This window comes from Pipistrellus hanaki (assembly GCF_964339955.1).
Source record: "Pipistrellus hanaki genome assembly, chromosome: 5".
Classification (NCBI taxonomy): Eukaryota; Metazoa; Chordata; class Mammalia; order Chiroptera; family Vespertilionidae; genus Pipistrellus; species Pipistrellus hanaki.
The window spans coordinates 78,783,829-78,928,007 of record NC_140507.1 but is presented as its reverse complement, the minus strand read 5'-3'; the positions used below and the strand labels follow the sequence as shown (position 1 = coordinate 78,928,007).

The 144,179-nt window shown below is 39.7% G+C and overlaps 6 protein-coding genes and 1 pseudogene across 7 annotated transcripts; 3 read left to right on the top strand and 4 right to left on the bottom strand.

Moving 5' to 3' along the window:
• Positions 1-15,341: 15,341 nt before the first annotated feature.
• Positions 15,342-30,177, top strand: LOC311622605 (uncharacterized protein; the record flags this gene model as incomplete). Its single annotated transcript, XM_084883862.1, has 4 exons — positions 15,342-16,290; positions 21,838-21,917; positions 25,325-25,353; positions 29,199-30,177. The coding sequence occupies 4 exons, from the start codon at positions 15,342-15,344 to the stop codon at positions 30,175-30,177; spliced, it is 2,037 nt and encodes a 678-aa protein (XP_084739988.1).
• A 17,294-nt stretch (positions 30,178-47,471) lies between these two features.
• Positions 47,472-48,449, top strand: LOC311622604 (olfactory receptor 7A10-like; the record flags this gene model as incomplete). The annotated part of the gene is made up of 1 exon (XM_084883861.1): positions 47,472-48,449. The coding sequence occupies one exon, from the start codon at positions 47,472-47,474 to the stop codon at positions 48,447-48,449; it is 978 nt and encodes a 325-aa protein (XP_084739987.1).
• A 6,342-nt stretch (positions 48,450-54,791) lies between these two features.
• On the bottom strand, positions 54,792-55,745 carry LOC311622603 (olfactory receptor 7A10-like; the record flags this gene model as incomplete). The annotated part of the gene is made up of 1 exon (XM_084883860.1): positions 54,792-55,745. The coding sequence occupies one exon, from the start codon at positions 55,743-55,745 to the stop codon at positions 54,792-54,794; it is 954 nt and encodes a 317-aa protein (XP_084739986.1).
• A 21,264-nt stretch (positions 55,746-77,009) lies between these two features.
• Positions 77,010-98,321, top strand: LOC311622601 (olfactory receptor 7A10-like; the record flags this gene model as incomplete). Its single annotated transcript, XM_084883859.1, has 2 exons — positions 77,010-77,437; positions 97,718-98,321. 2 exons carry the CDS (start codon positions 77,010-77,012, stop codon positions 98,319-98,321), a joined length of 1,032 nt encoding a protein of 343 aa, XP_084739985.1.
• On the bottom strand, positions 81,821-82,784 carry LOC311622602 (olfactory receptor 7A10-like; annotated as a pseudogene). The gene has a single exon. The product of its transcript is annotated as an olfactory receptor 7A10-like (transcript).
• A 9,558-nt stretch (positions 98,322-107,879) lies between the features above and the next one.
• LOC311623643 (olfactory receptor-like protein OLF4) lies at positions 107,880-108,848 on the bottom strand (the record flags this gene model as incomplete). Its single annotated transcript, XM_084886012.1, has 1 exon — positions 107,880-108,848. The coding sequence occupies one exon, from the start codon at positions 108,846-108,848 to the stop codon at positions 107,880-107,882; it is 969 nt and encodes a 322-aa protein (XP_084742138.1).
• Positions 108,849-117,151: 8,303 nt separating this feature from the next.
• LOC311622600 (olfactory receptor-like protein OLF4) lies at positions 117,152-142,250 on the bottom strand (the record flags this gene model as incomplete). The annotated part of the gene is made up of 2 exons (XM_084883858.1): positions 117,152-117,755; positions 141,886-142,250. 2 exons carry the CDS (start codon positions 142,248-142,250, stop codon positions 117,152-117,154), a joined length of 969 nt encoding a protein of 322 aa, XP_084739984.1.
• Positions 142,251-144,179: the final 1,929 nt, after the last annotated feature.

Genomic DNA, 144,179 nt, shown 5'->3' with positions numbered 1-144,179 from the left:
TGGTGCTGAAGTTCCTGGCCTGAGGACCACTCTCTGAGTGGAAAGGCTGTGGTTCTATGTTAGAGTTGGCTGCAGGTAGTTTTAGGTTTTTGATGCAAGTATTGTCTTTGCATGGAGTTTTAAGGAATAGTTATTCACTCAATCTAGAGGCTATGATGAAATATTTGTTTCTGTTATATAAGAGCCCTTGAGTGACAAAAGTAATACTGAAATATGATTTGATGTAGGTAGAATAAGAACATCTAAAAGATATCCACATTCCAATTCCCAGTACTTTTAAATATGTTATTTTTATAGCAAGGGAAAATTAGGGTAGCAGATGGAACAGGGTTGTTAATTGGCTGACTTCATTTTATTTTTTTTTTAAATATCTTTTTTATTGGTTCCAGAGAGGAAAGGAGAGGGAGAGAGAGTTGGAACCATTAATGATGAGAGAGAATCATTGATCAGCTGCCTCCTGCATGCCCCTATTTGGGATGGAACTCACAACCCAGACATGAGCTCTTTTTTTTTCTTTAATCATTTATTGTTTATAGTATTACATATGTCTCCTTTTCCCCCATTGACCTCTTCCTGGCACTCCCACATTCTGGGACCCTTCACTCTTCAGGCCTATGCTGACGTCACTAAGCAAAACTAGAGAGGGCGCTAACTTTTAATAGAAGATGAACCCGGATTATCCAGGTGGAACTAAGGTAAACACAATAGTCCTCTAGATGCAAAAGGAGAGGCAAGATGAAAATATACACTACTGATTATATTTTAAATATTTTTTTTTATTAATTTCAGAGAGGATGGGAGAGGGAGATAAGAGATAGAAACATCACTGATGGGAAGGAATCATTGATTGGATGCCTCTTGCGAACCCTCTACCAGGAATCGAGCCCACAACCCCAGCATGTGCCCTTGAGTGAAATCGAACCCAGAACCCTTCAGTCCACAGGCTGATGTTCTGTCCACTGAGTCAAACCAGCTAGGGCTACACTACTGGCTTTGATGAGGGAGGAAGGGGCCTGAGTCAAGAATGCAGGTGGTCAGCAATGCAGACTGGAATTGGGAAGAAGACAGATTGTCCCCTGAGCCTCCAGAAGGAACCCATTCCTGTGCACATCTTGATATGAGATTCATTTCAGGCTTCTGGCACCTGGGCCTGTATATATATATATATATGTTCACTTTCAACAAAGCCTGCAGCAATGTTTTACAGCAGCAATGGAAATCTCATGGAGCAATTTATTCAGTAAAACAGCTTTGATGGAACTGAGTTTAGTCTCTATTCATTAGGCACCTTGGATAAGGGCATTTTACTTGGAAAACCCACAGGAAGTGAAGACGAAAATTTAAAATTATTTGGAGATATTCCGCCCAATTAGCTGGAACAGTGAAGTCCTCATTACATACATGTAAACTGTTGTGAACTATGATGGCTTTGTGTCATTAAGGCTTAAGGTACCATGTGTGGCCTTAATTTCTCTATCACTGAGCTGTAAGAAGTATGGTTTCTCAGCACATTATACTCTTGGGCTAGAAGATGGTCAGTCCTCATATTATATTCACCCAGTGCATGGTAGAATTTCTCATTCAAAGTATGGAAAAATGACCACTGCAGGAAAAGGCTGAGTGTGGGACAGGAATTTACACTAACTGTGCAATATAGAAAGTAAAAGAGTACAAAACCCCAACATATGTGCAGCTTAATGAGTGATGAAGGAGAATTATTTAGTATTCCTCTTTAGATTTATTAAATATTTTTCATGTGAATAGCAGCGTGAGAGAAGAGACTGCAATGTATGTCTCACTTACTGCTGTTTCAAGCTACTTATATCTACATTTATTCGTCCGAAAAAAACAGAAATCAATTTCAAATACACCCCATCTTAGAAATTTAATATAAACACTCTCACTTCACTGCATTGTCCTCCACACTCAACACTCTATCTCCTTCTCCCTGAACAGCAAAGCTCCTCAATATGTTTTCATTTCCCTACAGCCACTTTATGCATCTCACTCATTCTAAAATATCATCGAACTGGACTCCCATTCCCACTACCCAATTGTCCACTATGGGTCATATATTGCAGATTCAAAGAGATACATACACATTATCATAGTAAGTAAATTTTGTTTAAGTTAATTACTTTACTTAACCAAGAATACAAACAGAGACATAGGGTCTCTGGGCTGGGCTGATTAGGGTCACAGTGGCTCAGGTAGAAGCTGACAGGTTCCATCCCCCTGACCCTTTCCTGATGTACCTGCTGCCTTACCAGACTCACCTGGATGGGTCTCTGAGAGGAAGGTCTCCGTGTGGAAGTCTGAATTGCTCCCTGGATGGTTGATGATGAGACTGGAGCTCTTCCCCGCACCAGACAGCAGGAAGGAGTGAAGCATCAGTTCCTGAGCCAGCTTAGGAATCAAAAGCCACAACCATGTCCTGTCTCCCAACATTGAACAAGATGAGGACTGCACAGGAGAGATAGTTACAGCTCTCTCTATACCTGCTCATCTGGCACTTTTCCCTTGTGTCATTTCATCATCTACGCTCATGATTTCCCTCTTGTTCTCTGGAATAAACAGAAAGAACATTTTCCTAATGATTCTCTGATCCCAAGAGACTAGGTTAAAAATAAAGTGAGTCCAGTTTTTATGATGCCTTGTCTTGAACTTACATGCTTTCCAGAGATCTAACCTCTTACTACCTTATTCCAACACTGATTGACCATTGTCTTCCATGTCTGAGATTATGGAGCCCATCAGGACCAGGGCCCTGTGATGCTCAAGCACTGATCTGTGGTGGAGAAACAGCCCTGATGTTTCTAGTGAATTGCTCTTCTTCTGTCCAACAAAAGGACTGAGTTCCTTTGATATGGAATCCTGGGCTTCACACTCTTTGGCTTCCTGACACACTTGTCAAAATAATAAGGAATTTTGTATCCATTTCACAAGTGAAGAGTTGTTATTTAGTACCTCATTATAAAATATATGTTAAGCATGAGATACATTTTGATAGTTTTATGTCATATATTTTGAGCTTAGTACCTTAAAGTCTTTGCCTGATTTAATTTTTCAAAATGTCCTTTGCATTATGAATTCCATTCTCTTTATCAAAATTGAGTTTGAAAGAATTTATTGATTTGCTCAAAGTTATGACCCAAATAAGTGATGGGCCTTGATTGGAATCTGTTAGGTTGCTTCTAACTTTCAAACTCTGGGCCAGTGGTTCTCTATCCAAGATGATTTTGCCCCTGGCAATATTTGGCAATGTCTGGAGGAAGGTTGCTCAACATCTATAATACCCTCCACCAATAATCATCCTGCCCTATTTGCCAGCAGGACAAGGTGAGAAAATCTAGTGTAGACCAGCACTTCTCCAACTTCAATGGTGCATATAAATTACCAGGATTATAGTTCAAATGCAGGTCATGGTGGGCCCAGAGATTCTTTGAATCAAAAAAGTTCCCAAGTGGTATTGTTGCTGCAGGTGCTGGTCTGTGGACCACACTTTGAGTAGAGGATGTGGCTGTGTTAGAGTCAGGTGAAGGCAGTTCTAGGCCTTTAGAACCAGAAATTACTTTGCATGTAATTTTGAATGTTTAGTGTATTCATTCGTTCTAGAAGCTGTTATAAATTCACTAGAGGCCTGGTGCATGAAATTTGTGTATGGAGGGAGAGGGTGCGTCCCTCAGCCCAGCTTGCACCCTCTCCAATCTGGGACATCCCTCTCACAATCCAGGACTGCTGGCTCCCAACTGCTCGCCTGCCTGCCTGCCTGCCTGATTGCCCCTAATCTAACCACTTCTGTCTGCCAGTTATGATCACTCCCAAACCACTCCCCTGCTAGCCTGATCGATGCCTAACTGCTCTCCTGCTGGCCCAATTGCCCCTAACTGCCCTCCCATAATAATCCCAAGAAATTTATAATATGTTACTTTTCATTGCAAACAAGTTCCCAAGTAGTATTGTTGCTGCAGGTGCTGGTCTGTGGACCACATTTGAGTAGGATTAGTGTAGTAAATCGAAGAGTTGGATTAATCAGCTGACTTTAAGATAAGATTGGCCATAATGATTTAGGTGAGACTAATTAAATCATTGTGGTTCTAACATTTGGAAGAGGTAAGATGAGTTGTTGGAATCAGAGGGAGACTAAAAGATGCAACACAGCTGTCTTTAACAATGGACAAAGTGGCATGACAAATTGGAGTAGGAGATTAAATGGATTCTCCTCTGGAGACTCCAGAAGTAACACCCCCCAACAGATATCTTTTTTAAAAATTGCTATTTTACTGTATTTTTTTGTTGTTTTTATTGTTGAAAATATCACAGATATCTGCCAATTCCTCTGTTGCCTCCTCACCTCCACCTCTTCCCACCCTGGCCTTCACCACACTAATGTCTGTGTCCATGGATTATGCATATCCTATATAATAAAAGAGTAATATGCAATTTAACCTAACAGCAGACTGACCAGAATGACCACTCAACCAGTCACTATGATCAACCCTCTGTCTCTTTCCCTGGCTAGCAGTCTCCCATCACCCAATGGTGAATGGGGAATTGGGGGGGGGGGGGGGGGGGGAAGCAGGAGTTGCTATGCCCAGACGTTTTTATTCCCATGGACCACCAGGGAGCTGAGTCTGATGCAATAAACAAAAGAGCCACTTCCATGCTAGCATGAGCTCTGTCCCACTCACGCAGACAGCATGGCGGAAGAGAGAGCAAACTTCACCCAGCCCCTGGGTTTAGATACAACTGTGGTGATGTCACTGCTTTGGCTGACCCTGATTGGTTGGGTGAGGGCTAGGGTCCAGTTACACAAAATGGAGGGTAACTCCTCCCTGCCCCACAGTGGAGTCCAGAGTTTATCCTCACCCTGCCCTGCCCTCTCAGAGGAGGGGCTGGCAAGTGGGTAGATCAGCCCACCTCTTTTTCACTCCACCCCCACACCCTCCACCCTCCCGTCCAGCAGGCTTTGATCACCCAATGGTGAATGGGAACCTTGGTGGATGTCGGGATATGTGGATGATGCCAGGCCAAGGCCCCTGGCCTGCCGGTCACCCCACAAGGCCCCTGGCCTGCCGGTCACCCCCACACAGAGGGTGACCAATAGCATGGGTGGGCCAGTGACCTGGCAGAAACAGCTGACCTCTTGGTCCCTCCTCCGGCCATTAGGCTCTGATTCCCTGATGTAGTGGACAGAGCATCAGCCTCTGTACTAAAAGGTCCCTGGTTCAATTCTGGTAAGGGCACATGCTGGGTTGTGGGCTTGATTCCCAGTAGAGGGTATTCAGGAGGCAGCAAATTGATGATTACCTCTCATCATTTATGTTTCTATCTCCCTCGCCCTCTCTGATTTCAATAAAAATATGTTTAAAAATATGAAAAAAGACACAAAAATGGAAAAGTATACTCTGCTCACTAATTGGAAAAATTCACATTGTTATACCCTACCACAGGCTCAAAATGGCATCACTCATGCTAAAAGTCCAGGGTGCCAAACCCGGATCTAATACTTAATCTGTGTCTACATCTCCAAGAAATGCAATTTTAATCAACCAGGTTGGAATCTTTTGGTTAAGCACCAGTAAGGTAATCTGTCACATGGGCCCTCTACTTCCCTGTAGAAAGAAGAAGAAGTCTGCATGATCAAAACCCTCTTGTTCTCATCTCCCAAAGAAAAGATGTCAAGGCCCCCCCATCCTGTCTTTTCCATTATTAATAGCTCCCTTATGATACTCTTTTTTTCTGTAAAAACCTTCTACTTTTGTACAGTACTTCAGAAATGCCTCTTAGTTGTTAGATGGGTTGCTATCTGATTCATGAATCACTTAATAAAACCAATTAGATCTTCCAATTTACTAGATTGAATTAAAACATACCCAAAGCAATCTATAGATACAATACAATCTCTATCAAAATTCCAATGTCATTTTTCACAGAAATAGAGCAAACAGTTCTAAAATTTGTAGGAACTACAAAAGATCCTGAATAGTCAAAACAATCTTAAAAAAAAGATTATATATAAAAAAAAGATTGGATTTTTTTACAGAGAGGAAGATAGAGGAAGAGAGTTAGAAACATTGATGAGAGAAATATCAATCAGCTCCCTTCTGCACATCCCGTACTGGGGATGTGCCTACAATCAAAGTTCACACTCTTGACCAGAATAGAACCTGGGACCCTTGAGTCCATAGACCGACACTCTATTCAATGAGTCAAACCAGTTAGGGGCAAAGCAATCTTGAGAAAGCAAAACTAAGCTGGAATCATCATGCTCACAGGTTTCAAACTACATACAAAGGTATAGTACTTAAAGCAGTACAGTACTGGCATAAAAACAGACTCACAGATCAATGAAATAGAACAGAGAGCCCAGAAGTAACCCATGCACCTAAGGTCATTAATTTAGGAAGAGGGAGTCAAGAGTACCCAGGGGGGAAAGAGTAGTATCTCCATTACCTCTCTTTAGCTCAGAATGTCACATATGCCTCATTTCCCCTTTGTCTCTGTACCTCTCATGTATGTATATGTGACTGGACTGCTTCTGTGCTGGGGGCTGGCCCTGCCCCAGCACAATCTGGAACTTTTGAGTGTCAGGTGACCTCCAGATCCTTGACTCATCCAGGAAAGATTTCAAAGATGAATTCGAGTGAGAATAAAGAAAGTTTTATTAAGGTAGAGACAAAGAAAGGGCATGGGTGACACTCTAGAAGAAAAGTACCCATATGAGTGGACAAACCAGAGAGTGAGTTGCTCAGGAGGTCAGTCAGTTCCAGGGATTTTATGTGTGTTCAGTGTGAGATCCTCCCTCCCCACAACTGGTGGGCGGAGTTATAACATTACTGGCATCTGCCACAGAGACATCCCCAAGACATTGAACCACCAATCAGCACGTGCCGAAGTGCCCTGGAGCCCACCCCTTCCTGTTCAACCCTGGGTTCAACCCCTTTCCTATTCCTCCCCTCAAAATCTCCCCAGACCATCCACTTCTGCTCTCTCCATCTCCATCTGTGGAGGCAGTCCTGCTGGGACCTTTCTCCTCTCCCCACTCCTTTAATTCTGATTTGTCTACCTCCATAATGAGTCCTGGCTCATTACTGGGGAATAAACTTTACTTTAATATGTCTTGGTGGTTAGTTTCCTGTGCCTCAAACCTTACAACAATGAGTCAACATCATCAGAAAGAGCAGTTAGAATACTGATGTATAAAGAATGAGAAACAGCCCTGGCTGGTTTAGCCTAGTGGATAGAGTGTCAGCCTGCAGACTGAAGGGTCCCAGGTTCCATTCCTTTCAAGGGAACATGCTTGAGTAGGGAGCTTACATTAGTTAGCCAATCAATGTTTCTCTCTCATCATTGATGTCTCTCTCTCTCTCTCTCTCTCTCTCTCTCTCTCTCTCTCTCTCTCTCTCTTTCCCTTTCCCTTCCTCTCTGAAATAAAAATTTATTTTAATAAAAATATATTTTTAGAAAAGAATGAGAAACATGGAAGTTAAAATTGAGGTGTCAGATTTTCCAGGAATGAAATTATATAAATAGTGTGAGTAACCAAGCAAATTTTTTTCCAACGTAAATAATACAACTTATGACTATTCTATCTATAAAATAAGACAATTTCCTTACAATGATGTGAGTCATTTGAGGACAATTTCATCTTCAGAAATCCATGTTGTCTATGAGATAAACTGGAATTTAAATGCTGATCAAGGTTGGAAGAGGTATGTGAGGTTAGAACAAAGGAGAGAGGGAAAAACTGTCTGTATAATAGGCATAGCAAAAAGCATAATAAATTGGTTACTTAAATCCTATAGAGAATTTGAACTCAAACTAAAAGAAATTCTAGAAAATAAATAAAGGAAGCAAGTTGTACAAACACAATCTGAATAAAAGATCTTAATTTCAGGTTTTCAGCCTTGAAGCCATGAAATCAAGTGCACTTTTTCTGACTGAGCACAGCTGTTTGTTTGTTCTTATAGCTGACATCCCAAAGAATTATTACAGGGCCCTTTTATGTCCTTGTTCCTGAGACTGTAGGTGAAGGGGTTCAGTATGGGTATGACAACAGTGTACAATACTGAGAATGCTGCACTTGAGTGTGAGGTTTGGGTAGCAGTAGAGCCGAGGTACACTCCTAGGCTTGTACAATAAAATAAGGAGACAACTGAGAGGTGAGACGCACATGTAGAAAATGCCTTATACTTCCCCTGAGCTGATGGGATTGCACGTATGCATGACACTATCTTAGAGTAAGAGTAATGGATTCCAGTGATGGGACCACCACCCAGTAGCACCGTTATAAAATACATCAAGATGTTATTAGGAAAGGTATCAGAACAGGCAAGTTGGGCCATCTGACTGAGTTCACAGAAAAAGTGGGGGATTTCCAAATCTGTACTAAGAAGATTAGTCACAACAACAATAAACTTTCTAACAAGGATTGCAGAGCACTTGTGATCCACAACACCAGAACCAGCAGTCTACAGAGCTGGGGTTTCATGTTGACTGTTTAGTTCAGAGGGTAACAGATGGACAAGAAGTGGTCATAAGCCACCGGAGTCAAGAGGAACTCATCCATCCATGCAAAAATAAGTCTGACTGCGGTGGGCATTTTCTCTGTTTTCTGAGTCCTGCACGGAAAAGGCCAGGTTCCTGAGTGGAGGAGCTGGGGATTAAGAAATTAGAAAAAGAAAGAGACAAGAGGCAGAAATAGATTCCTCATGCTGGGTGCTAGGTGGGTGCCACCGCTCTGATGGAGAGGCAGTCACACCCACCACAGACAACACAGCGCATTTATTGATTTCCAAAGGGGAAGTTTAAGGTCAAAAGGAGTTTTGGGTGTGCCCAGATCCTGTACATTGAGATATGGGTAAGCTCCTCATTTTTTTGGTACAAGATTTAGCATATCAAGATCTGGGTAAGTCAAGGTCCTATTTGTTCCTCATTCCAAGCACATGGATAAAGATAAGAAATCAGTACTGATAACAGGATTCTGCCAGTGCCCTCGGGCTCAGCTGATAAAGATTAAAAGAATGTCCCTGTGCCTTCTCAGGCGGCTCTCTACATCCGACTGATGCAGCCTTCATAGATTATACATCTGCTCTGTGTCAGGATATTCACCAGCATCTTTGGGACAGTGGTGGAGGTGACACACATGTCCACCAGATTGGAGAGGGGGAAGTACATGGATGTACTTCTGAGCTGACGGCCAGGATGATGAGCAGGTTTCCAAGCACAGTATTCAGGTACATGGAGAGGGAAAACCCAAAAATGAGGGGCTGCAGTTCTGGTTCCTCTGAAAAACCCAGGAGAAGAAATTCCGACCCTTCTGTAAGATTCCCTGGTTCCATAAATTGGGGGTTACTTCCAAGGAAGAAGTAAGAAGCATGAGGACTTTTCATACAATCTAGTGTTACTCGCGTGGTTCTAATGCTACATACAGTGTGTCTCCTGTAGTCAAGAAGTTAGTTTCAGTATTTTGGTCTGGAATTGGTTCCATGTAGGACCTTCCTGTGTCATTTCAAACTAGAATTTTTGTCCCAATTTCCTTTTTCCTAAGATGTCAGGTATACTGTGGTTTTAATGACATATTTTATATGCATTTCAGGTATATGAACTGAGTGCTGATCATGTTTTCAGCATTGTCCGGCTGTGATTCGAGGGTTCTGAAGGACAAAATTCTCTAGAACTCAATGTGGGGGCAAGACTAGAGAAGCAAATAATAGAAATATATAAAAATAAAAATACAAATGGTGAGAGATCACACGAAGAAAGTGAGAGCAGGTCTAGAGGAGAACGTGACAAGGGCATTCTGCTTTTTATGGGTATTTAGGTATGCTCTGCAAACAAAATGACATTTGAACACAGAACTCAAGAAAGGGAGGGAGATCAAGGTCATAGGGACCAGCTGATGGGGTTTGGTGATCTGCTCAAAGTTAATATCAGAGTATGTGATGGGCCATGACATCTTCAATTTTACATGACATTGTACATAGACAACCTTAAAGCCTCCACCAAAAAACTATGCAATTCAATAAATGAATTAGGCAAAGTAGCAGGATACAAAATTAACATCCAGAAATCAGTGTCATTTTTATACTCCAAATGAACTTTAAGAAAGAGAAATTAAAAGCAATCCTAATTACAATGCAACAACAATAAGAAAAATATAAGTTGCCTAGGAATGAACTTAACCAAGGTGGCAAAAGACTTATACTCAGAAAACTATAGTTCAGTGAAGAAAGAAATAAAGGAAGATACAAACAAATGGAAGCATATACTGTGTTCATAGACTGGAAGCATTTACATAGTTAAAATGTCCATACCACCCAAAGCTATCTATAGATTCAATGCAATCCCCATTAAAATACCAACAGCATATTTCACAGATGTAGAACAAATACTCTAAAAATTTATACAGGACCAAACAAGACCCTGAATATCCTCAGCAATCTGGAAAAAGAAGGATAAAGTTGGAGTGACCACAATACCAGATACCAAACTATACTACAAAGCCACTATAGTTCAAACACCATGGTGCTGGCACAAAAACAGGTATTTAGATTAGTGGAACAGAGACCCCAGAAATAAATCCATGCCATTTTTATCAATTAATATTTGTCAAAGGAGTCAAGAGCATGTTTTGGAACATGAGTGTTTCTTCAATAAGTGGATTTAGGAATATTGGATAGCTACAAATAAAAAATGAAAGTAGACCGCCAACTTCCAGCATACACAAGAATAAACTAAAAATGGATAAACGACTTAATTGTAAGCCTGGAACCCATAAAAATTCTAGAAGAAAACAGGCAGTAATATCTCAGATATCTCATGTAGAAATATTCTTGCTGATGTATCTTCTAGGGCAGTCAGTAGTTGGCAAACTCATTAGGCAACCGAGCCAAATATCAACAGTACAACGATTGAAATTTCTTTTGAGAGCCAATTTTTTTAAACTTAAACTTCTTATAATGCTAGTTATTCAAAATAGACTTGCCCAGGTCATGGTATTTTGTGGAAGAGCCACACTCAAGGGGCCAAAGAGCTGTTATGTGGCTGGCGAGCCGCAGTTTGCCAACCACGGTCCTAGGGCAAGGGTAACAAAGGAAAAAAATCAACAAATGGGACTGCATCAAACCAAAAGCTTCTGCACAGCCAAAGAAAACCATCAACAAAATGAAATGGGAACCAACTGTAAAGGAGAACATATTTTCCAATGGTGCATCTGATAAGAGGTTAATTTCCAAAATATATAAAGAACTTAGACAGCTTAGCACCAGGAAAACAAATAATCCAATTAAAATTGGACAAGGAGAAGTTGAGCAGCAAGGGAAACTGAATGTTATCAGAAACCTGAAAATCCAGGGACTCTACAGCTGGGGCACCCAATGGACAGCTGCAAACCTGAGAACAAGGGTGCCCAAGTGGTGCCAGCCTGCGGATTCAGAGCACCTCTACACCCCCTCATGGAAAGGTCAGATTTTGCCTGGGATAAGGTGAGGTTTGTGGTCCAGGCAGGAGAGAAATGTTCACTGCAAAAGTTGGAGGACCTGGAGAAGTCTGCCCGCTGCATTTTCTCTGGCTCTCTCTCTCTCTCTCTCTCTCTCTCTCTCTCTCTCTCTCTCTCTCTCTCTCTCTCTCTCTCTCTCTCTCTCTCTCTCTCTCTCCTCTTTATCTTTTCTTTTTCCTCTTTAAATCCTTGCTTTTGAATACTAAACCAAATACTTAGGATCACCCAATTGGAACCACTCTAAGAGACTGCAGGGGAAAGTTGTTTTTGTGGAATTTGGGGATTAGAGCAGGGAATAATGATCAGAGAACGAATTCTACAGCAACCCATTCCCCCAACCAGGTCAAACAAAATCTAAACACTAGCTACATTAACTACAGATTGACCCAGAGGTCAATCCAGAAACACTGCCACCCAGGGGTGAAATCACAAATTGACTCTTGTGTAAACACACATAAAGGAGTATAAGAAATAAAGACCTACTGACTGCTTAAAAATGAGGACTGTGGCCTACAACACTGAGGAGCAGTGGAATGCAGGGAGCTTCAGTATTGTACTGAGGAGGAGACAGGCGTGCCAAACAGAACAGCAGAGGAAGTGAATGACCTTCACTACTGCACATTTTTATTTTTATTTCATTTTTTACATAAGAAATGATATATTTTTTATTCCCTCACTTGATTTTACCTTTTTAATTATTACATTTTTACTTTCAATCAGTATTATTACTACTACTATTTTACTCTTTTTTAAAAAAAAGTTACCCTAAGTAACTGTAAATGTTACCTTATTTGAAAAATGACTCTTTAGAGATATAATTAAGGATCTCAAAATGAAAATATCCTTGATTAGCCATTTGGACCCTAAAACCAATGTCCAGATTCCTTATAAGAAATAGAGTGGAGAGGCACAGAGAAAAGCAGACCATATGTCTCCTGAGATTGGAGTGATGCAGCCACAAAGCCCAGGGATGCTTAGAGTCACTAATAGCAGAATAAGGCAAGGGGCTCAGTCTCCCTTAGAGCCCCTGCAGAGAGTGCAGCCTTCCTGACATCCTGAGAGAAGACTTCTGGAATCAAGAACCTGATGAGATGAATTCATGTTGTTTTAAGCCACCCAGTTTGGGCTGAGTTGTTATAGAATCCACAGAAAATTAATACCTATAGCCAAGCCAATCTGTGTATTCCCTGCAAGTGCTTTCACTCTACAATGACAGAGTTAAGTAGCTGCAACAAAGTATTGATGGTCCAATAATAATCTTTATCTACTTCTTTAGAAATATTTTTGGCAGTGACTGCTCTAAGTCACTATTAGTTACTGGTTTTATATGCAAAGTACTCTTCCCTGTCATAAAGAAATGCTATGAATAACCTCATTGGCCAAAATATATATACACATATGTATTATATACTATATAAGTATGTATTATGTGTATATATATATATATATATATATATATATATATATATATATATATATATACCTATGTGAGTTTAAAGATATGAATGCATTTTTACCAGTTCTGGGAAACTTGTACAAAGGACATCCTACCTCTGCAGCCAAAAAAATTTACCCCCCATCAAGTGCATGTTCAGAATCAATCTCTGGTTTTCAAAGTTGAATTCAAGGGGAAGTTTCTGCAAGTTTCCTGTTTGGAATGGATGCGGTCAGGGACATCACTGAATCTCTTGGTCAGACATTCCATGTGACTCAGAGCAGCTCAGATACTCATGATGTTATCCTGTACATGTGTCCAGCATGAGCGTTTACACACCCTGGGGATATGTTCACTCCAGGGGAGGTGGACCCATCTGTAGAAACTGCACCTGGAGTTCAATGTTCACCTCCAGATGAACCCACTGAGACCAAACTAGCAGAAGAGTTGCCTATTACTTATGGCCACTTGGTTTCAAGGGAGCTGAATTGCTTAGAGAACTGAGCAAAAGTAACATAGTTCACTTAATGAGGAGCTCTGAGAATTCAGCCTCAGACCTCCTGCTGCAGACTCACCTGCAGCTCCTCAGCCATGGATAAGAACATTCTCTCTGTGCCTCTCTAAGATGTTCACGTGCTCTGGAACCAGTACCTCAACTCCATTTCTTGCCCTTTCTACATCAATTGTCCAAGGAAGGAAGGACCAGTAGAGCCAAGTCCAGTGAGTAATGCCATTGGGGGTGCCAGAGTGACCACTGTGGGAAAGCATCATGTGCAGAACTAGAACTTTTAATAACTGTGTCTTCTGGGGGAACAGTCAGGCTGATGAAATAGTGAAAGGATCCTGTACATTTGGTGTCCTTAGCTCTGGAGGGATTTCTTGCAATTTATTTCTTCTCAGCCCTTTTCTTCTCACCATCTCAGAGCACCATTCCATGGCCTTTCTCCTCCACAGCAGAACCTGAACCCTCCCTTCTATCTGCTCAGTTCTCATGATTCTTTCTATTTCAAAATTTGCATTTCCCTTTCTTTGTGAAGCACTGACAGAGTGAGGAAGCCTTGTAGAGTAGAAAAGCACTGACTTAGAATCAGGGAGATGTGACTTCCAGTTCACTCTTGTACAGCTAGTGCCTGATGGACCTGGGAACTCTTCTTACATTCTCTGGGTCTTTCTCTCATCAGCACAAGAGTGAGTAGAAGGAGATCTCTGAGAATGATCACGGACAAGCAAGTGTCATGCATGAAGTACCCAGGACCAGCGCACCTGGATCTCTTCTGGGCTCTTCACTCTTATTATTTTCCCTCAATAGTAGGAACCGGCCTTTTAAAATATATTTTATTGATTTTACACGGAGAGGAATTGAGAGAGAGAGAGAGTTAGAAACATCAATGAGACAGAAACATTGATCAGCTGGCTCTTGCACACCCCCCACTGGAGATGTGCCTGCAACCAAGGTACGTGCCCTTGACTGGAATCGAACACAGAAACTTTCAGTCCTCAGGCCAAAGCTTTATCCACTGAGGCAAACCAGTTTTGGCAGGAACCGGCCTTTTAAACTGTTCATGAATTTATTGCATTGAATTCTAGATTGTATGTACGGTCACACAAATTAAGACATGCCTTTCCATTATGATCCAGCAATTTTTGCACACCAATGCAGAAACACACACACACACACACACACGCGTGCGCGCGCACACACACACACACACACACACACACACACCTGAACAAAGCAAACCATACACACTCACTATGTATAATAAACTCTAATATTTTCTTTTGTGCCTTCTTGATTCTATTCTATTTTGCCATTCTGGGTCCTTTTGAGCCTTCAATACCTCAAACAATTGTCCTCTCAGGCCTTTTGCACTGCCTTTTTTCCTACCTAACCCCCACCCCAAATAACCTCATATCTCCCTCTCTGTCTTCCTTGAGGTCTCTGTTCAATTGTCACCTTGTTTGCAGGGATAGCTGAACTCCAAGTATAAAATAACACTCATATACTGTTTTATACCTTCTTTTGTTTTTTATTCACATGACACCATCTGACTTTTTATATGACATATCTGTTGTATATATACTTTCATTATCATTATATAAGAATTTCATTTCTGAGTATCCTATACACTTTCCCTACTGGTGGAAACTATCAATAAATATTTCTCAATTGCATGAAAGCATTTCTCATGAAAACAGTGTAATCCATGACCACCTTGGAAACAAAGATTGAGGAAGAGAGGATTTCCCAATCAGAGATGTCATGGGGATGATATGTACAAAAATAAATATTGTTGCATTATTACAAAATGCAATTGTAGAATTTAATCTGTGCTTGTAATGGCCATTTGTGCAAAAACTAATCATGCTATTTTTTCCTTTTCTACTAGTCACCTCCACTCCATGGGCCCTGGAAATGACACTCTGATTTCAGAATTTCTACTTTTGGGTTTTTCAGAGGAACCAGAACTGCAGCCCCTCATATTTGGGCTTTTCCTCTCCATGTACCTGATCACTGTGCTTGGAAACCTGCTCATCATCCTGGCTGTCAGCTCAGACTCCCACCTCCACACGCCCATGTACTTCTTCCTCTCCAACCTGTCCTTGGTAGACATCTGTTTCACCTCCACCACAGTCCCAAAGTTGCTGTGGAACATCCAGACACAGAGCAAAGCCATCACCTATGCAGGCTGCATCACACAGATGTATTTTTTTCTACTCTTTGGAGGACTGGATGACTTCCTTCTAGCTGTGATGGCCTATGACAGGTATGTGGCCATCTGCCACCCCTTGCACTATATGGTGATCATGAACTCCAGGCTCTGTGAACTGCTGGTTCTGGTGTCCTGGGGCATGAGTGCCCTGAATTCCTTGTTACAAAGTTTAATTGTGTTGCCATTGTCCTTCTGCACAAACTTGGAAATCCCGCACTATTTTTGTGAATTCAAAGAGATGCTTCAACTTGCCTGTTCTGACACCTTTCTTAATAACATGGTGATGTATTTAATATCTGTGCTACTAGGTGGTGGTCCCCTTGTGGGCATAATTTACTCATACTCTAAGATAGTTTCCTCCATACGGGCAATCTCATCAGCACAGGGGAAATATAAGGCATTTTCTACATGTGCCTCTCACCTCTCAGTTGTCTCCTTATTTTATGGTACAATCCTAGGAGTGTATTTCAGCTCTGCTGTTACTCAAAGCTCAAAATCAAGTTCAGTGGCCTCAGTGATGTACACTGTGGTCACACCCATGCTGAACCCCTTCATCTACAGTCTCAGGAACAAAGACATCAAGAGGGCCCTGAAAGGATTCTATGGCATGGCAGGTAAAAGGGGACAATCATCCAGGGGTAAAAAGTGGCCTTGAATTTGGGGCTACAGGATTAAAAACCAGAAATTGTTACTCTTTAATCACATTGAAATGTTTAGACTTGAACCTTTTGTGCTTTTTTAAAAAAAATATATGTTTTTATTTATTTCAGAGAGGAAGGGAGAGGGAGAAAAAGATAGAAACATCATTGATGAGAGTACATGATTGATCAGCTGCTTCTTACATACCCATTCCTGGCAAATGAACCTACTACCTGGGTATATGTTCTGACCAGAAATCCAATGGTCACCTCCTGGTTCATAGGTCCATGCTCAACCTCTGAGAAATACAGGCCAGGCCAGACTTGTTGCTTTTATTTCTGTCCTTGAATTTCCTTTGTTTCAACTTGTCTATACAATTTAAGTAACCATTTTATTAAGCTTCCTGCTTTGTCTGTTATATAGAAAGTACCCCCTTTGTCCCTTTTTAACCTTCACAATGTTTTTCCCAACCTTGGTCAGAAATAGTGAGAAGTTTTTATTTACCAGAAACATTGATGTCTTAAGAAAAATTTTCCCAAATGACATATATCATTGTAAGTAATTTGTTCTGTTTTGTAGGTAGAACAGTAATAAGTGGTATTAATCATGTAGAAAAAAAAACTGCACTTGACTATGTAATCCATTGTATAATGTTTATGCCATGAAATATTTTTAAAATTTCTTTATTGATTGAGTCACATTTTTGCCCTCATTCCCCCATGCCCATCCCAAACCCGTCCCCACGTATGTCCTCACCCCCCTGTTGTCTGTGACCCGGTTAAGCTTATAGGCATGCACACAAGTACTTTGGTTGATCTCTATCCCTTCCCTGTAAAGGGCCCTTTGGGAATGCAAATGGTTGACATTTAAAGTAATGTCAGCTGAGTCCTAGGTGAGAGGCATAGCCATCCCCTGGAAACAGCCTCCCAAAATGTTAGAGACAGTTATCAGTACTGATTTCTTATCTTTATCCATGTGCTTGGGATGAAGAATGAATAGGACCTTGACTTACCCAGGTCTTGATATGCTAAATCCCAGGAATGAGGGAATGAATAGGACCTGGGCACACCCAAAACTTCCTTGACCTTAAACCCTCCTCTGGAAATCAACAAATGCACTGTGTTGTCTGTGGTGGGGGCTGACTGTCCTTCCATCAGAGTGACAGCCTCCACCTGGCACCCACCTTGATGAATCTATTTCTGCCTCTTTGTATCTTTCTTTCTTTTATTTCTTAATTCCTAGCTCCTACACACAGCAACCTGTCCTTTTCACTTTCTATGAGGGACTTGGAAAAAGAGAAGCACCCCACTGCCCTCTGCCCCCCACTGCCTACCCTGGAGGTTTGACGGTCTGATCAATGTTTCCCTGTCTCCAGGCCTGTTTTTGTTCATCAGTTTATGATGATTCCCCCAAACCCCCTTTAAATGCTACAGGAAAAACATAATCTAAAACTAGCTACAGAGGACCTATACACCCAGAGGTCAATCCAGAAACACTGCCACCCAAGGATTGAATCACAAATTGACTCTTGTGTAAACTCAAATAAAGGAGTATAAGAAATAAAGACCTACTGCCTGTTTGAAAATCAGGACTGAGGCCTGCAACACTGAGGAGCAGTGGAATGCAGGGAGCTTCAGTACTGTCCTGACTAGGAGCCAGGCATGCCAAACAGAACAGTAGAGGAAGTGAATGACCTTCACTACTGCACATTTTTATTTTTATTTCATTTTTTACTTAAGAAACAATATAATTTTTTTTCTTTTTCCCTCACTTGATTTTACCTTTTTAATTATTACATTTTTTCCAATCAGTATTATTAATACTACTATTTTAACTTCTTTTTTTAAGTGTCATTTCTTTTTTAAAAAGTGTCATTTTATTTTACTTTGGGATTACCGTTCTACATTCTATTTTCATCTTTGCTTTAGCATCATTTTACAATATTTCAACTTTACCTTTATGCCAACACTCTCTTCCTCACTTTCCCCTTTTGTTGTGCTGTTTATCTTGCCCTATTTCCACTTTAGATTTTCCCTATTCCTTCTTTTTACCCCTGTTAAAATTTCATGCTAATTATATATCTAATTTCCAATCCCTGCTCTAAGTCCATACATACCTCTCTCTTCTCTTTCTTCACTATCCCCCAATTTTTTTCTTTTTCTCTGTCCTTTTGTTGTGGTGTGTTTGATTGTTGATTATATCAGTTTCTTTAGGCTTGTTTGTGAGATTGTTTAGCTTTTTCATTTTTTTTTGTTTTTGTGTGCTTTTTGCTTATGTTTTTCCTCGCCTTGCTTGATATTAGTTGTTGTTTGTAGTTTGCATTCATCTCCAGGTATTTGTTGCTGGCATTGGTTGGTATTAGTAGCTGTTCTATTGCAGTTTTCTCCCCATATAATAGTTTTCCGCCCTTGTCTTTCTTATTCTCTTTCTTTTCTCTCTTACTTTTTTTCCTTTTCTCAACTTCATTTTTCCACTCTTTTTCTTCGTCTTTCTTTCTCCTCCTCTAATTTGCCTTTCTCTGGTGGTCACCTTTATTGGGGTTATTAATAATGTGAATACATTTGTGTTTAGAGCCTTCTGGATAAATCTCAAAAAACTAGAAACACTGATCAGAAAGGATATATGCATCCATATGTTCATAGTAGCACAATTCACCATAACTAAGATTTGGAAAGAGCTTAAATGCTCATCAGCAGATGAGTGTATTAGAAAACTATAGTACATCTACACAATGGAATACTAGGCTTCTATAAAAAGAAGGAACTCTTATCATTTGCAGTAGCATGGATGGAACTGGATAGCAATAAGCTAAGTGAAATAAGCCAGGCAATGAAATAAAAATACCACATGTCTCACTCATTTATGGAAAATGAAGAACATTATAACATGATGAATAAAAAGATAGATACAGATCCAGTGAAGCATCAAACACACTGTCAAATTACAGCTGGAAGGCTGGGGAGTGTTGGGGAGGGGGGAAAAGAGATCAACCAAAGGACTTATATGCATGCATATAAGCACAATCAATGGACAGAATACACTGGGGTGGGGGTGGGTAGGATGAGGGCATGTGAAAAGGGTTAGGGGAGGTTGGGGAAGGTTCATGTGGGAAAGAGAGGAGATATATGTACTACTATATGTAATACTTTAAACAATCAAAATAAACATATAAATAATAGGTTTAGAGACATTTCAAGTGAAAAAAAATTTGACAAAGGGGCTGAATAAACACTTCTCCAAAGAGAAATCATAATGGCCAAAAGACATATTAAAATGCTCAAGGTCACTAACCATCAGAGAGATGCAAATTAAAAGTATAATGAGGTATCACTTCTCATCTGCCAGAATGGGCACCATTAACAAATCAACAAACAACAATTGCTGGCAAGGATGTGGAAATAAAGGAACCCTAGAACACTGCTGGTTAGAATCCATACTTTTCCAGAGATTTTGGAAAAATGTATGGAATAAAAATCAAACTGTTGTTTAACCCAGAGATCCCACTTCTGGGAATATAGCCTAAGAATTCCCAAACACCAAATCAGGAAGAATATATGCACCCCAATGTTCATATTGATTGACAATAGCTTAGGTCTGGAAATAACCTAAATGCATATGAGTAAATGAGGGAATGAATAAGCTCTAGGACATTTACACAATGGAATACTAAGTAGCTGCTAAAAAGCTATCTCTTACCCTTTGTGATAGCATGGGTGTACCTGGAAACTATAATGCTAAGTGAAATAAATAAGCCAGAGGGGGGAAAATTACATAAACTCACTATATGTGGAATATAATGAGCAAAATAAACTGATTAACAAAATAGGACCACAGACATTGGATACATAGCACAGACTGACACATGGCAGAGGAGATAAAGTTGGGGGATGAGAGGGAATTAACTAAATATGTGTACATTTGGGTAACCCATGGGCATCAACAATAATGTGCGAAAGGCCTTAGGTGGGGGCAAAGAGGAGAATGGGGGACATTGGGAATACTGTGAACAATAAAATGATATCTTCATATAAAACAATGATTTGACTTTTTTTCATGGAAAATTCAAGTTTAGGAGATGACTGCTTACTATTAAGCTCCTTTTGGTTAGAAAGTTTTAATTTCAGACCATCTTATGTGGTTGTATTAGGTTTCTGTTTTTTTAAGGCTACTAAGCAGCCCCCATCCCTACCACACCACATGAACTTTTCAGTTTTTGTATGTGGTGTGTGTTTTGTTTTTTTTGTCCACATGACAAAATTTAGAAAAGGAGAATTGCTTTTCTTAGAGCTATGGAGGAGTTATAAGTGTAGACAGCATTGAAATTTTCAAGCAGACAGGGACATATAATTCATTAAAAAGTATACACTGCCATGGACATGCTCCCAGGATCAAGTTGGAATTATAACTGAAATACAGAAAGGCTTCCTGAATAATCAATGGAAAACTCCCAGAGGAGAACCCTGATACCTAAGGACAGAAGATGGAGACCTTATAGAGACTGGTAGGAGAGGTGGTGCCATGAAAGTGCTTGCTGGGCACCCATAGATGGCAACTGAATTCCTGGAAAGATATCTAAGCTGTGGGGGTATGCCACTGAGAACTGTGGGATCTAATCCTGAAGCTGGGCTCCCCAAAAGAGAGCAGAAAACTGAGGAGGGTACCCCCATAACATCTATCTGTGAAAAGCAGTGGATTAATATGTGTCAGGGAATTGCAGCTGAAAGTTAGAAGAACCCACAACTGGAGACTTGGGGGATAGCTCAGAAGCCATACACCCTAAGTTTCCTGGACTGAGTTGTTCCCTCACACATCAGAAGACATATTTCCCCCAGAGACATCAGCCTCACTTAGTAGTCTTAAAAACTTATTGCAAAACAGCTTGTCCTGATGCCAATTAAGTAATTAGATCTAACAATTAGCCTTCAGGCAGAAGAAGGTGCTCCACCCTGTTGAAAAAGCTGTCCCACAACTGAGGACAATTGCTTGGGAGCAATTCAAGTCAGAATCCTGTTAACCTGTATAAAGGGGAGATCTCTGGAGGCTCTGAGTGCCTGATCAAATTAATCAAAAACAGCCTTCAATATTGTCCTGCACTAGAGATTGAGAGGTATAGAGGATCTACCTAAAGCATTGTCACAAACCCAAACAGACAACCAAAATGAGGAAACAAAAAACTACCCCAAATTCAAGAACTAGAGAATTCTACAGAAGAGATAAATGAATCAGAGATAAGAAATTTATCTGAAACAGAGCTCAGAGTAATGATGTTAAAAATGGTCAATAGTAAGATAAAAAATATAGTAACTATGAAATAGAACAGTCTGAGATAAAGAATTATATAACACAAATAAAAAACACATTGAAAGAAATGCACAGCATATTAGGGGAAGCTGAAGACCGAATCAGTGAATAAGAAAACAGAGTTGAACATATCAAAGAATTAGAGAACCACAAAGAAGAAAGAAAAAAAGAAACAATTAAGAAACAGGAAGAAAGCTTAAGGGAGCTGTGGGACAATGTGTAACCTAACAATATTAAAATAGCAGGTGTGCCAGAAGAGGCAGAAATGGATCAAGGAATAGAAAAGGTGTATGAAGAAGTAATGGTAGAAAACTTCCCTAACCTGGTAAAGGAAAAAGTCACACATGTTTAGGAGACACATAGAACCCCAAATGAGAAGAACCCAAACAGACCCACACCCAGACACAGTTTATATAATAAAAGGCTAATATGCAAATCAACTGAACAGCAGAACTACTGGTCGCTATAATGTGCACTGACCACCAGGGTGCAGACACTTAACACAGGAGTTGTGTTCTGTTGGTCAGTGAGCGGGCCTCTAGTAAAAATCAAAACTAAATGAAAAAGAAAATGCAATATTTTGCACAGTAACAAAATTAGTGCTTAACAATTTTGCCTCTTCATATTTCAGGTCATCTCTGAGATTAAACCCATATTAGAATAATTGATACAACTTGCCTTTCTATATAGACTTCACTAGTAGATATACATTCAATAGTCAATTTTTGTCAGTGTCTATAGTAGGAATTGAAGACACTGGGCTGAATAGCATCATAAAACCAGGAAACCAGTTATAAAGCAGAATAGCATGTTTGTAGTGTAATTGCCTGACACTGAACTTTTAATTTTCAAATCATTCATTTTAAAAATAATCATGTTGAATAAACATATGGCCATCTCTGTGACAAGGCTATAAGTACCCATGCCAACTGGCCTAGGAAGTTCTGGATAACATAGGTAACTGACTCCTTTTCACTTTTCACACACTAATGCCTGCTCTTAAATTTTAAATTCACCAAGAAAGTGTGACAATTTGAAACTCCATGCTTTTTGCCTTGCACTCTAATAGATGCAGAGACCACAGTTGTGTTTTCTCTTTCTTTCCCCCTTCTCTCTTCTACCTTCTCCTCCCTCTATCTCTTCCTTCTCCTCATTCTCCTCTTTCCTCCAACTTCTCCTCCCTCTCTCCCCATGGCCTCCTGTGTGGACTTCAGGCAGGGTGTGTGAGCAGGGTTTGTGAGCAATGGACCTTGCTTTTACCAGGTTCTCTGAAGGTTGCTGCTTGTGTGCATCTTGAAATCATAATAAGAATCACAGGGGCTGGTCCAGCCACAACAAAGTCTCAGGTCAGTATCACAAAAATCAAAGGCCCTCAGGAGTGCCCCAGCCATTTATAATAAATATATATATTTTTTATCAGCCAGCTGAGACTTAAATGGAACAACATTTAAAATCTATATTATCAGGAAGAGATAGTGATGTAAAAACTTATGAAAGATACAATGTGAAACCTGGTTTCAAATTTTCCTGTCAAATAAAATTAAATAAAAGTCCTTAGATGCCACATGTAGTTTTGTCCATATGAGTAATAAACCAGAATTATTTTTCAGGAAAACTGGAGGAAAAGATCTTAGCCTAATATTTGTCACATTAGAATAAATTATTTTGGAGAAATCCAAGTTGGCCAATGAAAGATTTGGAAATTTCTAACTATTACAGATCCAATGCTAAGAAAATCTTTGAGGTTTTATAAAAATAGAAAAATCTATATATTATAGCAGGAACTTAATAAAGTGAGTAAAATATTATATAGAGAAGCTGAATACAAAAGGGGGACATGGCTGGGAATAAAAAGAAGGATCCAGTTCTCTTCCACATGATCAATTACAGTTTCTGGTTTCAAGGGGTTGAACCATGCAACCAAGGGCACTTATTTATCCCAGAACCATTGACCCTTTTATACCTGTCATCCCCAAGCAGCAATTCTGTGCCATATTTAAGTATTTCTTCCCGAGACTGTAGATGAACTGATCAGCAAAGGTGCGACCACAGCGTACATCACTAAAGCGAATGAACTTGACTGTGAGGTGTGGATAGGAGCAGAGCTGAGATACACGCTTAGGATGGTACAATAAAACAAGAAGACCACTGAGAGGTGAGATGCACAGGTTGAAAATGCTTTATACTTCCCCTGAACTGATGACATTCTACATATGGAGGACACTATTTTAGAGTAAGAGTAATGGAACTCAACTTGAGATCACCAGCCAACAGCCCAGTTGTAAAATACATCACAGTGTCATTAAGAACGGTATCAGAACAGGCAAGTTTGATCATCTGCTTAAGTTCACAGAAAATGTGGATGATTTCTAATTCTGAAGGAAGGACCGTCTTTTTATCATTAAGCTATGCAACAAGGGATTCAAAAACACTCATGATCCAGGACACCAGAACCAGCAGACCACAGAGCCAGTGGTTCATGAGGACTCTGTGGTGCAGTGGGTGGCAGATGGCGACATAACTGTCATAGGCCATCACAATTAAAAGATAGTTGTCCCAACCTTCAAAGAGTGTGAGAAAACACATCTGGTTAATGCAGCCTTCATAAGTGATGACTTTTCTCTGTCTGGATGCTCACGAGCATCTTTGGGATAGTGGTGGAGGTGAAACAGTTGCCCACCAAGGTCAGATTGCAAAGGGAACAGTACATGGTGTGTGGAGGTGGGAGTCTGTGCTGATAGCCAGGATGATGAGCAGGTTTCTGAGCAAAGTGATCAGGTACATGGAGAGGGGAAAACCCAAATATGAGGGGCTGCAGTTCTGGTTCCTCTAAAAGTTTCAGAAGAAGAAATTCTGAAATTGGGTTATCATTGACTCATACCATGTGGTAGTGGTCAAAACAAGGAAGAAAAAATAATATGATTAATTTTACATGTGTTGGTATTAACATAGTGAAATGCTAGAATTTATGTTTTTATGTTTTTCAGTCAAGAAATTATTTACTTATATTGAGTATGTCGCCTTTACTGGGTCTGCTTTGCTAATTTTACTTAGGAATTCTTGTCCTACACTCTGTTTACCCCTAAGAGGTCATGTAATATATGATCTTAATGAAAAATTCTTTTATAATTTGAGGAATTTATGTTGATTACTGACTACCTTCTAGGGTAAGAGTATAGATCTGATAAATAAAGTTTTCTACATCCAATGATGGAAAAAGAATATAAATTATCAACTAGAAAAACATATGCTCTATCAGATAGTGACAGATTCTATGAAAAAGAAAAACAGGCATAAAGTAATTTAAATGGAGATGTTGTATTTTAATGGGAGTTCAGAAGAGTGATATTTGAGCAGAGTCCTAGAGGAAGTCAGAGTGGGAGTCATGAAGTTATCTGGTGTAAGTGTGTGCCCTGCTGTGGGAAGAGCCAGTGCAAAGACTCAGAGGGTGGCGTTTGTTTCAGATATTCAAGGCATGTGCCTTGACCAGTGATCCAATCATGACCTTCTGGTTCATGGGTTAATGCTCAATCACTGAGCAGCACCTGCTGGGCAATACCTGCTTGTGTTTACATCTAGCCTGATCTAAATGACTTCTTAGTTACTATAGCCTTCTAATGCATTATAGGCAGTCAATTTTATCATCTGAAAATGTAATTATTTTACTTTTACGCAAGACATGAGTCTACTATTGCTTTTTCTTTCTTTGGTTGAATTGGTTTGAAATTTCAGAACAGTGATGACATACATGATAGTAGCAGGTATTTGTCCTCTGTATGACATTCAAGCAGATTTCTCAAATATTTTCTTGTCAGGTCTGATAGAGGCTCATTGCTTTCATGGGTGGAGTGCTTCTGTTTATAATTAAATCAGGTAGTATGCACTCCTTATACTATGCTATTGATTTGAAGGGTGCCTTCGTGAGAGAATTGCTTATTAGGTTTCTGGAACCATCAGCAGAAACCAAGGACAGCTCCTAGCTGAATCTCCATTCAGCTAAGTTCTCCTAGAGCTAAGTTTTGAGGTACTTCAGGTTGACTGTAATGGACACTGGCATAGAAAGAGTTATATTGGGAGGAAATTCAGGATGCTGAAAGGGTTTGACAGTTACATCAGTCAGGGTCTGGAGAGACTGAGCAGAGCCTGTGCAATATAAGTCTCCTGGAGCTTCCCACTAGCAGAAAGAAAGCCAGATTTAACCTTTTAAAAATATATATTTTTATTGATTTCAGAGAGGAATGGAGAGGAAGATAGCAACATCAATGATGGGTGGGGATCTTTGACTACCTCCTGCACATTGGACTGAGCCCCAACCCAGGCTTGTGCCCTTAACTGGAATTGAACCTGGAACCTTTGGGTCCCTAGACAGACGGTCTATAAACTGAGCAATGCCAGCTAAGGCTTAACTTTACTACTTTACTTTTAATTTTACAAATTTGTATCTGATTTACTTACTGCCTATGTCTGAATCTACACATTTAAAATAAGGTTCAGCAAACTACTTCCCAAGAATAAATCCCACCCACAGCCTGTTTTTATAAAGAGGTTTTATTAATAAGGTGATGGTAGCGCTGTAAGGATATATCTACATTGTAAGCCCCAGTAACTGTAAATGTGACCTTATTTGAAAAATGTCTCTTTAGAGATACAATTAAGAAACTCAAGATGAAAACATCCTGGATTAGCCATTTGGACCCTAAAACCAATGACCAGGCTCCTTATAAGATATACAGTGGAGAGGCACAGAGAAAAGCACACCATATGTCTCCTGAGATTGGAGTGATGCAGCCACAAAGCCAAGGGATGCTTAGAGTCACTAATAGCAGGAAAAGGCAAGGGGCTCAGTCTCCCTTAGAGCCCCTGCAGAGTGCAGTCTTCCTGACATCCTGAGAGAACACTTCTGGAATAAAGAACCTGATGAGATGAATTCATGTTGTTTAAACCACCCAGTTTGGGCTGAGTTGTTATAGAATCCACAGAAAATTAATACCTATAGCCAAGCCAATCTGTGTATTCCCTACAAGTGCTTTCACTCTTCAATGACAGAGTTAAGTAGTTCCAATAGAGCACTGATGGTCCAATACTAATCTTTATCTTGTTCTTTACAAATATTTTTGGCATTGACTGCTCTAAGTCACTATCAGGTACTGGTTTTATATTCAAAGTACTCTTTTCTATCATAAAGAAATGCCATGAATAGCCTCACTGGTCAACATGTGTATGTATGTGTATGTGTATGTATATATATATATATATATATATATATATATATATATATATATATATATGAAGATGAAGATGTGAATGTATTTTTACCAGTTTTGGGAAATGTGTACATAAGAACTACCTCTGCAGCCAAAAATATTTACCCCCCATCAAATGCATTTTCTGAATCAATCTCTGGTTTTCAAAGTTGAATTCAAGGGGAAGTTTCTGCAAGTTTCCTGTTTGGAATGGATGGGGTCAGGGACATCACTGAATCACTCAATCAGACACTCCATGTGACTCACAGCAGCTCAGAAACTCATGATGTTATCCTGTCCATGTGTCCAGCATGAGTACTTACATACCCTGGGGAGATGGTCATTCCAGGGGAGGTGGACTCCTCAGTAGAAACTGAATATGCACCTGGAGTTGAATGTTCACCTCCAGATGAACCCATTCGGACCAAACTAGCAGAAGAGTTGTCTATTACTTATGACCACTTGGTTTCAAGGGAGCTGAAGAATTGCTTAGAGAACTGAGCAACAGTAACACAGTTCACTTAATGAGGAGCTCTGAGAATTTGGCCTCAGAGCTCCCTCTGCGGACTCACATGCAGCTCCTTGGCCATGGATAAGAACATCCCCTCTGTGCCTCTCTAAGATGTTCACCTGCTCTGGAACCAGCACCTCATCTGCATTTCTTGCCCTTTCCACATCAATTGTCCAAGGAAGGAAGGACCAGTACAGGCAAGTCCAGTGAGTGATGGCATTGGGGGTGTCAGAGTGACCACTGTGGGAAAGCATCATGGGGAGAAGTAAAGCTTTTAATAACTGTGTCTTCTGGGGGAACAGTCAGGCTGATGAAATAGTGAAAGGATCCTGCACATTTGGTGTCCTTAGCTCTGAAGGGATTTCTTGCAATTTATTTCTTCTCATCCTTTTTCTTCTCACCATCTCAGAGCACAATTCCATGGCCTCTCTCCTCCCACAGCAGAACCGGAACCCTCCCTTCTATCTGCTCAGTTCCCAGGATTCTTTCTATTTCAAAACTTGCCTTTCCTTTTCTTTGTGAAGCACTGACAGAGTGAGCAGCCTTGCAGAGTAGAAAAGCTCTGACTTAGAGTCAGGGAGGTGTGACTTCCAATTCACTCTCCTACAGCCAGTGCCTAATGGACCTGGGAACTCTTCTTAGACTCTGTGGGCCTTTCTCTCATCAGCACAAGAGTGAGTAGAAGGAGATCTCTGAGAATGCTAACGGACCAGCAGGTGTCATGTATGAAGTGCCAGGACAATGCAACTGGCTCTCTGCTGGGCTCTTCGCTCTTCTTATTTTCCCTCAATAGTAGGAACAGGCCTTTTAAAATATATTTTGTTGATTTTACACAGAGAGGAATTGAGAGGGATAGAGAGTTTGAAATGTCAATGAGAGAGAAACATGGACCAGCTGCCTCTTGCACAACCTCCACTGGGGATGTGCCTGCAACCAAGGTAAGTGCTTTGACTGGAATCAAACTCAGAACCTTTCAGTCCTTAGGCCAAAGCTCTATCCACCCAGGCAAACCTGTTTTGGCAAGAATCAGCCCTTTAAACTGTTCTTCCATTTATTGCATTGAATTCCAGATTGTATGTACTGTCACACAAATTAAGACATGCCTTTTCATTATGATCCAGCAATTTTGCACACAAATACAGAAACACACACACACACACACACACACACACACACACACACACCTGTACAAGGAGAACCATACACCCTCACTATGTATGATGCACTCTATTATTTTCTTTTGTGCCTTCTAGACTCTATTCTATTTCAGCATTCTGGGTCCTTCTGAGCCTTCAATACCTCAAACAATTGTCATTTCAGGCCTTTTGCACTGCCACTTTTCCTACCTAAGCCCCACCCCAAATAACCTCCTGCTCCCACTCTGTCTTCATTGAGGTCGCTTTTCAATTGTCACCTTGTTTGCAGGGATCCCCGAACTCGCAGTATAAAATAACACCCATGTACTCTTTTATACCTTCTTTTGTTTTTTATTCACATGTCACCATCTGACTTTTTATATGACATATCTGTTGTATATATGCTTTCATTATCCTTATATTATAAGAATTTTGTTTTTCTGCATCCTATACACTTTCCCAACTGGTGGAAATTATTAATAAATATTTCTCAAGTGCATGAAAACATTTCTCATGAAAACAGTGTAATCCATGACCACCTTGGAAACAAAGATTGAGGAAGAGAGGAATTCCTGATCAGAGATGTCATGGGGATGATATGCATAAAAAAATAAATATTGTTACTTTATTAAAAAATGTAATTGGAGCATTTAAACTGTGTTTGTAATGGCCATTTGTGCAAAAACTAATCATGCTATTTTTTCCTTTTCTACTAGTCACCTCTACTCCATGGGCCCTGGAAATGACACTCTGATTTCAGAATTTCTACTTTCGGGTTTTTCAGAGGAACCAGAACTGCAGTCCCTCATATTTGGGCTTTTCCTCTCCATGTACCTGATCACTGTGCTTGGAAACCTGCTCATCATCCTGGCTGTCAGCTCAGACTCCCACCTCCACACGCCCATGTACTTCTTCCTCTGCAACCTGTCCTTGGTAGACATCTGTGTCACCTCCACCACCGTCCCAAAGATGCTGTGGAACATCCAGACACAGAGCAGAGTCATCACCTATGCAGGCTGCATCACCCAGATGTATTTTTTTCTACTCTTTGGAGGACTGGATGACTTCCTTCTAGCTGTGATGGCCTATGACAGGTATGTGGCCATCTGCCACCCCTTGCACTATATGGTGATCATGAACTCCAGGCTCTGTGAACTGCTGGTTCTGGTGTCCTGGGGCATGAGTGCCCTGAATTCCTTGTTACAAAGTTTAATTGTGTTGCCATTGTCCTTCTGCACAAACTTGGAAATCCCGCACTATTTTTGTGAATTCAAAGAGATGCTTCAACTTGCCTGTTCTGACACCTTTCTTAATAACATGGTGATGTATTTAGTATCTGTGCTACTAGGTGTTGGTCCCCTTGCTGGCATAATTTACTCTTACTCTAAGATAGTGTCCTCCATACGAGCAATCTCATCAGCTCAGGGGAAATATAAGGCATTTTCTACATGTGCCTCTCACCTCTCAGTTGTCTCCTTGTTTTATGGTTCATTCCTAGGAGTGTACCTATGCTCTGCTGTTACTCAAAGCTCAAAATCAAGTTCAGTGGCCTCAGTGATGTACACTGTGGTCACACCCATGCTGAACCCCTTCATCTACAGTCTCAGGAACAAAGACATAAAGAGGGCCCTGAAAGGATTTTATGGGATAGCAGTAAAAAGGGGACAATTATCCAGGGGTAAAAAGTGGCCTTGACCAACATCAACAAATCAAAAAACGACAAGTGTTGGCGAGGTTGCGGAGAAAAAGGAACCCTCGTGCACTGCTGGTGGGAATGCAGACTGGTGCAACCACTGTGGAGAACAGTGTGGAGTTTCCTCAAAAAACTGAAAATGGAACTCCCATTTGACCCAGTAATCCCACTTCTAGGAATATATCCCAAGAAACTAGAAACACCAATCAGAAAGGATATATGCACCTCTATGTTCATAGCAGCACAATCTACAATAGCCAGAATTTGGAAACAGCCTAGGTGCCCGTCAGCAGATGATTGGATCCAAAAACTATGGTATATCTACACAATGGAATACTATGCTGCCATAAAGAAGAAGGAATTCTCATCATTTGCAGCAACCTGGATGGAATTGGAGAGCATCATGCTGAGTGAAATAAGCCAATCAACGAAAGAGAAACACCACATGACCTCACACATCGGTGGATGATAAAGATCTTTATAAACTGATGAACCAAGAGACAGATATAGAGAAAGTAAAGCAACAGGCAGACTGTCAAATTACAGTGGGGAGGGTAGGGATATCAGGGGGAGATAATAGATCAACCGAAGGACTTGTATAAATGCATATAAGTACAACCAATGGACAGAAAACTATGGGGAGGGAGGGGATGTGTGGGAGGGAGGGAGGGGGGCAATAAAAAAAAATCAAGAAAATATGTAAAAAATAAATAAATAAATAAATAAATAAAAAAAAGTGGCCTTGAATTTGGGGCTACAGGTCTAAAAACCAGAAGTTGTTACTTTTTAATCACATTGTGATTTTTAGACTTGCACCTTTTGTGCTCTTTAAGAAATATATATGTTTTTACTTATTTCAGAAAGGAAGGGAGAAGGAGAGGGAGATAGAAACATCAGTGAGGAGAGTACCATATTGATAGGCTGTCTCCTGCATACCCCCCTCCTAGTAAATGAACCTACTACCTGGACATGTGTTCTGACCAGAAATTCAATGATGACCTCCTGGTTCATATTTCCATGCTCAACCTCTGAGAAATACAGGCCAGGCCAGACTTGCTTTTATTTCTGTCCTTGAATTTCCTGTGCTTGTTTCAACTTCTCTATACAATTTAAGTAACCATTTTATTAAGCTTCCTGCTTTGTCTGTTATATAAAAGTTTCCCCTTTGTCCCTTTTTAACCTTCACAATGTTTTTCCCAACCTTGGTCAGAAATAGTGAGAAGTTTTTTTTACCAGAAACATTGATGTCTTAAGAAAAATTTCTTCCCAAATGACATAAATCATTGTAAGTTATTTGTTCTGTAGGTAGAACAGTAATAAGTGGTATTACTCATGTAAAAAAAAAAACTGCACTTGACTATGTAATTCATTGTATAATTTTTATGCCATAAAATATTTTTTAAAATTTCTTTATTGATTAAGGTATCACATTTTTGCCCTCATTCCTCCATTCCCATCCCAAATCCCTCCCCATGTATGTCCTCAACCCCATGTTTTCTGTGACCACTGGTTAAGCTTATAGGCATGCACACAAGTCCTTTGGTTGATCTCTATCCCTTCCCTGTAGAGGGCCCCTGGGAAGGCCAATGGTTGACCTTTAAAGTAATGTCAGCTGAGTCCTAGGTGAGAGGCATGGCCATCACCTGGAAACAGCCTCCCAAAATGTTAGAGACTGTTATTGGTACTGATTTCTTATCTTTATCCATGTGCTTGGGATGAGGAAGGAATAGGACCTTGACTTACTCAGGTCTTGATATGCTAAATCCCAGGAATGTGGGAATGAATAGGACCTGGGCACACCCAAAACTTCCTTGACCTTAAACTCTCCTCTGGAAATCAACAAATGCACTGTGTTGTCTGTGGTGGGGGCTGACTGTCCTTCCATCAGAGTGACAGCCTCCACCTGGCACCCATCTAGATTAATCTATTTCTGCCTCTTTGCATCTTTCTTTCTTATATTTCTTAATCCCCAGCTCCTACACACAGGAACCTGTCCTTTTCACTTTCTATGTGGGACTTGGAAGAAGGAGAAGCACCTCACCGCCCTCTGCCCCCCACTGCCTACCCTGGAGGTTTGACGGTCTGATCAATGTTTCCCTGTCTCCAGGCCTGTTTTTGTTCATTAGTTTATGATAATTCCCACAAACCCCCTTTAAGTGCTACAGGAAAAACATAATCTAAAACTAGCTACAGAGGACCTATATATCCAGAGGTCAATCCAGAAACACTGTCACCCAAGGATTGAATCGCAAATTGACTCTTGTGTAAACTCAAATAAAGGAGTATAAGAAATAAAGAAATATTGCCTGTTTGAAAATCAGGACTGTGGCCTACAAAACTGAGGAGCAGTGGACTGTGAGGAGCTTCAGTACTGTACTGACTAGGAGACAGGCGTGCCAAACAGAACAGTAGAGGGATGAATGACCTTCACTACTGCACATTTTTATTTTTATTTCATTTTTTACTTAAGAAATGATATAATTTTTTCTTTTTCCCTCACTTGATTTTACCTTTTTAATTATTACATTTTTTTTCCAATCAGTATTATTACTACTACTATTTTACCTTTTATTTTTTTTTTTTAAAAAAGTGCCATTTAAAAAAAAAAAAGTGTCATTTTATTTTACTTTGGGATTACCATTCTACATTCTATTTTCATCTTTGCTTTAGCATCATTTTACAATATTTCAACTTTACCTTTATGCCAACACTGTCTTCCGCACTTTCACCTTCTGTTGTGCTGTTTATCTTACCCTATTCTTGCTTTAAATTTTCCCTATTTCTTCTTTTTACCCCTGTTAAAATTTCACCCCACTTATATATCTAATTTCCAATCCCCTGCTCTAAGTCCATACACACCTCTATTTTCTCTTTCTTCACTATCCCCCAATTTTTTTCTTTTTCTCTATCCTTTTGTTGTGGTTTGCTTGATTATTGATTATATCAGTTTCTTTATGCTTGTTTGTGAGATTGTTTAGCTTTTTCATTTTTTGTGTTTTTGTTTGTTTTTTGCTTATGTTTTCCCTCAACTCCGTTGATATTAGTTGTTGTTTGTAGTTTGCATTCATCTCTACGTATTTGTTGCTGGCATTGGTTGGTATTAGTAGCTGTTCTACTGGAGTTTTCTCCCCACATAAATAGTTTTTTCCTCTCTTCTTTCTTATTCTCTTTCTTTTCTCCCTTACTTTTTTTTCTTTTCCCAATTTCATTTTTGCACTCTTTTTTCTTCTTTCTTTCTCATCCTCTGATTCGCCTTTTCTACTGGTCACCTTTATTGGGGTTATTAATAATGTGAATACATTTGTGTTCAGTGCTTTGTGAATATATCCCAAGAAACCAGAAACACCAATCAGAAAGGATATATGCATCCATATGTTCATAGTAGCACAATTCACCATACCTAAGATTTGAAAAGAGCCTAAATGCCCATCAGCAGATAAGTGTATTAGAAAACTGTGATACATCTACACAATGGAATACTAGGCTTCTATAAAAAGAAGGAATTCTTACCATTTGCAGTAGCATGGATGGAACTGGATAGCATTAAGCTAAGTGAAATAACCCAGGGAATGAAATAAAAATACCACATGATCTCACTTATTTATGGAAAATGAAGAACATTATAACCTGATGAATAGAAAGGTAGATACAGATCCAGTGAAGCATCAAATGCACTGTCAAATTATAGATGGAAGTCTGGGGAGTGTTGGGGAGGAGGGAAAAGAGATCAACCGAAGGACTTATATGCATGCATATAAGTACAATCAATGGACAGAATACACTGGGGTGGGGGTGGGTAGGATGAGGGCATGTGAAAAGGGTTAGGGGAGGTTGGGGAAGGTTCATGTGGGAAAGAGAGGAGATATATGTACTACTATATGTAATACTTTAAACAATCAAAATAAACATATAAATAATAGGTTTAGAGATATTTCAAGTGAAAAAAAAAATTTGACAAAGGGCCTGAATAAACACTTCTCCAAAGAGAAATCACAATGGCCAAGAGACATATTAAAATGCTCAAGGTCACTAACCATCAGAGAGATGCAAATTAAAAGTATAATAAGGTATCACTTCTCATCTGCCACAATGGGCACCATTAACAAATCAACAAACAACAATTGCTGGCAAGGATGTGGAAATAAAGGAACCCTAGAACACTGCTGGTTGAATGCATAGTTTTGCAGCGATTGTGGAAAATAGTATGGAATAAAAATCAAACTGTTGTTTAACCCAGAGATCCCACTTCTGGGAATATAGCCTAAGAATTCCCAAATACCAAATCAGGAAGAATATATGCACCCCTATGTTCATATTTATTGATAATAGCTTAGGTCTGGAAACAACCCAAACGTCCATGAGTAAATGAGGGAATGAATAAGCTCTAGGACCTTTACACAATGGAATAATAAGTAGCTGCTAAAAAGCTATCTCTTACCCTTTGTGATAGCATGGGATACCTGGAAACTATAATGCTAAGTGAAATAAACCAGCCAGAGGAAAAAAATATTACATAAACTCACTATATGTGGAATATAATGAGCAAAATAAACTGATTAACAAAATAGGTCCACAGACATTGGATACATATCATAGACTGACACATGGCAGAGGAGATGGAGTTGGCGGAGGAGAAAGAATTAACCAAATATGTGTACATTTGGGTAACCCATGGACATCAACAATAATGTGGGAAAGACCTGGGATGTAGGCAAAGAAGAGAATGGGGGACATTGGGAATACTGTGAACAATAAAATGATATCTTCATATAAGACAATGATTTGACTTTTTTTCATGGGAAATTCAAGTTTAGGAGATGACTCTTACTATAACCTCCTTTCAGTTAGAAAGTTTTAATTTCAGACCATCTTATGTGGTTGCATTAGGTTTCTGTTTTTTTAAGGCTACTAAACAGCCCCCATCCCTACCACACCACATGAACTTTTCAGTTTTCGTATGTGGTGTGTGTTTTTTTTTTTGTCCACATGACAAAATTTAGAAAAGGAGAATTACTTTTCTTAGAGCTATGGAAGAATCATAACTGTAGACAGCATTGGAATTTTCAAGCAGAAAGGGACATATAATTCATTAAAAAGTGTACACTGCCATGACATGTTTGCTCAGTGGATAGAGATTCGGCCTGTGGTCTGTAACATCCCAGGTTTGATTGTGGTCAAGGTCATGTACCTTGGTTGCAGACACATCCCCAGTGGGAGGTGTTGGGAAGGCAGCTGATCAATATTTCTCATCAATGTTTCTTATGTAGGTATTTATTTATTTTTATTTTTTTGTCTTCAGCTTTGTTCTTTTTTTTATTATTGATTATGTTATCACATAATTGTCTTTATTCCCCCATTCCCATCCCAAACCCCTCCCTAGATATGCCCCCCCCAACCCCTGTTGTCCGTGGCCACTGGCTAGGCCCATATGTATGCACACAAGTCCTTTGGTTGATTTCTTCCCCTGACCCCCATCCTTCCTTACTTCCCCTCAAAGGTTTGAGAGTCTGATCACTGGTTCTCTTTCTCTGGGTCTGTTTATGTTGTTCATTATTTCCTCTAGATGTGTGAGATCATGTGATCTAAGAAATATCCTTGTAAGAACCTAAACTGCAACAAGCCATAATGGTTATGCTGAGAGGCAAATGAATCAGTCTGTAATGAGTTCCTTTCTGGGCCAACAGTTCTTTTGCGTCCCAATTTCAATGCCAGATAGTTCCTATGTGTACATGCCAGTCATATTTCAGATCTGGTTGGTGGACAAATGGTGGTAATGCAGGTCTGCCTGTCTCTGGTTTAGTCCTGTGCATCCTTCAGCAACCCTCAGCTGCTGTCTGCTGGTATGCTGAGGTGTCATCAGCATCTTCCATCTCTGAATTGTGTCTCTTCTGTCTTCATGGCTGGAGCACTCTGTCTATTCCTCTCTGTTACAGGATTCCAGATGATCTCACAGTTGTTTTCTGAAAATATACACACATATTCTCGACCAAAAGTTAATAAAGGGATATTTTCTTTAAATTTGATTTGGGATTCTTTTCCATTCCCCCCCCCCCCCCAAATTATGTTCCCTTGGCTTGTTTTGTCACCATGTGTGTATTTTCATGGGTATCTTGCTGTTAGCATTTCGAATGAAGGTTAATTTTCTAAAGCACAAATTTTTTAGATGTAAATTATTCTCAGGATATTTTCCTTACATGATATTCTTCCACTGTCATCCTTTTTTACTTTAAATAATAGGAAACTTTTGGAAATTTTATACTGTAGTCTTGATAGCTTTTATATTTTAACTTATTTGCGCTACACTATAACTACTTTAGATTCATAACATGTTGTGTAATTTTACCGTGGGACACTCTGCCAATAAGAATTTTTGTTAACCCTTTAGGAACAGGTTTTTGAACAGTACAATCAGTTTTTGGTTTTTTTTTTTTTTTTTTTTTTAGAATATTCTAAATTAGCCACATTACTTTCCTCTGATAAATTGGCTACCATTCATCTGTCATACTCAACACTCTAGCATCAATCTCATTTACCATGTGTGTATTAGTGGAGTTGATTATTTCCCTTCTTGAGAAGGGCCTGAGCATTCTTGCTGCTAGGCTGGACTTGGATATTAAAAACCCACTTGCCCACACCATGGGTATGAGACCTCTCAAATAAGTCTTGTTGCAGTGAGAGGGCAGCTGCTGTCAGCCAAGTCTCTGTCTGTTACCTGGGTCCCACTTTGAGCTGTGCACGGGAAGCGAAGCAGCCAAGGGGGCAGGAGACCTCCCTCAGAATGGGAGAAGTTTCAGGCACCTGCCATGTTGCAGGGGGATTGGTAAGGGTCAACCGCTGTTGACCCCCAAGTTCTCTCCTGATGGCCCCTTTGCGACTGTGCCTGTCTTAGTTGTTCCTTCCTTGAGGAATCTTACCTGTCTCTGGCTAACCAACCATCCTCCGAGGCCAAGCAGGGTGATGTGAGGTTTAGTTCTGTCTCCTTGGTAGCCTATGCCCCCATGGGCTCCACACCCAGCACCTGCCTTAGGAACCTCTCACCTGCTGGCGGGGCCCAGGCATTGATCTCATATTTTTGGGAACCCATGTTTCTTTTCCAGAGAGGGCCCAGCTCCCCGCACTGGGCGGGCAAGAGATCCGTGGTACCAGCCACCATGGTGCTTCAGCCTCGGCATGAACTGAAAGGTCAGGCAACAACTGTGGGCACCTGGACCACAAGAAGAGGTTCGTTTTTGGACAAAAGGGCAAGATGGGCCAATATAGAATGCTCAGGTGCCTTCCCAGAGGGCCCTCTGCATATTGGAAGGGATGAAGTCCTTTCATGTCATTTTTAAATTGCTGCCAGACCTTCAAAGGATTGGTTTGTATGTTTGTTTGGGAAAATTGTACAATGTGCTTTGTAATTCTAAAATATCTAGAGCTGTGTTACCTTTGTCTCCAATCACCAGCAACAAATTATATTATATATATATATATATATATATATATATATATATATATATATATATATATAATGTTATATATAATAAAATAAAGTAAATGATTTTTTATTGATACCCCATGGTGCGAGGTACTATTATAATATTATAAATAATGGGGATAACCCAGATGTGGGAAAAATTATAGTGACCTTGTGGAATAATCTCATGTAAGAATATTTTATGCTCTAGGCCACATGTGTCAAACACAAGGCCCGCGGGCCAAATCCAGCCTGCCAGGCCTTGCAATGTGGCCCGCACCGCGCTGTCATCACTGCACTCCGCTGTCAGTTTATAACATTGTCAGTTTATGACTGTTCAGTAAACCATTCGGCCCGCGATTTAGGCTGGATTTTAGATTTTGGCTCCTTCTCTGATTGAGTTCGACACCCCTACTCTAGGCCATGGAAATTCCATTTTAAACTGGCCATCAATTTCTTTTTGTTTAGACAAGGTCTTTGTTTCATTTTCTACACCTCTCCCAGGAGGAAGGAGTGATGATTCCTTCCTTTGGTGTCCTCACCAGCTAGAAACCTCTGTTTAATTTTACACACAAAGGAACAGTGGTTTAATTTTGTGTCATACAGAAGGGGAGATGGGTGGTGGGTGATCCCTATGTAATTATACTTTTTTGTCCCACCTGTGGTCCTCCTGGATGACCAAGGTGTTTGGTGTCATCAGTGACTACTTTGCGCAGGAGGATCAGCCCAGGTAAGGGCTCCCACCAGTGAAGGATTAGGAGTTTAAGTCCAGAGATAATTACTTACCCAATAGCCCTAGGTTATATTACCGTACAGTTGATACCTGTTAGCATGGCAGTAAAGATGTTCTCAGGTGTTCTTGGGGTTCTGGTTACCCCACACTTCTCTCTCTCTCTCTCTCTCTCTCTCTCTCTCTCTCTCTCTCTCTCTCATAATAATAATAATAATAATAATAATAATAATATGTGTTCTTATCCCCCCTTATCCTCTACCCTTCACTCATATTCCACCCCCATGTTATCTGTGTCCATTGATCTCATCAATGTTTCTAACACTCTATCCCTCTGTAAAAAATCAATAAAATGTATTTAGAAAAAATACACTAACGAATCACTGACCCTAATGCAGAAAATCCCCTTATATATGAACATCAGTCTTCCATACTGATGAGTACAGCATGAAAAGCAATATTTTGGAAGATTAAAAATGGCAGCAGAGTAGGATGATGCTGCATGGACAGGCTCCCAGGATCAAGTTGGAATTATAACTGAAATACAGAAAGACTTCCTTGAATAATCAATGGAAAATTCCCAGGGGAGAACCCTGATACCCAAAGACAGAAGCTGGAGACCTTATAGAGTCTGGTAGGAGAGGTGAAGCCATGAAAGTGCTTGCTGGGCACCCATAGATGGCAACTGAATTTCCAGAAAGGAATTTAAGCTGTGGGGGCATGCCACTGAGAACTCTTCGTTTTAATCCTGAAGCTGAGTTCCCCAAAAGAGAGCAGAGGAGGGTACCCCCATAACATCTATCTGTGAAAAGCAGTGGGTTAATATGTGTCAGGGAATTGCAGCTGAAAGTTAGAAGAACCCACAACTGGAGACTTGGGGGATAGCTCAGAAGCCATACACCCTAAGTTTCCTGGACTGAGTTGTTCCCTCACACATCAGAAGACATATTTCCCACAGAGACATCAGCCTCACTTAGTAGCCTTAAAAACTTATTGCAAAACAGCTTGTCCTGATGCCAATTAAGTAATTAGATGTAACAATTAGCCTTCAGGCAGAAGAAGGTGCTCCACCCTGTTGAAAAAGCTGTCCCACAACTGAGGACAATTGCTTGGGAGCAATTCAAGTCCGAATCCTGTTAACATGTATAAAGGGGAGATCTCTGGAGGCTCTGAGTGCCTGATCAAATTAATCAAAAACAGCCTTCAACATTGTCCTGCACTAGAGATTGAGAGGTATAGAGAATCTACTTAAAGCATAGTCACAAACCCAAACAGACAACCAAAATGAGGAAACAAAAAACTACCCCCAAATTCAAGAACTAGAGAATTCTACAGAAGAGATAAATGAATCAGAGATAAGAAATTTATCTGAAACAGAGCTCAGAGTAATGATGTTAAAAATGGTCAATAGTAAGATAAAAAATATAGTAACTATGAAATAGAACAGTCTGAGATAAAGAATTATATAACACAAATAAAAAACACATTGAAAGAAATGCACAGCATATTAGGGGAAGCTGAAGACCGAATCAGTGAATAAGAAAACAGAGTTGAACATATCAAAGAATTAGAGAACCACAAAGAAGAAAGAAAAAAAGAAACAATTAAGAAACAGGAAGAAAGCTTAAGGGAGCTGTGGGACAATGTGTAACCTAACAATATTAAAATAGCAGGTGTGCCAGAAGAGGCAGAAATGGATCAAGGAATAGAAAAGGTATATGAAGAAGTAATGGTAGAAAACTTCCCTAACCTGGTAAAGGAAAAAGTCACACAAGTTCAGGAGACACATAGAACCCCAAATGAGAAGAACCCAAACAGACCCACACTCAGAAACATTCTATATAATAAAAGGCTAATATGCAAATCAACAGAAGAGCAGAACTACTCCTGGCTATAAAGTGTACTGACCACCAGGGTGCAGACACTTAACACAGGAGTTGCCTTCTGTTGGTCAGTGCGCAGGACTCTAGTAAAAATCAAAACTAAATAAAAAAAAAATGCAATACTTTGCACAGTAACAAAATTAGTGCTTAACAATTTTGCCTCTTCATATCAGGTCATCTCTGACATTAAACCCATATTACAATAATTTATAAAAACTTGCCTTTCTCTATAGACTTTACTAGTGGATATACATTTGATAGTCAATTTTTGTCAGTGTCTATGGTAGGAATTGAAGGCAATGAGCTGAATAGCATCATAAAGCCGGGAGACCAGTTATTAAGCAGAATAGCATGTTTGTAGTATAATTGCCTGAGACTGAACAGTTAATTTCCAAGTCATCAATTTGAAAGATAACTATGTTGAATAAACATATGGCCACCTCTGTGACATGGCTATGAGATAAGCACCCAGGCCAACTGGCCCAGGAAGTTCTTATAGAAAGCTCTGGATAACATACATAACTGTCCTCATGAGGGACTCTCCTTTTCACTTTTCACACACTAACACCTGCTCTTAAGTTTAAATTCACCAAGAAAGAGTGAAAATTTGAAACTCAATGTATCTTGCCTTGGACTATAATAGATGCAGAGACCACAGTTGTGTTTTCTCTTACTTTCCCCCCTCTCTCTTCTACCTTCTCCTCCATCTATCTTCCTTCTCCTCATTCTCCTCTTTCCTCCAACTCCTCCTCCTTCCCTAGCCATGACCACCTGTGTGGATGTCAGGCAGGGTGTGCGAGCAGGATTTGTGAGCAATGGACCTTGCTTTTACCAGGATCTCTGAAGGTTGCTGCTTGTGTGCATCTTGCAATCATAATAGGAACCCAAAGGGCTGGTCCAGGCATAACAAAGGCTCAAGTCAGTGTCACAAGAATTCAAGGCCTTCCGGAGTGCTCCAGCCATTTATAATGAATGTATTTTTTTATCCATAGGCTGAGACTTAAATGGAACAACATTTAAAATCTACATTATCAGGAAGAGATAGAGAAGTAAAAATAAATGACAGATACAAATTGAAAACTGGTTTCATATCTTCCTGTAAAATATAATTAAATAAAAGTCCTTAGATACCTCATGTAGTTTTGTCCATATGAGTAATAAACTGGGATTATTTTTTAAGGAAAACTAGAGGAAAAGAGCTTACTGTAATATTTTCCACTTTAGAAGAAATTATTTTAGAGAAATCCCAGTTGTCCAATGAAAGATTTGGAAATTTCTAAATATTACAGATCCAATGCTGAAAAAAATCTTTGAGGTTGTATAAAAATTATAAAAACAGAAAATTCTATATATTATAGCAGAAGCTTAATAAAGTGAGCAACTAATATAGAGAAGCTGAATACAAAATAGGGGCATGGCTGGGAATAGAGAGAAGGATCCAGTTCTCTTCTACATGATCAGTCAGCTCTGGTTTCAAGGGGTTGAGCCATGCAACCAAGGACATTTATTTAGCCCAGAGACATTGACCCATTCATACCTGCCATCCCCAAGCAACAATTCAGCACCACCTTTATGTCTTTATTCCTGAGACTGTAGATGAATTGATCAGCAAAGTTGTGACCACAGGGTATATCACTGAACCAATTGAACTTGACTGTGAGGTGTGGATAGGAGCAGAGCTGAGATACATGCTTAGGATGGTACAATAACATAAGGAGACTAATGAGAGGTGAGATGCACAGGTAGAAAATGCTTTATATTCCCCTGAACTAATGACATTCTACACATGGAGGACACTATTTTAGAGTAAGTGTAATGGAGACCAACTTGAGATCACCAGCCAACAGCCCAGTTGTAAAATACATCACAGTGTCATGAAGGAAGGTATCAGATCAGGCAAGTTTGATCATCTGCTTAAGTTCAAAGAAAAAGTGGGGGATTTCTAATTCTGCAGGAAGGACAGTCTTGATATCATTAAGCTATGTAACAAGGAATTCAAAAACACTCATGATCTAGGACACCAGAACCAGCAGACCACAGAGCCAGAGGCTCATGAGGACTGTGTAGTGCAGTGGGTGGCAGATGGCGACATGCCTGTCATAGGCCATCATAATTAAAAGGAAGTTGTCCCAACCTTCAAAGAGGGTGAGAAAACACATCTGGTTAATGCAGCCTTCATAAGTGATGACTTTTCTCTGTGTCTGGATGTTCACAAGCATCTTTGGGATAGTGGTGGAGGTGAAACAGTTGCCCACCAAGGTCAGCTTGCAAAGGAAACAGTACATGGTGTTTGGAGGTGGGAGTCTGGGCTGATAGCCAGGATGATGAGCAGGTTTCTGAGCAAAGTGATCAGGTACATGGAGAGGGGAAAACCCAAATATGAGGGGCTGCAGTTCTGGTTCCTCTGAAAGTTTCAGAAGAAGACATTTTGAAGTTAGGTTATCATTGCCTTGTACCATGTGGTAGTGGTCAAAATAAGGAAGAAAAAAATGTGATTAATTTTACATGTGTTGGTATTAACATAGTGAAATGCTAGAATTTATGTTTTTATGTTTTTCAGTCAAGAAATTATTCACTTATATTGAGTATGTCGCCTTTACCGGGTCTGCTTTGCTAATTTTAGTTAGGAATTCTTGTCCTACACTCAGTTTACCCCTATGAGGTCATGTAATATATGCTCTTAATGAAAAATTCTTTTATAATTTGAGGAATTTATGTTGATTACTGACTACCTTCTAGGGTAAGAGTATAGATCTGATAAAGTTTTCTACATCCAATGATGGAAAAAGAATATAAATTACCAACTAGAAAAACATATGCTCTGTCAGATAGTGACAGATTCTATGAAAAAGAAAAACAGGCATAAAGTAATTTAAATGGAGATGTTGTATTTTAATGGGAGTTCAGAAGAGTGATATTTGAGCAGAGTCCTAGAGAATGACAGAGTGGGAGTCATGAAGATATCGGGGGGAAGAGTCAGTGCAAAGACTCAGAGGCTGGCCTTTGTTTCAGATATTCAAGCCTTCAACCCAGACATGTGCCTTGACCAGGGATCCAATCATTACCTTCTCGTTAATGGGTTAATGCTCAATCACTGAGCAGCACCTGCTGGGCAATACCTGCTTGTGTTTACATCTAGACTGATCAAAATGACTTCTTAGTTACTATAGCCTTCTAATGCATTATAGGCAGTCAATTTTATCATCTGAAAATGTGATTATTTTACTTTTACGCAAGACATGAGTCTACTATTGCTTTTTCCTCTTTGGTTGCATTGGTTTGAAATTTCAGAACAGTGATGATATATATAATAGCAGCAAGCATTTGTCCTCTGTATGACATTTAAGCAGATTTCTGAAATATTTTCTTGTCAGGTCTGATAGAGGCTCATTGCTTTCATGGGTGGAGTGCTTCTGTTTATAATTAAATCAGGTAGTATGCACTCCTTATACTATGCTATAGATTTGAAGGGTTCTTTCGTGAGAGAATTGCTTGTTAGGTTACTGGAACCATCAGCAGAAACCAAGGACAGCTCCTGGCTGAGCCTTCATTCAGCAAAGTTCTCCTAGAGCTAAGTTTTGAGGTACTTCAGGTTGACTGTAATGGACACTGGCATAGGAATAGTTATATTGGGATGAAATTCAGGATGCTGAAAGGGTTTGACAGTTATATCAGCCAGGGTCTGGGGCGACTGAGCAGAGCCTGTGTGATACAAATCTCCTGTTGCTTCCCACTAGCAGAAAAGAAGCCAGATTTAACTATTTTAAAAATATTTTTTTATTAATTTCAGAGAGGAAGATAGAAACATCAATGATGGGTGGGAATCATTGATTGGCTACCTCCTGTACATTGGACTGAGCCCCAAACCCAGGCTTGTGCCCTTGACTGGAATTGAATATAGAACATTTGGGTCCCTAGACTGACAGTCTATCAACTGAGCATTACCAGCTACGGCTTAACTTTACCTTTAATTTTTCAAATTTGTATCTGATTTACTTACTGCCCATGTCTGAATCTACACACTTAAATCAGGGGTCAGCAAAGTACTTCCCAAGAGCAAATCCCACCCACAGCCTGTTTTTGTAAAGAGGTTTTATTAATAAGGTGATGGTAGCCCTGTAAGGATATATCTACATTCTAACCCCCAGTACTTGTAAAATGTGACCTTATTTGAAAAATGGCTCTTTAGAGATATGGTTAAGGATTCCAAGATGAAAACCTCCTGGATTAGCCAGTTGGACCCTGAAACCAATGGCCAGGCTTCTTATAAGATATAGAGTGGAGAGGCACAGATAAAAGCAGACCATATGTCTCCTGAGATTGGAGTGATGCAGCCACAAAGTGCAGGGAAGCTTGGAGTCACTAATAGCAGGAAAAGGCAAGGGGCTCAGTCTCCCTTAGAGTCCCTGCAGGGAGTGTAGCCTTCCTGACATCCCGAGAAAACACTTCTGGAATCAAGAACCTGATGAAATAAATTCGTGTTGTTTAAGCCACCCAGTTTGGGCTTAGTCGTTACAAAATCCACAGAAAATAAATACCTATAGCCAAGTCAACCTGTGCATTCCCTACAAGTGCTTTCACTCTACAATGACAGAGTTAAGTAGCTTCAACAGAGCACTGATTGTCCAATAATAATCTTCATCTAGCTCTTTAGAAATATGTTTGGCAGTGACTGCTCTAAGCCACTATCAGGTACTGGTTTTATATTCAAAGTACTCTTTTCTGTCCTAAGGAAATGCTATGAATAGCTTCACTTCCAACATATATATATATATATATATATATATATATATATATATATATATATATATATATATATTACACATATACGTATGAACACACACACACACACACACACACACACACACACACACATATATATATATATATATATACACACTATATTAATGCGTGTGTATGTGTGTTTAAAGATGTTAATGCATTTTTAACAGTTCTGAGAAACTTGTACAAACGACATCCTACCTCTGCAGCCAAAATAATTTACACCCCATAAAATGCATTTTCAGAAACAATCTCTGGTTTTCAAAATTGAGGTCAAGTGGAAGTTTCTGCTAGATACCTGTTTGAAATGGATGGGGTCAGGGACATCACTGAATCTATGGGTCAGACACTTTGTGTGACTTACAGCAGCTCAGATACTAATGATGTTATCCTGTCCATGTGTTCGGCATGAGCGCTTACATGCCCTGGGGAGATGTTCATTCCAGGGAAGGTGGACCCATCAATAGGAATTGAATACGCACCAGGAATTGAATGTTCACCTCCAGATGAACCCACTGAGACCAAACTAGCAGAAGAGTTGCCTATTACTTATGGCCACTTGGTTCAAAGGGAGGTGAATTGCTTAGAGAAATAAGCAACAATAAATCAGTTCACTTAATGAGGAGCTCTGAGAATTCAGCCTCAGACCTCCCTCTGCGGACTCACCTGCAGCTCCTCAGAGCATCCTCTCTGTGCCTCTCTAAGATGTTCACCTGCTCTGGAACCAGGACCTCACCTGCATTTCTTGCCTTTTCCACATCAATTGTCCAAGGAAGGAAGGACCAGTACAGGCAAGTCCAGTGAGTGATGCCATTGGGGGTGCCACAGTGAGCACTGTGGGAAAACTTCCTGGGGAGAAGTAAAGCTTTTAATAACCGTGTCTTCTGGGGGAACAGTCAGGCTGATGAAATAGTGAAAGGACCCTGCATATTTGGTGTCCTTAGCTCTGAGGGGATTCCTTACAACTCATTCCTTCTCAGCCTTTTTCTTCTCACCATCTCAGACCACAATTCCATGGCCTCTCTCCTCCCACAGCAGAACCTGAACCCTCCCTTCTATCTGCTCAGTTCTCAGGATTCTTTCTATTTCAAAATTTGCATTTCCTTTTCTTTGTGAAGCATTGACAAAGTGAGGCAGCCTTGCAGAATAGAAAAGAGCTGACTTAGAATCAGTAAGATGTGACTTCCAATTCACTCTTGTACAGCTAGTGCCTGATGGACCTGGGAACTCTTCTTACATTCTGTAGGCCTTTTCCTCATCAGCGCAAGAGTGAGTAGAAGGAGATCTCTGAGAATGCTCACAGCAATCGTCATGCATGAAGTGCCCAGGACCAGTGCACCTGGTTCTCTGCTGGGCTCTTCACTCTTATTATTTTCCCTCATTAGCAGGAACCAGCCTTTTAAACTGTTCTCCCACTTACTGCATTGAATTCCAGATTGTATTTACTGTCGACGAAATTAAGGCATGCCTTTCTATTATGATCCAGCAATTTTTGCACACATATACATAAACACACACACACACACACACACACACACACACACACACAGAGAGAGAGAGAGAGAGAGAGAGAGAGAATCAAAGAGAACCTTATACCCTCACAATGTATGATACACTCTAATATTTTATTCTGTGCCTTCTTGACTCCATTCTATTTCACTATTCTGGATGCTTTTGAAACTTCAATACCTCAAACAATTGCCATCTCAGGCCTTTTGCACTGCCTCTTTTCCTACCTAACCCCCACCCCAAATAACCTCATGTCTCCCACTCTGTCTTCCTTAACGTTTCTATTCAATTGTCATCTTCTTTGCAGGGATCCCTGAACTCCCAGTATAAAATAACACCCATCTACTCTTTAATACCTACTTTCATTTTTTATTCACATTGTACCATCTGACTTTTTATATGACATAACTGTTGTATATATACTTTCACTATCATTATATTATAAGAATTTTGTTTTTGAGCATCCTGTATTCTTTTACTACTGGTGGAAACTATCAATAATTATTTCTCTAGCAGGGGTCTTCAAACTACGGCCCGCGGGCCACATGCAGACCGCAGAGGAGTCTGATCCTGCCCGCCAGGTTTTTTGGGCAGTGAGCGCAGCCGAGGTGTTACAGTAGGGATTAGTAGTTCATATAGTCTGGCCCTCCAGCTCTCTGAGGGACCGTGATCTGGCCCCCACTTTAAAAAGTTTGAGGACCCCTGCGTCTAGTGCATGAAAGCATTTCTCATGAAAACAGTGTTATCCATGACCAATTTGGAAACAAAGATTGAGGAAGCGAGGAATTCCTACTCAAAGATGTCATGGGGATGACATGTACAAAAAATAAATATTGTTGCTTTATTACAAAATGTAATTGTAGCATTTAAACTGTGCTTGTGATGGCCATTTGTACAAAAACTAATATATTATTTTCTACTAGTCACCTTCACTCCATGGGAGGTGGGAATGATACTCTGATTTCAGAATTTCTTCTCCTGGGATTTTCAGAGGAAGTAGAACTGCAGCCCCTCATATATGGACTTTTCCTCTCCATGTACATGGTCACTGTGTTGGGAAACCTGCTCATCATCCTGGCCGTCAGCTCAGACTCCCACCTCCACACACCCATGTACTTCTTCCTCTGCAACTTGTCCTTGGTAGACATCTGTTTCACCTCCACCACTGTCCCAAAGATGCTGGTGAACATCCAGTCACAGAGCAAAGCCATCACATATGCAGGCTGTATCACACAGATGTATTTTTTTCTACTCTTTGGAGGACTAGATGACTTCTTTCTAGGAGTGATGGCCTATGACAGGTATGTGGCCATATGTCACCCCTTGCACTATATGAATATCATGAACTCCCGGCTCTGTGGACTGCTGGTTCTAGAGTCCTGGGTCATAAGTGCCCTGAATTCCTTGTTACAAAGTTTGATTGTGTTGCCATTGTCCTTCTGTACAGACTTGCAAATACCCCACTTTTTTTGTGAACTCAAAGAGGTGGTCCAACTTGCCTGTTCTGACACCTTTCTTAATAACTTGGTGATGTATTTTGGAGTTGTGCTGCTGGCTGGTGGTCCAGTCGCCGGCATAATTTACTCTTACTCTAAGATAGTGTCCTCCATACTTGCAATCTCATCAGCTCAGGGGAAATATAAGGCATTTTCTACGTGTGCCTCTCACCTCTCAGTTGTCTCCTTATTTTATGGTACATTCTTAGGAGTATATCTTAGCTCTGCTGCTACCCACAGCTCACACTCAAGTGCAGTAGCCTCGGTGATGTACACTGTGGTCACACCCATGCTGAACCCCTTCATCTACAGTCTCAGGAACAAAGACATAAAGAGGGCCCTGAAAAGAATCTTTGGGATGACAGGTACAAAGGGGACAATCATCGGGGGGTACAAAGAACCAAAAACCAGAAATTGATACTGTTTTATCCCAATGTGATTTTTAGGCTTGCACCTTTTTAATATATATATATATATATATATATATATATATATATATATATATATATATATATGTATATGTATATGTATATGTATATGTATATGTATATGTATATGTATATGTATATGTATATGTATATATATTGTTGATTTCAGAGAGGAAGGGAGAGGGAGAGAAAGATAGAAACATCATTGATGTGAGTACATGATTGATCGGCTGCTTCTTGCATATTCCCTCTTGGTAAATGAATCCACTTATCTGGGCATGTGTCCTGACCAGAAATCCAGTGATGACCACCTGGTTCATAGGTCCATGCTAAACCACTGAGAAATACAGGCAGGGCCAGACTTGTTGCTTTATCTCTGTCCTTAAATTTCCTTTGTTTGTTTCAACTTCTTTATACAATTTAAGTAACCATTTTATTAAGCTTCCTGCTTTGTCTGTTATATAGAAAGTTTCCCCTTTGTCCCTTTTTAACCTTCACAATTTTTTCTCCAACCTTGGTCAGAAATAGTGAGAAGTTGTTATTTACTTGACCAGAAACATTGATGTCTTAAGAAAAATTTCTTTCCAAATGACATATATCATTGTAAGTAATTTGTTCTGTTTTGTAGGTAAAATAGTAATAAGTGTTATTACTTATGTAAAAATAGTGCACTTGACTCCCTAATCCATTGTATAATATTATGCCATAAAATATATTTTTCCATAAAATATTTTTTAAAATTTCTTTATTGATTAAGGTATCACATATTTGTCCTCATCCACCCATTCCCGTCCCAAACCCCTCCTCCACATATGTTGTCTGTGACCACTGGTTAAGCTTATATGCATGCATACAAGTCCTTTGGTTGATCTCTATCCCTTCCCCCACCTTCCCTACATACCGTCAGATTTTGACAGTCTGATCAATATTTCCCTGTCTCTGGTTCTGTTTTTGTTCATCATTGTTGTTTTTTTTTTTTTTTTTTTTTTTCATTATTTCTCCTAGATGAGTGACATCATGTGATACAAGAAATACACTTATTAGAACAGAAAATGAGACAAGCAATAATGCTTATGCTGAGTGGCAAATGAACCAGTCTATAGTGAGTTTCTTTCTGGGCCAATACACTTATAAGAACCGAAAATGAGACAAGCAATAATGCTTATGCTGAGTTTCCTTCTGGGCCAACAGTTCTTTTGTGTCCCAATTCCTATGTCAAATAGTTCCTTATGTGTACATGTCAGCATTGATATTTCACTTTTAGATGGTGGACAAAAGGTGGCCATGCCGGTCTGACCCTCTCTGGTTTGGTCCTGGGCAACCTGCAGTGATACACAGCTGTTCACTGCTAATATGGCAAGGCGATGTTGGTGTCTTCAATCTCTGGACTGCTTCTCTTCTGTCTTCATGGCTGGAACAGTCCTGTCAATTCTTCTCTGTTGCAGGAATCCATATGGTTTCAGAATTGTTTTCTGAAAATATACAAACCTATCTAGATCAAATATTAATAAAGGAATATTTTCTATAAATTTGACTTGGGATCCTTTTTCATTTTTTGCCCAAATGCTTTTCCTTTGGCTTGTTTTGACACCACATGTGTTTTTCATGGGTGTTTTGCTGTTACCATTATAAATGAAAGTTAATTTTCAAAAGTACAAATTTTGTAGATGTAATTTACTTACAGTATATTTTCCCTTACATGATATTTTTCTACTATCCCCCTTTTTTATTTAAATATTAGGAGGCTTTTGGAAATTTTATAATGTAAATACCTTTTAAATTTTATTTTTTTGCACTATAAAATGACTGCTTTAGATTTATTACACTTTATGCAATTTTACCATGAGATGAACTACTAATAAAAATTTTAGTTAATATTTTGGGAACAGCTTTTTGTTTAATACAATCAATTTTCTAATATTATTATTAATATTAGACAACCAGTCTTGAATTTTCTGGTCAAACAACAGTAAGATAATCTGTCATATGGACCCTGCATATCCCCCACAGAATGAAGAGGGAATCTGTATGATGGAAATACTTCCTCTCTTCCTTTACCCCAAAGAAAACATGTTATGGCTTCCAAATAATCTGTTTTTCCCATTGTTAATAGCTCTTTGTCCATTCAACCTTCTTATAAAATTGTTCTATATATTTTGTATATCCCCTCAGAGCTCCCTTTTAGTTGCCAGATAGGATGCTACCTGATTCATGAATCACTTAATAAATACAATTAAATCTGTAAATTGACTTGGTTGAATTTTTATTTTTAATATATGCAAAGTGCTACGTAGATACAATACAATCTCTATCAAAATTCCAATGTCATTTTTCCCCCCACAAAAATAGAACAAACCTAAAATTTGTGTGGAACTGCATAAGACCCTGATTAACCAAAGCAATTCTGAGAAAGAAAACAAAGCTGGAGGCAACCCATTCCCTGATTTCAAACTATATTCGAAAGCTATCGTAATGAAAGCACTATAGTACTGGCATAAACACAGACACATAGATCAACAGAAAAGAACAGACAGCCAAGAAATAAACCCACACACATAAGGTCATTAATTTCGGAGAAAGGAACCAAGCATGTGAAATGAGGAAAGGACACTATCTGCAGTTAACTGTGCTTAGAAAACTGGACAACCACATGCAAAAGAATGAAACTGGGTCACTATTGTAAGTGTTCAGAATGAGTCACCCAAAGACGTATACTTGGAATATTTTTTAGCTGAAGGCATCTGAGACCATGGGAGTCCAAGAGAAACTTTTACCTCTCCATTAAAGAATTTAAATTTTGGGTCTTTCCCATAATAAGTGTTATTCTGCTCCTATTTAATAAAAATATAATATGCAAATTGACCCATACACCCTCATATAAGATGGCTGCCCCTATGTGGTCAGAGTTGGCCACCACAAGATGATAAGCAGGGGAGGGTAGTTGCTGGCTATCAGGCCTGCAGGGGAGGACAGTTGGGGGGGGGGGGAGAGGACAGTTGGGGGTGAACAGGCCTGTAGGGGAGGGAAGTTAGGGGTGACCAGGCCTGTAGTGGAGGGTAGATGGGAGTGAGTGGAACAGCAGGGGAGGGAAGTTGGGGGTGACCAAGCCTGCAGAAGAAGGCAGTTAGGGGTGGCTGGGCCAGCCAGGGAGGTCAGATGGGGGTGACTGGGCTGGCAGGGGAGGTCAGTTGGGGATTACCAGGCCAGCAGGGGAGTGCAGGTTGGGGATGTTTGGGCAGCAGGGGAGGACAGTTGGAGGCAATTGGGACCATAGGGGAGAAATTAGGCATTGATGAAGCTGGCAGGGGAGTAGTTAGGGGGTGATCAGGCTGGTAGGCAGGCGAGCAGTTGGAAGCCAGCAGTCCCGGATTGTGAGAAGGATATCTGACTGCCAGTTTAGGCCACATCCCTTTAGGCCCGAACCCTTTGGGATGGGGCCTAAACTGGCATTGGGACATCTGTGAGGGGTCCCATATTAGAGAGGGTGCAGGATGGACTGAGGGACACCCCTGACCCTTCAGTGAACAAGTTTCATGCACGAGACCTCTAGTCAGAGATGACCTATATATAGGGCAGGGCAAACTTCAAATTACTGAACATCTACTCTTCTTATTGTCCTGAAATGTTCTTCCTCCCTTCTAAATCCTCAAGAGCTTTTACCTCATCTCTAGCTCAGAATGTCATATATATATTACCTCAGTGCTCTCCCTGACTCTGAACTGCTCATGTATGTTTCCAAGTAAATGCCACTGGGAGATAGATATGTGATAATCAAGTTTTGCCAGTAACTATGGGAGCTTTTCTGGATGCTCAGCTAAATACAACATTGAAACCTGGAAATTAGATATAAAATACAGTAGCATTTTTTTATTAAGCATTTGTTTCAAATATATCCATCACAAATATAATTTTGCCTGATTCATGAAAGAGTTACTACATAAGCACTCATGTTACCATCACCCAATAAGTTGCCTTTTTATGTTAAATTTAATGATTTTATTTTGAAATAATTAATATGTGAAATTTTATTTTTAATTACAAGCATTTTCAAATAAGCAAAGGGAGAAACTTCACATTAGACAATAGATATATCTAGGGAGCAAAGTTTATTTGGAATTACATACAGGAACAGACAGAATTTGTGTGATATTTACACAAGAGTTATAAAGTTCCCCTTTTGAAAATCCTGAGTAGCCTGGGAAACTAACCACATAAATGACCCTGCTTTTCCTTCCACTGCCTCAATTCCTGTTCTTAGGTTTTAAATAAAATCAAACTCAAAATATAGAAAGTATTCATACAACTCAAAAAAAGGAAGACAAACAGCCCAATCAGAAAATGCACAGAATACCGAAATAGATATTTCTCCAAATAAGAACACAGAAATGGCCAACAGTCGTATGAATAAATCCTCAATGACACTATTCATCAGAGAGATGCAAATTAAACCAAAATGAGGTGCCTCTTCATACCTGCAATAATGGCTTCTACCAATCAATCAAATAACAACAAATGCTTGTAAGGAGGTGAAGAAGTGGGAACCCTAGTACACTGCTGGTGGGAATGCAGATTGGGAAAGCCATTGAAAAAAACAGTGTGGAGTTTCCTCAAAAAAATTAAAAATGGAAGTCCCATTTGACCCACTGATCCCACTTCTAGGAATATAACCTAAGATGTCTGAAACACAAATCAAAAAGAATATATGTACCTCTATGTTCATAGCAGCATTATTTAAATAGCTAAGATCTGGATACAGCCCAGGTGCCCATCCGCTGAAGAATGGATAAAAACAAACCGGCGGTACATTTACATAATGGAATACTATTAAGTGGTAAAAAAAAAAAAAAAAAAAAATCTCTTTCCCTTTGAAATAGCATGGAGGTGCCTGTAGATTGTTATGCTCAGTGGAATAAGTCAGTCTGAGAAAGTCAAGTATCACATGATCGCACTTATATGTGAAATCCATGAACAAAATAAAGTGCTAAACAAAATAGATTCAGAGACATGGAAGCATGCAACAGACTGTGGGTCCTCAGAGGAAATTGGGCGGTGGGGAAGGAAGGGAAAATACAAACCAAAGAACATATATGCATATATGAATAACCCATGGACACAGGTAATAGGAGGGCGAAGGCCTGGGATGCGGGGGGCAGGGGAGGTTCAGGAGAGGGGATGAGTAAAGTCATTGGTGAAAAAAAAGGAGAACATCTATAATACTTTCAATAATAAAGATACATTTTAAAAAAGCAAACTCACAGAACCATAGCCATCCTGCCCTTAACCCCAAAAGAGGCAGAGTCCTTCAGCCCAAGTCCATTTCTCTCTCTCTCATTCACACACACATGCATACACACAGATTCCCTTGTGGCTTATGGGAGTATATTACCTGTGAGTAATAAACCTTATGTTTTCATAGTTCCATGATGGTTGTTGTAATTATAAGAAGGAACACAAGAGTCCATCCACCCAGGACTTTGACTCTGGTCTCGATCCCCAAGAGGGGATATGCAATAGGGGGCATGCAGGAGGAACAGTAGTAGGAACCAGGCTGGTTGTCACGATTCTTATCCTATTTCATCACTATCAATAGCCTGAGAATTACAGGGAACAATAATAAAATATATAATATCACGAAAAGCAATTAAGGTAGCAATGTAGGTTTCAGATTTTGTGGAATGAAATTATATATAATGGATTAGGTAGCCAAGTGTTGTTTTTCTACATGAATAATGACACATTACTATTCTACCAACAAAACAAGAAAAAATTACTTACAATGATATATGTCATTTGAGAAGAAATTATTCTGAAGGCATCAATGTTTCTAGTGAAGTAAATGAAAACTTCTCACTATTTCTGACCAAGGTTGGAAAAAACTTTGTAAAGATTAAAAAAGAACAAAGGGAAAAACTGTCTCTATAACAGATAAGGCAGAAAGCTTAGTAAAATGGTTCCTTAAAATGTACAGAGAAGTTGAAACAAACAAAGGAAATTCAAGGACAGAAATAAAAGGAGCAAGTCTGGCCTGGCCTGTGTTTCTCAGTGGGTGGGCAATGGCCCATGAACCAGGAGGTCAATGTTGAATTTCCGGTCAGGGCACATGCCCAGGTAGTGGGCTGGATACCAAGGAGGGGATATGCAGGAGGCAGCCAATCAGTAATTTTCTCTCATCATTGATGATTTTTTTAATCTCTCTCTCCCTCACCATTCCCCTCTGACATCGACAAAAATATAGTTGAAAAATAAAAGGAGCAAGTCTGAAAATCACAATGTGATTAAAGAGTCACAATTTTTGGAGTTTAGTTCTATAGTCCCAAAACCAAGAGCACTTTTTACTCCCAAATGATTGTCCTCTTTGTACCTGCCATCCCAAAGATTCTTTTCAGGGACCTCTTTATGTCTTTGTTCCTGAGACTGTAGATGAAGGGGTTCAGCATGGGTGTGACCACAGTGTACATCACTGAGACTACTGCACTTGAATGTGAGCTGTGGGAAGCAGCAGAGCTGAGATATACTCCTATGCTTGTTCCATAAAATAAGGACACAACTGAGAGGTGAGAGGCACAGGTAGAAAATGCTTTATATTTCCCTTGAGCTGATGGGATTGCACATATGGAGGACACTATCTTAGAGTAAGAGTAAAGGATCCCAGCAACAGGACCACCAACCAATAACACAACTCCAAAATACATCACCATGTTATTAAGAAAGATGTCAGAACAGGCAAGTTGGACCACCTCTCTGAGTTCACAAAAAAAGTGGGGTATTTGCAAGTCTGTACAGAAGGACAATGGCAACACAATCAAACTTTGTAACAGGGAATTCAGGGCACTCATGATCCAAGACACCACAATCAGCAGTCCACAGAGCTGGGAGTTCATGATGACCATATAGTGCAAGGGGTGGCAGATGGCCACATACCTGTCATAGGCCATCACAGATAGAAGGAAGTTATCCATAACTCCAAAAAGTAGAAAAAAATACATCTGTGCGATGCAGCCTTCATAGGTGATGACTTTCCTCTGTGTCTGGATGTTCACCAGCATCTTTGGGACAGTGGTGGAGGTGAAACAGATGTCTACCAAGGACAAGTTGCAGAGGAAGAAGTACATGGGTGTGTGGAGGTGGGACTCTGAGCTAACAGCCAGGATGATGAGCAGGTTTCCAAGCACAGTGACCAGGTACATGGAGAGGAAAAGCCCAAATATGACGGACTGCAGTTTTGGTTCCTCTGAAAAACCCAGGAGAAGAAATTCTGACACTCCTGTAAGATTCTCTGGTTCCATGAGGTGAGGGTGACTTCCAAGAAAGAAGAAAGGAACATGAGGAATTTTCTTACAATCTAGTGTTACTCGGGTGGTGTGGTGTTTCTCCTTTTTCCGTGTCCCGCACGGAAAAACGACAGGTTCCTGAGTGGAGGAGCTGGGGATGAAGAAATTAGAGAAAGAAAAAGACAAGAGGCAGAAATAGATTCATAAAGCTGGGTGCTAGGTGGGTGCCCTCTCTCTGATGGAGAGACAGTCACACTCACCACAGACTACACAGCATATTTATTGGCTTCCAAAGGGGAGTTTAAGGTCAAAAGGGTTTCGGGTGTGCTCAGATCCTATTCATCAACATCTGGGTAAGCTCCTCATTTTTTTGTATAAGATTTAACATATCAAGATCTGGTCCTATTTGTTCCTCATTCCAAGCACCGGATAAAGATAAGAAATCAGTACTGATAACAGGATTCTGCCAGTGCCCTCGGGCTCAGCGGATAAGAATTAAAAGAATGTCCATGTGACTTCCCCTGTGGCTCTCTACAAAGTGGCTCTAAGGCAACAGTGTGTCTCCCATAGTCAGGAAGTTAGTTTCAGTATTTTGGTCTGGATTTGGTTCCATGTAGGACATTCCTGTGTCATTTCAGAGTAGGAATTTTTGTCTCAATCTGCTTTGTACATAAGATATCCAGTATACTTTAGTTTTTTTTTGTTTGTTTGTGTGTTTGTTTGTTTGTTTTAAATATACTTTATTGATTTTGTACAGATAGGAAGGGAGAGAGATAGAGAGTTAGAAACATCGATGAGAGTCATCGATCAGCTGCCTCTTGCACACCCCCTACTGGGGATATGCCCGCAACCAAGGTACATGCCCTTGACCAGAATCGAACCCGGAACCCTTCAGTCCCCAAGCCGACGCTCTATCCATTGAGCTAAACCGGTTTCGGCTATACACTTTAGTTTTAATGAGAAATTTTCATGCATTTCAGGAATATAAACTGAGTGCTGACCGTGATTTCAGCACTGTCTGGCCTGTAAGTAGAGGGTATGGAAGAACAAAGACCCTACAACTAAATCTGGAGGAAAGAATGTAATAGAAATATGTAACAATAAAAGCGTAAGCAAATAATAGAAATATGTAAATACTAGACAATGGTAAAAGGTGAGAACACCTAGTTTAGATCAGCACCTCTCCAATTTCAATGTTCCCATGCAGTCCCCAAAGATTTGGACTCAAGACAAAATTTGATGCAGCAGGTCTGGAGGGCTCAGAGACTCTGCATTTCCAACAAGCTCCCTGGTGGTGTGGTGCTGCAGGTCCTGGCCTGAGGACCACTCTCTGAGTGGAAAGGCTGTGGTTCTGTGTTAGAGTTGGCTGCAGGAAGTTTTAGGTCTTTTGATGCAAGTATTGTCTTTGCATGGAGTTTTAAGGAATAGTTATTCACTCAATCTAGAGGCTATGATGAAATATTTGTTTCTGTTATATAAGAGCCCTTGAGTGACAAAAATAATACTGAAATATGATTTGTTGTAGGTAGAATAAGAACATCTAAAAGGTATACACATTCTAATTCCCAGTACTTTAGAAATACGTTATTTTTTATAGCAAGGGAAAATTAGGGTAGCAGATGGAACAGGGTTGTTAATTGGATGACTTCATTTTATTTTTTTAAAAATATCTTTTTATTGGTTCCAGAGAGGAAGGGAGAGGGAGAGAGAGTTGGAACCATTAATGCTGACAGAGAATCATTGATCAGATGCCTCCTGCATGCCCCTATTTGGGATGGAACTCACAACCCAGACATGAGCTCTTTTTTTTCCCTTTAATCATTTATTGTTTACAGTATTACATATGTCTCCTTTTCCCCCATTGACCTCTTCCTGGCACTCCCACATTCTGGGACCCTTCACCCTGCAGGCCTACGCTGACTTCACTGAGCAAAACCAGCGAGGGTGCTAACTTCAAATATTATAGAAGATGAGCCCAGATCTATAGTAAATGCAATGGTCCTCTAGATGCAAAAGGGGAGGCAAGATGAAAATATACACTAATATTTTTATTTTAAATATATTTTTATTGATTTCAGAGAGGATGGGAGAGGGAGATCGAGATAGAAACATCAATGATGGGAGAGAATCATTGATTGGATGCTTGTTGCAAACCCTCTACCAGGAATTGAGCCCACAACCCCAGCATGTGCCCTTAACTGAAATTGAACCAGATCCCTTTGGTCCACAGGCTGATGATCTGTCCACTGAGCCAAACCAGATAGGGCTACACTATTGGCTTTGATGAGGGAGGAAAAGCCCCGAGCCAAAGATTGCAGGTGGTCAGTAGTGCAAACTGGAATTGGGAAGAAGACAGATTTTCCCTGAGCCTCCAGAAGGAACCCATTCCTGCACACATCTTGATATGAGACTCATTTCAGGGTTCTGGAACCTGGGCCTGTATATATATATATATATATATATATATATATATATATATATATTCACTTTCAACAAAGACTGCAGCAATGTTTTACAGCAGCAATGGAAATCTCATCGAGTAATCTATTCAGCAAAACACCTTAGATGGAACTTAGTTTAAGTCTCTCTACTCATTAGGTTCCTTGGGTAAGGACATTTTACTTGGAAAACCCACATGAAGTAAAGAAGAAAATTTAAAATTATTTGGATATATTCCACCCCATTAGCTGGAACAGTGAAGTCCTCATTATACAGATGTAAACTGTTGTGAACTATGTGCCTTTGTGTCATTAAGACCTAAGGTACAATGTGTGGCCTTAATTTCTCTATTACTGAACTATAAGAAGTATTGTTTCTCAGCACACTATACTCTTGAGCTAGAAGATGGTGAGTCCTCAATTTATATTCCCCAAATGCATGGCAGAGTTTCTCATTCAAAGGATGGAAAAGTGACCACTGCAGGAAAAGGCTGAGTGTGGAACAGGAATTTACACTAACTGTGCAATATAGAAAGTAAGAGTACAAAACCCCAACATATATGCAGCCTCCCGAGTGATGAAGGAGAATTATTTAGTATTCCTCTGTAGATCTATTAAATATTTTTCATGTGAATACCAGCGCGAGAGAGGAGACTGCAATGTATGTCTCATTTACTGCTGTTTCAAGCTACTCATGTCTACACTCATTAGTCCGAATCTTTTCAAAAACACAAAGCAATTTCAAATACACCTCGTCTTAGAAATTTAATACAAACACTCTCACTTCACTGGATTGTCCTCCACATCTAACACTCTATCTCCTTCTCCCTGAACAGCAAAGCTCCTCAATATGTTTTCATTTCCCTACAGCCATTTTGTATCTCACTCATTCTACAATGTCATCGAACTGGACTCCCATTCCCACCATCCAATTGTCCACTATGGGCCATATATTGCAAATTCAAAGAGATATATACATATTATCATAGTAAGTAAATTTTGTTTAAGTTAATTACTTTACTTACCCAAGAATACAAACAGAGATATAGGGTCTCTAGGCTGGGCTGATTAGGGTCACAGTGACTCAGGTAAATGCTGACAGGTTCCATCCCCCTAACCCTTTCCTGATGTACCTGCTGCATTACCAGACTCACCTGGATGGGTCTCTGAGAGGAAGGTCTCCGTGTGGAAGTCTGAATTGCTCTCTGGATGGTTGATGATGAGACTGAAGCTCTTTTCCACACCAGACAGCAGGAAGGAGTAGAGCATCAGTCCCTGAGCCAGCTTAGGAATCAAAAGCCACAACCATGTCCTGTCCCCCAACATTGTACAAGCTGAGGACTGCACATGGGAGATATTTACAGTTTTCTGTATACCTGCTCATCCGGCACATTTCCCTTGTGTCATTTAAACATCTACACTCATGATTTCCCTCTTGTCCTCTGAAATAAACAGAAAGAAAATTTTCCTAATGATTCTCTGATCCCAAGAGACTAGGTTAAAAATCAAGTGAGTTAGTTTTTATGATGCCTTGTCTTGATCTTACATGCTTTCCAGAGATCTAACCTCTTACTACCTTATTCCAACACTGATTGACCATTGTCTTCCATGTCTGAGATTATGGGGACCATCAAGACCAGGACCCTGTGATGCTCAAGGAGTGATGCCTGGTGGGGACACTGTCCTGATGTCTCTGGAGAATTGTTATTTTCCTTTCCAAAAAAAGGACTGAGTTCCTTTGATATGGAATCCTGGGCTTCACACTCTTTGGCTTCCTGACACACTTGTCAAAATAATAAGGAATTTTGTACTCATTTCACAAGTGAAGAGTTGTTATTTAGTACCTCATTATAAAATATTTATTTTGATAGTTTTATGTCATATATTTTGAGCTTAATACCTTAAAGTCTGCCTGATTTAATTTTTCAAAATGTCCTTTATATTATGAATTCCATTCTCTTTACAAAAATTGAGTTTGAAAAAAATTTATTGATTTGCTGAAAGTTATGAGCTAAACAAGGAATGGGCCTTGATTGGAATCTGTCAGGTTGCTTCCAATTTTCAAACTCTGGGCCAGTGGTTCTCTACCCGAGATGATTTTGCCCCTGGCAATATTTGGCAATGCCTGGAGGAAGGTTGCTCAACACCTATAATACCCTCCACCAATAATTGTCCTGCCCTAATGCCAGCATGAGGTGAGAAAATCTAGTCTAGACCAGCACTTCTCCAACTTCAATGGTGCATATAAGTTACCAGGATTATAGTTCAAATGCAGGTCTTGGTGGGCTCAGAGATTCTTTGAATCAAACAAGTTCCCAAGTGGTATTGTTGCTGCAGGTGCTGGTCTGTGGACCACACTTTGAGTAGAAGGGTATGGCTGTGTTAGAGTCAGGTGAAGGTAGTTCTAGGCCTTTAGAACCAGAAATCATTTTGCATATAATTTTGAATGTTTAGTGTATTCATTCGTTCTAGAAGCTGTTATAAATTCACTAGAGGCCTGGTGCATGAAATTTGTGCATGGGGGAAGAGGGTGTGTCCCTCAACCCAGCCTGCACCCTCTCTAATCTGGGACATCCCTCTCACAATCCAGGACTGCTGGCTCCCAACTGCTCACCTGCTTGCCTGCCTGATTGCCCCTAACCTAACCACTTCTGTCTGCCAGCCTGATCACCTCCTAACCACTCCCCTGCTAGCCTGATTGACACCTAACTGCTCTCCTGCTGGCCCAATTGCCCTTAACAGCACTCCCCTGCTGGCCTGGTGGCCCCCAACTGCCCTGACTTGCAGGCCAGGTCCCCCCCAACTACTTTCCTCTCCAGGCCTGGTCACCCCTAACTGCCCTCCCCTGCTGGCCTGGTTGCCTCCAACTGCCCTCCCCTCCTCTCCATCTTGTGGTGGCCATCTTGTGTACACATGGGGGTGGCCATCTTTGACCACATGGGGGCAGCCATATGGTGTGCTGGAGTGGTTGCCAATTTGCATATTACCTCTTTATTTTATATAATTGTTTAATTATTTTATAAGGATTTATAAATTACATCATGTGATATTCTTCAAAAATACCTTAAAATTTTTTTTTATATATATAAGGGCCTTGTGTGACATCATGGAATATATTATTGAATGAATTTTCATAGTAGGCAAAGCTTCCAAAGACATCCACATCCTAATCCCAAGAAACTTGTAATATGTTATTTTTCATTGCAAGTTAGGTTTAGTGTAGCAGATTGAATATTTGCACTAATCAGCTGACTTTAAGATAAGATTGGCCATAATAATATAGTGAGACTAATTAAATCATCATGGTTCTAACATTTGGAAGAGGTAAGATGAATTGTTGGAATCAGAGGGAGACCAAAAGATGCTACACCGCTGTCTTTAAAGATGGAGAAAGTGTCATGTGGCATGACAAACTAGAGTAGGAGATTAAATGGATTCTCCCCTGGAGACTCCAGAAGTAACATCCCCCCCCCCCCCATATCTTTTTTAAAAATTGCTAATTTTTTTGTATTTTTTTGTTTTTATTGTTGAAAATATCACAGATATCTGCCAATTCCTCTATTGCCTCCTCACCTCCTCCTCTTCCCACCCTGGCCTTCACCACACTAATGTCTGTGTCCATGGATTATGCATATCCTATATAATAAAAGGGTAATATGCAATTTTTAAAAATATATTTTTATTGATTTTTTACAGAGAGGAAGAGAGAGGGATAGAGAGTTAGAAACATCGATGAGAGAATCATCGATCAGCTGCCTCTTGCACACCTCCTACTGGGGATGTGCCTGCAACCAAGGTACATGCCCTTGACCGGAATCAAACCGGGGACCTTTCAGTCCGCAGGCCGACGCTCTATCCACTGAGCCAAACCGGTTTCGGCGGTAATATGCAATTTGACCCTAACAGCCGACTGACCAGAATGACCGCTCAACCAGTCACTATAAAGCACACTGATCAACCCTCTGTCTCTTTCCCCTGCTAGCAGTCTCCTATCGCCCAATGGCAAATGGCAAACTGGGAGGGGGGGGGGGGGGGGAGCGGGGGACAGCAGGGGGCGGGGCTGGCGAGTGGGTAGATCGGCCCACCTCTTTTTCACTCCCCCCACTCAACCCCCCTGCTCCCCCTCCCCCCCCCCGCTGTCCAGCAGGCTTTGATCACCCAATGGTGAATGGGAACCAGGGGTGGGTGGTGGGATATGTGGATGATGCCAGGCCAAGGCCTCTGGCCTGCCAGTCACCCCACACACAGAGGGTGACCAATGGCATGGGTGGGGCCGGCGACCTGGCAGGAAAGGCTGACCTCTTGGTCCCTCCCCAATCCCTTAGGTCTGATCCCCTGATGTAGTGGACAGAGCATCAGCCTGTGTACTAAAAGGTCCCTGGTTCAGCCCTAACCGGTTTGGCTCAGTGGATAGAGCTTCCGCCTGCGGACTGAAAGGTCCCCGGTTTGATTCTGGTCAAGGGCATGTACCTTGGTTGAGGGCACATCCCCAGTAGGGGGTGTGCAAGAGGCAGCTGATTGATGTTTCTCTCTCATCGATGTTTTTAGCTCTCTATCCCTCTCCCTTCCTCTCTGTAAGAAATCAATAAAATATATTTAAAAATAAAATAAAATAAAATAAAATAAAAGGTCCCTGGTTCAATTCTGATAAGGGCACATGCTGGGTTGTGTGCTTGATTCCCAGTAGAGGGTGTTCAGGAGGCAGCAAATTGATGATTACTTCTCATCATTTATGTTTCTATCTCCCTCGCCCTCTCTGATTTCAATAAAAATATGTTTAAAAATATGAAAAAAGACACAAAAATGGAAAGGTATACTCAGCTCACTAATTGGAAAAATTCACATTGTTATACCCTACCACAGGCTCAAAATGACATCACTCATGCTAAAAGTCCAGGGTGCCAAACCCGGATCTAATACTTAATCTGTGTCTACATCTCCAAGAAATGTAATTTTAATCAACCAGGTTGGAATCTTTTGGTTAAGCACCAGTAAGGTAATCTGTCACATGGGCCCTCTACTTCCCTGTAGAAAGAAGAAGAAGTCTGCATGATCAAAACCCTCTTGTTCTCATCTCCCAAAAAAAAGATGTCAAGGCCCCCTCATCCTGTCTTTTCCATTATTAATAGCTCCCTTATGATACTCTTTTTTTCTGTGAAAACCTTCTACTTTTGTACAGTACTTCAGAAATGCCTCTTAGTTGTTAGATGGGTTGCTATCTGATTCATGAATCACTTAATAAAACCAATTAGATCTTCCAATTTACTAGATTGAATTAAAACATACCCAAAGCAATCTATAGATACAATGCAATCTCTATCAAAATTCCAATGTCATTTTTCACAGAAATAGAGCAAACAGTTCTTAAATTTGTAGGAGCTACAAAAGATCCTGAATTGCCAAAGCAATCTTTTAAAATATACATATATTTTTATGGATTTTTTTTACAGTGAGGAAGGGAGAAGAAGAGAGTTAGAAACATTGATGAGAGAAACATCAATCAGCTGCCTCCTGCACACCTCCTACTGGGGATGTGCCCACTACCAAGGTACACGCCCTTGAAATAGAACCTGGGACCCTTGAGTCCACAGGCCAACACTCTATTCACTAAGCCACACCGGTTAGGGGCAAAGCAATCCTGAGAAAGCAAAACTAAGCTGGAACCATCATGCTCACAGGTTTCAAACTACATACAAAGCTATAATACTTAAAGCAGTACAGTACTGGCATAAAAACAGACTCACAGATCAAAGAAACAAAAAACAGAGAGCCCAGAAAGAAACCCATGCACATAAGGTCATTAATTTAGGAAGAAGGAGTCAAGAGTACTCAGTGGGGAAAGAGTAGTATCTCTGCTACCTCTCTCTCTCTCTCTCTCTCTTTTAAAAAAAATTATTTTATTGATTTTTCACAGAGAGGAAGAGAGAAGGATAGTCAGAAATATTGATGAGAGAGAATCATCAATCAATTGCCTCTTGCACACTCCCTACTAGGGATGTGCCTGCAACCAAGATACATGCCCTTGATCTGAATCAAACCTGGGATCTTTCAGTCCACAGGCCAACACTCTATCCACTGAGCCAAACCAGTTTCAGCTCCACTACCTCTCTTTAACTCAGAATGTCACATATGCCTCATTTCCCCTTTGTCTCTGTACCTCTAATGTATGTATGTGTGACTGGACCGCTTCTGTGCTGGGGGCTGGCCCTGTCCCAGCACAATCCGGAACTTTTGAGTGTCAGGTGACCTCCAGATCCTTGTCTCATCCAGGAAAGATTCCAAGGATGAATCCAAGTGAGAATAAAGCAAGTTTTATTAAGGTAGAGACAAAGAAAGAGGCCTGGGCGTGGGTGACACTCTAGAAGAAAAGTACCCACTGGAGAGTGAGTTGTGCAGGTGATCAGTTAGCTCCTGGGATTTTATGTGTGTTTTAGGGTGGAAGGGGAGAGGGTGGGTGTCTCTAAGTGCTGTGGCACCAAATTCTGACTCTGCCTTTTGGATGGGAGGGGGCCTTGTTCCTAACAAGATTGTTGTGGAAGTGTTAAGGATTTTGCCCCCCTTAGCCAGCTTTCTATTTGTGGTGTGAGTTTTCGTTGTAATGGTGGTATAATGAGCTTTCGGTCAGTCTTTGGTCAGTTTTCTTCCATCATGGAATGATCTGGTTCTAGTCAGTCCTTGTTGTTGTGACTTCTAACCACTGCAGGGGGTTTCCTGTCATAAATGGTTTTCTCTTTGATTATGCCCATATGTGGGGAATTGGTTTCTTTCTATCCTGCCTCATATCCATATAGAAGCCACTAGGACATATATACTTGATAATCAATGTTCCCAGGTAGTATTCTATGTATTCTAGACACTGAGTTGAATATGATAATAAAACTAGAAGATTAGTTATAAATCCTAGTAGCATAATACTAGTGTAAGTACCTGACATTAAACTTTTGATTTATGAGGCACCTATTTCAAAGACATCTATCTCAAACAATCCTATTGCCAGCTTTATGACAAGGCTACTAGAGAAGCACTCAGGTCTCCCCTCCCACCTCAAAATATTTCCCTCTCTCTCTCTCTCTCTCTCTCTCTCTCTCTCTCTCTCTCTCTCTCTCTCTCTCTCTCTCTCTTCTCTCTCTCTCTCTCCTCTTTAAATCCTTGCTTTTGATTACTAAACCAAATACTTAGGATCACCCAATTGGAGACACTCTAAGAGATTGCAGGGGAAAGTTGTTTTGTGGAACCTGGGGATCAAAGTGGGGAATAATGATCAGAGAATGAGCTCTCTGGCAGCCCATTCCTCCAAACAGGTATTAAGTGCCACAGGGAAAATAAAATTTAAACACTAGCTACTGAGAACCTATAGACCCAGAGGTCAATCCAGAAACACTGTCACCCAGGGGTTGAATTACAAATTGACTCTTGTGTAAACACAAATAAAGGAGTATAAGAAATAAAGACATATTGTCTGCTTGAAAATCAGAACTGTGACGTACAACACTGAGGAGCAGTGGAATGTAGGGAGCTTCAGTACTGTACTGAGAAAGAGACAGGCATGTCAACAGAACAGTAGAGAAAGTGAATGACCTTCACTACTGCACATTTTTATTTTTATTTCATTTTTTATTTAAGAAACGATATATTCTTTTCCCTCAGTTGATTTTACTGTTTTAATTATGACATTTTTATTTCCAATCTGTATTATTACTACTTCTATTTTACCTTTTAAAGAAAAAAATTTATGCCAAGTAACTATAATTGTGACCTCATTTGAAAAATGTCTCTTTAGAGATAAAATTAAGGAACTCAAGATGAAAACATCCTGGATTAGCCATTTGGACCCTAAAACCAATCACCAGACTCCTTATAAGATATAGAGTGGAGAGGCACAGAGAAAAGCAGACCATATGTCTCCTGAGACTGGAGTGATGCAGCCACAAAGCGGAGGGATGCTTGGAGTCACTAATAGCAGGATGAGGCAAGGGGCTCAGTCTCCCTTAGAGCCCCTGCAGTGAGTGCAGCCTTCCTGACATCCTGAGAAAACACTTCTGGCATCAAGAACCTGATGAAATAAATTCCTGTTGTTTAAGCCACCCAGTTTGGGCTTAGTTGTTACAGAATCCACAGAAAATAAATACCTATAGCCAAGCCACTCTGTGTATTTGTGTATTCCCTACGTGTGCTTTCACTCTACAATGACAGACGTAAGTAGCTAAAACAAAGCACTGATGGTCCAATAATAATCTTTATTTAGTTTTTTAGAAATATTTTTGGCAGTGACTGCTCTAAGTCACTATCAGGTACTGGTTTTATATTCAAAGTACCTTTTTTTGTGGTAAAGAAATGCTATGAATAGCCTCATTGGCCAATGTGTGTGTGTGTGTGTGTGTGTGTGTGTGTGTGTGTGCATAGTATACATAAACACACATGTATTATATACTATATATACATATGTATTTATATGTATATACATGAGTTTAAACATGTGAATGCATTTTTACCAATTCTGAGGAACTTGTACAAAGAACATCCTACCTCTGCAGCCAAAAAATTCAACCCCATCAAGTACATTTTCAGAATCAATCTTTGGTTTTCAAAGTTGAGGTAGAGGGGAAGTTTCTGGGAGGTTCCTGTTTGGAATGGATGGGGTCAGGGACATCACTGAATCTCTGGGTCAGACACTCCGTGTGAGTCACAGCAGCTCAGAAGCTCAGGATGTTATCCTGTCCACGTGTCCTGCATGAGCACTTACATACCCTGGGGAGATGTTCATTCCAGGGGAGGTGAACCCATCAGTAGGAACTGAATATGCACCCGAAATTGAATGTTCACCTCCAGATGAACCCATTGAGACCAAACTAGCAGAAGAGTTGCCTATTACTTATACCCACTTGGTTTCAAGGGAGCTGAATTGCTTAGAGAACTGAGCAAAAGTAACACAGTTCACTTGAATTTCCTTTGTTTCTTTCAACTTCTCTATACAATTTAAGTAAACAGTTTATTAAGCTTCCTGCTTTGTCTGTTATATAGAAAGTTTCCCCTTTGTCCCTTTTAACCTCCACAATGTTTTCTCCAACTTTGTCAGAAATACTAGTGAGTTTTTATTTACTTCACCAGAAACATTGATGTCTTAAGAAAAATTTCTTCACAAATGACATATATTATTGTAAGTAATTTGTTCTGTTTTGTAGGTAGAATAGTAATAAGTGATATTACTCATGTAAAAAAAAAACTGCACTTGACTACATAATTCATTGTATATTTTTATGCGATAAAATATTTTTAAAAGTTTCTTTATTGATTAAGGTAACAAATATTTGTCCTCATCCCCTCATTCCCTTCCAAAACTCCTCCCCGTCTATGTCCCCACCGTCCTGTTGTCTGTGACCTCTGGTTAGGCTTATATGCATGCATACAAGTCCTGTGGTTGATCTCTATCCCTTCTCCCTCCTCTACCCCTGGTACCTACCCTCTAAGGTTTGACAGTCTGATCAATGCTTCCTTGTCTCCGGTTCTGTTTTTGTTAATTGGTTTATAATAATTCCCCAAAACCGATATTAAGTGCTACAGGTAAAACAAAATCTAAACACTAGCTACTGAGGACCTATAGACCCAGAGGTCAATCCAGAAACACTGCCACCCAGTGGTAGAATCACAAATTGACTCTTGTGTAAACACAAATAAAGGAGTATAAGAAATAAAGACTTACTTCCTGCTTGAAAATCAGGACTGTGGCCTGCAACACTGAGGAGCAGTGGAATGCAGGGAGCTTCAGTACTGTCCTGACTAGGAGACAGGCGTGTCAAACAGAACAGTAAAGGAAGTGAATAACTTTCACTACTCCACATTTTTATTTTTATTTCATTTTTTACTTAAGAAATTATATATATATATTTTTTTCTTTTTCCCTCACTGGATTTTACCTTTTTAATTATTACATTTTTATTTCCAATCAGTATTATTACTACTACTATTTTTCCTTTTTTAAAAAAGTGTCATTTTATTTTACTTTGGGATTACTGTTCTACATTCTATTTTCATCTTTCCTTTAGCATCATTCTACTCTATTTCAACTTTACCTTTATGCCAATACTCTCTTCCTCACTTTTGCTTTTCTTATGCTGTTTATCTTACCCTATTCTTGCTTTAGATTTTCCCTATTCCTTCTTTTGACTCCTGTTAAAATTTCACTCTACTTATATATCTAATTTCCAATCCCCTGCTCTAAGTCCATACACACCTCTCTCTTCTCCTTCTTCACTATCCCCAAATTTTTTTCTTTTTCTCTATCCTTTTGTTGTGCTTTGTTTGATTGTTGATTATATCAGTTTCTTTATGCTTGTTTGTGGTTAGGCTTCACTTTTTCATTTTTGTTTGGTTTTGTTTTTTACTTACATTTTCCCTCAATTCGGTTGATATTGGTTGTTATTTGTAGTTTGCATTCATCTCTAAGTATTTGTTGCTGGCATTGGTTGATATTAGTAGCTGTTCTACTGGAGTTTTCTCCCCATATATCAATAAATAGTTTTCTCCCACTTCTTTTTTATTCTCTTCTTTTATCTCTTAATTTTTTTCCTTTTCCCAATTTCATTTTGCACTCTTTTTCTTCTTCTTCTTTCTTTCTCATCCTCTAATTCGCCTTTCTCTAGTGGTCACCTTTATTGGGGTTATTAATAGTGTGAGTATATTTGTGTTCAGTGCCTTGTGGATATATCCCAAGAAAGTAGAAACACCAGTCAGAAAGGATATATAGCTGAAACCAGTTTGGCTCAGTGTATAGAGGGTGGGCCTTAGGACTGGAAGATCCTAGGTTTGATTCTGGTCAAGAGTGGGTACATCCCCATTGGTGGGTGTGCAATAGGCAGCTGATCAATGATTCTCTCTAATAGATGTTTCTATCTTTCTATCCCTCTCTGTAAAAAACAAAAAAATAATATATTTTTTTAAAAAAGAAAGGATATATACATCCATATGTTCATAGCAGCACAATTCACCATAGCTAAGATTTGGAAACAGCCCAAATGCCCATCAGCAGATGACTGTATTAGAAAACTATGGTACATCTACACAATGGAATACTAAGCTTCTAAAAAAGAAAGAATTTTTACCATTTGCAGCACCATGGATGAAATTGGATAGCATTATGCTAAGTGAAATAAGCCAGGCAATGAAATAAAAATACCACATGATCTCACTCATCTATGGAAAATGAAGAATATTATAAACTGATGAATAAAAAGATATATACAGAGACAGTGAAGCATCAAACACACTGTCAAATTACAGCTGGAAGGCTGAGGAGTGTTGGGGAGGGGGGTAAAGAGATCAATAAAAGAACTTTTATGCATGCATATAAGCACAATCCATGGACAGAATACACTGGGGTAGGGGTGGGCAGGATGAGGGCATGTGACAGGGGTTAGGAGAGGCTGGGGAAGGTCAATGGGGGAAAGGGAGGAGATATGTGTACTACTATATATAATACTTTAAACAATAAAAATAAATAATTAAAACAAACAAACAAACAAATAAATAAATAATAGGTTTAGAGACATTTCAAATAATAATAAAAAAAAAAAATTGACAGAGGGCCTGAATAAACACTGCTCCAAAGAGAAATCTCAATGGCCTATAGACATATTAAAATGCTCAAAGTCACTGACCATCAGAGAGATGCAAATTAAAACTATAATGAGGTATCACTTCTCATCTGCCAGAATGGGCACCATTAATAAATCAACAAACAACAATTGTTGGCAAGGATGTGGAAATAAAGGAACCCTAGAACACTGCTGGTTAGAATACATAGTTTTGCAGAGATTGTGGAAAATAACATGGAATAAAAATCAAACTGTTGTTTAACCCAGAGATCCCACTTTTGGCAATATAGCCTAAGAATTCTAAAACACCAAATCAGGAAGAATATATGCACCCAAATGTTCTTATTTATTGACGATAGCTTAGGTCTGGAAATAACCAAAATGCCCATGAGCAAATGAGTGAATGAAAAAGCTGTAGTTCATTTACACAATGGAATATTAAGTAGCTTTTAAAAAATAATAATAATTAAAAAAATAAAAAAGCCCCAAAAATAAACAAATTAAAATTGTGATGACAAAAAACAAAAACAAAAAAAACTATCTCTTACCCTTTGTTATTGCATGGGAGATCCACAGACATTGGATACATAGCACAGACTGACACATGGCAGAGGTGATGGAATGGGGGTACAAGAAGGAATTAACCAAATACGTGTACATTTGCATAACCCATGGACATCAACAATAATGTGGGAAAGGCCTTAGGTGGGGGCAAAGAAGAGAATGGGGGACATTGGGAATACTGTGAACAATAAAAAGATATCTTCATATAAACTTAGCAATGATTCACTTTTTTCATGGAAAATTCAAGCTTAGGAGATGACTGCTTACTATAACCTCCTTTCAGTTAGAAAGTTTTAATTTCAGACCATCTTATGTGGTTGTATTAGGTTTCTGTTTTTTTAAGGCTACTAAGCAGCCCCCCCCCCCCCCACGCATAACACCCCCTCTCCGAGCTTTTCAGTTTTCATATATGGTGCTTTTTTTTTTTTTTTTTTGTCCACATGACAAAATTTGGAAGAGGTGAATTATTTTTCTTAGAGCTATGGAGGAGTCATAACTGTAGACATCACTGGAATTTTCAAGCAGAAAGGGAAATAGAATTCATTAGAAAAATATACTGCCATGACATGTTTGGCTCAGTGGATAGAGCTTCAGCCTGTGGACTGAAAGATCCCAGGTTTGATTCTGGTCAAGGTCGTGTACCTTGGTTGCAGACACATCCCCAGTGGGAGGTGTGTGGGAGTCAACTGGTCAATATTTCTCATCAATGTTTCTAACTCTCTATTCCTCTGTAAAAAAATCAATAAAATGTATTTAGAAAAAATACACTAAGGAATCACTGACCCTAAAACAGAAAATCCCCTTATATATGAACATTGGTCTTCCATACTTTGATGAGTACAACATGAAAAGTAATACTTTGGAAGATTAAAAATGGCAGCAGAGTAGGATGCTACTGTATTGACATGCTCCCAGGATCAAGCTGGACTTATAATGAAATACGGAAAGGCTTCCTGAATAATCAATGGAAAACTCACAGGGGAGAACCCAGATACCCAAGGACAGAAGGTGGAGACCTTATGGAGACTGGTAGGAGAGGTGGAGGCATGAAAGTGCTTGCTGGGCACCCATAGATGGCAACAGAATTCCCGAAAAGTTATCTAAGCTGTGGGGGCATGCCAATAAGAACTCTGGGATCTAATCCTAAAGCTGGGCTCCCCCAAAGGAGAGCAGAAAACTGAGGAGGGTACCCACATAACATCTATCTGTGAAAAGCAGTAGGGCAATATGTGACAGGAAATAGCAGCTGAAAGTTAGAAGAACTGGAGATTTGGGGGACAGAGCTCAGAAGCCAGATACCCTAAGTTTCCTGGATTGAGTCATTCCCTCACACATCAGAAGACGTATTCCCCATAGAGACATTAGCCTCACCTGGGGGAAGACAGTGGATACACCTTATTTTGGAAAACACCTTGTCCTGAGGCCACTTAAGTAATTAGATGTAACAATTAGCCTTCAGGCAGAAGCAACTGCTCCACTCTGTTGAAAAAACTGTCACCAAGACTGAGGACAATGGTTTGGGGGCAATTCAAGACAGAATCCTGTTATTCTGTAGAAAGCTCATATCTCTGGAGGCTGTGAGTGCCTGATCTAATTAATTAAAAACAGCTTTTAACATTGTGCTGCACTAGAGATTGAACTGTATAGAGGATCTACCTAAAGCATAGTCACAAACCCAAACAGACAACCAAAGTGAGGAAACAAAAAACAACCCCAAATGAAAGAACTAGCGTATTCTACAGAAGCGGAGATAAGTGAAGCAGAGTAAGAAATTTATCTGAACAGAGCTCACAATAATGATGTTAAAAATGCTCAATAGTAAGATAAAGGAAATAGTACCTATTAAAAAAGAACAGTCTGAGGTAAAGTATTATATAACACAAATAAAAAACACATTGAAAGAAATGCACAGCATATTAGGGGAAGCTGAAGATCAATTCAGTGAATGAGAAGACAGAGTTGAAAATATCACTCATTTTGAGAACAAAAAAAAATAAATAAATAAAAACAGGAAGAAAGCTTAAGGGAGCTGTGGGACAATGTGAAACCTAACAATATTAGAATAGTAGGTGTGCCTGAAAAGGCAGAAAGGGAGAAATGAATAGAAAAGGTATATGAAGAAGTAATGGTAAAAAAAAAACTTCCCTAACCTGGTAAAGTAAACAGTCACACAAGTTCAGGAGACACATAGAACCCCAAATGAGAAGAACCCAAACAGACCCACACCCAGACACATTCTATATAGTAAAAGGCTAATATGCAAATCAACTGAACTACTGGTTGCTGACCACCAGGGTACAGACACTCAACACAGGAGTTGCCTTCTGTTGGTCAGTGTGTGGGCCTCTAGTAAAAATTAAAACTAAATAAAAAAGAAAATGCAATACTTTGCACAGTAACAAAATTAGTGCTTAACAATTTTTCCTCTTCATATTTTAGGTCATCTCTGACATTAAACCCATATTAGAATAATTGATAAAACTTGCCTTTCTATATAGACTTCACTAGTAGATATACATTTGATAGTCAATTTTTGTCAATGTATATAGTAGGAATTGAAGACAATGAGCTGAATAGCATCATAAATCCAGGAGACCAGTTATAAAGCAGAATAGCATGTTTGTAGTGTAATTGCCTGACACTGAACATTTAATTTCCAAGTCATTCACTTGAAAGATAACCATGTTGAATAAACATATGGCCACCTCTGTGACAGGCTATGAGATAAGCACCCAGGCCAACTGGCCTAGGAAGCTCTCTTGTGGAAAGCTCTGGATAACATAGATAACTGACCTCAAGAGTTACTCTCCTTTTCACTTTTCACACACTAATGCATATAGATTTGAAGGGTGCCTTCCCAAGAGAATTGCTTGTGAGGTTACTGGAACCATCAGCAGAAACCAGGGACAGCTCCTGGCTGAGCCTCCATTCAGCTCAGTTCTCCTAGACTCTAGGACCTAGAGCTAAGTTTTGAGGTACTTCAGGTTGACTTTAATGTACACTGGAATAGGGAGAGTTATACTGGGAGGAAAGTCAGGATGCTGAAAGGGTCTGACAGTTACATCAGCCAGGGTCGGCGGAGACTGAGCAGAGCCTGTGTGATATAAATCCCCTGAAGCTTCCCACTAGCTGAAAAGAAGCCAGATTTAACTTTTTAAAAAATGCATTTTTATTGATTTCAGAGAGGAAGATAGAAACATCAATGAAGGGTGGGAGTCATTGATTGGCTACCTCCTGCACATTGGACTGAGCCCCAACCCAGGCTTGTGCCCCTTGACTGGAATTGAACCTGGAACTCTTGGGTCCACAGACTGGCGCTCTATTCGCTGATCAAAACCATCTACAGCTTAACTTTCCTTTTAATTTTGCAATTTTGTATCTGATTTAGTTACTGCCTATATCTGAATCTATACACTAAAATCAGGAGTCAGCAAAGTACTTCCCAAGAGCAAATCCCACCCACAGTCTGTTTTTGTAAAGAAGTTTTTTAAATAGGGTGATGGTAGCCCTGTAAGGATATATATACATTCTAATCCCTCAGTAACTGTAAATGTGACCTTATTTGAAAAATGGCTCTTTAGAGATATAATTAAGGATCTCAGTGAAAACATCCTGGATTAGCCAGTTGGACCCTAAAAACAATGACCAGGCTCCTTATAAAATGTAGAGTGGAGACGCATAGAGAAAAGAAGACCATATGTCTCTTGAGATTGGAGTGATGCAGCCACAAAGCCCAGGGATGCTTGGAGTCACTAATATCATATAAGGCAACGGGCACAGTCTCCCGTAGAGCCCCTGCAGGGAGTGCAGCCTTCCTGACATCCTGAAAGAAGCTTCTGGAATCAAGAACCTGATGAAATAAATTCCTGTTGTTTAAGCCACCCAGTTTGGGTTTAGTTGTTACAGAATGTACAGAAAATTAATACCTACAGCCAAGCCAATCTGTGTATTCCCTACAAGTGCTTTCACTCTACAATGACAGAGTTAAGTAGCTGCAACAGAGCACTGATGGTCCAATAATAATCATTATCTAGTTCTGTACAAATATTTGTGGCAGTGACTGCTCTAAGTCACTATCAGGTACTGGTTTTATATTCAAAGTACTCTTTTCTGTTATAGAGAAATGTTATAAATAGCCTCACTGGCATATATATAAATTCACATCTTTAAACTCACATATAAATATATGTGAGTTTAAAGATGTGAATTCATTTTTATCTGACCTGGGGAATTGTACAAAGGACATCCTTCCTTTGCATCCAAAATAATTTACTGCCATCCCACTCCCATCACATGTATCTTCAGGATCAAACTCTGGTTTTCAAAGTTGAGTTCAAGGGGAAGTTTCTGGGAGGTTCATGTGTGGGGCGGATGTGCTCAGGACCATTACTAAATATCTGGGTCAGACACTCTGTGTGACTCACAGCAGCTTAGAAGCTCATGATGTTATTCTGTCCATGTGTCCGGCATGAGCTCTTACATGCCCTGGGAAGATGTTCATTCCAGGGGAGGTGGACACATCAGTAGGAATTGCATATGCACCTGGAATTGGATGTTCACCTCCAAATGAACTCAATGAGACCAAACTAGCAGAAGAGTTGCCTATTACTTATACCCACTTGGTTTCAAGGGAGCTGAATTCCTTAGAGAACTGAGCAACAGTGAGACAGTTCATTTAATGAGGAGCTCTGAGTATTCATCCTCAGACCTCCCTCTGAAGACTCACCTGCAGCTCCTCAGCCATGGATAAGAGCATCCTCTCTGTGCCTCTCTAAGATGTTCACCTGCTCTGGAACCAGCACCTCACCTGCATTTCTTGCCCTTTCCACATCAATTGTACAAAGAAAAAAGGACCAGTACAGGCAAGTCCAGTGAGTAATGCTATTGGGGGTGCCAGAGTGAGCACTGTGGGAAAGCATCGTGGGGAGAAGTAAAGCTTTTAATAACTGTGTCTTCTGGGGGAACAGTCAGGCTGATGAAATAGTGAAAGGACCCTGCACATTTGCTGTCCTTAGCTATGAAGGGATTTCTTGCAATTTATTCCTTCTCAGCCCTTTTCTTCTCACCATCTCAGAACACAATTCCATGGCCTCTCTCCTCCCACAGCAGAAACTGAATCCTCCCTTTTATCTGCTCAGTTTCTTTCTATTTGAAAATTTGCATTTCCTTTTCTTTGTGAAGCACTGACAGAGTGAGGCAGCCTTGCAGAGGAGACTTAGAGTCAGGGAGGTGTGACTTCCAGTTCACTCTCCTACAGCCAATGCCTGTGAACCTGCAAACTCTTCTTACATTCTCTGGGTCTTTCTCTCATCAGCACAAGAGTGAGTACAAGGAGATCTCTGAGAATGCTCACGGACAAGCAGGTGCTATGCATGAAGTGCCCAGGACCAGTGCACCAGGCTCTCTGCTGGGCTCTTCACTCTTATTATTTTCCCTCATTAGCAGGAACCGACCTTTTAAACTGTTCTCTAATTTATTGCATTGAGTTCCAGATTATATTTACTCTCGCCCAAATTAAGACATTCCTTTCCAGTTGAAACCAGTTTGGCTCAGTGGTAGAGCATCTGTCTGTGTACTGAAAGGTCCCAGGTTCGATTCCAGTCAGGGGCATGTACTTGGTTGCAGGCACATCCCCGGTGGGGGGTGTGCAGGAGGCAGCTGGTTGACGTTTCTCTCTCATAGACGTTTCCAGCTCTCTCTCTCCCTTCCTCTCTGTAAAAAAATCAATAAAATATATTTTTAAAAAAGACATTCCATTATGATCCAGTATTTATGCACACAATTAAATACACACACACACACGCACACACACACACACACACACAAACACACACAAACAAACACAAACAAAGAGGACCATACACCCTCACTATGTATGATGCACTCTAGTATTTTCTTTTGTGTCTTTTTGACTCTATTCTATTTCATCATTCTGAGTCCTTTTGAACCTTCAATACCTAAAACAATTGTCATCTCAGGCCGTTTGCACTGCCTCTTTTCCTACTTTACCCCCACCTCAAATGAGCTCATGTCTCCCACTCTGTCTTCCTTGAGGTCTCTGTTCAATTGTTACTTTGCTTTCAAGGATACCTGAACTCCTAGTATAAATTAACACCCATCTATTCTTTTTTTTTTTTTTAATATATTTTATTGTTTTTGTACAGAGAGGAAGGGAGAGAGATAGAAACATCGATGAGAGAGAGTCATCAATCAGCTGCCTCTTGCACACCCCCCACTGGGGATATGCCCGCAACCAAGGTACATGCCCTTGACCGGAATCGAACCCGGGTCCCTTCAGTTCCCAAGCCGACGCTCTATCCATTGAGCCAAACCGGTTTCGGCCCATCTATTCTTTTATACGTTCTTTTGTTTTAAATTCACATGACACCATCTGACTTTTTATATGATATATCTGTTGAATATATACTTTCATTATCATTATATTGTAAGAATTTTGTTTCTGAGCATCCTATACACTTTCCCTACAGGTGGAAACTATCAATAAATATTTCTCAAGTGCAAGAAAGCATTTCTCATGAAAACAGTGTAATCCATGAACACCTTGGAAACAAAGACTGAGGAAAAGAGGAATTCCTAATCAGAGATGTCAAGGGATGATATGTACAAAAAATAAATATTGTTGATTTATTACAAAATGTAATTGTACCATTTAAACTGTGCTTGTAATGGCAATTTATGCAAAAACTAATCATGCTATTGTTTTCTTTTCTACTAGTGACCTCAACCCCGTGGGATCTGGGAATGATACTCTGATTTCAGAATTTCTACTCCTGGGATTTTCAGAGGAACCAGAACTGCAGCCCCTCATATATGGGCTTTTCCTCTCCATGTACCTGATCACTGTGTTGGGAAACCTGCTCATCATCCTGGCTGTCATGTCAGACTCCCACCTCCACACACCCATGTACTTCTTCCTCTCCAACCTGTCCTTGGTAGACATCTGTTTCACCTCCACCACCATCCCAAAGATGTTGTGGAACATCCAGACACAGAGCAAAGTCATCACCTATGCAGGCTGCATAACACAGATTTATTTTTTTCTGCTCTTTGTAGGACTGGATGACTTCCTTCTATCTGTGATGGCCTATGACAGGTATGTGGCCATCTGCCACCCCTTGCACTATATGGTCATCATGAACTCCCGGCTCTGTGGACTGCTGGTTCTAGAGTCCTGGGTCATAAGTGCCCTGAATTCCTTGTTACAAAGTTTAATTGTGTTGCCATTGTCCTTCTGCACAGACTTGGAAATCCCGCACTATTTTTGTGAACTTAAAGAGGTGGTCCAACTTGCCTGTTCTGATACCTTTCTTAATAACTTTGTGATGTATTTAGTTTCTGTGCTACTGGGTGGTTGTCCCCTGGCTGGTATCATTTACTCTTACTCTAAGATAGTGTCCTCCATACGTGCAATCCCATCAGCTCAGGGGAAGTATAAGGCATTTTCTACCTGTGTGTCTCACCTCTCAGTTGTCTCCTTATTTTATTGTACATGCCTAGGAGTTTACCTCAGTTCTGCTGTTACTCAAAGCTCACACTCACGTGCAGTAGCCTCGGTGATGTACACGGTGGTCACACCCATGCTGAACCCCTTCATCTACAGTCTTAGGAACAAAGACATAAAGAGGGCCCTGAAAGGATTCTATGAGATGGCAGGTACAAAGTGGCAATCACCCGTTGATACAAAGTGCCCTTCCTTTTGGGGCTACAGAGCTAAAAACCAGAAATTGTGAATCTTTAATCACATTGTGATTTTTAGATTTGCTCCTTTAAAAAAAATATATATATAAAAATATAAATTATATATATACATATACACACATATATATATATGTGTGTATATGTATATATATATAAAATTTATTTCAGAGAGGAAGGGAGAGGGAGAGAGAGACAGAAATATCAATGATGAGAGTGCAGTATTAATTGGTTTTATCCTGCATTCCCCCTCCTGTTAAATGCACCCACTACCTGGGCATGTGTCCTGACCAGAAATCCAATGGTCACCTCCTGGTTCATAGGTCAATGCTCAGATTCTGAGAAATACAGGCCAGGACAGACTTTTTGCTTTTATTTCTGTCCTTGAATTTCCTTTGTTTGTTTCAACTTCTCTATACAATTTACGTGAACTCTTTATTAAGCTTCCTGCTTTGTCTGTTATATAGAAAGTTTCCCCTTTTTCCCTTTTTAACCTTCACAATGTTTTCTCCAACCTTGGTCAGAAGTAGTGAGAAGTTATTATTTACTTTACCAGAAACATTGATATCTTAAGAAAAATTTCTTCCCAAATGACATATATCATTGTAAGTAATTTGTTCTGTTTTGTAGGTAGTATAGTAATAACTGGTATTACTCATTAAAAAAAAAAAAAGCACTAACTACCTAATCCACTGTATAATTTTATGCCATTAAATATTTTTAAAATTTCTTTATTGATTAAGTTATTCACATATTTGTCCTCATCCCCCCATTCCCATCCCAAACCCCTCCCCACCTATGCCCTCACTCCCCTGTTGTCTGTGACCACTGGTTAGCTTATATGCATGCACACAAGTCCTTTGGTTGATCTCTATCCCTTCCCTTTTCTATCCCTAGCTACCCTCTGAGGTTTGACACTCTGAACAATGCTTTACTGTCTCCGAGTCTGTTTTTGTTCATCAGTTTATAATAATTCCCCCAAACCTATATTAAGTGCTACAGGTAAAACAAAATCTAAACACTAGCTACTGAGGACCTATAGAACCAGAGATTAATCCAGAAACACTGCCACCCAGTGGTAGAATCTCAAATTGACTCTTGTGTAAACACAAATAAAAGAGTATAAGAAATAAAGACCTACAGCCTGCTTGAAAATCAGGATGGTGGCCTGCAACACTGAGGAGCAGTGGAATGCAGGGAGCTTCAATACTGTACTGAGGAGGAGACAGGCATGCCAAACAGAACAGTAGAGGAAGTGAATGACCTTCACTACTGCACATTTTTTTATTTCATTTTTTACTTAAGAAATGATGTATCTTTTTCTTTTTCCCTCATTTGATTTTACTGTTTTAATTATTACATTTTAATTTTCAATCAGTATTATTATTATTTCTATTTTACCTTTTTTTTTTAAACAAAGTGTCATTTTTTTTTTAAAAAAGTGTCATTTTATTTTACTTTGGGATTACTGTTCTACATTCTATCTTCATCTTTCCTTTAGCATCATTTTACTCTATTTTAACTTTACCTTTTTGCCAACACTCTCTTCCTCACTTTTCCCTTTTTTGTTGTGCTGTTTATCTTACCCTCTTTCTGCTTTAGATTTTCCCTGTTCCTTCTTTTGACCCCCGTTAAAATTTCACCCTACTTATATATCTAATTTCCAATCCCCTGCTCTAAGTCCATACACACCTCTCTCTTCTCCTTCTTCACTATCCCTATTTTTTTTCTCTTTTTCTCTGTTCTTTTGTTGTGGTTTGCTTGATTGTTGATTATATCGGTTTCTTTATGCTTGTTTGTGAGATTGTTTTGCTTTTTCATTTTTTGTTTGGTTTTTGCTTATGTTTTCCCTCAACTGGGATGATATTGGTTGTTGTTTGTAGTTTGCATTCATCTCTAGGTATTTGTTGCTGGCATTGGTTGGTATTAGTAGCTGTTCTACTGGAGTTTTCTCCCCATATAAATACTTTTCTCCCCTCTTCTTTCTTTTTTTTTTAAATATATTTCATTGATTTTATACAGAGAGAAAGAGAGAGAGATAGAGAGTTAGAAACATTGATGAGAGAGAATCATCGATCAGCTGCCTCTTGCACAGCCCCTACTCGGGATGTGCCTGCAACCAAGGTACATTCCCCTGACCAGAATTGAACCAGAGACCTTTCAGTCCCCAAGCCGATGCTCTATCCACTGAGCCAAACCGGTTTCGACCCTCCCCCCGCTTCTTTCTTATTCTCTTTCTTTTCTCCCTTACTTTTTTTTTTTTTTCCTTTTCCCAATTTTATTTTTGCACTCTATTTTTTTTTTCTTCTTTCTTTCTCATCCTCTAATTTGCCTTTCCCTGGTGGTCACCTTTATTGGGGTTATTAATAGTGTGAATACATTTGTGTTCAGTGCCTTGTGGATAGATCTCAAGAAACTAGAAACACCAGTCAGAAAGGATATATGCACCAGTATGTTCATAGCAGCACAATTCATTATAGCTAAGATTTGGAAACAGCCTAAATACCCATCAGCAGATGACTGTATTAGAAAACTGTAGTACATCTACACAATCAAATACTATGCTGCTATAAAAAGAAGGAATTCTTACCATTTGCAGCAGCATGGATGGAACTGGATAACATTATGCTAAGTGAAATAAGCCAGGCTATGAAAGAAAAATACCACACGTCTCACTCATTTATGGAAAATGTAGGACATTATAACGTGATGAATAAAAAGATAGATACAGAGACAGTGAAGCATCAAACACACTGTCAAATTACAGCTGGAAGGTTGGGGAGTGTTATGGAGGGGGGAAAAGAGATCAACTGAAGGACTTGTATGCATGCATATAAGCAAAATCAATGGACAGAATACACTGGGGTGGGGTAGATGGGATGAGGGCATGTGACAGGGGTTATTGGAAGCTGGGGAAGGGCAATAGGACAAAGAGAGGAGATATATTTGCTACTATATGTAATACTTTAAACAATAAGAATAAATAATTAAAATAAATAAATAAATAAATAAAAGATTTAGAGACATTTCTAGTAAAAAAAAAAAAATTTTTTTTTTTACTAGATGTGGAAATAAAGGAACCCTAGAACACTGCTGGTTAGAATGCATACTTTTGCAGTGATTGTGGAAAATAGTATGGAATAAAAATCAAACTGTTGTTTAACACGGTGGCCTGAAGACTGAAAAGTCCCAGGTTGGATTCTGGCCAACGGTGTGTACCTTGGCTGTGGGCACATCCCCAGTAGGAGGTGTGCAGGATATAGCTGGTCGATTTTTTTCCCTAATTGATGTTTCTAGCTCTCTATCCCTCTCCCTTCCTCTCTGTAAAAAATCAATAAAATATATTTTTTATAGAAATGATGTATAAAAAGGATTAAACTGTGCTCTTATATTTTTCTCTCCTATGAAATGATACAAATGGCTTTGGTAACTAAATGCAGTTTATTTCGTAGAAGTAGTACAACTCATGCCTTTTATTTTAATAAAATGAAAGAAAAATTACTCAGATGATAAAATGCATTTCAAAAGAAATTGTTCTCAAGAAATCTCATGTAGTCTCATGAGATAAATGGGAATTTCCAAATATTTTATTCAAGGTTGGGAATCAACTTGGGAGAGGAGAAAATGAATAGGAAAAGCTGTTAGATATCAGAAAGTAAAAAAATTTATAAAGAGATTCAATTAAATTATATAGAAATAATAGAAACAGAAATTCTAGGAATAAACAGAGAGATTAATTCTACACCCACAATAGCTGACTCTGAGGCTTTGAGTCCAGCTATCATGTGCATTTCCTCAGCCCTAGAACAATTGGAACTTTCATAGCGACCATCCCAACAAGTCTTTTCAGAGCCCTCTTTATGTCTTTGTTCCTGAGACTGTAGATGAAGGGGTTCAGCATGGGTGTGAGCACGGTATACAAAACTGAGGATATTGCACTTGAGCTATGGGTAACAGCAGAGCTGAGGTACACTTCTAGGCTTGTACCATAAAACAAGGAAACAACTGAGAGGTGAGACACACAGGTAGAAAATGCCTTATACTTCCCCTGAGCTGATGGGATTGCACGTATGGAGGACACTATCTTAAAGTAAGAGTAAAGGATCCCAGCAAAGGGACCACCACCCAATAGCACCATTCCAAAATACATCACCATGTAATTAAGAAATGTGTCAGAACAGGCGATTTCGAGCATCTGTTTAATTTCACAAAAAAAGTGTGGGATTCCCAGGTTTGGACAGAAGGTTAATCTCAACACCATTAAGCATTGTAACAAGGAATGCAATACACTCACACTCCAGGACACCAGAACTAGCAGTCCACAGAGATGAGGATTCATTATGACCATGTAGTGCAGGGGGTGGCAGATGGCCACAAACCGGTCATAGGCCATCACAGTCAGAAGAAAGTTCTCCAGTCCTGCAAATAACAAGAAAAAAATACATCTGGGTGATGCAGCCTGCATAGGTGATGACTTTGCTCTGTGTCTGGAGGTTCCATAGCATCTTTGGGATGGTGGTGGAGGTGAAACAGATGTCCACCAAGGACAGGTTGCAGAGGAAGAAGTACATGGGCGTGTGGAGGTGGGAGTCTGAGCTGACGGCCAGGATGATGAGCAGGTTTCCCAACACAGTGACCAGGTACATGGAAAGGAAAAGCCCAAATATGAGGGGCTGCAGTTCTGGTTCCTCTGATAATCCCAGGAGAAGAAATTCTGAAAATCCTGTGATGTTCCTTAGTTCCATGCGGTGGAGGTGACTACCAGGATATATTATAGGAAAAGTGACATTTTCTAAAACAAGCATTAATGACAAAGCATAAAAGCTGCAGCTTTATTATAGAATTAACGAATTAATGTCCCAATTTGGTATATTGCATGGCCTCCTTTAGGACATCCCTAGTGCCATGTCTGATTAGAATTTCCTTTTCCATGTGAAGAATTCTTGGCACTTTCTTGATTCTTTCAGTGTGAAAAATAAATGTAAGAAAACAATACATGAGTTGTAAGATCAGCACGCTGACTATAGTTCATAATAGCGTATTGCGTATTTGAATGTGGCTAGAGTGTAGATTTTAATTGTCCTTATCACAAGAAAAAAATTGTACAACTAAGTGTGTTGGCAAATGTGAAGTGGACAATGTGGAGGACATATTGCAATATGTGCAAATACAGACTCATTGTGTTGTTCTCCTGAAACTAAAATAATGTTATGTCAATTATACTTTAATTAAAAGTTTTTTAAACCAAAAGGAAATGATTCAGTACGACTGACTCAGAGAATGGACCACATGAAATTTATGAACTTCATTCATTCTCCGCAGAACATTTATACATATACAAAAGAAAAAAATGGAAAAAAGTTTGTGTAATACACTTCTTTACTTTGTTAGGAAGAATCCAATAAAAAAGAGAGTAAGAAAATATAATAAACAATGTTGTGATAGTCTGAAAAGTGACAGATGATTACTAGACCTGTGTAGAAATTATATTTCTAATGTATATAAATGTTGAATCACTATAGTGTATACCTGAAACTAATACAATATTCTATACAAACTGTACTTAAACAAACAAAAACAGAATAAAAACACTTTGATAACACTATGAAAAGGAAAGAATTTTCAATTGTATGATATAGTGACAATTATATTGGAAGTCAACTATATTTTAAATAAAAGTAAATTAATTAATCAAGTAAAGCCAAAACTTACAAATTTTTAATAATACTCTAAATGGCTTACTAATCCACAAAGGTTATTCTCATAAGTAATAAAATAATTACAAAGTGAATCTCATTACCTTACTCTTTTTCATCTACCAAGTGAATGTAAGGATAGTAAAGGATACCAATAAGGGGATTACAACCAAGGAGAAGGAACATAATGTGAAATGTATGTCTCAGGCACTGTGTTTGCAAGGGTGTATTTGAAGCCTTCTTTGGTCTGGACCTTTCTCTCATGTATGGATCCTAGTCTAATATGCCCCATCATACAATTTTAAAAAGGTTCTCAGATCAATGTATATTCTTCCACAGTTCATAACTTATTTTTCTATTCCTGTTGTTAATAAAGTCCTTGAACTTATGTTCTACTTCTACTTGAAGGACTTTACACCTCCAGTGCCCTTTCTTAATTTGTCTTCTATTGGTACCATTTATTTGTCAACATTGGCACCTGCATTTCTGAGTGCAGTGTCACTTTCCTTTGAGCATCATGAATAAATACATTAATGTAATAGCAAAGCCAGCGACAATCACAGTGATAACTGGTACCTTCGTTATGTTCTAAGGTAACTTCAGGTACAAGGTCTTGGCTTCATATGTCTCTGATCCCATCCTGCCATGTCTGTTGGGTTCTCAAACTCACATGCATGGGAATTCAGAGACGAAGGGTTCACTTTGGAGGTCAAAGACTTGCTTGGATCGCTGGTGATGCAGACCAGAGTTCTGTCCCAGACAAGACAACATGAGTGAAGCATTGGTCCCCCAGACAAATTTAGAACTTCAAAAGCAACAACCATGTTCCTTCCTACCAATGGTTGCACATGCTGAGGGTCTGCAATAGTGTTGCAATTTATGTACTCTGTGTCTGGCCATTAGGTACTCTTCTTGTTACTCTTACCTGTAAGCACAGGATTCCCCTGGGGACACTGGTCTGGACAGAATAGAAACTCTTCCTGATAATTCTCTGTTCCCTGGAGACTATGTACTTAGCCAGGTGAGTGCTGATGTGATTAGTCCTTCATTAAATGCTCTGCTTCCTGTCATCTACATCTTCAATTGCCTCATCTCAACGCTGAGGTAAAGTTTCTAAATGTGTGGACCTCAAGGGTATTAGTCTCAGTGAAATGCAAATAGCATGTGATTTTCACTTATATGTTGAATCCAAAGAAAAAAAATTAAAACACACTCATAGACATAGAGAAGACTGGTAGATTGTTAAATTAGAGGGGGCTTGGGAGACTTGGAGAAGAAGGGATTAAAAAGTAAAATAGGTAGAAAATAGTCACAGGCTGTACAGTACAGATAAGAGAATATAGTCAATAATATAGTAATGACTATTTATGTAGCCAGTTGCATACTGAAAATCCCAAGGTAAAACTTTGTAAAGTATATGATAGTCGAAGCCCTATGTTGTGCTCCTGCAGCTAATAAAAAAATATTGGAAGTTAATAGTATTTTAAATAAGTCTATTAATGAGAAATCTGTCTGACTGGTTTTTGGGTCTTCAAAGCATAGAGTTTTGGTGGGAACACAACCCCTGATATCTCTAGAAAATGACTATTTTTTTTCTTTAGTAAATGGGGTATGTTTGTTCCTTCCATATAAAACCTTGGGCTTCTATACTATTTGGCTTCATGAAAAAACAATTAGGAATTTCATAGATATAGCACAAGTTAGGAACTGCCATTTAGTCCTTCACTATAAAATGTTTATTAAATGCACTGCATTCATTGATATTTTATGCACCATAACCCAACATAGCACATTATAACAATTGGAAAATGTATGTTTTATCAACACGTATTTTGTGAGGTAGTACATCTATACTAGCAAACTACCTTCTCCAATACAGAAATGGCCCAGTGACAGTCCCCAGGCAGGTCCCAGGGGGTAAATGTCTGATAAAGGGGTAGGAGGGATGTCTGGCGAAAGTGTTCAGTGGCACAGGGTGGGGGGAGGGGGATCACTTAAAATGACACAGGAGGATCAGAAGGGGCAATCAAAATGACACAGGAGGATCAAAAGGGGTTACTAAAATGGTAAACCCCCTCTCCCCCTCCCCCCCCGATTCTCCTGTGCCATTTTGATTCCCCCCTCTGATTCTCCCAGGTCATTTTAAGTGATCCCCCTCCCCCCCACCTTGATACCCCAATTCTCTTTTTTTACCCCTAGAAATGAGCACAAAAAGAAAAAGCTACTCCATGGAGTACAAGAAAGGAATCGTGGAAGACTCTTGGGGCCAAAATCTTACTGCTTTCTGCAAAGAGAAGATGTTGAGTATCCGATTTGTCCAAAAATGGCAGTGAGCAGAGTATGGTAACCTCATTTAACAAGTGGACAAGAGAAATGCTAAAAAGCTCAAGTGTGGATCAGGCAACCATTATTTTCCGAGCTGGAAGACCTGATCTGTGAATGGGTTGTTGACAGGAGAACAAAGGCTTTGGTTGTGAATAGGGCTCAGATTCAAGAATTTGCCCTTGCAATGGCACCACAGTTTGACATAGCCCCCGAAGACTTCAAAGCATCACAACACTGGCTGGATAATTTCCTTCAGCGAAGTGAACTGTCTTTAAGAAGATCTACCAGTACAACACTGTTTAGGTTGGAAGATACTCAAGTTATTAAGCTAGCACTTGCATTCAAGTCCTTTATTAATGATGCTGACTTCTCTAAATACAATCTTTCCAACATGATTGCTATGGATGAAACTGCAGTGTTTATGGGCCAATCATCTCAAACAACAACTGAACAGCGGGGTGCCTCCTTAGTGTACATTCCCTCCACTGCTTACGAAAGTACACGTGTTTCCTGTATTTTGGCAATTCATCTGGATGGCACTGAAATCCCACCTTTAATCATTTCTAAGGACAAGAAGGAAAAGATTGAATGTGTTTTGGGTGTCTTTATTCTTGAAACTGAAAAAGCCTGGGCCACACAAGCAGTTATAAGGAAGTGGGTTGATTTAATGCTGCCACTTGTTATGTGTGGGAGTCAAAGAGGTCTGCTAGTCTGGGATGCAGCCAGCACTCACTGCGCTAAAGACATGAAGACATTTCTTCATGAAAGAAAAATAGATCAGATAATGATTCCCGCAGGAATGACTGCCTATCTCCAGACTCTTGATACTGCAATAAACAAGCCATTCAAAGACAATTTGCGCATGGAAATTAATGACTACATTGAAAATAGCATGGAGAGAAATCAGCATGGAAACTTTGTGAAACCTAAACTGCAAGAAGTTGTGACTTGGGTGAAGAATTCATGGGAGAAAATCACTGACAGTTGCATTGCAAATGCACTGCAAGCAGGCTACCTTGACAAGAAGTACTCATTTAAAGACAGTGCTATTGCTAAACATGAGAGATTTGGTCCAATGATTCTGAAAGAAATGGAGTCACAAGAAACTCACCAGGAAATTTAGGAATTGGATTGTTATGATGATGTTCCAGAAGATGATGACATGATTGTCATTGAATAAATGAGTAAATTCTTGATACTGTAGGATTCACAGTTTGTCTGGTTTGTGTTGACAACTACTGTACTACAGTACTGTATACAGGTAATAAATTTCCTTTATTTTCTTTTAACAATAAATGTGTACCATATTCTTCTTCATGGAAAAATAAGACATCCCCTGAAAATAAGACCTAGTGCATCTTTGGGAGCAAAAGTTAATATAAGACACTGTTTTATTTTTGGGGAAACAGGGTATGTTCATATTTATTGACCATAGCTTAGGTCTGGAAACAACCCAAATGCCCATGGGTAAATGTGTGAATGAAAAAGCAGTGACATCATCACCCCTATAAAATTCCTTGGACTACCCCCTCCCCCCCCCCCCCCCCCCCGAGCTTTTAGTTTTCATATATGGTGCTTTTTTTTTTTCCACATGACAAAATTTAGAAAAGGAGAATTATTTTCCTTAGAACTATGGAGGAGTCATAACTTTAGACAGTACTCAAATTTTCAAACAGAAGGGGAAATAGAATTCATTAAAAAGAATACACTGCCATGACATGTTTGGCTCAGTGGATAGAGCTTCGGCCTGTGGACTGAAAGATCCCAGGTTCATTTCTGGTCAAGGTCATGTACCTTGGTTGCAGACACATCCCCAGTGGGAGGTGTGTGGGAGGCAGCTGGTCAATATTTCTCATCAATGTTTCTAACTCTCTATCCCTCTGTAAAAAATCAATAAAATATATTTAGAAAAAATACATTAACCAATCACTAACCCTAATGCAAAAAAATCCCCTTATATATGAACATCAGTCTTCCATACTTTGCTGAGTACAGCATGAAAAGCAATACTTTGGAAGATTAAAAATGGCAGCAGAGTAGGATGCTGCTGCATGGATATGCTCCCTGGATCAAGCTGGAATTATAACTGAAATACTACAGAAAGGTTTCCTGAGTAATCAATGGAAAACTACCAGGGGAGAACCCTGATACACAAGGACAGAAGGTGGAGACCTTATAGAGACTGGTAGGAGAGGTAGAGGCGTGAAAGTGCTTGCTGGACACCCATAGATGGCAACTGAATTCCTAGAAAGATATCTTAGCTGTGTGGTGAGAGGGCAGGGTAGGGCGGGGCTAACTCCTGACTCCATTTTGTACTGTGGGGCAGGGCGAAGCTATCCTCCATTTTGTAACTGGACCCTCGCCCTCACCCAACCAATCAGTGTCAGCCAAAGCAGTGACATCACCACCCCTATAAAACCCCTTGACCTGTTGAAGCTTGTGCTTTCCCCCCCTGCCAAGCCAATGTCAGTGTGAATGGGACAGAGCCCATGCTAGCATGTAACAGGCTTTCTGCTATTGCATTAGATTGTGCTCCCTGGTGGTCTATGGGGATCACAAAATCTGGGTGTAAAAGGGACATGCCACTGAGAACTCTGGGATCTAATCCTAAAGCTGGGCTTCCCAAAGGAGAGCAGAAAACTGAGGAGGGTATCCACATAACATCTATCTGTGAAAAGCAGTGGGGCAATATGTGACAGGCAGTAGCAGCTGAAAGTTAGAAGAACTTACAACTGGAGATTTGAGGGATAGAGCTCAGAATCCAGACACCCTAAGATTCCTGGATTGAGTCATTCCCTCACACATCAGAAGACTTATTTCCCACAGAGACATCAGCCTCACCTGAGGGGGAAGACAGTGGATACACCCGAATGCAAAACACCTTGTCCTGATGCCACTTGAGAGATTAGATGTAACAATTAGCCTTCAGGCAGAAGCAACTGCTCCACCTGTTGAAAAAACTGTCACCACAACTGAGGACAATTGTTTAGGGGCATTTCAAGTCAGAATCCTGTTAACCTGTATAAAGGGGAGATCCCTGGAGGCTGTGAGTGCCTGATCCAATTAATCAAGAATAGCCTTTAAAATTGTCCTGCACTAGAGATTGAACTGTATAGAGGATCTACCTAAAGCATAGTCACAAAACCTAACAGACAACCAAAGTGAGGAAACAAAAAATGAACCCCAAATTAAAGAACTAGCGAGTTCTACAGAAGAAGGGATAAATGAAGCAGAGGTAAGGAATTTATCTGAAACAGAGCTCAGAGTAAGGATGTTAAAAATGCTCAATAGTAAGATAAAATATAGAGTAACTATGAAAAAAGAACAGTCTGAATAAAGAATGATATAACACAAATAAAAAGCACATTAGAAGAAATGCACAGCATATTAGAAAAAGCTGAGGATCAAATCAGTGAATAAGAAGACAGAGTTGAAAATGTCACAGAATTAGAGAAGCAAAAAGAAAAAAATAAATAAAACAATTAAGAAACAGGAGGAAAGCTTAAGGGAAGTGTGGGATAATGTGTAACCTAACAATATTAAAATAGCAGGTATGCCAGAAGAGGCAGAAATGGATAAAGGAATAGAGAAGGTGTATGAAGAAGTAATGGTAGGAAAAAGTAATAGAAGTTCAGGAGACTCATAGAACCACAAAGGAGAAGAACCCAAACAGACCCACACCCAGACACATTAATTATAATAAAAGCCTAATATGTAAATCAACTGAACACCACAACTACTGGTCACTATAATGTGTACTAACTTCCAGGGTGCAGACACTCAACACAGGAGTTGCCTTCAGTTGGTCAGTGGATGGGCCTCTAGTAAAAATCAAAACTAAATAAAAAAGAAAATGCAATACTTTGCACAGTAACAAAATTAGTGCTTAACAATTTTGCCTCTTCATATTTCAGGTCATCTCTGACATTAAACCCATATTAGAATAATTAATAAAAACTTGCCTTTCTATATAGACTTCACTAATAGATATACATTTGATAGTCAATTTTTGTGAATGTATATAGTAGGAATTGAAGACAATGTGCTGAATAGAATCATAAATCCAGGAGACCAGTTATAAAGCAGAATAGCATGTTTGTAGTGTAATTGCCTGACACTGAACATTTAATTTCCAAGTCATTCATTTGAAAGATAACCATGTAGAATAAACATATGTTCAACTCTGTGACAGGTTATGAGATAAGCACCCAGGCCAACTGGCCAAGGAGGTTCTCCTTATGGAAAGCTCTGGATAACATAGGTAACTGACCTCATAAGTGACTCCTTTTCACTTTTCACACACTAACGCCTGCTCTTAAGTTTTGAATTCACCAAGAAAGAGTAAAAATTTGAAACTCAATGCATCCTGCATTGGACAATAATAGATGCAGAGACCACAGTTGTGTTTTCTCTCTCTTTCCCAACTCTCTTCTACCTTCTCTTCCCTCTATTTTTTCCTTCTCCTCATTCTCCTCTTTCCTCCTCCCTTTCTCCCCATGACCTCCTGTGTGGATGTCAGGCAGGGTGTGTGAGTAGGGTTTGTGAGCAATGGACCTTGCTTTTACCAGGTTCTCTGAAGGTTGCTGCTTGTGTGCATCTTGAAATCATAATAAGAATCACAGGGGCTGGTCCAGCCACAACAAAGTCTCAGGTCAGTATCACAAGAATCAAAGGCCCTCAGGAGTGCCCCAGCCATTTATAACGAATATATATATATATTTTTTATCCATAGGCTGAGACTTAAATGGAGCAACATTTAAAATCTACATTATCAGGAAGAGATAGTGATGTAAAAATGAACGACAGACACAAAGTGAAAACTGGTTTCATATTTTCCTGTAAAATATAATTAAATAAAAGTCCTTAGATACCACATGTAGTTTTGTCCATATGAGTAATAAACTGGGATTTTTTTTTTCAGAAAAACTATAGGAAAAGAGCTTAGCGTAATATTTGTCACTTTAGAAGAAATTATTTTAGAGAAATCTAAGTTGTCCAATGAAAGATTTGGAAATTTTTAAATATTACTGACCCAATGTTGACAAAATCTTTGATGTTGTATAAAAAAATAATATAAAACAGCAAACTCTATATATTATAGCAGAAACTTAATAAAGTGAGTAACATTCTATAGAGAAGCTGAATACAAAAAAAGGACATGGCTGGTTATACAGAGAAAGATCCAGTTCTTTTCCACATGATCCATCAGCTTCTGGTTTCAAGGGGTTTAGCAATGCAACCAAGGGCACTTAGTTAGCCCAGAACAATTGACCTTTCATACCTGCCATCCCCAAGCTGCAATTCAGCACCATCTTTATGTCTTTGTTCCTGAGACTGTAGATGAACAGATCTGCAAAGGTGTGACCACAGCGTACATCACTGAAGCGATTGATTGTGACTGTGAGGTGTGGATAGGAGCAGAGCTGAGATATATGCCTAGGATGGTACAATAAAATGAGGAGACAACTGAGAGGTGAGATGCTCAGGTAGAAAATGCTTTATATTTCCCTGAACTGATGGCATTCTACATAAGGAGTACAGTCTTTTAGAGTATGAGTAAAGGATTCCAACTTGAGACCATCAGCCAACAGCCCAATTGTAAAATACATCACAGTGTCATTAAGGAAGGTGTCAGAACAGGCAAGTTTGATCATCTGCTTAAGTTCACAGAAAAAGTGGGGGATTTCTAATTCCACAGGGAAGGAAAGTCTCAATATCATTAAGCTATGTAACAAGGGTTTCAAAACACTCATGATCCAGGACACCAGAACCAGAGGTTCATGAGGACTATGTAGTGCAGTGGGTTGCAGATGGCAACATGCCTGTCTTAAGCCATCACAATTAGAAGGTAGGTGTCCCATCCTTCAAAGAGTGTGAAAAAATACATCTTGTTAATGCAGCCTTCATAAGTGATGACTTTTCTCTGTGTCTGGATGTTCACGAGCATCTTTGGGATAGTGGTGGAGGTGAAACAGTTGTCCACCAAGGTCAGTTTGCAAAGGTACATGGTGTGTGGAGGTGGGAGTCTGTGCTGACAGCCAGGATGATGAGCAGGTTTCTGAGCAAAGTGATCAGGTACATGGAGAAGAAAAACCCAAATATGAGGGGCTGCAGTTCTGGTTCCTCTGAAAGTTTCAGAAGAAGAAATTCTGAAATTGGGGTATTATTGCCTTGTACCATGTGGTAGTGGTCAAAACAAGGAAGAAAAAATTGTATGATTAATTTTATATGTGTTGGTATTAACATAGTGAAATATGTTTTTATGTTTTTCAGTCAAGAAATTATTTACTTATATTGAGTATGTCGCCTTTAAGAGGTTTGCTTTGCTAATTTTAGTTAGGAATTCTTGTCCTACACTCAGTTTACCCCTAAGAGGTCATGTAATATATAGTCAATAGAAAATTCTTTTATACATTTGAGGAATTTATGTTGATTACTGACTATCTTCTATGGTAAGAGTATAGAATGCTGAGAAATAAAGTTTTCTGCAATCCAATGATGAAAAAAATATATAAATTACCAACTAGAAAAACATATGTTCTGTCAGATAGCAACAGGTTCTATGAAGAAGAAAGACAAACATAAAGTAATTTGAATGGAGATGATGTATTTTAATGAGAGTTCAGAAAGACCTGAAAAGTGATATTTGACCAGAGTCCTAGAGGAAGACAGAGAGGGAGTCATGAAGTTATTGGGGGGAAGTGAGTGCTCTGCTGTGGGAAGAGTCAGTGTGAAGACCCAGAGGGTGGCCTTTGTTTCAGATATTCAAGCCTTCAACCCAGGCATGTGCCTTGACCAGGGATCTAATCATGACCTTTTGGTTCATGGGTTAATGCTCAATCACTGAGTAGTAACTGGTCAATACCTGCTTGTTTTTTAAATCTAGACTTATCAAAATGACTTATTAGTTGCAATAGTCTTCTAATGCATTTTAGGTAGCCGATTTTATCATCTGAAAATGCGATTATTTTATTTTATTTATTTATTTATTTATTTATTTATTTATTTATTTATTATGGTATCACATAATTGTCCTCATTCCTCCATTCCCATCTCAACCCCTCCCTACACGTGCCCCCACCTCCTGTTGTTCATGGCCACTGGTTAAGCCCATATGCATACACACAAGTCCATGGTTGATCTCTTCCCCTTACCCCCACCCTCCCCTACTTTCCCTCTGAAGTTTGACAGTCTGATCGCTGCTTCTCTTTCTCTGGGACTGTTTTTGTTCATCAGTTTATGTTGTTCATTATTTCTTTTAGATGTGTGAGATCATGTGATCCAAGAAATACTCTTGTAAGAACCTAAACTGAGACAAGCCATAATGGTTATGCTGAGAGGCAAATGAATCAGTCTGCATTGAGTTCCTTTCTGGGCCAACAGTTCTTTTGAGTCCCAATTTCAATGTCAAATAGTTTCTTATGTGTACATATCAGCCATGCTATTTCAGATCTGGTTGGTGGACAAATGGTGGTGATGCAGGTCCGACCGTCTCTGGTTTGGTCCTGGGCATCCTTCAGCAACATGCAGGCAGCTGTTGTCTCCTGGTATGGTGAGATGTCATCAGCATCTTCCGTCTCTGAATTGTTTCTCTTTTGTCTTCATAGTTGGAGCACTTCTGTCTATTCCTCTCTGTTACAGGGTTCCAGATGGTCTCGGAGTTGTTTTCTGAAAATATACAAACATATTCTTGACCAAAAGTTAATAAAGAGATATTTTCTATAAATTTGGGATTCTTTTTCATTTTTTCCCCCCAAATGATTTTCCTCTGGCTTGTTTTGACACAATGTGGGTATTTTTAAAAATATATATATACTTTATTGAGTTTTTACAGAGAGGAAGAGAGAGAAATAGAGAGCTAGAAACATCGATGAGAGAGAAACATCGATCAGCTGTTTCTTGCACACCCCCTACTGGAGATGTGTCAGCAACCGAGGTACATGCCCCTGACCGGAATCAAACCCAGACCTTTCAGTCCGCAGGCCGATACTCTATCCACTGAGCCATACCGGTCTCGGCACCATGTGTGTATTTTCATGGGTATCTTGCTGTTAGCGTTTTGAATGAAGGTTGATTTTCTAAAGTACAATTATTTTAGAGGTAAATTTTTCGCAGGATATTTTTCCTCACATGATATTTTTCCACTGTCACCCACTTTTTTAATTTAAATAATAGGAGACTTTTGGAAGTTTTGTAATGTAGTCTTGATAGCTTTTACATTTTAATTATTTGCGCTAAACTATGACTGCTTTAGGTTCATAACATGTTATGCAATTTTACCATGAGACACTCTGCCAATAAGAATTTTTGTTAACACTTTAGGAACAGCTTTTTGTACAGTACAATCATTTTTTCTAGAATATTCATTTATTTCCATTAGCCATGTTAATTTCCTCTTAGAAACTGGCTACTATTTAACTGTCAAACTCAACACTTTAGCAACAATCTTATTTACCATCTGTGTATTAGTGGAATTGATTATTTGCCTTCTTCAGAAGGGCTTGAGTATTCTGCTATTAGGCTGGATTTAGATATTAAAAACCCTCGTGCCCACATCATGGGTGCAAGCCTTCTCAAACAAGTCTTTTTGCAATGAGAGGGCAGCTGCTGTCAGCCAAGTCTCTGTCTGTTACCTGGGTCCCAATTTGAGCAGTGCATGGGAAGCCAAGCAGCCATAGGGGCTGAAAATGTGATTATTTAATTTATCCAAGACATTAGCCTACCATTGCTTATTCTTCCTTGGTTGCATTGGTTTGAAATTTCAGAACAGTGATAATAGCAGCAGGCATTTGTCTTCCGTATGACTTTCAAGCAGATTTCTCAAATATTTTTTGGTCAGGTCTGATAGAGGCTCATGGCTTTCGTGGGTGGACTGCTTCTGTTTATAATTAAATCAGGTAGTCTCCACTCCTTACACTATCCTATAGATGTGAAGGGTGCCTTTATAAGAGAATTGCTTGTTAGGTTACTGGGACCATCAGCAGAAACCAAGGACAGCTCCTGGCTGAGCCTCCATTCAGCTAAGTTCTCCTAGAGCTAAGTTTTGAGGTACTTCAGGTTGACTTTAATGGGCACTGGCATAAGAAGAGTTATACTGGGAGGAAAGTCAGGATGCTGTTACATCAGCCAGGGTCGGGGGAGACTGAGCAGAGCCTGTGTGATATAAATCTCCTAGAGCTTCCCACTAGCTGAAAAGAAGCCAGATTTAACTTTTTTAAAAATATATTTTTATTGATTTCAGAGAGGAAGGGAGAGGAACATAGAAACATCAGTGATGGGTGGGAATCATTGATTGGCTGCCTCCGTGACTGGAATTGAACCTGGAACCTTTGGGTCCCCAGACTGATGGTCTATCCACAGAGCAAAACCAGTTACAGCTTAACTTTCCTTTTAATTTTACAATTTGGTATCTGATTTACTTACTGCCCATGTCTGAATCTACACACTTAAATCAGGGGTCAGCAAAGTACTTCCCAAGAGCAAATCCCACCCATAGCCTGTTTTTGTAAAGAGGTTTTATCAATAGGGTGATGGTAGCCCTATAAGGATGTATCTACATTCTAAGCCCCAGTAACTGTAAATGTGACCTTATTTGAAAAATGTCTCGTTAGAGATATAATTAAGGATCCCAAGATGAAAGCATCCTGAATTAGCCAGTTGGACCCTGAAACCAATGGCCAGGCTCCTTATAAGATATAGAGTGGAGAGGCACAGAGAAAAGCACACCATATGTCTCCTGAGACTGGAGTGAAGCCTTTCATGACACCTGCTTGTCCGTGAGCATTCTCAGAGATCTCCTTGTACTCTGTGCTGATGAGAGAAAGGCCCACAGAATGAACATCCTCTCTGTGCCTAAGATCTTCACCTGCTCTGGAACCAGCACCTCACTCCATTTCTTGCCCTTTCTACATCAATTGTCCAAGGAAGGAAGGACCAGTAGAGCCAAGTCCAGTGAGTAATGCCATTGGGGGTGCCACAGTGAGTACTGTGGGAAAGCATCGTGGGGAGAAGTAAAGCTTTTAATAACCATGTCTTCTGGGGGAACAGTCAGGCTGATGAAATAGTGAAAGGGATGGACTCAAGATCCTGCATATTTAGTGTCCTTCATACTGAAGGGATTCCTTGCAACTTATTCTTTCTCAGCCTTTTTCTTCTCACCATCTCAGAGCACAATTCCATGGCCTCTCTCCTTGCACAGCAGGGGCTGACCCTCCCATCTATCTGCTCAGCTCTCAGGATTCTGCTTAATTTCAAACCTAGCATTTCCCTTTCTTTGTGAAGCACTGACAGAGTGAGGCAGCCTTGCAGAGTAGAAAATCACTGACTTAGAGTCAGGGAGGTGTGACTTCCAGTTCACTCTTGTACAGCCAGTGCCTGTGAACCTGGGAACGCCTCTTACATTCTGTGGGCCTTTCATCAGCACAGAGTACAAGGAGATCTCTGAGAATGCTCACGGACAAGCAGGTGTCATGCATCAAAGTACCCAGGACCATTCCTCTCTGCGGGGATCTTATTATTTTCCCTCATTAGCAGGAACTGGCCTTTTCAACTGTTCTCCCATTTATTGCATTGAATTCCAGATTATATTTACTGTCAACACACACACACACACATACCTGAACAAAGAGAACAACATACCCTCACTCTATATGATGCATTCCAATATTTTCTTTTGTGCATTCTTGACTATTCTATTTCACCATTCTGGGTCCTTTTGAGCCTTTAGTACCTGAAATAATTGTCATCTCAGGCTTTTTGCATTGCCTCTTTTCCTACATAACCTCATGTCACTCCCTCTGTCTTCCTTGAGTTCTCTGTTCAATTATCACCTTGTTTTCAGGGCTTTCAAAGCTCCCAGTTTAAAATAACACCCATCCACTCTATTTTATACCTACTTTCTCTTTCTTCACATGACACCATCTAACTTTTTATATGACATATATATTGTGTGTATTCTTTCACTATCATTATATTCCAAGAATTTTGTTTCTGAGCATCCTGTACACTTTCTCCAAAGGTGGAAGTTTCTATAAATATTCCTCAACTGCGTTAGAGCATTTCTCATGAAAACAGTGTAATCCATGACCACCTTGGAAGCAAAGTTTGAGGAAGAGAGGAATTCCTAATTAGAGATGTCATAGGGGATGAGATATACAAAAAAAATATATATTGTACTAGATATTATTACTGTAATGCAAAATATAATAGCATTTCAACTACACTTGTAATGGCCAATATTTTAAAAATGAATCTGCTAATTTTTATTTCTTTTCTACTAGTCACCTCAACCCCATGGGATCTGGGAATGATACTCTGATTTCAGAATTTCTACTTCTGGGATTTTCAGAGGAACCAGAACTGCAGCCCCTCATATTTGGGCTTTTCCTCTCCATATACCTGATCACTGTGCTGGGAAACCTGCTCATCATCCTGGCAGTCAGCTCAGACTCCCACCTCCACACACCCATGTACTTATTCCTCTCCAACCTGTCTCTGTTAGACATCTGTGTCACTTCGACCACCATCCCAAAGATGCTGTGGAACATCCAGACACAGAGCAGAGTCATAACCTATGCAGGCTGCCTCACACAGATGTATTTTTTCATATTCTTTGGAGGACTGGAGGACTTCCTTCTAGCTGTGATGGCCTATGACAGGTATGTGGCCATCTGCCACCCCTTGCACTATATGGTCATCATGAAATCGCGGCTCTGTGGACTGCTGATTGTGGTGTCCTGGATCATGAGTGCCCTGAATTCCTTGGTAGAAACCTTAGTAGTGTTACAACTGTCCTTCTGTACAGACTTTGAAATCCCCCACTATTTTTGTGATGTCAAAGAGGTGGTTCAACTTGCCTGTTCTGACACCTTTCTTAATAACATGGTGATGTATTTTGGAGTTGTGTTGCTGGGAGGTGGTCCTCTTGTTGGTATCCTTTACTCTTACTCTAAGATAGTGTCCTCCATACGAGGAGTCTCATCATCTCAGGGTAAGTATAAAGCATTTTCTACCTGCGCGTCTCACCTCTGGGTTGTCTCCTTATTTTATGGTACAAGCCTAGGAGTGTATCTTAGCTCTGCTGTTACCCACAGCTCACACTCAGGTGCCATAGCCTCAGTAATGTACACTGTGGTCACACCCATGCTGAACCCCTTCATCTACAGTCTCAGGAACAAAGACATAAAGAGGGCTCTGAAAAGATTGTTTGGGACGGCCGGTACAAAGGGGACAATCATTTTGAGAAAGAGAAAGTGCCATTGATTTCAGGGCTCCAAAACACAAAAACCAAAATTTGTGATTCTTTAACCAGATTTGAACATGCTCCTTTTATTTCTGTCCTTGAATTTCCTTTGTTTGTTTCAACTTTTCTCTACAATTTAAGCAACCATTTTATTAAGGTTTCTGTGTGTCTGTTATATAGACAGTTTTTCTCTTTGTTCCCTTTTTTACCTTCACAAAGTTGTTTCCAACCTTGATCAGAAATATTGGGAGGTTTTCATTTACTTCACTGGAAATATTGATGTCTAGAGAATAATTTCTTCTCAAATGATATACATCATTGTATGTAATTTGTTCTTTAGATAGAATAGTACTAAATGGTATTATTCATGTAGGAAAAATTTCACTTGGCTACTTAATACATTATATACTTATATTACACAAAAATGTGAAATGTGTTTTCACCATGTGTCCCTCATTTTTTGTACATTGGCCCCTTAACTGCTTTTCCTGATAGTGTAGACTTTATCATTCTTTCTTATAAGTCTTCATCTATTGATAGTGATGAAACAGGATAGAAATGGCTGGGCACTGCCTTGGGTCCTACCACTTGTTACTCAGACCAAAGTCAGTGTTGTGGATAGATGGACCTTTGTTTTTTTTTTGTTTTTTTCTTTTTGTTTTTTGTCTTGTTTTTTTAAATATATTTTATTGATATTTTACAGAGAGGAAGGGAGAGAGAGAGAGAGAGCTAGAAACGTCGATGAGAGAGAAACATCGACCAGCTGCCTCCTGCACACCCCCTACTGGGGATGTGCCTGCAACCAATGTACATGCCCTTGACTGGAATCGAACCTGGGGCCTTTCAGTCCTCAGACCGACGCTCTGCCACTGAGCCAAACCGGTTTCGGCTGGACCTTTGTTTTTCTTATTATAAGTGCATCACCCATCCTGGAACTATGGAAATATTAGATTATTACTTATAATCCAGCATGCCTAAAAGCCACACAGGAAGATGTGTGTGTGTGTGTGTGTGTGTGTGTGTGTGTGTGTGTGTGTGTGTGAAATATAGATAGATAAATAGATAGATAGACAGAAAGTAGATAGATAGACACATAGATAGAGAAAATGAATTGCGTTGAAGGGCTCTGCCTATTATTGGGGTCCAAGGCCAGGAAGGCTATAATTTTGTGGGTGTGCTCTTTAAAAAATTTACCTTTATTATTGAAAATATTACAGATAACCTCCTTTGTTCATCCCACGAACCCCTCCTCTCCTGTCCTGTCCCCTCCCCAGGACTTTACTATTGTCTATGTCCATGGGTTATACCTATCTATAATAATAAAAGTGTAATATGCTAATTAGAGTAGACATCATTCCATATGTCATTCTGGATGAAGCCAGGGCTGGAGGGAAGCTCAGGTCCCAGATGCCTGCTGACGGCTGAAGCAAAGCCCGGTCCGGGTGTCAGAGGGAGCCTGTGCTGGCACCCAAGGGAAGGAAGGCCTGCACTTGCACGAATTTCATGCAGTGGGCCTCTAGTTAAAAATAAAATTGCATATATTACAAGTCCCAAAAAATAATTAAGTTAAAGTAAAAATAAAAGGGGAACTTCACGGGTGAGGGCAACATGAGTGCATACATTTGTGATGGATGTATTTGAAACAAAAGCTTAGTCAAACACGCTACTGTATTTTATACCTAATTCCCAGGTTTCATTGTCTTATTTTGCTGAGCATCCAGAAAAGCTACCATAGTTACTCTCAAAAATGGATTATTAAATATCTATCTCCCAGTGGAGTCTCCTTGGAAACATACATGAGCGGTCCAGAGACAGGAAGAGCAGTGAGGTAGTATATATATGACATTCTGAGCTAAAGGTAAGGTAACGCTCCTGAGGCTTCAGGAGGGAGGAAGGACATTGTAGGACAATGAGAAGAGCAGATGTTCAGTAATTAGAAATTTTTCCTGCCCTATATATATACTAGTATATATTATAAATGTTAATTCTGATGATAACTCTTATTATGAGAAAGACCCCAAATTTAAATTCTTTAAGGGAGAGGTATAAGTTTCTTTTGAAATCCCAGGGTCTCAATTGCCTTCAGCTCAAAAAGGATCTAAATACATGTTTTGGTGTGATTCATTCTGAACCCTTACAATAATGACCCAGTTTTATTCTTTTTGGTTGTCCAGTTTTCCCAGCACAGTTAACTGCAGATACTGCCCTTTCCTCATTTCACATGCTTGGTTCCTTTCTTCTAAATTAGGGGTGTCGAACTCAATCAGAGAAGGGGCCAAAATCTAAAATCCAGCCTAAATCGCGGGCAGAATGGTTTACTGAACAGTCATAAACTGACAATGTCATAAACTGACAGCGGAGTGCAGTGATGACAGTGCGGTGAGGGCCACATTGCAAGGCCTGGCGGGCTGGATTTGGCCCGCGGGCCTTGTGTTTGACACATGTGTTCTAAATCAATGACCTTCTGTGTGTGGGTTTATTTCTTGGCTGTCTGTTCTGTTCCTTTGATCTATGTGTGCCATACTGCTTTAGTACCATTCTGCTTTAATTACTATAATATTGTTTAAATCAGGAAATGTATTACCTCCAGCTTTTTTTCTTTCTTTCTCAGAATTGCTCTGCTTATTGAGGTTGTTATGTGGTTCCACACAAATTTTAATTTCGTTCTATTTTTTTGTGGGGGGAAAAATGTCATTGGAATTTTTATAGAGATTGAATTATATTTGTTTAGTACATTGGGTATATTAAAAAACAAAATTCAACCAAGTAAATTTAAATATTTAATTGTCTTTATTAAGTGACTCATGAAAAGAGGCAACTAAAAGGGAGCTCTGAGGGGATGTACAAAACAAAACATCTTATAGGAAAGAGGGAGGGACAAAGAGCTATTAACAACAGGAAAAAGAGATTATTTGGGAGCCGTGACACCTTTTCTTTCAGGGAAGAGAACGGGAAGGATTTCTATCAGACTGATTCCCTCTTCTTTCTGTGGGAGATGAGGAGGGCTCACATGACAGATCACCTTACTGGTGTTTGACCAGAAAATTCAAGGCTGGTTGGTTAAAATTAAGCTTCTTGAAGATGTTGAAACTTCCATTAAGTACAGTATAAAATCTAGATTTAGCATTATGGGTTTTTAAAAAAAATATATTTTATTGATTTTTTACAGAGAGGTAAGGAGAGGGATAGAGAGTTAGAAACATCGTTCAGCTGCCTCCTGCACACCCCCTACTGGGGATGTGCCTGCAACCAAGGTACATGCCCTTGATCAGAATCGAACCCGGGACCCTTCAGTCCACAGGCCGATGCTCTATCCACTGAGCCAAACCGGTTTTGGTGCGTTATGGGTTTTTAGCTCAAGTGTTGCACTTTGTAGTTTTCTCTTTAACAGTAATATGGGCATTAACAACATCAAATTTTCCAATCTATAAGCACAGAATATCTTTCCATTTACCTGTGCCTTTATCAATATATTTTAGCAATGTTTTATAGTTTAGTTTCAGGTATTTTATTTTTTTTTTGGTGCAACTGGAAGTGGAATTGTTTTCTTAATTTCTCTTCTGACAGTATATTATTTAGTGTATTGACTCAACAGATATTTATCTATTGATTTTGTATCCTACATTTTTACTCAACTTTTTCATTAATTCTATCAGATTTTTTAAAATAATTTATTGGAGTCCCTATGGCATAGCTCAGTAGTTGAACATTGACCAATGAACCAGGAGGTCATGGTTTTTTATTTTAAAATAATTTATTTAATTTTTAAAATAGATAATTGTTCATTGTGTACAGCAACACAAGGATCATTTATGACAATGCCATGATGGAACAGAAGTCCAGTTAGATGAAAATGAAGTGAACACAGAATCTAAAAATAATATTATATAATTGTTCACCTGAAATCTATATAATGTTATTAACCAACTAGAGGCCTGGTGCACTAAATTTGTACACTGGGGGGGCGTTCCTCAGCTTGGCCTGTTCCATCTCACAGTTTGAAACCTTTTGCACCTTACTGCCCATCTGCTCGCTGCTCATTACTGCTCAGTTCGCTGTTCCTTAGCTCTGCCAAGGAGATGGGAGAGGCTCCTGCCACTGCTGCTACACTAGCCAGCTGTGAGTTCAGCTACTGGCTGAGCGGTGCTCCCCCTGTGGGAGCACACTGACCACCAGGGGGCAGCACCTGCATTGAACGTCTGCCCCCTGGTGGTCAGTGTACATTATAGTGACTGGTCATTCCTCCAGTCGTTTCACCATTTGGTCAATTTGCATAGTAGGGTTTTATTATATAGTATGTCACCCCAATGAATTAAATGAAAAAAAAAGAAAGAGGGAGTTTAGAAAACTGGTGATGGTTAGAGCTTTGGAACTTTTCAGCATTTAATAAAATGCTCTCTCTCTCTCTCTCTCTCTCTCTCTCTCTCTCTCTCACACACACACACACACACACACACACACACACACAGAGAGAGAGAGAAAAGAAAAAGAGAAAGAAAATCACTGAAATATCCGGGCTTGCTCTCTTTTGATGATTTTTGCATACTAGTCTACTTTCCACACAGTCAAGACATGTAGCCCATTTACGCCTGCTATTCCAAACATGTGAGTGAAGACATCTAGGACAAAACAGCCCCTAACAAACCCAGCTGCTGACTATAGAGGCATGAGCAAGCCAGCTGGGGCAGCAGGAAAACTGCTTAGCTGAGTCCAGCCTAAATTGCCTACCCATAGAATCATGAGATAGTAATTGGTGGTTTTAGGCAAAGCAAAGCAAAGAAGGAATTGGACAAGTAATGTACTTCCAGTAAAATCAGAACATACACAGGGGGTTTTACAGTTCATATGAATAGGAAAACAGTACTAGATGTGGAGAAGTGAGCAGCAGAGATATTTTTTATTTTATTTTATTTTATTTTATTTTATTTTTTTATTAAGGTATTATTTGTGTACATATCTTACCATTGCCCACCCCCCCACACTCATATATGCCCTCCCTCTCCAGAGTTTTGAGTCCATTGGTTACGCTTATATGCATGCATACAAATCCTTAGGTTGATCTCTTATCTCCCCCATATCTCCCTATCCTCCCCACTGTAATTTGACAGTCTGTTTGTTGCTTTACTGTCTCTGTATCTATCTTTTTGTTCATCAGTTTATAATGTTCTTTATTATTCATAAATGAGTGAGATCATGTGGTGTTTTTCCAGAGATACTTTTTAAAAGGTGGTTAATTTGGCCTGGCTTGTGTGCTCAGTGGTGAAGCATTGACCTATGCACTAGGAGGTCATGGTTCAATTCCTGGTGAGGGCACATGCCGATTTTTTGGGCTCAATCTCCAGTAAGGGGAGGGCAGGAGGCAGATAATAAATGATTGTCTCTCAGCATTGAAATTTCTATCTCTCTCTTTCTTTCTGAAATCAATAAAAAATGTATTTTTAAAATGGGGCTTATTTGAGCATGCTTTGTATTTATTAAAAAGATTCAGATCTATGGCAGTACATACTACCTTGCCACATCCATTCCTGAGAGAAATATTTCACAGTATCATCTTATTGACAATTCACATAAAAATATTATTTAATGTCTAAAATAGAATATTAAAGAGTTTTCCTTTGCAATTATTTTATTACTGGTGCAACTGCATGCATTTTGGGTTATATACCTTTTACTTTACTATAAACTGAGGAAGTTTTTACACAGTTTATAGACAATGAGCTGAGTACTTGTGGTTTTGGATTCCATACTCCTAGATCTTAATGAGAGCTTCAAGGACCTTAATGAGGTATTCAAAGGACTTAGGGAAACTTACAAGAACCTTAGTGAGAATTTCAAAGACATTAAAAAAGGAACAGTCAGAAATTAAGCATACACTAACTGAAATAAAGAAGAATTTACAGGGATTCAACAGTAGAGTGGAGGATTCCAGGAATAAAATCAATGATTTGGAATATGAGGAAGCAAAAATTTCCCAATCAGAAGAACAAAAAGAAAAAAGAATCCAAAACCAAGAAGATAGTATAAGGAGTCTCTGGGACAACTTTGAGTGTACCAACATTCGCTCTAGGGGGGTGTCAGAGGAAGAGAAGAGAGAGCAAAATATTGAAATCCAGGAAGAAAGGAAAAAAATGATGGCTAAAAAGGCAGATGTGTACTGAACCTCATCCCAGAGGAAATAGAGGGAACATCTAAATAGAATGATATCCATCTGGAATTGGTGAAATAGAAACAGCTGGTGAGATAGTTCACAGCTGAGAAGGACAGAGGATGCCTGGAAATTGCTAGAACTGGGGATCTGGGCTGGAGATAGACACACAATGACTGGGCCAAGAGGGTTAGAAGGAAATAAAAAGCTTTTTTTTTTTACAGCAAAAGATGAACAAAACTAGATCTAGAAACATTGAACAGATATTCCAACCTAAGTGGGAAGGCAGGGAGAGGGGGATAAGAGATCAATCAAATGATTTGTTTGCATGTATATGAGCATAACTAATGGATACAGACAGCAGGGGGGTGAGGACTTGTGGTGTGGGGTGGGGGCGATCAGGGAGAGGTCAATGGAGAAAAAAGGAGACTTATGTAATACTTTAAACAATGAAGAATTTAAATAAAAAAACACTTAAAACAAGTTATTGAAATCCAATTTGAAGAAGTAATGACAGAAAAATTCCCCTAACTGGTGAAAGACATAGACTTACAAGCCCAGGTAGCTCAGACTTCCAAACTAAAGGAACCCACAGAGCCCCCCACCAAGATATATCATAATGCAAATGCCAAGGGTGAAAGACAAAAAGAGACTTTTAAAAGCAGCAACAGAAAAGCAGTTAGTTACCCACAATGGAGTAATTGCTATTATTACTGTCAGCTGATTTCTCAACAGAAACTTTGTAGGCCAAAAGATAGTGGCAAGAAATATTCAATGATGAGTAGCGATGATCTACAACCAAGACTGTTCTACCCAGCCAAGCTGTCATTTAGAACTGAAGGTCAGAAAAAGAGCTTCATAGACAAGAAAAAGCTAAAGGAGTTCGTTAACACCAAATCAGTATTATGTGAAATGTTGAAGAGAGGAGGACAAGGAGAAGGAGGAAGAGGAGTAGGAGGAGGAGGAGAATATGAACAATAAAATGTGGCAATAAATATATATTTAGCAACGATAGCATCATAAATAAAAATAAATAAATAAGAAATTTAATGAACAAATAAACTGGTGAATAAAATAAAACCAGAGGCGTGGAAACCTGGAACAGGCTAATGAATCTCAGAGGGAAGGGGAAAGGGGGAGTTTGGAAGAGATTAACCAAAGATCTCATCTGCATATATGCATTACCTATGGACACAGACAATGGAGTGGTGAAGCCTCGGGTGGGACAGGATTTGATTAGAGGGGGGCAGTGGGAAATAAAAGGGGGATATTTGTACAACTCTTAACAAAAAAGGTTTTTTAAAATGCTCTAATGAGGATGAAAATTAAGAAAACAAAAAGAGTAATAATAATGATAGAAAAAAAAAACACAGACAAACAGCAACAACAAAAAGATTTTCTTGGAATGAAATTATATAAATGATCTGAGTAGCTAAAGGAAGAGTTTTTTTCACATGAGTATTACCACTTACAACTAATTTCTATATATTAAAGACTAATATGGAAAATGCCCCCTCAGGAGTTCAACCGTGAGACCGGGAGTTTGATCACTCAATATGATGATGTGCGCTGACCACCAGGAGGTGGCGAGGAACATGCCGGGTGGCAAGGAAAGGAGGAGGTGGGGAGGTGGGGAACCTGATTGTCCCTGATCACTGGCTAGGCCTAAGGATCCTACCCATGCGCAAATTCTGTGCCCTGGGTCTCTAGTTTATACTAATAAAAGGGTAATATGCTAATTAGACTGGACATCCTTCTGGACAAAGCCACAGTGGCAAGGGCCAAGGCAGAGGTGGTGAGGGGTGATCACACCAACAGGGGAAAGCAGTTAGGGAAGATCAGGCTGGCAGAGGACGGCAGTTAGGGGCGGGATTAGGCCTATCCTAGCAGTTGGACATCTTTGAGGGTTCCTGGATAGGAGAGGATGCAGAACGAGCTCAGGGACCACCTGCCCCTCAGTGCAAGAATTTTGTGCACTTGGCCTTCAGTTAATCTTAAAAATAAGATAAAATTACATATAACTATGCATGTAATCAGGGAAGAAATTATTCACTTTTTAAATTTTTTCTTTATTGATTAATAGATTACATGTGTCCTGATGCCCCGTTCACCTCCCCCCCCCCCCCCCGGAATCCCCCTCACCTATGATCTCAACCCCCTGGTGTCTGTGTCCATTGTTTATGCTTATGTGCATGCATACAGTCCTTTAGTTGATCTCTTCCCATTATCCCCACCCTCTCCTACATTCCCTCTGAGGTGTTACAGTCTGATCGATGCTTCTCTGTCTCTGGATCTGTTATTGTTTATCAGTTTATGTTGTTCATTATATTCCACAAATGAGAGATCATGTGATATTCATTTTTCTCTGACTGACTTCTTTTGCTTAGCATAATGCTCTCCAGGTCCATCCATACTGTTGCAAAGGGTAAGAGTTCTTTTTATAGCAGCGCAGTATTCCACTGTGTAGATATACTAATTATTTACTTTTTAAACTAAATTTATTGGAGTGACATTGGTTAACAAGACCATACAGATTTTATTTATTTATTTATTTATTTATTTATTTTTATATATTTTATTGATTTTTACAGAGAGGAAGGAAGAGGGATAGAAAGCTAGAAACGTCAATGAGAGAGAAACATCCACCAGCTGCCTCTTGCACACCCCCTACTGGGGATGTGCCCCGCAGCTAAGGTACATCCCCTTGACCGGAATCGAACCTGGGACCCTTTAGTCCGCAGGCTGACTCTCTATCCACTGAGCCAAACCGGTTTTGGCAAGACCATACAGATTTTAAATGTTTATTTCTATGATACATGTTCTATATATTGCATTGTATATCCACCGCTCACAGTCAAATCATCTTTGTCACCATATATTTGGTGCCCTTTACCTTCTAGTACCCCCACCTCCTTCCTTCTGGTAAATATCATGCTGTTGTCTGTGTCTAAAAAACTCTCTGTTGCCCATGAAATAAAATGGAATTTCTAAGTATTTCTCAGTAAGGTTTAGAAAACTGTAAAAATATGAACAAAGACACAGGAGAAAACAGTTCATAAACAGAGCAGAAAGCTTAATAAAGTGGTTACTTATGCCCGGCTGATATGGCTCAGTGGTTGATCATCGACCCATGAACCAAGAGGCCACCAGTTTGTTTTCTGGTCCAGGGTTGTGGGCTTGACCTACAGTAGGGAGCATGTAGTAAGCAGCCAATCGGTATTTCTCTCTCATCAATTTTTCCTGTCTCTCTATCCCTCTACTTTCTTATCCCTCTAAATTCAATAAAATCATACTTAAAGTCTTACTTAAATTATATAGAGAAGTTGATAATAAGAAATAGAAATTCCAGAAAGAAAATTAAAAAAGCAAGTGCTACAACCACATGCTAATGAAAGAATAGCAATTTCTGATTCCAAAACTTTGATCCCTGCAACTATGGGCACTTCCTCGGCCCTAGGAGAACTGGACATTTTATGCCTGCCATCCCAACAAATCTTTTCAGAGCGTCCTTTATGTCTTTGTTCCTCAGACTGTAGATGAAAGGGTTCAGCATGGGTGTGACCACGGCATACATCACTGAGGCTGCTGCACTTGAATGTGAGCTTTGGATAGCAGCAGAGCTGAGATACACTCCTAGGCTTGCACAATAAAATAAGGAGACAACTGAGAGGTGAGAGGCACAGGTAGAAAATGCTTTATACTTCCCCTGTGCTGATGGAATTGCACATATGGAGGACGCTATTTTAGAATAAGAGTAAAGGATACAAACAAGAGGACCAACACCTAGCAACACAACTCCAAAATACATCACCATGTTATTAAGAAAGGTGTCAGAGCAGGCAAGTTGGACCATCTGATTGAGTTCACAGAAAAAGTGAGGGATTTCCAAGTCTGTAGAGAAGGTTAACTGCAACACCATTAAGCTTTGTAACAAGGCATACAGAGCACTCATGATCCAGGACACCAGAACAAGCAGTCCACAGAGCTGGGGGTTCATGATGGCTGTGTAATGCAGGGGGTAACAGATGGCCACATACCTGTCATAGGCCATTATAGTCAGGAGCAATTCGTCCAACATTGCAAATAATAGAAAAAAATACATCTGGGTGATGCAGCCTTCATAGGTGATGACTTTGTTCTGTGTCAGGATGTTCACCAGCATCTTTGGGACGGTCGTGGAGGTGAAACAGTTGTCTACCAAGGACAGGTTGCAGAGGAAGAAGTACATGGGCGTGTGGAGGTGGGAGTCTGATTTGACGGCCATTATGATGGGCAGGTTTCCCAATACAGTAGTCAGGTACATGAAGAGGAAAAGCCCAAATATGAGGGGCTGCAGTTCTAGTTCCTTTGAAAATCCCAGGAGAATAAATTCTGAAATTGAGGTATCATTGCCTTGTACCATGTAGTAGAGATGATGACTAAGCACAAAAATATGATTAATTTTTACACAAAAGTGTTAGTAACAGTTGAAATACAACCATATGTATTTTGTCACACGAATTAATATACCTTTTTGAAAAATCATCTAAGGATATTTTTCTCATTGATTGTTTTAGAGAGTGGAAGAGACGAAATTGGGGGAGAGAGACAGAGAGAAACATCGATGTGAGAGAGACACATACAATGATGTCTCCCATACAAAGCCCAATTGTGACCAGGGATTGAGCCTGAAACTAAGGTGGGTGCTCTTGACTGGGAATCAAACTGGAGTCCCTATAGTGTGCTGCTACTTTAACCACTGGGCAAAACTGGCAAGGACCAGAATCAATATATGGATTTTGAATAGATCTTATCATCTTTATGGATCTCCTCTGACATCGTTCATTAGGATTGTCTATCCCATATAGATCTTTTTCCCAGGAGGTCATGTAATGCACTATTTTCATGTAAATTGCTTTGCTGTACTTTAGGAATATATGTTGAGTACTGACCATTTCTATAGTATGCTGGGAAACAAAAACCCAGAATATGATGATAAAAACATATATTCAATAAAACAAGTCATGGCAGATTGAGAAAGGTGCTGTTAAAAATACATAGTTATAAGAGACGGTGGACATGAGGATGTTAGTTTATTTTTACTGGGAGTTCAGAAAGCCCTGCAAACAAGGTGACATTTGAATAAAGAACTCAAGGAAGACACAAAGATACTGGGGGAGGTGTGTGCCCTGTTTGTGAAAGAGCCAAGCAAAGCCTCTGAGAATGACACTGTCTCAGATAGTTAAGGCTCCAAAAGGAGACAGTGCCTAGAGGGGAGTGAGCAAGAGGGATGAGCGAAGAGGTCAGAGGAAGTTGAGGTAGAGGTCAGGGGAAGTTGGGGAATGAGGTGGCCTCTTTGCTATTGCTCAAACATTAAGATACAGGAAAGCCTTCATTATCTGTTGTTCCCACCAATGTATCATTTTATTTCCAAAAAATCCTTTCAGTTGAAATTATTTTTCAAATTCATTTATTTTCTCACATACTGGCACCTTTATTTTAAGGGTCACATTTAGAGGGTTTGTGCTCAGGTACTGCTGCTCTTCAACTGTTCAGGGCCCACAAAATTCACAAGAACAAACCAACACAAACACACACACACACACACACACACACACACACACACACACTCACACAACAAATGCTCAGAGTGCACTCTGACTACCTGGGCCTTGTTGCTAAGAGGCTCTACTTACTCCAGCCACAATAATTAGGAAAGAACTGAACAAAGGAAGATGTCAACACCAGATTATCTTTACCCTGAAGAACCTGAAAATAGTATCAAATTCAGTCGGTAAGTCTCACATGAACATGTATGTAAACATGGGTTCTGTACTCAGATGACTTTTGTAGTCTTTGATTTAAGAAAACATCAAAAGCACCTCAAATTCAGAGAGGGGAAAGATGTAAACGTGTGTTAGAAAAAAGATCTCAAATGCTCAACCCTAGTACACTGCAGATGAGCATGCAGGCTGGTGCAGCCACTGTGGGGAACAGTATGGAGTTTCCTCTAAAAATTAAAAATGCAATTTCCATTTGACTCAGTCATCCCACTTCTAGGAATATATCCTAAGAAACTTGAAACACTCACCAGAAAGAATATATGCATCCCTATGTTCATTCCAATGCAATTTATAGCTAAGACTTGGAAACAGCCTAAGTGCCCACCAGCAGATGAGTGGATAAAAAAACTGTGGTACACTAACACAACAAAATACTACATGGCAATAAAAAAGAAAGAACTCTTACCATTTGAAACAGGATGGATGGACTTGGGAGAGTATTATGTTGAGTGAAATAAGGCTGTCAGAGAAAGGTAAATATATGATCTCACTCATATGTGGTATCTAATGAACAAAATAAACTGATGATCAAAAATAGACTCAGAGTCACAGAAGCGTGAATATACCATTAAACCTCAGAGGGAAGACATGGAGAGGTGGGTGGGAAGAGATAAGCCAATGAACTTGTATGCATATATGAATAACCTATAGATAGAGACGATGGGGTGGTGAGGGACTGGAGTGGGGAGAGGTGAATGGGGGAAAGGAAGGACCTATGTAATACTTTCAACAATAAAGATTTAAAAAAAAATGCTCAGATGGTTCTTGAGAGTTTGTGATGAGAAGTAAGCTACCTTGGTTCTGGTAGCATTCATATTTCAGTTACCATGTCCCCATTTCGCCCAGAATAGCTGATAAAGCATCAAAAACACAATGAATTATTAGGAGAAAGGAATGATATCTTACAATGTGAAGATGCCTTACTGATTTAACATCCCACTAGAAAAATGAGCAAAGGGAACATGCACAATTTACAACAGAAATATACAACACATAACAATAGAAGAAGGTATTTAATGACAAAATGATTAAAGACTATCGAAAGGGTATCAAATGCAAAACTGTGGGAATCAGAAAACTGCTTTTGAATCTCCGATCTACCATAGATTAGCTGTTTGTCTGTGGAGAGCCAACTGAATCATCTAGATTATAACACACTCACTCAAATAGTGGAAATTTCCTTTGTCTGCAGGTGGTTGACAGGGTTAGTTACTATATATGAAAAGCTTGGCATAGTTCCTTCCCATTAGTAAATGAGTGGTTATTACTGGTCATGAGCTGAAGCCTAATTTTTCTTCAACCTTTCTAATGTCTGTATTGCTTCCCTACATCTAGATAACAGAATAATTTTAAAGCTCATTGGCAAACTCTTTTTGCATATTAAATACAACTTTTCATATTATTTACAGAATAGCTAACATGCAAAACCGTATTGTGAATTATATGTCTCAAAAAGTGTTGCAAAGTAATATTTTTCTTCTTTGGTCTGAGGATTCCTAATAAAAATGGAGCATGCTCAAATACATTCCATCATAAACACAGAAAGAAATGCCCTCAGTTCACTGCACAGGCCTTCACACTTAATACTCTATTTTACAACTCCTCTTCCCTGCAAAACTCAGATCTGTTCTAATGTTACTGAAACCTCTTTATAGCCCCATTCAATTGAACTTCCTTTGCCATCACTTAACTACAACAATGCATTTGAATCCAAAAGACACTTTTTTTTTTTAACATGTTAAATTCAATGCAAATCAATGAGTCTACCAAGCAAACATATGTGAGAAATTTTTCAGCTTGAGAATAGAGTGGCTTGACATCTGGTAAAAGTTCCCTATTTCTAACATCACCGAACATTTCTTGAAGTACCTAATTGGCCTTCTGGCTCACCTGGGTGGGATTCCTGAGAACGAGGTCTATGTATGCAAATCTGAATTCTGGATGGTTGATGGAAGAGACTGAAGCTCTGTTCCCATACACAACAACAGGAAGGAGGGAAGCATCAGTTCCAGTGTCAGACATAGGAATCCAACAGGAACAATCATGCCCTGTCCAGCTCAAGAATGGCCACTCTGAGGGACTGCAGTAGAAGAGATATATACAGCTCCCAATCTCTGTTCATTAGGCATTGTTTCCATTGTTACTCCCTCCTCTGATCACATTACTTCTCTGAGAGACCCTGGTCTCAACACAGAGGAAATTATTCCTGTTATTTCTCCTCCCAAGAGGCCTAATTAGAAGTCAGGCGAATCCAGTTTTGATTACTCCTTTTCTGAAAACTCACCTGCCTACCAGAGTTTCAATATTCTTGCATCTTATCTCAATCTTGAGTTAATGTTTTCTCTACATCTAAGATTAAATAGCCTATCCAGACTAAGACTCATGGACCTCCAAAGTAATGATTTGTGGCTGGGAGCAACTGATATCTCTAGGAAATTGTTATTACTCTGGTCAACAAGGGTTAGATGAGTGTTCCTTTGTTATAAAAACATCAGTACATCTTTGGCTTTGGAGTTTAAGAGCTGCCATTTAGCACTTCGAGTATGACAAAATGTTGGTTAATAATATGATGTACTTAGAAGTTTTTGTGCATAGTGAACCAAGCTTAGAGTCTCATATAGATTATCTCATTTAATTTGTACAAAACTCCATTTGTTGAAACCCATACAAACTTCATTCTACATTTGAGAAATATTGTCCAGAAATATGATCTGTCCAAAACGATAGACTGAGCATGGGATGAACTATTATTTGACCTCCATTACTTTTTCTCTAGTTCTCATGTTCTAGCCAGGGGTTTTCAGCCAGGGGTGGGTCAGCCTGCAGGGACATTTGTCATTGCCTGAAGAAATTTTTGGTCATCACAACTGGGAAAATATTACTGCCACCAAATGTTTCAAAGCAAGCAATGCTACTCAACATCCCCTCTGTAAAAAATTATCTAGAACACATGTTAATAGTGGGAAGATTGAGAAACAACATTTTAAGCCATAACTTCTCTAACATTAATGTGTAAATGAATCATTTGGCACTCGTGTTCAATAGTGGATACTGATTTGGCAGCTACATGGTGGACCAAGTGAAAGAATTGGAGTCGGCCAAGGTAATGCACCTATGATATGAGGCCATTATGTATCAAAAGAGATTTTAATTCCAGATACCTGGGTGCGGATGAACTGAGACCAAGAAAGGTATCAGTGAAGAGAGCAGAGAGAGGTAGGTTTATGTTTATTTTTGCTGGCTGTGAGCCACTCTGCTGACGTAAGGGTCCGGTCCGTCCTTGGTTCCTCTCAGCATCAGAAGGTTAGTGGTTATCTGGGCTATAAGGTGCTCAAGGTTGCAAGCTTTCTGTAAGATATGTGCTAAGTACACTAAGTTTTTCTCTGAACCGGTTTATTCTCTTTAACCTTTTTACCCAAGAGTGCTGTATTTGTAATTATTTATCAATTAATATTAATGCAACAAGTCCTGGTCTGTGTACCACTTTGAGTATCAATGTCATGGGCCAGTGTTAGACTTAGATGTAGGTATTTTCAGGTCTTTTTACCAAGAGCCCTTCCACGTATCACGTGAGACATTAGGGGTCAAGTGTTAGACTCAGTAGTCAGATTCTATTGAGTGTATTTCCTCATTATAAGAAAGAAAACTTTTAGGCCTTTTTGGGTCTTTATTTACAAATTCAGGAAATGTTATCTAACTTATGGAGTTGATGTGAAAAGTAAATGATATTGTAGAGTTCAGCTACAAGTACTAAAAATATATACACTATTTCATTCAAGATTTCCTAAGTGCAACATGAGTGGCATCTTGGATTGTAAGAGGGTCAGAAGTTCCCCCTGGAAAAATATCTTCCTTCTCCCTTCCCCATAATGGCGGACCCTAGTAGATGTGGATGAGAAGTTTTACACGTAACACTGGTGCCAACAGCCATTGTTGACAGGGCGTGGATCTGCATCTGAGAGATCTAGAACTTGCTTCTGTAGCCGCACCATCCTGGCAGAACCTCCTATAAAAAGCTGAGAGGCCCTAGGCAGTGCCAAGGTGCTATCTGCCAATGTTCCAGAAAGGTAAGAGCCACTAGAACATAAACTAGCCTCTATAACCTCACCCAACCCAACAAGGTCAGGTGGAGAAAACTGAGATTCCTGAAACAATATAGTTGGGCCAGCAGCCATTGCTGGCATGGGTGTGGAGTCCCAAAATTATGAACTTCCACTGCCTTTTCCATTCATTTTGGAAGAGCTCAGTAGAGGCAATAGAGATTCCTTCAAATACACAATGGGGTGTAACAAGGATTGAGCACTGGGAGCTTGTAAAACTTGTTCTTCACTACCCACCATATATCCCCACCACTGTTCTAGTGCCCTGGACTTGAGGTGAACCAGTCACAGAGGGAACACCCAACATCCAGTGGGTCAGCACCACTTTCCTTAACCAAACTGATGCTGTTCCACTGTAATTTTAGAGGCCAAATGGTGCAGGTAGAAGAAAACAAAAACTTGCACTACAACACCACCTATAGAAAAACAAAAGAAAATGCCCCACCAATCAACCTGTTGGATTGTTGAGAGCAAAACACAATTAAAAAGCTCACTACCTCAAATTTGCAGGCAGAGAAATAATCTAGCATGTGCCATGAACAACCAATGTAACATGGAAGCACAAAAATAACAGAGTTTCCAGAAACCAAACTCAAAGTTATGGAAGCCTGTGATCTAAGTGACAGAGGATTTTCTATTGTAGTTATGAAGAACCTCAATAAGATACAAAGGAATTCAGAAAGGCAATTCAGTGAGCTCAGAGAGAAAATTAATTACCAGAAGGAATATTTTACTAATGATGTTATAAACATAAAAATGGACCAAACAGAAATTGTGGAGCTGAAACACTTAATAAATTAAATGAGGAATGAATCAGAGAGCACTGGAAATAGAGCAGGCCAGATGGAAGAGAAAATTAGTGAGCTAGAAGACAGAAACCTAGAAATGACTCAGAAGTAAAAAGAGCCATAGATAGAAATAAACGCAAAGTGAATAAAGGACTTAAACATAACATAGAAAACCATAAAAGTCTTAGAAGAATGCATATGCAGCACAATATCAGACATAGGTCATAGCAATATCTTTACCAATACAGCTCCCAGGGCAATGGAAATTAAAGAGAAAATAAGCAAATGGGACTATATCAAAATAAAAAAGCTTCTGCACAGCTGAAGGAACCAGCAACAAAACAACAAGAAAGCCCACTACATGGGAGAACATATTTTCCAATTATATTTCAAATAAGGCTTTAATGTCCAAAATTTACCGGGAACTCAGACAACAAAATAAGGTAAATAATTCAATCAAAAAATGGGCAAAGGAACTAAATAGATACTTTTCAAAAGAGGACATTAAGAAGGCAGAGAGATATATGAAAACATGCTCAAAGTCACTAATCATCCAGGAGATGCAAATTCAAATGACAATGAGGTACTATCTCACCTCACACCTGTCAGGATGGCTATCATCAAAAGATCAACAAAGGATGTAGAGAAAAAGAAACCGTCTTGCACTACTAGTGGGAATGCAGACTGGTGCAACCACAGTGGAAAATAGTATGGAGTTTCCTAAAAAATTAGTTGGACATCCCAGAAGGGTCCCGGATAGGAGAGGGTGCAGGCTAGGCTGAGGGACACCCTGACCCACAGTGCAAGAATTTTGTGCATTTGGCCTTTAGTTAATCTTAAAAATAAGATAAAATTACATATAACTATGCATGTAATCAGGGAAGAAATATTTCACTTTTTAAATTTTTTCTTTATTGGTTAAGATATTACATGTGTCCTGATGCCCCTTCCCCCCCCCCAATCCCCGTTACCCATGATCTCAACCTCCTGGTGTCTGTGTCCATTGTTTATGCTTATGTGCATGCATACAGTCCTTTAGTTGATCTCTTCCCATTATCCCCACCCTCTCCTACATTCCCTCTGAGGTTTTACAGTCTGATCGATGCTTCTCTGTCTCTGGATCTGTTATTGTTTATCAGTTTATGTTGTTCATTATATTCCACAAATGAGAGATCATGTGATATTCATCTTTCTCTGACTGACTTCTTATGCTTAGCATAATGCTCTCCAGGTCCATCCATACTGTTGCAAAGGGTAGGAGTTCCTTCCTTTTTATAGCAGCACAGTATTCCACTGTGTAGATGTACCAATTATGCACTTTTTAAACTAAATTTATTGGGGTGACATTGGATAACAAGACCATACAGATTTTAAGTGTATATGTCTATGATACATGTTCTGTATATTGCATTGTATATCCACCACCCGCAGTCAAATCATCTTTGTCACCATATATTTGGTGCCCTTTACCTTCTAATACCCCCACCTCCTTCCTTCTGGTAAATATCATGCTGTTGTCTGTGTCTAAATAACTCTCTGTTGCCCATGAAATAAAATGGAATTTCTAAGTATTTCTGAGTAAGGTTGGGAAAACTGTAAAAATAGGAACAAATACACAGGGGAAAACAGTTCATAAACAGAGCAGAAAGCTTAATAAAGTGGTTACTTATGCTCAGCTGATATGGCTCAGTGGTTGATCATGAGGCCACCAATTTGTTTCCTGGTTTAGGGTTGCAGGCTTGACCTACAGTAGAGAGCATGCAGTAGGCAGCCAATCGGTATTTCTCTCTCATCAATTTTTCCTGTCTCTCTATCCCTCTACTTTCTTATCCCTCTAAATTCAATAAAATCATACTTAAAGTCTTACTTAAATTATATAGAGAAGTTGATAATAAGAAATAGAAATTCCAGAAAGAAAATTAAAAAAGCAAGTGCTACAACCACATGCTAATGAAAGAATAGCAATTTCTGATTCCAAAACTTTGATCCCTGCAACTATGGGCACTTCCTCGGCCCTAGGAGAACTGGACATTTTATGCCTGCCATCCCAACAAATCTTTTCAGAGCGTCCTTTATGTCTTTGTTCCTCAGACTGTAGATGAAAGGGTTCAGCATGGGTGTGACCACGGCATACATCACTGAGGCTGCTGCACTTGAATGTGAGCTTTGGATAGCAGCAGAGCTGAGATACACTCCTAGGCTTGCACAATAAAATAAGGAAACAACTGAGAGGTGAGAGGCACAGGTAGAAAATGCTTTATACTTCCCCTGTGCTGATGGAATTGCACATATGGAGGACGCTATTTTAGAATAAGAGTAAAGGATACAAACAAGAGGACCAACACCTAGCAACACAACTCCAAAATACATCACCATGTTATTAAGAAAGGTGTCAGAGCAGGCAAGTTGGACCATCTGATTGAGTTCACAGAAAAAGTGAGGAATTTCCAAGTCTGTAGAGAAGGTTAATTGCAACACCATTAAGCTTTGTAACGAGGCATATAGGGCACTCATGATCCAGGACACCAGAACAAGCAGTCCACAGAGCCGGGGGTTCATGATGGCTGTGTAATGCAGGGGGTAACAGATGGCCACATACCTGTCATAGGCCATTATAGTCAGGAGCAATTCGTCCAACACTGCAAAGAGTATGAAAAAATAAATCTGTGTGATGCAGCCTTCATAGGTGATGACTTTGTTCTTTGTCAGGATGTTCACCAGCATCTTTGGGACGGTCGTGGAGGTGAAACAGATGTCTACCAAGGACAGGTTGCAGAGGAAAAAGTACATGGGCATGTGGAGGTGGGAGTCTGAGTTGACGGCCAGGATGATGGGCAAGTTTCCCAATACAGTGGTCAGGTACATGAAGAGGAAAAGCCCAAATATGAGGGGCTGCAGTTCTAGTTCCTTTGAAAATCCCAGGAGAATAAATTCTGAAATTGAGGTATCATTGCCTTGTACCATGTAGTAGAGATGATGACTAAGAACAAAAATATGATTAATTTTTACACAAAAGTGTAACAGTTGAACTACAACCATATGTATTTTGTCACACGAATTAATATACTTTTTTGAAAAATCATCTAAGGATATTTTTCTCATTGATTGTTTTAGAGAGTGAAAGAGAGGAAATTAGGGAGAGAGACAGAGAGAAACATCGATGTGAGAGAGACACATACAATGATATCTCCCATACACAGCCTAATTGTGACCAGGGATCGAGCCTGCAACCAAGGTGGGTGCTCTTGACTGGGAATCAAACTCGAGTCCCTATAGTGTGCTGCTACTTTAACCACTCGGCAGAACTGGCAAGGACCAGAATCAATATATGGATTTTGAATAGATCTTGTCATCTTTATGGATCTCCCCTGACATCATTCTTTAGGAGTTTCTATCCCATATAGATCTTTTTCCCAGGAGGTCATATAATGCGCTCTTTTTGTGTAAATTGCTTTGCTGTACTTTAGGAATATATGTTGAGTACTGACCATTTCTATAGCATGCTAGGAAACAAAAACCCAGAATATAATGATGATAAAAACATATATTCAATAAAACAAGTCATGGCAGATTGAGAAAGGTGCTGTTAAAAATACATAGTTATAAGAGACGGTGGACATGAGGATGTTAGTTTATTTTTACTGGGAGTTCAGAAAGCCCTGCAAACAAGGTGACATTTGAATAAAGACCTCAAGGAAGACACAAAGATACTGGGGGAGGTGTGTGCCCTGTTGCTGAAAGAGCCAAGCAAAGCCTCTGAGAATCACACTGTCTCAGATAGTTAAGGCTGCAAAAGGAGACAGTGCCTAGAGGGGAGTGAGCAAGAGGGATGAGCAAAGAGGTCAGGGGGAGTTGAAGAAGAGGTCAGGGGAAGTGGGGAATGAGGTGGCCTCTTTGCTGTTGCTCAAACTTTAAGACACAGGAAAGCCTTCGTTATCTGTTGTTCCCACCAATGTATCATTTTATTTCCAAAAAATCCTTTCAGTTGAAATTATTTTTCAAATTCATTTATTTCCTCACATACTGGCACCTTTATTTTAAGGGTCACATTTAGAGGGTTTTGTGCTCAGGTACTGCTGCTCTTCAACTGTTCAGGGCTCACAAAATTCACAAGAACGAACCAACACACACACACACACACACACACACACACACTCACACAACAAACGCTCAGAGTGCACTCTGACCTGCTAGGGCCTTGTTGCTACCAGGATCTACTTACTCCAGCCACAATAATTAGGAAAGAACTGATCCAAGGAAAATGTCAACACCAGATTATCTTTACCCTGAAGAACCTGAAAAGAGTATCAAATTCAGTCGGTAAGTCTCACATGAACATGTATGTAAACATGGGTTCTGTACTCAGATGACTTTTGTAGTCTTTGATTTAAGAAAACATCAGCCGAAACCGGTTTGGCTCAATGGATAGAGCATCGGCTTGGGGACTGAAGGGTCCCGGGTTCGATTCCGGTCAAGGGCATGTACCTTGGTTGTGGGCATTTCCCCAGTAGGGGGGGTGCAAGAGGCAGCTGATCGATGACTCTCTCTCATCGATGTTTCTAGCTCTCTATCTCTCTCCCTTCCTCTCTGTACAAAATCAATAAAATATATATTTAAAAAAAAAAGAAAACATCAAAAGCACCTCAAATTCAGAGAGGGGAAAGATGTAAACGTGTGTTAGGAAAAAGATCTCAAATGCTCAACCCTAGTACACTGCAGATGAGCATGCAGGCTGGTGCAGCCACTGTGGGGAACAGTATGGAGTTTCCTCTAAAAATTAAAAATGCAATTTCCATTTGACTCAGTCATCCCACTTCTAGGAATATATCCTAAGAAACTTGAAACACTCACCAGAAAGAATATATGCATCCCTATGTTCATTCCAATGCAATTTATAGCTAAGACTTGGAAACAGCCTAAGTGCCCACCAGCAGATGAGTGGATAAAAAAACTGTGGTACACTAACACAACAAAATACTACATGGCAATAAAAAAGAAAGAACTCTTACCATTTGAAACAGGATGGATGGACTTGGGAGAGTATTATGTTGAGTGAAATAAGGCTGTCAGAGAAAGATAAATATCATATGATCTCACCCATATGTGGTATCTAATGAACAAAATATACTGATGATCAAAAATAGACCCAGAGTCACAGAAGCATTAACATACCATTAAACCTCAGAGGGAAGACATGGAGAGGTGGGTGGGAAGAGATAAGCCAATGAACTTGTGTGCATATTTGAACAACCTATAGATGGAGACGATGGGGTGGTGAGGGACTGGGGTGGGGAGAGGTGAATGGGGGAAAGGAAGGACCTATGTAATACTTTCAATAAAGATTTTTTTAAAAATAAAATGCTCAGGTGGTTCTTGAGAGTTTGTGATGAGAAGTAAGCTTCCTTGTTTCTGGCAACATTCATATTTCTGTTACTATGTCCCCATTACGCCCAGAATAGCTGATAAAGCATCAAAAAACAATGAATTATTAGGAGAAAGGAATGATATCTTACAATGTGAAGATGCCTTACTGATTTAACATCCCACTAGAAAAATGAGCAAAGGGAACATGCACAATTTACAACAGAAATATACAACACATAACAATAGAAGAAGGTATTTAATGACAAAATGATTAAAGACTATCGAAAGGGTATCAAATGCAAAACTGTGGGAATCAGAAAACTGCTTTTGAATCTCCGATCTACCATAGATTAGTTGTTTGTCTGTGGAGAGCCAACTGAATCATCTAGATTATAACACACTCACTCAAATAGTGGAAATTTCCTTTGTCTGCAGGTGGTTGACAGGGTTAGTTACTATATATGAAAAGCTTGGCATAGTTCCTTCCCATTAGTAAATGAGTGGTTATTACTGGTCATGAGCTGAAGCCTAATTTTTCTTCAACCTTTCTAATGTCTGTATTGCTTCCCTACATCTAGATAACAGAATAATTTTAAAGCTCATTGGCAAACTCTTTTTGCATATTAAATACAACTTTTCATATTATTTTCAGAATAGCCAACATGCAAAACCGTATTGTGAATTATATGTCTCAAAAAGTGTTGCAAAGTAATATTTTTCTCCTTTGATCTGAGGATTCCTACTAAAAATGGAGCATGCTCAAATACATTCCATCATAAACACAGAAAGAAATGCCCTCAGTTCACTGCACAGGCCTTCACACTTAATACTCCATTTTACACCTCCTCTTCCCTGCAAAACTCAGATCTGTTCTAATGTTACTGAAACCTCTTTATAGCTCCATTCAATTGAACTTCCTTTGCCATGACTTAACTACAACAATGCATTTGAATCCAAAAGACACTTTTTTTTAACATGTTAAATTCAATACAAATCAATGAGTCTACCAAGCAAACATATGTGAGAAATTTTCAGCTTCAGGATAGACTGGCTTGACATCTGGTAGCCTCAGGTAAAAGTTCCCTATTTCTAACATCACCGAACATTTCTTGAAGTACCTAATGGGCCTTCTGGCTCACCTGGGTGGGATTCCTGAGAACAAGGTCTATGTGTGCAAATCTGAATTCTGGATGTTTGATGGAGGAGACTGAAGCTCTGTTCCCATACACAACAACAGGAAGGAGGGAAGCATCAGTTCCAGTGTCAGACATAAGAATCCAAAAGGAACAATCATGCCCTGTCAAGTTCAAGAACGGCCACTCTGAGGGACTACAGTAGAGGAGATATATACAGCTCCCCATTCCTGCTCATTAGGCATTGTTACCACTGTTACTCCCTCCTCTGAGCACATTACTTCTCTGAGAGACCCTGGTCTCAACACAGAGGAAATTATTCCTGCTATTTCTCCTCCCAAGAGGCCTAATTAGAAGTCAGGTGAATCCAGTTTTGATTACTCCTTCTCTGTAAATTCACCTGCCTACCAGAGTTTTAATATCCTTGCATCTTACCTCAATCTTGAGTTAATGTTTTCTCTACATCTAAGATTAAATAGCCTATCCAGACTAGGACTCATGGACCTCCAAAGTAATGACTTCTGGATTGGAGCAAGTGATATCTCTAGGAAATTGTTATTACCCTGGTCAACAAGACATAGACGAGTGTTCCTTTCTTATAAAAACGTCAGTACATCTTTGGCTTTGGAGTTTAAGAGCTGCCATTTAGCACTTCAAGAATGACAAAACGTTGGTTAATAATATGATGTACTTAGAAGTTTTTGTGCATAGTGAACCAAGCTTAGAGTCTCATATAGATTATCTCATTTAACTTGTACAAAACTCCATTTGTTGATACCCATACAAACTTCATTCTACATTTGAGAAATTTGTTCAGAAATATGATCTGGCCAAAACGATTGGCTGAGCATGGGATGAACTATTATTTGACCTCCATTACTTTTTTTCTAGTTCTCATGTTCTAGCCAGGGCTTTTCAGCCAGGCGTGGGTTAGCCTGCAGGGACATTTGGCATTGCCTGAAGAAATTTTTGGTGATCACAACTGGAAGAATGTTTCTGCCACTGAAGGTTCAAAGGCAGGAATGCTACTCAATATCCACACTGTAAAAAATTATCTAGAACACATGTGAATAGTGGGAAGTTTGACAAACAGCATTTTAGGCCATAACTTCTCTAAGATTAATGTGTAAATGAAACATTTGGCAATCTGTTCAATAGTGGATTCTGATTTGGCAGCTACATGGTGGACTGAGTGAAAGGATTGGAGTTGGCCAAGGTTATGCACCTATGATATGAGGCCATTATGTATCAAAGGAGATTTTAATTCCGGATACCTGGGTGCAGATGAACTGAGACCAAGAAAGGTATCAGTGAAGAGAGCAGAGAGAGGTAGGTTTATGTTTATTTTTGCTGGCTGTGAGCCACTCTGCTGACATAAGGGTCCGGTCCATCCTTGGTTCCTCTCAGCATCAGAAGGTTAGTGGTTATCTGGGCTATAAGGTGCTCAAGGTTGCAAGCTTTCTGTAAGATATGTGCTAAGTACACTAAGTTTTTCTCTGAACCGGTTCATTCTCTTTAACCCTTTTACCCAAAGGTGCTGTATTTGTAATTATTTATCAATTAATATTAATTCAACAAGTCCTGGTCTGTGTACCACTTTGAGTATCAATGTCATGAGCCAGTGTTAGACTTAGATGTAGGTATTTTCAGGTCATTTTACTAAGAGCCCTTCCACATATAACTCCTGAGTCTAACACTTGACATTAGGGGTCAAGTGTTAGACTCAGTAGTTCAGATTCTGCATACACAAGTTTATACTTACCTATTGAGTGTATTTCCTCATGACAAGAAAGAAAACTTTTAGGCCTTTTTGGTTCTTTATTTACAAATTCAGGAAATGTTATCTACCTTATGGAGTTGATGTGAAAAGTAAGTGATATTGTAGAGTTCAGCTAAAAGTATTAAAAATATATACACTATTTCATTCAAGATTTCCTAAGTGCAGCATGAGTGGCATCTTGGATTGTAAGAGGGTCAGAAGTTCCCCCTGGAAAAATATCTTCCTTCTCCCTTCCTCATAATGGCAGACCCCAGTAGATGTGGATGGGAAGTTTTACACATCACAGTGGTGCCAACAGCCATTGTTGACAGGGCGTGGATCTGCATCTGAGAGATCTAGAACTTGCTTCTGTAGCCACACCATCCTGGCAGAATCTCCTTTAAAAAGCTGAGAGGCCCTGCCAATATTGTGCTGAGGTGCTGTCTGCTAATATTGCCAGAAAGGTAAGAGCCAGAAGAACATAAACTAGCCTCTATAACTTCACCCAACTCAATAGGGTCAGGTGGAGAAAACTGAGATTCCTAAAGTAATATAGCAGGGCCAGCAGCCATTGCTGGCATGGGTGTGGAGTCCCAAAATTATGAACTTCCACTGCCTTTTCCATTCATTTTGGAAGAGCTCAGTAGAGGCAGTAGAGATTCCTTCAAATACACAATGGGGTGTAACAAGGATTGAGCACTGGGAACTTGTTAAACTTGTTCTTCACTACCCACCATATACCCCCACCACTGTCCTAGTGCCCTGGACTTGAGGCGAACCAGTCACAGAGGGAACAACCAACATCCAGTGGGTGAGCACCACTTTCCTTAACCAAACTGATGCTGTTCCACTGTAATTTTAGAGGCCAAATGGTGCAGGTAGAAGAAAACAAAAACTTGAACTACAACACCACCTATAGAAAAACAAAAGAAAATGCCCCACCAATCAACCTGTTGGATTGTTGAGAGCAAAACACAATTAAAAAGCTCACTACCTCAAATTTTCAGGCAGAGAAATAATCTAGCATGTACCATGAACAACCAATGTAACATGGAAGCACAAAAATAACAGTTTCCAGAAACCAAACTCAAAGTTACGGAAGCCTGTGACCTAAATGACAGAGGATTTTCTATTGTAGTTATGAAGAAGCTCAATAAGATACAAAGGAATTCAGAAAGGTAATTCAGTGAGCTCAGAGAGAAAATTAATTACCAGAAGGAATATTTTACTAATGACGTTATAGACATAAAAATGGACCAAACAGAAATTGTGGAGCTGAAACACTTAATAAATTAAATGAGGAATGAATCAGAGAGCACTGGAAATAGAGTAGGCCAGATGGAAGAGAAAATTAGTGAGCTAGAAGACAGAAACCTAGAAATGACTCAGAAGTAAAAAGAGCCATAGATAGAAATAAACGCAAAGTGAATAAAGGACTTAAACATAACATAGAAAACCATAAAAGTCTTAGAAGAATGCATATGCAGCACAATATCAGACATAGGTCATAGCAATATCTTTACCAATACAGCTCCCAGGGCAATGGAAATTAAAGAGAAAATAAGCAAATGGGACTATATCAAAATAAAAAAGCTTCTGCACAGCTGAAGGAACCAGCAACAAAACAACAAGAAAGCCCACTACATGGGAGAACATATTTTCCAATTATATTTCAGATAAGGCTTTAATGTCCAAAATTTACAGGGAACTCAGACAACAAAATAAGGTAAATAATTCAATCAAAAAAATGGGCAAAGGAACTAAATAGATACTTTTCAAAAGAGGACATTAAGAAGGCAGAGAGATATATGAAAAATGCTCAAAGTCACTAATCATCCAGGAGATGCAAATTCAAATGACAATGAGGTACTATCTCACCTCACACCTGTCAGAATGGCTATCATCAACAGATCAACAAAGGATGTAGAGAAAAAGAAACCGTCTTGCACTACTAGTGGGAATGCAGACTGGTGCAACCACAGTGGAAAATAGTATGGAGTTTCCTAAAAAATTAGTTGGACATCCCAGAAGGGTCCCGGATAGGAGAGGGTGCAGGCTGGGCTGAGGGACACCCTGACCCACAGTGCAAGAATTTTGTGCATTTGGCCTTTAGTTAATCTTAAAAATAAGATAAAATTGCATATAACTATTCATGAAATCAGGGAAGAAATATTTCACTTTTTAAATTTTTTCTTTATTGGTTAAGATATTACATGTGTCCTGATGCCCCTTCCCCCCCCCCCCCCAATCCCCGTTACCCATGATCTCAACCTCCTGGTGTCTGTGTCCATTGTTTATGCTTATGTGCATGCATACAGTCCTTTAGTTGATCTCTTCCCATTATCCCCACCCTCTCCTACATTCCCTCTGAGGTTTTACAGTCTGATCGATGCTTCTCTGTCTCTGGATCTGTTATTGTTTATCAGTTTATGTTGTTCATTATATTCCACAAATGAGAGATCATGTGATATTCATCTTTCTCTGACTGACTTCTTTTGCTTAGCATAATGCTCTCCAGGTCCATCCATACTGTTGCAAAGGGTAGGAGTTCCTTCCTTTTTATAGCAGCACAGTATTCCACTGTGTAGATGTACCAATAATGCTCTTTTTAAACTAAATTTATTGGGGTGATATTGGATAACAAGACCATACAGATTTTAAGTGTATATGTCTATGATACATGTTCTGTATATTGCATTGTATATCCAACACCCACAGTCAAATTATCTTTGTCACCATATATTTGGTGCCCTTTACCTTCTAATACCCCCACCTCCTTCCTTCTGATAAATATCATGCTGTTGTATGTGTCTAAAGAACTCTCTGTTGCCCATGAAATTAACTGGAATTTGTAAGTATTTCTGAGTAAGGCTGGGAAAACTGTAAAAATAAGAACAAAGACAAAGGGGAAAACAGTTCCTAAATAAAGCAGAAAGGTTAATAAATTTGTTACTTAGGCCCAGCTGATATGGCTCAGTGGTTTATCATCGACCTATGAACCAAGAGGACACCAGTTTGTTTCCTGGTCCAGGGTTGTGGGCTCGACCTACAGTAGGAAGCATTCAGTAGGCAGTCAATCGATATTTCTCTCTCATCAATTTTCCTGTCTCTCTATCCCTCCCCCTTCTTTTTCCTCTAAAATCAATAAAAACACATTTAAGGGTCACATTTAGAGTGTATGGGCTCAGGTACTGCTACTGTTCAACTGTTCAGTCCCCACAAAATACATAAGCACAAATCAACCAACACACACACACACACACACACACACACACACACACACACACACATACAGACACGCACACACGCACAGGCACACGCACACAACTGACCCTCAGAGTGCACTGTGACTGTGACCTGGTAGGTCCTTGTTACTACAAGGCTCTACTTACTCCAGCCACAATAATTAGGAAAGAAGTGATCCAAGGAAGGTGTCAATGTCAGATTATCTTTACCCTGAAGAATGTGAAAATAGTTTCAAATTCAGTTGGTAAGTCTCCCATGGGTTCTGTATTCAGATGACCATTTGGAGTCCTTTATTTAACAAAACATAAAATGCACTTCTAAACAGAGAGAGGAAAGATATAGACATGTATGAGGGGGCGGGGGGATACCATATATCTAAAATGCTCAAGTGCTTCCAGAGAATTTGTAATGAGGAGCTAGCTATTTCACTTCTGGCAGCATTCAAATTCCAATGATTATGTCTGAAATAAGATGAATTCAAATTCTAAACAAGGTTACAGGCATAACTTCCTATTTTTTTATTTTTTTATTTTTTTATTAAAGAGCCACTATGCGCACTTAGTGGTTATCTCGATGCTGGCCTTGAAAAACAACACAGTTCTATCCAATTTAAAAAAAATGCACCTAGCATGGTATTGTGATTGTGGGCATATCTGGTCTCTGGCCTACAATGTCAGACAGCTAAGTTTATCTTCATCATTCTTCAAACGGGCTAAAGCAAACCAGAAAGCAACATTTTATCTAGGAAGAACAGCAGAAAATTCCAAACAACAGTTGGTTGTAAAATAGGGGTTTTCCTTCTCAGAACCTTTAAAAATAACTATCTGCCCCTAAAGCCACGCAGTCATGTAGAGTCCACCTGCGTGTGGTGCTCCTGTGGCTGTCCTGGCCAGATATTTCAATAAATCTTTGCCTTCTTTGTTTAATCATCAGCCACCGGTGGTCTTATATTGAACCCAGGGTTCAACCCCACAACAATATCCCCATGATGCTCAGAACAGCTAATAAAGCAGCCAAAAACAATGAATTCTCAGGTAAAAGGAATTATATCTTACAATGTGAAGATGCCTTACTGATTTACATCCCACTAGAAAAATGAGCAAAGGGAATAAATGCATCATTTGCAACAGAAATATACAACACATAACAATAGCAGAAGATATTTAATGATGAAATGATTAAAGACTTTCTAAAGGATATCAAATGCATAACTGTGGGAATCAGAAAACTGCTTTTGAATCTCAGATCTACCATATATTAGCAGTTTGTCCATGTGCCTCTCACCTCTCAGTTGTCTCCATATTTTATGGAACAAGCATAGGAGTGCATCTCAGCTCTGCTGCTACCACACTCAAGTGCAGCAGCTTCGGTGATGTACACCGTGGTGACACTATGCTGAACCCCTTCATCTACAGTCTCAGGAACAAGGACATTAAGAGGGCTATGAAAAGAATTTTTGGAATGGCAGTTACAAAGGGGACAATCATCTGGGGTAAAAAGTGCCCTTGTTTTGGGGCTACAGAACTAAAAACCAGAAATTGTGACTCTTTAATCACATTGTATTTTTCATATACTTGCTCCTTTTATTTTTTTTAATGATATTTTTGTTGATGTCAGAGAGGAAGGAGGGAGAGAAAGATAAAAACATCAATGATGAGAGAAAATTACTGATTGGCTGCCTCCTGAATATCCCCTCCTTGGTATCCAGCCCACTACCAGGGCATGTGCCCTGACTGGAAATTCAACATTTACCGCCTGGTTCATGGGCCAATGCCCACCCACTGAGAAACACAGGCCAGGCCAGACTTGCTCCTTTTATTTCTGCCCTTGAATTTCCTTTGTTTGTTTCAACTTCTCTGTACATTTTAAGGAACCGTTTTACTAAGCTTTCTGCCTTGTCTGTTATAGAGACAGTGTTTCCCTTTGTCCTTTTTTAATCTTCACAAAGTTTTCCCCAACCTTGGTCAGAAATAGTGAGAAGTTTTCATTTACTTCACTAGAAACATCGATGTCTTAAGAAAATTTCTTCTCAAATGACATATATCATTGTAAGTAATTTTTTCTTGTTTTGAAGGTAGAATAGTAATAAGTGGTATTACTCATGTAGAAAAACAACACTTGGCTACCTAATCCATTATATATAATTTCATTCCACAAAATCTGAAACCTCAGTTTTCACCAGGTGTCCCTCATTCTCTCTACATTGCTACCTTGACTGCTTTTCCTGATATTATAGACTAGAGGCCTGATGCACAAAATTTGTGCACGGGAGGAGGGTGTCCCTCAGCCCAACCTGCACTCTCTCCAATCTGGGACCCCTTGGGGGATGTCCAACTGCCTTTTTAGGCCTGATCCCATGGATACCTAAACAGGCAGTTTGACAACGCTTTCACAATCTATGACTGCTGGTTCCCAGATACTCATCTGCCTGCCTTCCTGATTGCCCCTAACTGCTTCTGCCTGTCAGTCTGGTCACCCCCTAATCACTCTCCTACCAGCCTGATCCATACCTAACTGCTCCCCTGCCAGCCCAATTATTCCCAACTGCCCTTCTCTAAAACCACGGTCACCCCCAAATGCCCTCCCTTGCATAATCCCTCTTTATTAGATAGTGTTTTTTTCTTTAGCATAGTGGATAGCCCTAACTGGTTTGGCTCAGTGGATGGAGCATTGGCCTGCAGACTCAAGGGTTCAATTCCAGTCAAGGGCATATACCTTGGTTGGGGGCACATACCCAGTGTGCAGAAGGCAGCTGATCAATGTTTCTCATACATGTTTCTAGCTCTCTATCCCTTTCTCTTCCTCTCTGTAAAAAATCAATAAAATATGTATTTTTAAAAAGAAACATTTAAAATTCCTCCATATCTGCCTGGCTGGTGTGACTCAGTGGTTGAGACCCCAGGCTGCCACCACTAGAAGGGGTTCGCATCCTGGCCAGGCTGAGAACCCAGCCCAGGCTGCAGCCGCTGGCATGGTGATCATGCAGTGGGGGTGCCAGGCCCTGCCAGCATGAGACCCCAGCCCAGGCTACCACCATGCCTGGGGGATCTTGCGGCTTTGGTGTACTCCAGCAGGACTAAGGCACTGGGTGCCGCCATCTTGTGGCTATGGGCACTGCCATTTTTGTTGTGGAATAATGGTTAATTTTCATATTACTCTATTATTATATAGGATTTTATTATTGTTCCCTTTAATTATCAGGCTATTGATAGTGATGTAATAGAATAGGAATAGTGACAACCAACTGGGTTCCTACTACTCTTCCTCCTGCATGCCCCCTATTGCATATCCCCTCTTGGGGATCGAGACCAGAGTCAAAGTCCTGGGTGGATGGACTCTTGTGTTCCTTCTGATAATTACAACAACCATCATGGAACTATGAAAACATAAGGTTTATTACTCACAGATTTGTAATCCCATAAACCACAAGGGAATCTGTGTATATGCATGTGTGTGTGTGAATGAGATAGAGAGAAATGGACTTGGGCTGAAGGATTCTGCCTCTTTTGATGTCCAAGGGCATGATGCCTATGGTTTTGTGGGTTTGCTTTTTTAAAATGTATCTTTATTATTGAAAGTATAGATATCCTCCTTTTTCCCCCCAATGACCTCATTTCTCCCCTCTCCTGAACCTCTCCCCTCCCAGGCCTTCACCCCACTATTATCTGTGTCCATGGGTTATTCATATATGCATGTAAGTTCTTTGGTTTATTTCTTTTCTTCCATCCACCAATTCCCTCTGAGGACCCACAGTTTGTTGCATGCTTCCATGTCTCTGGATCTATTTTGTTTGGCACTTTATTTTGTTCATGGATTTCACATATAAGTGCAATCATGTGATACTTGTCTTTCTCAGACTGACTTATTTCACTGAGCATAATAATCTCCAGGCACCTCCATGCTATTTCAAAGGGTAAAAGATCCTTTTTTTTTTTTTAACCACTGCATAGTATTCCATTGTGTAAATGTACCACTGGTTTGTTTTTATCCATTCTTCAATGGATGGGCACCTCGGTTGTCTCTAGATCTTAGCTATTTAAATAATGCTGCTCTGAACATAGAGGTACAAATATTCCTTCTGATTAGTGTTTCAGATGTCTTAGGTTATATTCCCAGAAGTGGGATCACTGGTCAAATGGCAGTTCCATTTTTAATTTTTTTGAGGAAACTCCACACTGTTTCCTCCAGAAACTGTACCAATCTACATTCTCAACAGCAGTGTAATAGGGTTCTCATTTCTCTACATCCTTACAAGGATATCCCCACCTTGGTATCCAGTTCACTTCCTGGGCATGTGCCTTGACTGGAAATTATTGAGGTATGAGGAGGCACCTCATTTCGGTTTAATTTGCATCTCTCTGATGAGTAGTGTCATTGAGGATTTATTCATATGACTGTTGGCCATTTCTGTGTCCTTTGGAGAAATCTCTATTTTGGTATTCTATTTTATGATTGGGCTATTTGTCTTCCATTTGTTGAGTTGTATGAGTACTTTATATATCTTGAGTTTGATTTTATTTAAAACCTAAGAACAAGAATTGAGGCAGTGGAAGGAAAAGAAGGGTCATTCATGTGGTTAGTTGTCTAGGTTACTCAGGGATTTCAAAAGGGGAAGTTTATAACATATTAATTCTTGTGTAAATATCACACAAATTCTGTCTATTCCTGTGTGTAATTCCAAATAAACTTTGTTCCCTAGACATATCTATTGTGTAATGTGAAGTTTCTCCCTCTGCTTGTTTGAAACTGCTTCTAGTAAAAAATAAAATTTCATATATTACTTATTTCAAAATAAAATCATTAAATTTAACATAAAAAGGGAACTTATTGGGTGATGGTAACATGAGTACTCATGTAGTAGGTGTGTCATGAATCTGGAAAAATTATTATTTTAGATATTACCAAATATCTATCTCCCAGTGGAGTTTACTCATACGTGTGCGGTTCAGAGACAGGAAGAGCAGTGAGGTAGTATATATATGACATTCTGAGCTAAAGATGGGGTTAAAAGCTCTTGAGGCTTTAGAAGGGAGGAAGGACGGACATTGCATAACAATAAAAAGAGCAGATATTCAGTAATTGTAGAAATTTACCCTGCCCCATATATAGGTCATAAATGTTACCTCTGACTAGAGGCCTGGTGCACAAAATTTGTGCACTGAGGGGCCAGGGGGTGTCCCTCAGCCCATCCTGCACCCTCTCTAATCTGGGACCCCTCAAGGAATGTCCAACTGCTGGTTCAGGCCTAAAAGGATCTGGCCTAAACTGGCAGTCAGACATCCCTCTCACAATCCGGGACTGCTGGCTCCCAACTGCTCGCCTGCCTGCCAGCCTGATCACCCCCTAACTACTCCCCTGCCAGCCTCATCAATGCCAACTTCTCCCCTATGGTCCCAATTGTCCAAACTGCCCTACCCTGCTGGCCTGAACACCCCCAACTTCCCTCCCCTGCTGGCCTGGTAACTCCCAACTGCCCTTCCCTGCCAGCCCAGTCATCCTCAACTGCCTTCTTCTCCAAGATTGATCATTCCCAACTGCTCTCCACTACCAGCCTGGTAATCCCTAATTGTATTCCCCTGCCAGCCTAGTCACTCCTAATTGCTCTCCCCTGCAGGCCTGATCTCCCACAACCACCCTCTGCTGCCAGCAATCTTGTGGTAACCATCTTTGACCACATTGGTGAGGCCATCTTGTGTGAGGGTAAAAGGGTAAATTTGCATATTACATTTTTATTAAATAGGAGCAGGATAACTCTTATTATGTGAAAGACTGAAAATTTAAATTCTTTAAGGGAGAGGTAAAAGTTTCTCATGGACTCCCATGGTCTCAGATGTCTTCAGCTCAAAAACAATCCAAGTACGTGTCTTGGGGTGACTCACTCTGAACCCTTTTTCATTCTGACCCAGTTTCATTCTTTTACATGTTGTTATCCAGTTTTCCCAGCACAGTTAATTGGAGATACTGTTCTTTTCTCATTTCACATGCTTGGTTCCTTTCTCCTATATTAATGACCTTCTCTGTGTGGGTTTATTTCTTGGCTGTATGTTCTTTTCTGTTGATCTATATGTCTGTGTTTATGCCAGTACTATAGTGCTTTCATTACTATGGCTTTAGAATATAGTTTGAAATCAGAGAATGAGTTGCCTCCAGCTTTATTTTGCTTTCTCAGAATTGCTTTGGTTAATCAGGGTCTTAGGCAGTGCCACACAAATTTTTGGTTTGTTCTATTTTTGTAGGAAGAAAAAACGACATTGGAATTTTGATACATTCCCACCAGCAGTGCACGAGGGTTCCTTTTTCTCTGCAACCTCACCAACACTTGTCGTTTGTTGATTTGTTGATGTTGGCCATTCTGACAGGTGTGAGATGGTACTGCATTGTGGTTTTGATTTGCATTTCTCGGATAATTAGTGACTTTGAGCATGTTTTCATGTGCCTCTTGGCCTTCCTTCTGTCTTCTTTTGAGAAGATTCTATTTAGGTCCATTGCCCATTTTTTAATTGGGTCATTTATCTTTCTTTTATTACAATAAGTTGTATAAGCTGTCTGTAGATATTGGAGATTAAACCTTTATCAGTGGTAACATTTGCAAATATGTTCTCCCATACAGAGGGCTTTCTTGTTGTTTTGTTGATGGTTTCCTTTGCTGTAAAAAAAGCTTTTTATTTTGATGTAGTCCCTTTTGTTTATTTTCTCTTTAGCTTCCATTGCCCTTGGGGAAGTATCAGTGAAGAAGTTCTTTTGGCATATGTCTGAGATTTTGCTGCCTGTGAATGCCTCTAGTATTTTTATGGTTTCCCATCTTATGTTTAAGTCCTGTATCCATTTTGAGATTATTTTTGTGTATGGTGTAAGTTGGTGATCCAGTTTCATTCTTTTGCATGTATCTGTCCAATTTTCCCAACACTATTTCTTGAAGAGACTGTCTTGAGTCCATTGTATGTTCGTGCCTCCTTTGTCAAATATTAACTGAGCATAGTGATTTGGGTTGATATCTGGGTTCTCAATTCTATTCCATTGATCTATATGTCTGTTCTTGTGCCAGTACCAGGCTGTTTTGAGAACAGTGGCTTGTAATACAGCTTGAAATCTGGTATTGAGGTCCCTCCTACTTTACTCTTCTTTCTCAGGATTGCTGTGGCTATTCGGGGTCTTTTATTGTTCCAAATGAACTTTTGAAGAGTTTTTTCTTGGTCAGTGAAGTATGCCATTGGTATTTTAATGGGGAGTGCATTGAACCTATAGATTGCTTTGGGAAGTATGGACATTTTGATGATGTTGATTCTACCAATTCATGAACATGGTATGTTCTTCCATCTGTTTACATCTTCCTCTATCTCTTTTTTCAGTGTCGTGCAGTTTTCCGTGTATAGGTCTTTTACCTCCTTAGTTAAGTTTATTCCAGGGTATCTTAATTTTTTTGGTGCGATGGTAAATGGGATTGCCTTTTTAGTCTCTGTTTCTGCAAGTTCACTATTGGTGTATAGAAATGCCATAGATTTCTTGGCGTTAACTTTGTACCCTGCTACATTGCCAAATTCATTTATTAAGTCAATTAGTTTTTTAATGGAGTCTTTTGGGTTTTTTATGTACAATATCATGACATCTGCAATTAAGGATAACTTTACTTCTTCTTTTCCAATTTGGATGCCTTTTATATCATCTTCTTGTCTAATTGCAATGGCTAGTACTTCCAGTACTATGTCAAACAGGAGTGCTGAGAGTGGGCAACCCTGTCTTCTTCCTGTTCTTAGGAGGAATGGTTTTAGTTTTTGCCCATTGAGTATGATGTTGGTTGTGGGTTTATCATATATAGCTTTTATTATGTTGAGGTATGATCCTTATACTCCCACCTTGTTGAGAGTTTTTATCAGGAAAGGGTGTTGGATTTTATCAAATGCTTTTTCTGCATCAATTAATATGACTATATGATTTTTATCTTTCAATTTGTTTATGTGATGTATCACGTTTATTGATTTGCAGATATTGTACCATCCTTGCATTCCTGAAATAAATCCTACTTGGTCATGGTGTATGATCTTTGTGATGCTCTGCTGGAGCCGATTTGCTAGAATTTTGTTGAGGATTTTGGCATCTATGTTCATAAGTGATATTGGCCTGTAATTCTCTTTCATTGAGTTGTCTTTATCTGGTTTTGGTATTAGGGTGATGCTGGCTTCATAAAAGGAGTTTGAAGAGACCAAAGAAACAATACATAAGATCAACAAAAGCAAGAGCTAGTTCTTTGAAAGGATAAACAAGATAGATGAACCTCTAGCCAGGCTAACCAAGAAACAAAGAGAGAGGACCCTTCCTCTTGGACTCTTTTGGAATAGTCTGAGGAGGATAGGTTTTAGTTCTTCCTTGAATGTTTGGTAAAACTCTCCTGTGAAGCCATCTGGCCCTTGGCTTTTGTTTGCTGGAGCTTTTTGATGACTGTTTCAATTTCTTTCCAAGTTACTGTTCTATTGAGATTTATAAATTCTTCCTGATTGAGTTTTGGAAAGTTGTATTTCTCTAGGAATATGTCCATTTCTTCCAGGTTGTTCAGTTTGTTGGAATAGAGTTGTTCGTAGTATTTTGTAACAATCCTTTGTATTTCGGCGGGGTCTGTTGTTATTTCACCTCTTTCGTTTCTGATTTTGTTTATTTGGGTCCTCTCTCTTTGTTTCTTGGTTAGCCTGGCTAGAGGTCCATCTATCTTGTTTACCCTTTCAAAGAACCAGCTCTTGGTTTTGTTGATCTCATGTATTGTTTCTTTGGTCTCTAAAAATATGGAACGCTTCACGAATTTGCATGTCATTCTTGCGCAGGGGCCATGCTAATCTTCTCTGTATCTTTCCAATTTCAGTATATGTTCTGCCGAAGCGAGCACCTATTGAGCATTTTTAACATCATTTCTCTGAGCTCTGTTTCAGATAAATTTCTTACCTCTGCTTCATTTATCTCTTCTTCTGTAGAATGAGCTAGTTCTTTCATTTGGGGATTGTTTTTTGTTTCCTCATTTTGGTTGCTGTTTGGGTTTGTGATTATGTTTTAGGTAGATCCTCTATATCTCTCAATCTCTAGTGCAGGATGATGTTAAAGGCTGTTTTTGATTAATTAAATCAGGCACTCAAAGCCTCCAGAGATCTCCCCTTTCTATAGATTAACTGGATTCTGACATGAATTGCCCCTAAGCAATTGTCCTCAGTTGTGGTGACAGTTTTTGCAACAGAGTGGAGCAGTTGCTTCTGCTTGAAGTCTAATTGTTACATCTAATGTCTTAAGTGGCCTCAGGACAAGGTGTTTTCCAATAGGGTGTATCCACTGTCTTTCCTCCAGGTGAGGCTGATGTCTCTGTGGAAAATATGTCTTCTGATGTGTGAGGGAATGGCTCAGTCCAGGAAACTTAGGGTGTCTGGCTTCTGAGCTCTATCTGCCAAGTCTCCACTTGTGGGTTCTTTTCTAATTTTCAGCTGCTACTCCTTAACACATCTTGCCCCACTGCTTGTCACAGATAGATGTTATGTGGGTACATGCCCTGTTATAATTGTGAAGTGTGTTTAACATTTAGCATTATATAATTCAATACCTAATATATTAATCTGTTATATTTAAGAGTGAATATTATACCTAGTAACTGTGGGAATGCCCTCATAACTGGGTGAACGCCCCAATAACTGGGTGAACACCCAGCAACTCCTGCCTGGAACCAGAACCATTACAAGCCTGAGACCCACTGATGATACACACTGAAACCCACTGGTGACACCTACAGAGAACAGAGGAATGCCCCGAAATGGCTATAAAAGAAGCAATGTTAGAGGCATCAACCAGAGAATCCCGAAGGCTCCCCCACTGACAGTCGTTCTCTGCTCCCCCTTCCACTCCTGCTCAAAGTTCTGCTAGAGCTCTCTTTAAGTTCAACCAACTCTCTGAGCAGTGAACCTCGAGGCCTCGACCGACGCCGAGCTGCAGCTGCAACCATGTCCTGTGTGTGTCTTTTAGTGTGGATCTCCGGGTGGCTTGCCAAGTTCTGGAACCCACCAAACATTAGGTAAATAAATCATGTGTGATTAGTGCAATTAATATTTGTCTCCTAGTGTTTAAATTTATGCTCTGTCATGTGTAAGTAACTTGGCAACTTCGTATAAGTCCACTAGGTGGCTGAGGAGCCCTAGGTAACCTGTGCTATGTCCCTAGTAAAATTACTAATTGAAACATACCCTCCTCAGTTTTCTGCTCTTCTTTGGGGAGCCCAGCTTCAGGATTAGGTCCCAGAGTTCTTGGTGGCATGCCCCCACAACTTAGATATCTTTTCAGAAATTCTGTTGCCATCTATGGGTGCCCAGCAAGAACTTTCATGCCTCCACCTCTCCTACCAGTCTCTATAAGGTCTCCACCTTCTGTCCTTGAGTATCAGGGTTCTCCTCTGTGAGTTTTCCGTTGATTATTCAGGGAAGCCTTTCCGTATTTCAGTTATAATTCCAGCTTGATCCGGGGAGCATATCCATGCAGCATCATCCTACTCTGCTGCCATTTTTAATCTTCCAAAGTATTGCTTTTCATGCTGTACTCAGCAAAGTATGGAAGACTGATGTTCATATATAAGGGGATTTTTTGCATTAGAATCAGTGATTGGTTAGTGTATTTTTTCTAAATATATTTTATTGATTTTTTACAGATTTGGTGTTTGAGAGTTAGAAACATTGATGAGAAATATTGACCAGCTGACTCCCGCACAACTCCCACTGTGGATGTGTCTGCAACCAAGGCACATGACCTTGACCAGAATGGAACCTGGGTTCTTTCAGTCCACAGGCCGACGCTCTATCCACTGAGCCAAACATGTCATGGCAGTGTATTCTTTCTAATGAATTCTATTTCCCTTTCTGCTTGAAAATTCCAATGCTGTCTACAGTTATGACTCCTTCATAGCTCTAAGAAAAATAATTATTCTCTTCCAAATTTTGTCATGTGGAAAAAAAACACCACATACAAAAACTGAAAAGCTCGCCAGGCGGAGAGGTGGGGGGTGTATTTTAGTAGCCTTAAAAAAACAGAAATCTAATACAACCACTTAAGATGGTCTGAAATTAAAACTTTCTAACTGAAAGGAGGTTGTAGTAAGCAGTCATCTCCTAAGCTAGAATTTTCCATGAAAAAAAAAAGTCAAATCATTGTCTTATACAAAGATATCTTTTTATTGTTCACAGTATTCCCAATGTCCCCCATTCTCTTCTTTGCCCCCACCCCAGGCCTTTCCCACATTATTGTTGATGTCCATGGGTTATGCAAATGTACACATATTTGGTTAATTCCTTCTTGTCTTCCCAACTCCACCTCCTCTGTCATGTATCAGTCTGTGCTATGTATCCAATGTCTGTGGGCCTATTTTGTTAATCAGTTTATTTTGCTCATTATATTCCACATATAGTGAGCTTATGTAATATTTTTATTTCTCTGGATGGTTTATTTCACTTAGCATTATAGTTCCCATGCTATTACAAAGGGTAAGAGGTAGCTTTTTAACAGCAATTTAGTATTCCATTGTGTAAATGAACTATAGCTTTTTCCTTCACTCATTTGCTCATGGGCATTTGGTTTGTTTCCAGACCTAATCTATGGTCAATAAATATGAACATAGGGGTGTATATATTCTTCCTGATTTGGTGTTTGAGAATTCTTAGGCTATATTGCCAGAAGTGGGATCTCTGGGTTAAACAACAGTTTGATTTTTATTCCATACTATTTTCCACAATCGCTGCAAAAGTATGCATTCAACCAGCAGTATTCTAGGGTTCCTCTATTTCCACATCCTTGCCAGCAATTGTTGTTTGTTGATTTGTTAATGGTTCCCATACTGGCAGATGAGAAGTAACACCTCATTATTGTTTTAATTTGTATCTCTCTGATGGTTAGTGACCTTGAGGATTTTAATATGTCTATTGGCCATTGTGATTTCTCTTTTGAGAAGTGTTTATTCAGGCCCTTTGTCAATTTTTGTCTCTAAACCTATTATTTATTTATCTATTTATTTATCTATTTATTTATTTATTTTTATTGTTTAAAGTATTACATATAGTAGTACATATATCTTCTCTCTTTCCCCATTGACCTTCCCCAGCCTCCTCTAACCCCTGTCACATGTCCTCATCCCACCCACCCCCAACCCAGAGTATTCTGTCCATTGATTGTGCTTATATGCATGCATATAAGTTCTTCGGTTGATCTATTTTCCCCCCTCCCCAACACTCCCCAGACTTCCAGCTGTAATTTGACAGTATGTTTGATGCTTCACTGGATCTGTATCTATCTTTTTATTCATCAGATTATAATGTTCTTCATTTTCCATAAATGAGTGAGATCATGTGGTATTTTTATTTCATTGCCTGGCTTCTTTCACTTAGCATAATGCTATCCAGTTCCATCCATGCTGCTGCAAATGGTAAAAATGCCTTCTTTCATAGCAGCATAGTATTCCATTGCACAGATGTACCAGTTTTCTAATACACTCACCTGCTGATGGGCCTTTAGGCTGTTTCCAAATCTTACCTATGGTGAATTGTGCTGCTATGAACATACGGGTGCATATATCCTTTCTGATTGGTGTTTTTACTTTCTTGGAATCTATCCACAAGGCACTGAACACAAATGTATTCACACTGTTAATAACCCCAATAAACGTGACCACCAGAGAAAGGCAAATTAGAGGATGAGAAAGAAAGAAGAAGAAAAAAAGAGTGTAAAAAGGAAATTGGGAAAAGGAAAAAAAGTAAGAAAGAAAAGAAAGAGAACAAGTAAGAAGAGGGGGGAAACTATTTATATGGGGATAAAACTCTAGTAGAACAGCTACTAATACCAACCAATGCCAACAACAAATACCTAGAGATGAATGCAAACTACAAAAAACAACTAATATCAAGCAAGGCGAGAAAAAACATAAGCAAAAAACACACAGAAACGAAAAAAAATGAAAAAGCAAAACAATCTCACAAACAAGCGTAAAGAAACTGACATAATCAACAATCAAGCAAACCACAACAAAAGGACAGAGAGAAAGAAAAAAAATTGGGGGATAGTGAAGAAAGAGAAGAGAGACATGTGTATGGACTTAGGGAAGGGGATTGGAAATTAGATATATAAGTAGGGTGAAATCTTAACAGGGATCAAAAGAAGGAACAGGGAATATCTAAAGCAGGAATAGGGCAAGATAAATAGCACAACAAAAGAGGAAAGTGAGGAAGAGAGTGTTGGCATAAAGGTAAAGTTGAAATACAGTAAAATGATGCTAAAGGAAAGATGAAAATAAAATGTAGAACAGTAATCCCAAAGTAAAATAAAATGACACTTTTTTAAAAATGACACTTATTTTAAAAATGATAAAATAGTAGTAGTTATAATACTGATTGAAAATAAAAATTTAATAATTTAAAAGGTAAAATCAAGTGAGGGAAAAAGTAAAAATATATTATTTCTTAAGTAAAAAATGAAATAAAAATAAAAATGTGCAGTAGTGAAGGTCATTCACTTCCTCTACTGTTCTGTTTGGCATGCCTGTCTCCTAGTCAGCACAGTCCTGAAGCTCCCTGTATTCCACTGCTCCTCAGTGTTGCAGGCCGCAGTCTTGATTTTCAAGCAGGAAGTAGGTCTTTATTTCTTAAACTTCTTTATTTGTGTTTACACAAGAGTCAATTTATGATTCAACCCCTGGGTGGCAGTGTTTCTGGATTGACCTCCAGGTCTATAGGTCCTCAGTAGCTAATGTTTAGATTTTGTTTTTCCTTAGCACTTAATACCAGTTTGGGGGAATCATCATAAACTGATGAACAAAAACAGACCCGGAGACAGGGAAGCATTGATCAGAGTGTCAAACCTCAGAGGGCAGGTAGGAGAGGTAGGGGAAGGGAGAGACTTGTATGCATGCATATAAGCCTAACCAGTGGTCACAGACAACAGGGGGGTGGGGGCATACGTGGGGAAGGGCTTGCGATGGGGATGGAGGGGGGGGAAGATGAGGACAAATATGTGATACCTTAATCAATAAAGAAATTAAAAAAAATATTTTATGGCATAAATTGCACTTGACTACCTAATTTTTTTTTTTTACATGAGTAATACCATTTATTACTGTTCTACCTACAAAAGAGAACAAATTCCTTATACTAACATACGTCACTTGGGAAGAAATTTTTCTTAAGACATCAATGTTTCTGGTGAAGTACATAAAAACTTCTCACTATTTCGGATAAAACATTGTGAAGGTTAAAAAGGGACAAAGGGGAAACTTTCCATATAACAGACAAAACAGGAAGCTTAATAAAATGGTTACATAAAGTGTATAGAGAAGTTGAAACAAACAAAGGAAATTCAAGGACAAAAATAAAAGCAGCAAGTCTGGCCTGGCCTGTAATTCTCAGAGGTTGAGCATTGGATTTCTGGTCTGGACACAAGCTACGTAGTAGATTCATTTACCAGGAGTATGTAGGAGCCAGCCTATCAATATGAAACTCTCCTCATTGATTTTTCCATCTCTCTCTCCCTTCCCCTTCCTCTCTGAAATAAGAAAAAAGGAGCAAGTCTAAAAATCACAATGTGATTAAAGAGTCACAATTTCTGGATTTTAGTTCTGTAGCCCCAAAACCAAGGGCACTTTTTACTCCCGGATGATTGTCCCCATTGTACTTGCCATCCCGTAGAATCCTTTCAAGGCCCTCTTTATGTCTTTGTTCCTGAGACTGTAGATGAAGGGGTTCAGCATGGGTGTGACCACAGTGTACATCACCGAGGCTGCTGCACTTGAGTGTGAGCTTTGGTTAGCACCAGAGCTGAGATGCACTCCTAGGCTTGTTCCATAAAATAAGAACACAACTGAGAGGTGAGATGCACAGGTAGAAAATGCCTTATACTTCCCCTGTGCTGATGGGATTGCACGTATGGAGGACACTATCTTAGAGTAAGAGTAAATGATGCCAGCCAGGGGACCACCACCCAGTAACACAGATACAAAATACAGCACGATGTTATTAAGAAAGGTGTCAGAACAGGCAAGTTGGAGCACCTCTTTGAGTTCACAAAAATAATGTGAGATTTCCAAGTTTGTGCAGAAGGACAATGGCAACACAATTAAACTTTGTAACAAGGAATTCAGGGTACCCATGATCCAAGACATTAGAACCAGTAGTCCACAGAGCCTGGAGTTCATGATAACCATATAGTGCAGGGGGTGGCAGATGGCCACATACCTGTCATAGGCCATCACAGCAAGAAGAAAGTCATCCAGTCCTCCAAAGAGTAGAAAAAAATACATCTGTGTGATGCAGCCTGCATAGGTGATGGCTTTGCTCTGTGTCTGGATGTTCCACAGCAACTTTGGGACGGTGGTGGAGGTGAAACAGATGTCTACCAAGGACAGGTTGGAGAGAAAGAAGTACATGGGTGTGTGGAGGTGGGAGTCTGAGATGACAGCCAGGATGATGAGCAGGTTTCCAAGCACAGTGATCAGGTACATGGAGAGGAAAAGCTCAAATATGAGGGGTTGCAGTTCTGGTTTTTCTGATAATCCCAGAAGTAGAAATTCTGAAATCAGAGTATCATTCCCACGTTCCATGGTGTAGAGGTGACTAGTAGAAAAGAAAAAGAAATAGCATGATTAGTTTTTGCACAAATGGCCATTACAAGCACAGTTTAAATGCTACAATTACATTTTGTAATAAAGAAACAATATTTACTTTGTGTACATATCATCCCCATGACATCTATGATTAGGAATTCCTCTCTTTGTTTCCAAGGTGGTCATGGATTACACTGTTTTCATGAGGAATGCCTTAATGCACTTGAGAAATATTTATTGATAGTTTCCACCTGTATGGAAAATGTATAGGATGCTAAGAAACAAAATTCTTATGGTATAATGATAATGAGAATGCATATACAACACATATGTCATATGAAAAGTCAGATGGTGTCATGTGAATAAAAAACAAAAGTAGGTATAAAAGAGTAAATGTGTTTTAATATATACTGGAAGTTCAGGGATCCTTTAAGTCCAGATGACAATTGAACAGAAACCTCAAGAAAGACAGAGTGGAAGACCTGAGGCTATTTAGGGTGGGGATTAGGTAGGAAAAGAGGCAGTGCAAAAGGCCTGAGATGACAATTGTTTTAGATACTGAAGTTTCAAAAGGACCCATAATGGTGAAATAGAATAGAGTAAAAAAGGCACAAAAGAAAGCATTACAGTGCATCTGCATCGTACATAGTGAGGGTATACGGTTCTCTTTGTCCGTGTTTATGTGTGTGTGTGTATTTCTATATGTGTGTGCGCATAAATAGTGGATCACAATGGAAAGGCATGTCTTAATTTAGGCGGCAGTAAATACAATCTGGAATTCAATGCAATAAATGGGAGAACAGTTTAAAAGGCAGGTTCCTGCTAATGAGGGAAAATAATAAGAGTGAAGAGCCCAGCAGAGAGCCAGGTGCACTGGTCCTGGGCACTTGATGCATGACACCTGCTGGTCCGTGAGCATTCTCAGAGATATCCTTCTATTTACTCTTGTGCTGATGAGAGTAAAGCTCCCAGAGTCTATGAATAGTTCCCAAGTCCATGAGGCACTGGCTGTACAAGAGTGAATTGGAAGTCACAACTGCCTGACTCTAAGTCAGTGCTTTTCTCCTCTGCAAGGCTGCCTCACTCTGTCAATGCTTCACAAAGAAAAGGAAATGCAAATTTTCAAATAGAAAGAATCCTGAGAACCCAGCAGAGAGAAGGAAGGATTCAGGTTCTGCCATGAGAGGAGAGAGGCCATGGGATTGTGCTCTGAGATGGTGAAAGAAAAGGGCTGAGAAGGAATAAGTTGCAAGAAAGTCCTTCAGACCTAAGGACACCAAATATGCAAGATCTTGAGTCCATCCCTTTCACTATTTCATCAGCCTGACTGTTCACCCAGAAGACACGGTTATTAAAAGCTTTACTTCACCCCATGATGTTTTCCTACAATGCTCACTCTGGCACCCCCAATGGCATTACTCACTGGATTTGGCTCTACTGGTCCTTCCTTCCTTGGACAATTGAGATGGAAAGGGCAAGAAATGGAGTGAGGTGTTGGTTCCAGAGCAGGTGAAGATCTTAGGCACAGAGAGGATGCTCTATCCATGGCTGAGGAGCTGCAGGTGAGTCTGCAGAGGGAGGTCTGAGGCTGAATTCTCAGAGCTCCTCATTAAATGAACTGTGTTACTGTTGCTCAGTTCTCTGAGCAATTCAGCTCCCTTGAAACCAAGTGGCCATAAATAAAAGGCAACTTTTCTGCCATTTTGATCTCCATGAGGTCACCTTTGGGGCCAAATGCATATTCCTTTCCTACTGATGGGTCCACCTCCCCTGTAATCATCATCTCCCCAGGGTGTGTATGTAAGCGCTCATTCAGGACACATGGACTGGATAACGTCACGATCTTCTGAGGTTCTGTGAGTCACATGAAGTGTCTGACCCAGAGATTTAGTGATGTCCCTGACCAAACAGGAACCTCGCAGAAAT